The sequence below is a fragment of the Scleropages formosus genome, chromosome 10, assembly GCF_900964775.1.
Source record: "Scleropages formosus chromosome 10, fSclFor1.1, whole genome shotgun sequence".
NCBI lineage: Eukaryota > Metazoa > Chordata > Actinopteri > Osteoglossiformes > Osteoglossidae > Scleropages > Scleropages formosus.
The window spans coordinates 21,460,699-21,585,694 of NC_041815.1; the positions used below are offsets into that span (position 1 = coordinate 21,460,699).

At 48.5% G+C, this 124,996-nt stretch overlaps 1 protein-coding gene and 1 non-coding gene across 6 annotated transcripts; both read right to left on the reverse strand.

Annotated features, from left to right (window-relative positions):
* Window positions 1-1,238: 1,238 nt before the first annotated feature.
* Window positions 1,239-110,563, reverse strand: dscaml1 (Down syndrome cell adhesion molecule like 1). 5 transcript variants are annotated; one of them, XM_029255839.1, is made up of 34 exons: window positions 110,421-110,563; window positions 97,007-97,327; window positions 91,683-91,829; window positions 43,073-43,219; window positions 42,648-42,926; window positions 41,123-41,398; window positions 39,896-40,192; window positions 36,160-36,432; window positions 34,904-35,185; window positions 33,879-33,998; window positions 33,623-33,799; window positions 30,527-30,732; window positions 30,207-30,303; window positions 29,693-29,821; window positions 28,888-29,055; window positions 28,623-28,693; window positions 27,294-27,534; window positions 23,701-23,847; window positions 23,417-23,572; window positions 16,288-16,427; window positions 14,295-14,372; window positions 13,271-13,424; window positions 12,124-12,241; window positions 11,002-11,165; window positions 10,384-10,482; window positions 7,936-8,124; window positions 7,206-7,493; window positions 6,737-6,892; window positions 5,897-5,927; window positions 5,231-5,349; window positions 4,625-4,777; window positions 4,255-4,449; window positions 3,551-3,862; window positions 1,239-3,178 (listed from the first exon to the last, which is right to left on the reverse strand). In XM_029255839.1, the coding sequence occupies exons 1-34, from the start codon at window positions 110,461-110,463 to the stop codon at window positions 2,697-2,699; spliced, it is 6,255 nt and encodes a 2,084-aa protein (XP_029111672.1). In that variant the 5' UTR covers window positions 110,464-110,563; the 3' UTR covers window positions 1,239-2,696. The 5 variants fall into 5 exon arrangements, with proteins under 5 accessions (XP_029111672.1, XP_029111671.1, XP_029111674.1 ...); XM_029255838.1 differs by having other exon boundaries at window positions 5,231-5,352; XM_029255841.1 differs by lacking the exon at window positions 14,295-14,372.
* A 9,987-nt stretch (window positions 110,564-120,550) lies between these two features.
* trnar-ccg (transfer RNA arginine (anticodon CCG)) lies at window positions 120,551-120,623 on the reverse strand. The gene has a single exon. It is a non-coding gene; the product is annotated as a tRNA-Arg (tRNA).
* Window positions 120,624-124,996: the final 4,373 nt, after the last annotated feature.

A 124,996-nucleotide genomic window follows, 5' to 3' on the forward strand; every position in this document is an offset into this window, starting at 1 on the left:
TGCTGCCCACCTGAGCGATGACTGTTCAACACTTCCCATCCAGCACTCTCATTCCGCTCGCTTTCCTCCCTTTCATTTCGTCTCTTCCATGAGCTGGATAGACGTGCACCGCGACTCCTCTTTACTTGCGGACTCAAATAGTCCAGGATGGTTCCGGACCTGGTCAAGTCTGGGCTCCCGGGGCTTTGTGGGTTCCCGTTAGTTTCGAAACAGCTTGCGAACATGCAAGAGATTGACAGATAAGTGACACACTGCCAAAGCACGAAAATTTGATGTGCGGCCAAAACGATTTTTGGAAACCAGTCTAAACAATAGAAAACCAAAGCTCAATCAATCGGATCACCTAGGTGTCTTTAACTTTTTATGCTCCGTTCACGTTTTGTCTTTTCGAGAGTACTCAAGGCCTTCAAGTTGTTTCTATCATTTTGAATTTTTAACTGAATTGATAAACCTCTCAATATTATTATTTTGTATTCATCGTCGCATTCAGTTTTATGTATATGGTAGTAAAGCCTTGCAGGCTAATTAATCCCCACATCACAGACTGGATGCGCAGGACCGTACGTAGTTAGTGCACCTGGAAACCTCACCACTCTGCTGTCTGCCTGTCTGCAGGATCCCAGTTAACCCCAGGAGCGGACGAGCCCAGTTCACGTTCAATACTCTCACTATCATACTCGCTCTCGCTCGCTCCACACTCGCCTCCTGTCATCCTTTTGCTACCCACCTAATGACTTTCTCCCCACTCTCGTCCTCACTGTCCTACACTTCTTTACAATTCTTCACACTAAACGATTGTCTCGTAAATATTTTTAATTAACACAGCTTTACATCTTACATTTATTTTATCCACCATTTATATATTTCTCTATATATTTAGATAGAAATATATATATGTATATCTTTTTTTTAGGTTTCACATATTATAATATATATTTTTTTGTATTGCAGGAGCCCTGATGAGAAGTTCTCAATTGAAATCCTTACGGTATTTTTCTTTTCTCAATGCAACATGAATAGGCTTTGGGTATTCAGTAAGAGGGAAAATAAGGATATTAGAAAAACAATTATTTCGTTTCTAAAAAGACAAACAGAGCTAAAAACACCAACATCTTTCATTCCGAATGGATGCCATCATCTACCATGTAACCCCCCACCCCCCCCCCCCACCCCAGAAATGCAAAAACTGTCCTTTTAAATACTTTCTTCAGAAGAGTGCATTGTAGAAAACTGGGAAAACTTGCTGAAGACAGGCTGAAATAATGTGAATTTTTCCAAACAACGTGGAACTAAAAGAAGGCAAAGAAATGCAGAAAGGCTGCTCCGCTGCTGCAGATCTCTGTCCTCCGTCCCTCTGTGTCCATCTACCTCTCTGTGAGTCCTTCTGTAGAGGAGAGGCTATGAACCAATCACAGTGAGACTTAAGAGCACGGCATCGAAGGGGGGTGGAGGGGTGGGTGGGTAGGTGGGGTGGGGGATGGATGGATGGACGCGCAGAGCGAGACACTAAAGCACAAATGTTGTATCCTCATTGTCCCCCACACCCAATAAAGACAAAATGCATGGTCACAGACACACTGGGGGGAACAAACCAAAAGAATAAAAAAAGCATGTGAATCGTGCAACGGACAATGTAGCTCCGGCAGCCATTTTATGCTCAATTGCGACTCCATTCCATGAATTCTCAAGGGCGGACAGGGGACCAAAGGAAACGCACGACTTCTGATAAAGACTTCAGCCAAAAAGTGAGGAGAGTAATCACTTGATTCGAAAGGGTCCTCCGGCGTGTGTTGATCACACGTATACATATATATTTACACATATACATACACGCACACACGTAGGCTTGCGGCAGTTCTTAGGTTCTGTTCACCCCCTTTAGTGCACACGAGTTTATATTTTTGAAAAAAGAAAAACCTTCAGAAAAACGGCTCCGGTTTGTCCTCCTTGAAGATAATCCCGTACTTCTAATTTTTTTCTGTTTGTTAAAAAAGTCAGCAATACTGTATATTGTGTCATCATTTGCATGAAAAAAATCTTGCAGATTCAAACGGGCAGCTGAGGCCAGAAGCTTTGAATTGTTTGTAAAATGCGTCGAGGCTGGGAGATTAAGGGAACGAGGGAAATCGGAGAGAGCAGGGACACCGAAGGTCTTCGTGTAGAAGCGCTTTCCGCAGCAGTGCATCTCTTTTATCTGGAGAGTTTACAGTAAGTGAAGAGAAACACTTCTGGCAGTCTAAAAATATGTAGGCCAGTATAAGTGAAAAATATCTGCCTCCTATGCTGGATTTTCCCTAACTTTGGAACTTGAAATAATGCGAGCACATGTGGAAAGGGTTTTGTGCATAAGTTTCGAGCTGTCCTCTGTGAAAGTGAGAAGCAGAGATAGCACAGGAGAGAAAGTTTGAGAGAGAAGTCAGCAGTAGGAGGATATAAGGATTTAAGAATCTGCGACAGTGGCAATGATCCTGGGTTTGGCATATCTCCAGGAAAAAAGGAGAGAAAATGGAGAAAGAAAGAGGGAAAGCGAGACAGAGTGAAGGGAGCACCTGTGCTATTAAAACCCAACTACTGTACCAGTCAGGTCTTCAACCGCCTCTGTGCCGACTGTGTATTGAGAACAGCGAAAGCCCAGTCTGAGTCGAGGCCCCAAGTGCGTGCATGCCCCCCGTCGCCTTCTCCTCAGCTCCAGTTGCCTACACCAGCGTGTAAGACTTGGAGTATGCCCCAGCTCCTTGCTTCTGAAGTCTGCCCAGTCCAGATGAGCTGCTCTCCAGCAGGGAGTCTCTGGAGCCAGCAATTTTGGTGGCAGAAGTGGGATTACTACCGGAGCCCGCGTTAGCCGTCGCAGGGGCGGCAGTCGCGGCGGTGCCCTGGGTCGAGGGGCCGGGCATGGTCAGAGTCCTCTGGGGCAGCGTGGCAGTGCCTGAACTGCCCCCTAATCCTCCTACAGCCCCACCTGTGCTCAGACCACTGAGCGCAGCATGACCCAGTGTGAGAGCCTGCTGCTTGCCGGGGTCCAAAGTCATGTGGCGCGCCTGCGTGTGGTAGGCCCTGGCAGCCAAGCTTCGGATGGATGCCTCGCGGGGGGGCACCACGGGACAGGGGTCGTGCAGCTCTGGCTGCTTACGGAAGAAAGGATCTGTCTTCATGTAGAGGGGAAGATTGCAGTAGTCACCTGCCAAAAAAAAAGCACACAGAGAAATTACAAGATGAATCAGAATATATAAACGCAGTGAATGACATTTACGTAGTAGGAAAAGGAAAACTTTTCTGGTTCACTTCTGAACACTGTAGCGTCAGAATTTTTGAATAAATTCCCAGTATAGCCTTCATAGCAGTCAGCGAAAATATGGAGTTGGAAAGAGAGAAAGCTGAAAAACCGAACCGGAAAAAGAGCTCCATTTGTGATTCAAAGCTATCACTGCACTGCTACATCCTTTAATACCAGCATCAGGAATAGCGTCAGCAGCCACTGATCAATTTCGTCAGAAATGAAGCTGGACTTTTCGTGGCACTACTACAGAGGGCAGGCCCGGGCAGCGCTCACTCTTGTTGGCGCGATGGGGGATGGGAACGGCCACATTCTTGCCACGGTCGTAGTCTTGTGGTTTTGGCGGGGAGGCGGTGAAGCGGCAGATCCCTGGCTCGGAGGGAGTGCTCATGGAGGTCATGCTGTCGGCGTTGTCGTTCGTGCCGGTTGTCATCTGGTCGGAGGAGCTGTCTGAGATGAAGCATTCGGTGATCTCAAACTTGGCGTGCTGCAGGTGTTCCTCCAGCTTGGCGTGCTCGTAGGCACGGGCCAGCTCCTCATAGGTGGAGGAGGCACTCTCTGTGGACACCATGCTGTTGCGCCCCTTGTCTGAAAAAAGAGTGAGAAAGAAATTCGGTAACCTTGGCATTTCGAATTTATAAGATCTCTTCAGAATCCTTGTTAAGCTGTGGTGTAAGAGCCGGTCTAAATAACTGCATAATACCTATGAAAAGTATTACCACTTGCATTTTTGCATTAGTTCTTCAAGTGCTCACAAATGCGATTGCCTTTAAGAACTCTGTGGCTGAGAAGGAGAGTGAGCAGCGAGTCCAAGTGAACATGTACATGTGTGAGACTGTGCATGAAGAAGAAAGAGAAGGTGTGAGCGAGTGAGTGTGAATGTGTGCGCAATAGGAGTATATCTGCAAGAGGATGTGCTTCTACGCTTAATGCGTGCGAGAGCCTGTCTGTTAGTGTGTGGGTCTGCCAGCCGGCCGCACCCGTGTCCTGCGACAGGCTGGCGCTGTAGCTGTCGCTCTCGGTCACAGTGATGCCGTGCTGGGAGCCCACGGTGCGCCAGTCAGAGGTGAGGGTGCGGGCCGGAGTCGACGCTTGGCACTTGGTCAGCGTCCACTGGCTCGAGTAGCGGTTCCGGGTGCTGTGGGCTGACTTGACACTCTTTCTAGACACAGGGTCTTGGGGGAAAGGGAGCAGATGGAGAGGTGCATCGATTTTAATTTATACTTGACCTTTTAACAATGTGTCCGCATGCTAATATGCTGATTGTCATATTACCCATCTAAGGAAAATGCTTTAACTGCTATTTCTACTAAAGCCTTTCCGATATGTGTCCCTGAGTGTAAAACTTACTTGTTCCTGGTCGGATGTCTGACATGTCAATCAACGGGCCTGTGTTCTGAATGAGGGCAGGGTGATGCACAGACACCCCTGTGCAAAAGCTCTGTGGATTCACCGACTGGCTGAATTCAGTGTCCGTCACCGGAATAGTGGCCTTGTCTTCACCTGTCCAAAGTAAATTTGCTAGTCATTCACAACTGTTTCGTGATATCGATGGATATCATCATATACAAAAATGGATGTCTACATCACATTACTGAAAGCACAAACAAATTAAAGCAATAGGGCATTTAAAAAATGTGTTTGACAGCTGAGTCAGGTAAGCATCCATTCTTAGCTAAAAGTTGTAACCATACCTACAATCTAGCCACTAATTCTTTCCCACCTCTAATCTACCGCACGTTTTTCCCCCAGGGCCTCTCGTATTCCTTTATAGCCATAGTCTTCCACCTTTGCCCCTTTCTCCAGTACCTTTTTGTCCTGGGTCTGAACTTTTCAACTCGCTCACAACCTCCCATGTAAGTGACTACTGTCCCCATTTCCCTTCCCTGCACTTCTCATGCTGTTCCATTCCCCTCTCTCCTCATCCCTTCCCTTCCCTTTCCAAACCCCACTGACCAAGCTGTTTGATGCCCTCTTTGTCTTCGATAAGCAGTTGGACGCGGGGGATGTCGATGTGGAGCCGCGGCCCCTGTGGGGGCCCCTTCACCGGGGTGTCGAAGCTGCGATTGTTCTTACTGCTCCGGGACACAAGGAAGACAAGCAAAAGAGTATTTCCACTGCCTTCACCACTCTGCTTTACAGAGCACTCTGGGAGCTGGCGAGCAAAACCAGAGGTTTGTGTAAGTCTTAAAGTAAGTGGGAGTCAGGCAAGAGCCTTGCCACTTTCATCAATACTTGTTACAGTTTTGTCAACTTCTGCCAGGCACTCTGACAGATTATGCAAGTCCCTAACGCTCCTGCCACGTCAGTGTTCGTCTATAGACGTTTCCCCAGCTCTGGATCATCAACAGAAAGCAAGTATTAAGATGTGGCCAGAAAAGTTGGTCCAACATTGTTGCTCTTCATAGCTAAGAATCTGCACAGTTTTTTTTTAGATTTTTGCAAAAATGTAATGTGAGAGGGGAGAAGCAATCTAGAACACAGAAAAAAGAAATGTTAACATGTAAACTTTTTGTGCCCAGCTCTTGGCTGAATGTCAGATTAGGTTTGTTTGGCCTTGCAAGAATGTTAAAGTAGGACCAGCAACCTCAGTGATTCAATCTGTCAAACCAGAGGCCTTACCTGATGAGCATCTCAGCCAGGCTCTTGGCATCTGCAAACATCGGAAAAGTAACATTTTTAGTTGAAGGCATACAGTAGAGCATAGACAACTGTTGAAAGTAGAGATTTCTAGAAAGGTTTAATGCAAAACCTCCTTGTTTTGAGATCCTGGTTATCATCCTAAGCTAATGCATATGTTCATTCCTATGCATTTTTCTGCCTCCGTTTTTATCTGTTATGGGTCTGACACCTCTGTGGAGGTAGTGGGAGAAACCAGGATGAGAAGGAACTTGGAGTCCATTATGGACAATGGCTCACGTCCCCTCCATGAAGTGATCACCGTGAGCTTCTTTAGTAAAAGGATCATTCAGTCATGAAAGAGCCGCTTTGGGAGTCACTCTTACCAGCAGTCATCTGTCTGCATAATGCCAGTTACAGTCCTGTTAACTCCTCAGTGTGGTGAAGCAAGGTTGTGCGTTGAGTATGTTGAGTTGTTGCACTGTTTTGATTTAATCATTGTTTAGCGTGACTGTAACTTGTTAATGATGATTTGTTATTTGTTACCATTTGTTATTTTCTTACTTTGTTGGTATAACTGTCCAACATGTCATGTCGAGCTGCTGCTGTGTGTCTGAATTTCCCTGCAGAGATTAATAAAGTGTTATCTTATCCTTACCTATCCTGTCATATCCTGGTATGAATTCCCTCTCCAGCTCTTCAACGTGCATTAATTTTTCAGATTCTCTCACTCAAAGTGAGATGCAGGTTTATTGGAGACTTTAAAACCAATAGAAGAGCATTTGTTTCATTCCTCATTACTTAATTTACTGTACTCTGACTTTCCTCCTCCCCAGCTCTCACCCCGCAGCCTCTTTAGCCTTTTTTCCTTGCGTTTCTTGCGGATGATAAAAAGGAGGGCCAGTCCAACGGTGACCAGAATGACAGGACACGCGATGGTGAACAGCTTCTTCACATCATCACCCTCTCCTCGTGCCGACTTGATGGGTGGGATGGTACCTGTGGTGGGATGCCGAGGCAGAACGAGGGCAGAAGTGATGTTTCTGTTCTCCTTGGAAACACGACAGTCAATCAAACTTAAAAACATACTGCAGTTTTCTGGATACGTCAACAGTGTTCTGTCGACAACCCAGCGTTGTCTACAGCTTCTCATTCAGAGACATTGGTCAAGAGAACAGGTTAGCAAATTGACAGCAATATGTTCTCATCAACTATGATTTCAATTAATATGCAGATACTCAGCAGCTTGTGTCTGTGACTCCCCCCCAACTCACTTCCCCACACCTCTTGTCCTCCACGGAGCACTACTCACTTCCATCATAGTCTAGTGTTGCAAACTGGGAACTCTGGTTCCCACAGCCGGCGCTGTTGCAGGCCTTCATCTTCAGCTCGTACCAGGTGGCCTCCCGCAGCTCGGCCAGGAAGACATCGGCCGAGGCATTGGTGCGTAGGCTTTGCCATGCCCAGGTGCCCTTGGGCCGGAATTCGAGGAGAACGGCCGTGATGGGGCAGCCGCCACTGGTCCAGCCTTGCAAGTTGAGGCGGGCGTGTGTGGAGTTTATGTGCGTGAACAGCGGCTGGTCCTTGTTGAACTGGGGTTCTGTGGAAAGAAGGGGGATGCTCAAATCTCAGCCCTGCTGGTCATTTGTTTGACTGCTGACCTCATGGTGGCTTCGAGATATATGCGCTCCTGCCATTATGAGAGTGCTGGTACTATCACTCACTATGGCACTACAACCGAGAAGCAAATAGAGCCAAGTCAATGACTCCGTACTATCACTGTGTTTCTATGAGTCAATTTGTATCTGGGTGTCAATCTATTTCTCTCTTGCATCCGTGTCTCTGCATATATCAGAGTGTCTATCAGGGTATCGTTCTATTTTCGTACAGTGTCAGTGTGTCTGCATGAGTCAGAATCGCTGTCGTGGTCTCAGAGTGTGTTTCTGCGTGACTCACTGTCTGTGATCGACAGCCACGGTTCCTGCAGCGTATCTAACGGACGTGTCGGCGGCACGGTTCACTCTCACATACGCCTCCCTCACCCCGGCCGTGTGTTTTGGCTTCAATGATCTCGCTGATGCGGCCGGCCCCCACGCTGTTCTTTGCCGCCAGCTTGACCTTATACCAGGTGCCGCAGCGCAAGTTGTCCAACTTGAAGGAGCGCTCACTGGAGCTGATGAAGACATCCCTCCACTCCTCCGTGTTGTCCACCGAGTACTGCAGGACAAAGCCTGGCCGGAGGGGGAAGGAAGTGCAAAGGTTTACACCTCCTGGAGCCAAGATGGACAATCAATTTAGACCCAGAGACACCAAGAGACTGGTTCTGAGGACCAGCAAAGCAAATCAATCTCATGAGAATCTCCATAGTGAGAGTCAAATGAGTCATATGCTGGATTCTCAAAGCTCATTCTCCTCAGAATTCTGTTGGTTTGCTCAGATAGCCACGCACATCCAAGCTATGCCCAAGTGTCAGGCATCAGCGCCACCTACAGGCCTATCAGATTGCCCATGTGCTGTATACCTTTGACCACACAGTGGGCAAACCACACAGTGTTGGTGCCCCACAGCACCTGGGTGGCAGTTTTGGGTCTCGGGTTTGAGTTTGCTTGTCCTCTCCGGGTTCTTATGGGTTTACTCTCAAGGTTCAATGATGTGCATGGAAGAAGTTAAAGGTAAATAACTTCTGTACCCTCCCTTACCATGAAACCCACACCAGTGCTGATCAATTCGAACTCAATAGCACTTACTCTAACCTCCTATAATACACATGGAAAGCAAAGGGTTGAGGATAGTCTCCAAAGCAGCAATGAGAGGTCTTTAAGGAGTCATGGCGGATCCAGGGTGGACATGGGATGAAATTAAATCAGAAACACCGAAATTCGATTTTTTTTCCCCCTTAAATTAAGGAGAAGGAGCAGTGGAAATCCTCAAACATGAAAACAGCATATACCTTGAGGTGTTCGGTTGTTCGCCGACATCACCTCGACTGGCGATGAAACGTTTGCAACCTAAATGCCAAGCTCGGTGAACAACCGAACACCTCAACCATCAACCCGAGCTAAGAAGACCACCAATATTCTCTATGATCTTCAAACCATACATCTTTCATGGTCAAAAAGGTGATATATAAATTAGCCAGATAATTCATGTATTACAAATAGCATTTCATAAAGCGTATGAAGCAGGTATTTGTAATATGTATTACATCAGGCCATGAGCAATCAACAAGGGATTTTAAATGTTGTTTCTCGTGAAACAAACTCTCCGATACAGCTGAAGAACAGTTCTAGAGGTTACTGCAAGGGGGCGATAATGCACTACGCATGTCGCAATGTTCCTGATTGTCTTGGGAGAACCGATATAGTCATCTAGGAGCAACAATATTACTTGCGATACTGTCTGCCTCAGCTTCCCTTAGAAATAAGCTGACTGGAGGCTTATGTAAATGCGAGCACAATATAATGTCGTCAGTCGTTATCAGGAGCTATTTAACTCGGATCCCGGGAAGCGCCGACAGAGAAATAGGAGAACTGGCTAACTGGCTGGCATTTTTTTTTGCCAGCGTCACGGTTTTGCCTAATGACTGTTTAGGATGACTTTACAAAACTAATAAAAGAAGAAGGATTTTCTCAGATGTAGATGAACAAAGACACAATGCAACAAGCGTGAGGAAAACACTCTGACACAAGAGCTCCATTAAAGGCAACCAGACAGACACAGGGCATGACATGAAAAAGCAAGATGAACAAAGGCTGGTATACAGACACAATCATTGAGGAAAAACACAGCGACACGTGCAAAAAACGGTGACAAATAAAGGGGGCTAAATGCTTACACGTGCACACATTGTATGTCCTGTGAGATGTACATCGCTTTGGAGAAAAGCGTCTGCTTAATGAATACATGTAAATGTATACAGAGAGGTGGCTGGGTCACACAGCAGGAGCCTTTGTCCAAGGAGACTTAAAAAGTTGTGTTTGTAAACTAAGCTACATGCAATGAGTTAACCATTTATACAGCTAGGTGATTTTTACTGTTTAAATCCAGAGGAGGTCTCTTGCTCAAGGATACTGCAGCAAGAGGTAGGATTTGAACCAGGGACCTACAGATTTTAAAGCCATTGCTCTAGTAGTTATACCAGATTACATAAGGAAATAAGCACACAGCTGCAAGGGTTCACTACCAGACTGACAAACAGACTGTCCACTGACCACTCCAGGCTCACTCAGGTCTACATACTGGTAGGGGTTGAGAACATGCCCTAGCAACCAGATTGAGAAGCAGCGATTGAGACCACATCCTCAAGCTCTAGCCGAATCTTACAAATTTATAAGGTAAGTCAAAAAATATCCGCAATAATGTAAACTTTTTTAATAAACATTACTGCAGATACTTTTCGACTTACCCTTGTATATCCAGCTGTATGGATGAGTAAGACTGTAGAACAAGGAAAGCAGGATCCCCCAGCCAGAGCTACGAGAGCACGGTACCTCGGATGGAACTCCCCCCATTGTCTCCGGGTACCCAGGCCAAGGTGATGGAAGAGGTGGAGGTGGTGGAGACGGTGAGGCGGGGCTGGTCAGGAGGCACTGCATTGGGGGAGCAGATGCACCACAGTTAAACTCCTTCACTTTCCCATCCAACAACCACAGTGAGAGGAGCTGAGTAACTTTCCTGTATACTTGTACTTTTGGTAAACACTCTGATTACGGCTGCAACAAGGAATTTGAGACAAAGAAAACCATTCATTTGTACCCTGTCCTTTACATATAATACCTACTTGGAGAGCAACCAGCCAGTAAAATAACAGAAGTCCTTGGCACAAGCCATGAGAAATTCATATACAATTATCTGCTTAGAAAAACTGGCCTTTAAAAACGAAATCGTGCTGGATAAATACTGTCAGAGGAAAAGGTGTGTACAGTTTCCATTTATACTTTTCAGATTTTTTCATAGAGACAGTTCAGATGGGGTAATTATATACAAGAGCAACATAAACAACACAGTCTATTTTACTGAAAGTGCTCTACTAAGTGTGTCAATACCAGCTCGTGGTGGGAGGTTTTTTTCTTTTTCGAATGAGTGCTGGGGTTGGGATTGCTTCTCACCTTGAACCAGCAAGTTAACGATGATGGTGTCGAAGCCAAGGGTGTTAGTGGCCGTGCAGGTGTAGTACCCAGAGTCCTCGGCTTTCACAGATCGCAGCACCAGGGTGCCATTGGCTAGGATGAGGCGGTGGCCATCCAGCGTCACGGGGATCGCAGAGTCCTCACTGGGTCGGAGACACAGAGGACAGACAGCGAATCAGGGGAGCCTCACTAACGTCACAGCGGTTGACCACACCAGGAGGAACAAGAGGTGCAGAGCATGAAGAAGAGACAGATAACTTGAAAGAGCAAGATTCTAAGAATACTGGAGTGAAATGACATGAGTAAAGGGGCAGATTTGTTACTATATTAAACTAATATGACTTCTTTGGGTCACTTTTGTACTGCATTCTATTATGTTGTACTGTGTTGTATTATAACGCATTGGGGTGGCACATAGGCACAGAGGGTAGAACTGGCACCTCACTGCACCTGGGCTCTTCAGGCATAGGTTCCAATCAGGTTCAGTTTGTGCGGAGTTTGCATATTCTCCCCGTGTCTGCCCGGGTTTCCTCCCAAAGTCCAAAGACATGCAGTTCAGGTGGATTGGGCACTCTAAATTGCCCATCATGCATGAATGGGTAAGTGAGTGTGTTTGTGAGTGGCTATCCTGCGATGAAATGGTGCCCCATCCTGGGTGTACCACCCCTCAGCTTTGCACCCGGTGATTCTGGGATAGGCTCCAGACCCCTGCTCAAGCAGTTAGCGAAAATGAATGATTGAATGCAATTTATTGGCCAAAGTATTATTATGCTGGAAAGACCTGTGATTCAGAAAATATCAGCATTGTTGAACCCTCCTAAAAATCCATAATCCAACAAACAAATGGGCACTTTGAGACAGACTAGGAAAGAAAAAAACTAAATAAAAAGAGCAGAAAATGAAGAAGGTGTCGAAGCTTTATTTATTCCATAGAACTCCACTGGGACCATTCATTTCAGGAAAGGATGTGAAGATGTATCTATGTGGTCAGTAAATGCTTTGCAGTTTGAAGTGCCAGGCCAGAGGGCAACAGAGTGAGAAAATTTGATGAAATATGAGGAAATCATAGAGGGCAGGAGGAGAGTGACGGATTGCTCAGACCTGTCTTTGGTCCACTTGATGGTGGGAGTGGGCTCTCCCACGGAGCTGCAGGGCAGACGCACCTCCTTCATCCACGGGGTGGTCACCGTGCCCCCGAATGACAGGATCTTGGCCGGCGCTGGGTGGAGACAGAAAGGAAAGCGGCCCATTGCGTCTAGGTCTTTCAGTAGCTCAGAAAACAGTGATCACTCTGTACGACATGTCATAATATTCCACTGCAGTCACTCGGGTGCAGAAGTGTCGCCTTCAGCAGGCCACAAGATGTGAGGGTTGGAAAAAAAAAAACACATGGGTCCTTAATAGGCAGAACAGCACTGATCCACCTACCTAGCAGAAAAAAAAAAAAAAACATATCCTATTATGGGCAGAGACAGAGGGAACAGGTGGAGATGGAGAGGGTGAGTGGTGTCAGCTAATGGCCATGGCTACGGAGCACACATTGTCATTCTAATGGAGCCTTGGAGTGGCCAGGAGTTGCAACACATGTACATCCACACACACACACACACACACACACACACACTCAAACAGTCTGCCCCTACCCTTCTACTACCTCTTTCTGTGTCACACACAAACACACTTGACATCTTAATGTTTGCCCTCTTGTGTTTGCTGAATACCGTATTGAGTGGGGCAGCCCAGAGGACGGTCTTTTACAGCTTGTCATTAGTCGAGCGAAAGAGCAGGCGGAAAGAAAAGGGTCGCATACACAGGACTCGCCTTCTGTCTCCCTCTGCTTCTTCGCCTTGGTATAATCCACTAGCTATCAATTAGCTCCCCCCCCATCTTCAGCCCCCCTCGGCTCGCCATTGTCTTGCGTATTGGATAAGTCGCTCTCTGTCATCTCCCCCTCCCTGTCCCCCCCGTGCTCTTCCAGGCTAGTTAATTTGGTGGCCCCTGCTCCTCACGACATAATTAACGACAGTGTTTCCTGCAACAGAGCCAGCTGTCACTCAGTGTAGCACCCGGGATGGAGAGAAATGGAGAGAGCGGGCACGGAGGGAAGGAGAGCAGGGGATGCTGGAAAAGGGCAAAGAAGGGAATGTAAGGAGGAGGAGAGAGAAGATGCTCTAATAAACGGCGGGTGGCAGCGACTGAGGGAGGAGCGTCTCTGCAACCCTCTGCTCTCCCCCAGCGGTGGACTCACCTTTCCCAGCAGGCTCCACAGTGACCTTCTCGCTGATGTTGCCCCGGCCGGCGGTGGTGACGGCGGCGGCCCATATGAGGTACTGCTGCCCGCGTGTCAGGTGCGTGATCCGGTAGAAGAGCAGCTCTGGGTTGGCTTCATACTCGCTGGGTGCCTGCGACACAGGAGGACCGGTGAATGACAAGCCAATCACCACTGTCCACCACTATCCAAAATGTTATGGGCTGTAACTGCACCCCAGAGATGAGGAGTCAGGCGTCAGATAGATGATTTTTTATTCACACTCTCAAATCCAGTCAAAGTGTTTTGGACCTCAGAAAAAAGTGTCACCACTTTACACTCATCTGATGTCACGAGGAGCTACAGAAGGAAGGAAACTGTAAGAGATACAGGAGATCATTTTGTATTTAAGGGCAGACATAATGTAAGATAATGGCCTTTGGCTATACCTAAACAGCACTATAAAAATAAAAAAAATCGAAATGAAAACACCCACATTAAAATAAAAGTATGTCACATTCGATAAGAGCGTTCACTAAGCAATCAAATAATAAAAACACGGTATTGAGATAAATGTTGCCCGTAGCAGCCCACAGAGAGCGCGTCCCTTTAATCGTTTAGCTCATTATGAGTGAGATTAGGATTATCTGATTTTACAACATCTGAGAAGCGCACAAAGGAGCTGGAGGGTGAGAGGCGAAGACGAGATACGGACACGGAGATGTGAGGAGCAGAGACGGGACTCTCGGAAGGACCCGTCTGCCTAGGAATGGTATTGACAATTAAAGGGATCTTAAGGAGAAATGGCTAACACGGGGGTGAGGAGATCAGAGCTCAGAGGGAAGGCAGTAGTGGGTCGAGACTCGAGGGGCTGTAATTTTGGTGTCTTTAACCCCTTAGAGGTGATCTCGTCACTGTGAGACCCCTTCTGCCGCCCCAGGTCCTCCTGTAGCCGCTACTCTGGTCAGTTGACAGCAAATGGCCTCTGTAGTGTTGTGCGAGCCAAAAACACACACAAACACACCGTCTCCCTGTTTTGGCCCTCCCCTCGGTGAAACTCCGGGCCGCCCCTGGCCACTGGCCGCATCACAGCTCCGTGCATCTGTGTGATTCGGGGACGTGGGATCAGAAGGCGATGCGTGGAGGGCCCCGGCGCACAGTCGTCCGAGGAGACAGATACATGCACACACATTTCAACGGATACATTCGAGCGCAGACCTTTACACATTTATGTGACACAGTTAACTTAGTGGTGAATTTGTATACTAAAATACTTCAAAATATTTAGTCATACATGGATCATTTTTTCTCTATCAACTCAGTGCAAGCGCCTTGGCAAGGGGACCGCAGCAGGAGCACGGGTTTGAATCTGCATATTTCAGGAAATAGCTCCAACCAATACACCACCTGCCGCCCTCATACCAAGAGACGGACAGACACATTTCTGGAGTCGGTGGGTAATCGGTGTGTCCATCTCATAGCCAAACGGGGGTGTTTAGTGGTACTGCATCGAGCACCCAGCACGCACAGATACTCTTTCTCTCTGAGAAGGGTCCCTCTGTATTTTACCCTCACTCCGCAACCCATTTTTCTTCCCATCCTCTCAGCACCATTTCACCCCATCAACCAGCTAATGAACTTGCCTTTTCTTCTCTCATTCACCCCTCGAGTTATTACCTCCATCTCCATCCCTCCTTTTCTGAGCCTGGTTTACCCCCATTCCAACTCCCCTTTTCCACCCTTACTGCCACCCAAGCACCACTTCCAGATACCTACATCCTAACCCCATCTCCTGCTCTGCCTTGCTTGCTAGGCTGGGGTTGGGAAGACTGGGGGTGGGTGGAGGTGGGTGGGGGTACTGCGGAGTGGGTGGCAGTGTAACGGATATTAAAATATTCCTCCAGCACAGAGATAGCAGTGATCCAGGGAGCGATAGAGGGAGATAATGAAAAGAGGAACAAAAGCGCTCCCCCTCTCCGCATGTCTGACCCCCCCCCCCACTCTCTCTCTCTCTAACACACACACACACACACACAAACACCCACACACACACTGGCTCATGCCCTCCTCTTCCCTCCCTCATTTGCATGATAATCATCCTCCTGCTTGCAGGCTGCACTAGCCAGAGAACAGGAGAGAATGAGAGAGCAAGTGATTTGTGAATGAGGGAAGGAGAGGAGGAGGGAGATCTCGAGTGCATGTAGGGGCCGAGCGAACACACACCGCTTATTAACTGGACGTTACCGTGTGTGTTGTGCGATCCGTGTATTTCAACTCGCTATTGGGTCAGGCATGTCCACCAGCAGCTGTATTTTTACTGAGGTGTAGCGGCTTCAGCCAATGTGTGTGTGTGTGTGTGTGTGTGTTAGTGAGGCCGCCAGATTCAGTATAACGTGTTTTTATTGCTGTTTTGCACGTTATGTGGATGGGGATGTCAATAAACATTATTATACAAGTACATTCACTGTATATGCATGCGTTTGTGTGTTTCTGACGGAGCTCGGTTCCTGGAGTGTGTGCGTGCGCGTGCGTCCGTGTGTGAACGTGTGTAAAAATGAGCTCCTGGTGCTGCAGTGTGAACGTGCGAGCTAGCTCTTTCGGCTGCATTTGCATATCTGCGTCTCATCACGTTGCCAGGACAACCTCATCTGTTCATCAGGGAGGGCAGGAAACAAGCTGACAGCACATGCAGATACACTCCAGTTGGCACATTCGCACTTACTCACACACACACACACACACACACACACACACACACACATCAGCGCCCACACATGCATGCACCAGGATAAGATACAAATAACAAAAAAGACACATCATCTCTAACTCACTAAAAGACACACAGGCAGGCATGCATGCACACAAACACACGTGCAAACGCATTAACATCCCTAATATCCACAGCAGATAGAAAACTGTTACAGAAGCACTCATCTCCCACACACACACACACACACACACACACACACACACTTCCACAACCAATACTGCTTGTCTGCCCCACGTGTGTCACTTACAGGCTGTCCGGAGCCAGGGCTCGAGCAGTAGATGGTGTATTTGCGGATGATGCCATTTGGCTTGGTGGGGGGCAGCCAGGACACCACGACGCTGGTGGCAGAAGACGGGACCGCCTTGATGCCCGCGGGAGGACCTGGGTCTGAGGATACAACACACAAACACACAGATGACGACTTGACCTAAGCTCCACATTAGTATCACCGCCAGGTTGTACAGCACACTGTCCCTGGTGGCTACGCACTCCATTATTACACTGTCGGTGGCTTTGGCCTCGGTGTGCGTGCATGCATGTTCATATGTGCCTGTGTTTCGTGCAGATGGGCCATGAATCTGTGTGCAGCTGAACAACCTGATAGTGTGAGGACAAAGTGTGTGTGTGTGCGGAACACCGAGCTCGTCCGTGTACTACTGATGGCGTGTTTGTGGGCTTGCAAGGACAGGCACGTTCGGACACGTGTGTGTGTGTGTGTGTGTGTGTGTGTGTGTGTGTGTTCAGACTCTGAACAGGTACACATCCGAACGCTTTTCACTGTGTATGTGTGTGTAAGACCTATTAAGTGTGTGTGTGTATCAGGGTCTGAGAGGAGTGTTAGAGTGTTAAAGTGAGCAGGCTCTTTGCAGCTTTTCCAGCTTTAGCCTTTAATTTAAGAAGCTCTGGAGGGTAAGTGTCCAGGAAAGCGGTCGGGGGGCTGAAACGGGGGGTGAGGGGGGAAACATATGTTCAGATACACATGATGTTCAGCACTTCTTACTTGCGGGGGGCTTTCTACAAACACCCCCGACTAACGCTTGTCTCATCACTCCGCCGATGAGCCCCTTGAACGCTTTTGCTAATACCGAAGGTTGCCGCTGGTCGGATGTGGCGCAGCGCAGAGAAAACGGACTGTTCGCCGAATCAGCTCGGCATAAACTCGCACCTCCCTGCCTTGAGAGGGAGACAGTTATTTGTCATGGTCCGTTAGCTCTGCCGAAGGGGGTGTGTCCCCCCGGGGGGGAGGGGTGGGGTCCCCTCTGCTTCACACACACACACACACACACACACACACACATTTTCAGAACCGCTCGTCCCATTTGGGGTCACGGGGAACCGGAGCCTACCTGGTAACACAGGGCGTAAGGCCGGAGGGGGAAGGGACACACCCAGGACGGGACGCCAGTCCGTCGCAAGGCACCCCAAGCGGGACTCGAACCGCAGACCCACTGAAGAGCAGGACCCGGCCCAACCCACTGCGCCACCGCGCCCCCCCGCTTCATCCAAGGTTAAACAGGCTGGCCCCGCCCACTTTTAATCCTGCACCCCGAGACCCTCTCGCTGCTCCCCGGCATCATTAACATCATTACGGGATAATGCCAGCTCGGCGAGAGGCAGAAGCCTGGAGCGACGGTCAGAGATGCCCGAGGGCAGGGGGTGGATTTATGGAGAAACACCGTCATCATCATGATTATTCTTTAATCTCGGCACGGGGTAATCCCCCCCCCCCCCCCCCCCCCCCCCCCGCCACAGGGTCAGCACCTGTCTCCAAACGGAGGGAACATGGAGCTCTCCTATATTTGCCAGGACAAACAGTCCAGAGTGGTGGCGAACCATGCGGTAACACCTGATGGGAGAGATCATCTCCTCGTCGGTACCGCACTCCAAAGTGTTGCGCCGTGTTACTTTGTTTTGCACCGAACCCATTAAGATATAATACAGCAAAAAAAAAAAAAAGTATTTCCGAGAACGCCCACATCGTCCGCCGTGTGGGCCTGTCCTTTAGTATCGTTCTCACCATGGTAACGTGTAAAGTGTCCATTCCCCATACAGACACACTGCGCTCAGTGTAAACCACTTTCTGAATTTCACCGCCCTTGCTGCACAGATCGAGTGTCACCCCCGACACGCTCGGCGCAAGGATAAGTCCTGGACCCGCCCAGGGATTTTTAGACGTCGTATCCATTCGGAAATATTATATTCACCGGAGATGCACGCGCTAAAGGCGGGAAGTGCAGATGCGGAACGCATGAAATTAACGGATCCATGTGGACAGAGAGCACTGCAGTTCGCAGAAGTCCCCTGTTTCTGCCGCACTTCGTCAACCTGGCAGCGCATGAGGGAAACGTACAGCAAACACACAGAGGCTTGCACGCATCGTGCACATGGAGCCCGGAGCGGGACGAGTAAGAGGGAGCGAGACGGAGAGCTTTCCGAACCGTTCAGCTCCAATCACCCTTCCATATGCTGCGGAGCGGCCCGGGGGAGAGAGCGCGGGAGGGGCGCGGAGATGCGATCTGGGCGGGCTGGGAGCAGAGCGAGCGCTCGGTGCCTCTGGACACGCTGACAACTCGCATCACGGCCCGAGTGACGCTGAGCCGGCCTGACGCGGAGCAGAAACGAGTCACGGCCAGACCCCGAACGCTTCCGCGACGCGCTTCTCCCCTCTCGTTCGCTCGTCCCAGACCCTCGCGCTCACATTTTCACACCCATTCCCCCGCCCCCAGTGTGTTTTTTCGTTTTGTGTACTTGTGCTCTGCCTTCATTCTCCTCGTTCCTAAAACTTCAAAATTATTGGGTTTTTTTTTTTTGCTTAATGCTTTTTTCTTTTCTCATTTGAAGAAAGCCTCCAAGTTACGACACATGCGACTGGCCATCCCATCCATTGTCAACAACCACTTGTACCGAGCCAGAGCCTAACCCGGGAGCACAGGGCGCAAGGCCGAAGGGGGAGGGACACACCCAGGATGGAACGCCAGCCTGCCGCAAGGCACCCCAAGCGGGGTTTGAACCTCAGTCCCACCACACAGCGTGCACCGGCCAAACCTGCCACGCCACCTCACCACCCGCAGCAGCTGGCCCATTAACTTTATTACATATTATTATTATACTGTATATTACATTTTGTCATATCTCATATGTACTTCATTACATGCGACATACTGTACACACTACTTTATTGCGTGTGGCCGTAACGCCTGAAGACGGTCGCTCTATGTGCTGTACAAGAACGCTGACTGACCGCCCTGCCACCAGGCACCCATGTCTCTTAGTGTCTGGGTGTCCAGCAGCGTCTGCATTTTGTTTACAGATCTTTTTGTTTGTGGTTCCCTTCAAGTTACTTTTTACTAAGAATGCCTAGCAAGCAAAGAAATGAGTGCTGCAGTGGGGCTGGGAAAAAAAATGTTGGAAAACAACAGATATAGCTGGTAGTGTAGCGGTGTCGAGCCTTTGAACCCAAAGGTCGCAGGTTCGAATCTCACCTTGGGCTATAGTATCCTTGAGCAAGGTCCTTACCATAAATTGGTTCAGTAAAGATTTTCCAGCTGTATGAATTGGGCAGTAATTAAAGGTAGATCAACATTGTAATTTGCTTTGGAGAAAAGCATCAGCTAATTGAATAAACGTAAATTGAAAATAACAGCGCTGCGTTCCAATATTATATCATATTAGTATTTTGTGGGGGTGCAGTGGTGCAGTGGGTTTCAGTGAGTCCTGCTCTCCAGTGGGTCTGGGGGTCAAGTCCTGCTTGGGGTACCTTGTGATGGACTGGCATCCTGTCATGGGTGTCTCCTCTTCAGCCTTACACCTTGTGTTGCCAGGTTAGGCTCCAGCTCACCGCAACCCCACTTGGTTCAAGCAGCTTCAGACTGTGTACATCAGCATTTTGTGTCGAGATCCCATCCAAGGATTACCCCCCTATTCTCACACCCAGTGATTCTGGGACAGGCCCTTGACTGGCACGACCCTGAGAAGGACAAGCGGTTAACGAAAGTAAGTGAGCGGACGTTAGTATTATTTCAACATCTATACTGTGTAAAAATTGATGAAAAATATGACAAAGCCCCATTACACAACATACAATTTGTGCATGTTAATGTTTAGGTATCCTTATGGTTTATAAACGGCAGTATGAGGAGGTTTGTAATTTACGACAAAGTTGACTTATGACAGGGCTGATGGAATGCAACTCTGTTGTAAGTTGAGGACCACCCGTATACCGTCGGATGTGTTGCTGCAGTAATTTGAGGTAAGAAACCCTGTTTCAGGGTACAAGAGAAGGGCTCCTCTTGTCATTTGAACCTATTTAGGATACAAGTGCTTGAACTGATTGCTTTCTTTTTTTCTACATTTCGTATCCATCCTTCTACTCTTTGTCCCACTCGGCTCAGTCATCCTAAGTACCATGTTTCCACCGTCTCTCCTCTTTTTTCACTCCGGTTGCACACCTTCAGGCTTCACCGTTCGGACCCCTGCCTTTCTCTTCCTGCCTCTTTTTTCTGCAGCTTCTTCGGCCGCCTTTCGCCATCCTCTCTTTCTGCAGAATCCCAGCTGTAGCTGCCTCACACACACACACACACACACACACACACACACAGAGTCCCCAGAGCAAGCCAGACACAGATCCAGCTGTAATCCCAACCCAAATGGTGTAAGCACAAAATTAATTCTCTCTAATCTACGAAGAATTAATCCCTCTTCTTGCCCGATAGGCCACTCCCCCGACATCCACACCCCCCGCAACCCTTTCCCACCCTGACCCCCGGCACCCCTCCCTCTAGCCACAGGGCCAAGCTTCTTAATTCTCATTAACAGCAGTAATGGTGTATCAGTCCACAAATAAGCTTTAATCATGTGTCTGCATGAGAAGTGTACAGCCCTCCCCTTCCCCACCCCGTTGCCCTGTCTGGCCTTCAGCAGCACACAGCCTCGACCGGGGGACCTGCTACACCCACTTCGGCCTGTTCTCCAGGCTGCTTCCGTGCTCCACTGTCCTTGAGGGGCAAGAGGAAGAAGAGGCTCCGCAATGAGCAATTCCCATTTAAAGAGCGGAGTATTCTTACCGTATCTATTCAGGGTAAGTACAGATGCTCCTCGACATACGACGGGCTTTTGTTCCGTCAGCCCCATCACAAGTCGACTTCACCGTTTCTCAAAAATCCCCTTATCCTGCACTACGCAAACCATAAGGACGCATAAACAATTACCACGCACGAATGCTCCATTGTATAATAGGGCTTTGTTGGATTTCCTCACTAATTTCACGGATGTTAAAATAACCCTAATATAAAAAATAATAATATAAATATGGTACAGTATCATAATTATATTTTCATGCTGCACTATTTCATTTTCATGTCTAAATCTACCGTGTTCTGCTTTTTAGTTTCAGCCCCCGTCAGAACTCTATTTACCCACTCTAATTAAAAAGTAACTTGAAGGGAATCACAAATGAAAAGTTTTGCCAGCAAAACGCAATCACCGACAGACACCAAAAAACTGTCTCAGACCACAACAACAAGAAGTATGGTGCCTTGCGGCAGGGTAGTTAGCACCGATGTTACCGTACAGCAGATGGAGCGGTCATCATTGGAAGTTATCTCCAAATGCCTTGACTTGGACTTGAAATAATAATGAAAATGATATAATAAGGTTAATAGGACAGTTGTTATAACGCCGGGCGGTCTAAGTCACATGTCATAAGTCTACCTCACAGTACATAAGACATACCGGTACTGTTTCTTACACTATGGTACAACAGCAAGAGGGGGTCCTTCATACTGGAGACATTCAGACTGTAAGGGAACAGCTCTAAGCACTGTTTCAAATGCTGCCTCGGGCGTGAGTAGAGAGTCATGATAGGTGCATATTGTGTAGATACTGTATCTACAGTGGGTGTGTAGTGTGTGGATACCGAGTGTATACTAGGTGTATAGTGTGCAGCTACTGTATCTGCTTTCCACCTGGAGCATCAGACATTTCCGCACGCATCGCTACCCGCCTGTCGGACATCTCTGCACGGATGTCCGATCACCACCTCCAACTCAACCTCTCTAAAACAGAGATCCTACACCTCCCGGCTGACCTGGCACAATCTCTCAATCAAACTGGACAACTCATACATTCGCCTACCTCCTCAGCTAAGAGTCTAGGAGTGACGATTGACTCAAGTCTATCTTTCTCTCAGCACATCGAAGGCACAACCCGGACCTGCAGATACATCCCGCATAACATCCGCAGGATCCGTCCTTACCTCGCAAGCGACTCTGCACGACTACTTTCCAAACTTGTCCAGGCCAAGGTGACATCCCATCTGGACGACTGCAACTCTCTCCTGTCTGACCTTCCTGCTACTGCCATCAAACCTCTACGGTTGATACAGAACGCTGCTGCCCAAGTTGTGTCTGACTTGCCAAAGGATTCCCATGTATCTCCTCTACTCGTTTCTCTGCACTGGCTTCCTATAGCTGCCCGGATGAAATTTAAGACCTTTATTATTGTCTACAAATGCATCAGTAGAACTGCTCCCAGCTATCTATAGGCCTTGATCAACCGCCAAACCCCAACCAGTCCGCTAAGCTCTTCCACATCTGCCCGCTCGGTGGTCCCATGGACAAAAGGTGAAGCACGGAGGTTCTCGGTTCTGGCTCCATTGTGGTGGAACAACCTCCCCCTCTCACTCAGAACCGCTGAATCTCCATCCACATTTAAAAAGCATCTTAAAAGTCACCTTTTCCAAACTCATTTCACCCATGATCTCTTAAGTTAATGTAAGGTGTAAATGTTCATACACTATAATTTTAAGATCATGCCCAGATAAACCTTCACGCAGCTACTCCTGTAATGTATGTAAATGTTTGTGTATCTCAAAAAAAAAAAAAAAAAAAAACATTAGTAGGAAGGTGACCAAGAATCGTCAATATTCTGAGTTTCACGCAGCTACTCATGTGATGTAAATTGGTTCATATGGTGGAAAGAAATAAACTAAGTGTAATTAAGAATCACACGTCTCCAACTATATCTCTCTTTCTGCTAATTTAATGCACACATTGTCTTTTCTATGAGGCGTACGTCGCTTTGGGGAAAAGCGCCTGCTAAAAGAATCAATGTAGATAAATGTATAGTGTGCGTTCTGGGCGTATGGTGTGTGTTTGTCAGTACTGACATGCACCTCTGGATACTGAAAAGAGAGAAGTGTGAGACAGGTAATGAGGCCTTGGAGGAGGATCCGCACAGAGGTGATTGCTCTCATTCCGTGTCCTAGTACAGTGAAAACACATTACGTCGGCTTGCATACACGTGTTGTACGAGCACACGTGTCACTGTGGCTCTGGATACAGGTGCACACGCGTGTCAGTGCAGCTCTGTCAACTCACAGTCCTCTCGGGTCTTGATGCGGAGCACGTTGCTGCGCACTCCATCGCCGGCCTGCGTGTAGGCCAGCACCTGCACGCTGTAGTTGGTGAACTTCTCCAGGCCCTTGAGCTCCACCTGCTCCCTGGTGGTGGTGATGTTCTGCATCTCGCCCCATTCTGGGTTGCACGGGAGAGCAGGAAAGAGGAAGGGGAAGGGTTTCGGGGTTGGCGTCATGAGGCTGGCGTGGCTTTCATTAATAATGACATCGAGCTGGACTCCCGCACCAGACCCCCACAGCACCCACCTCCATCGGGGAACAGGGACCAGAAGACCACACGGTAGCCCTTGAGCACCCCGTTCAGGGTCATCCGTGGAGGCTCCGACCACGTGATGACCGCTTCATCTGAAGTGACCGTGACGGCACGCACATTCTGGGGGGGCTGGCTGGGCACTGAGGTGGGGGAAGAGAGGTAAAAGGTTACGAGCAGCGCTTAGATGCTCTGCTGGAGCAGTTTAGGTGAAGCACTACATAAAGTACAAAACTATACAAAGTACTACATGAAAAAATCTGTCGCTTCTCATCATTTTTTTTCTAATTACAGCTACGGAACCCGATTATAAATGGCCACTTCCATTAAAAACAAAGAGGCCCATTCACTCAAAATGTGGATTATTTTCAGTATGGCAGCACGAGGGGTCAGAGAGAAAATCATTTCATACTGCTTTCAGCATCCTTGCCACGTGAGCCTCCACACGCCTGCGCCATGACAGGTGCGCCGCACGCCGTTCCCCTCACCTGTACTATTACCGCGACTTATTTTTTGGGCACTTGATATTTCGATTTTTCTGTCACGTTGTCTGGCTTCCGCGGTATTTCATTCACCGGCTCTCCAAGGAAAGGTTAATTACGCAGGGCTCTCTCTATTCAGAGCCCACAGCCGTGTATGTGTATCACGGGTACCGGCTGTTTTTTCAGATCCCTGACTCATTTTCATCGCGGATGGTGCTTTCTTAGCACGAGAGCCGTCCTCCGCTGTGGATGCGCGTCACGTGTCGGCGCTTTCGCCAATTCGACTTTCGAACTGGCTGAATAAAATAAAGGCGCCTTTGAGCCGGACCGGAATTGGGGCACCCGTCTGAAAGAGGCTGCGGCAGAAAGAACAGAAAGAAGGAAGGAATGGAGTGGAGACGGGAAGGAAAGGAGACGGGCGACCCGCTCGCCTCGGCGGACATGCAGCTGGGGTGGAGAGGGAGAGCAGGACGCTGGTAGAGAGACAGAAAGCGGAGAAGCAAGGAAGGGGGGGGGGGGTCGGGGAAGAGAAATGACTGAACTCACTGAAGAGGCCTTGGGGCCCAACTCCACTCTGGCCAGCATCCCATACTTCGAACCGTCACCCACAGATGGCCTTTATACTAACTGCCATTTAGGAAACAACATTAGAGCCCAGGCCACAATCACTGCTCATTCATTACTTTTCTGCACCTCCAGCACACGCAGGGAGGGAGGGAGAGAGGGCACCAAGCAAGAGGCGGTTCGAGGGACCGGGGAGATACCAGGGAGAGGGAGCGAGGGAAGCGAAAGGTGGCTTTCTGGAGCGGCGGTGAGCAGGGGAAGGAGGACAACAAGCAGAAAGGATGGAGAAGAGGAAGATGAAAGGCGGGAGGCGGCGGACGAGACATTCAGCTGTGGGTAATTACACCTCGAGGAAAGCAACAAAATAAAAGAAGGGGACCCCGTAGACAAGCTAATTGTAATGGTTTTTACTACGCCTGTTATCATCATCATTATCGCCATCAATATCGCCGGCTTTGCGGCTGCAGCCAGCGCCAAGCGCAGGACATGACGGCGTGACGACGGCGAGCCGGAAAAGGCCCTCCCGGCTGAAGCCTGGACGGGGTCCCCTGGAGAGCATTGCAGAGAAATAACAGGGGCAGCAGGTGGCATGGTGTTTACAGAACTGGACCCGTGGATCTAGGCACACGGGGACAAATCCCCAGAAACAGGACCAGTATGAACCTTTGGGGTGTGTTCAGGAGAGCTTTCTATTTTTGGTGTCACATCCAAACCGGGCTGGCCCCTCATAACTGTCGATAAAGCGATTATAAAATACACAGTGCTGCTTGAAAGTACGTGAACCCTGTAGAGATGGTCACAATAAACTAATAAAATTAAGAAGTGGTTACGATTTACACTCCTGATTCTACTGACCTAGTTGGCGTTCACTGACTTTGCACCTGCACCACTTTCCAGCAGCACTGTACATTGTCACCTAATGCTGTGTGACACCTGTTAACTAACTTCATTCCTGGCCATTATCGTAAGTTCTACACTTCTTCTGGGAATGTATCATATATAGACTTCATTAACCTGAAATGATAACCACCCGTGTGAGTGTGTGTGTTCTCCTGAATTTGGCATTTGACACTCACACACACACACACACATTTTCAGAACCGCTTGTCCCATACGGGGTCACGGGGAACCGGAGCCTACCCGGTAACACAGGGCGTAAGGCCGGAGGGGGAGGGGACACACCCAGGACGGGACGCCAGTCCGTCGCAAGGCACCCCAAGCGGGACTCGAACCCCAGACCCACCGAAGAGGAGGACTGCGGTCCAACCCACTGCGCCACCGCACCCCCCTCTTTTGACACTCTTTGCTCTTTATTAAAGTCTCATCTATTCATTTCCTCGGGCCACATCTGACCAGATACAAAACGGCAGCACAAGGCACGGGGCTGGAGGGGAAGAAGGCACACCCCGGACAGGATGCCAGTCAGCAGCGGGGCACCCCCAGCAGGACTCAAACCCCAGACCCGCCAGAGAGCAGGCCCCGGCCAAGCCCGCTGCTCCACCCCCTCAACAACAAAACCATAATAATAATAATAATAATAATAATAATGGAGATCAGAAGAATTAAACCATGATGGATGAAACCCTGAACCACGATGTATGATAAGTGTTTCAGACTGGTCAAATCTGACCGAAACAGAAGGCTGAAGTGCGGAGAGGACCGACGGCTTTGTCACGATGGACAGCGGCATCCCAGGTGGCACCAAAGACGGGACCCGAACCTATGAAAATATGGGCGAGGCTGGCATGAAATAACAGCAGCAGCACATGAGGCGCTATAGTTGGAGGTGGGGGACGGCCAGGCGGGTGGGCAGGTGCTGTTGTTTTATGGTCGTAATGGGGCCTTTTGTGTTTCCCTCATCTGACAGTCTAATGAGCGCTCTAATTAAGCAGTGAGGGATGATGAGGGAGACGACTTCTGCAAAGAGTTCTCTCTCCCTGTGCTTTTCTTCCTAAAGTGTGTGTGTGCACGTGTGTGGGACAGCGCTCCATCCTGCCCTGATAGATCCATTAATGAAGGAAGAACAAGAGGGGAAGAGGAACATCCTGGCAGTTTGAGGGTTCGGGGAATTTCCTGCTCTCCGTGCCCATTGCAGTCAGCCTGGCGCGATCGGTCCCGGGTCAGAGCGGCTGCCAAGATTGCGCACAAAACAGGAAATAAATCAAGTAGCAACGAGAAGCTCTCCGCTCGCCGCGCACACAAACACGGTCCGGGGAATTGCAGCACCTCGGAGCCGTACTAGAGGACGTATTTCGGTACCTCGACACGGCCCTTCCTTCTCGCACCGGCTCTGCGGACACGTGCGTGACTCTGTGTGCGCGTAAGAATGCGTGCGATGTTTATTTGGGAGGAGGGATGACACTGGCCAGATGGAGGTAAACACATATGATGTTTAAAAGGAACTTTCCCTCTCTTCTGTCCTCTGCACCCCTTTCTCCAGGATCTCCTTTTTCACTGTGTGCTCCATACCCCTCCTGTTCCTCTCTCCCACCATCCCCCAGTCTGCCCCCCCCCCCCCCCCCCCAAACGCTGCAGTGCCATACCATCCTCCAGTGTGGTGGCGTTGATCTCTGAGCTGGAGGGACCCGTGCCGGCCCGGTTGAAGGCCTGCACCACCACGCCGTACTGGGCAAACTTCTTCAGGTTGTCCAAGGTGTAGACTTCGCTGTCACCCGTGGCCTTCATCTCCACTATACTGTACTGGCCGTTGCTGCCCGGGCCATTCTCCCGATAGCCGATCTGGTACCCGCGGATCACCCCGTTCTGCAGTTCCTTCTTGGGGGCCTTCGGGTAGAAGAGAAGGAGAGATTCAGGCGGTTGCTGATTGCACTGAAAGAGGAAGAGGTCGTTTTCCCTGCCATTATTCACTTTTACCAATATTTCAGTATTTACCGATACTCTCGAGTTCACTGGCTCCTCATCTTATGAATCCGTGTGGGATGAGAAGTTTGCAATTCGACTCGTTCATAAATCCTAAGCCACTTTCACTGTTTCTCGGCTCAATAACACAGACAGCCCTTGATTCATTTCCAAAGGAGATTGTGTAAAAATGTTGGATATAGCTATATTACTATAGTACTCCTGTTCTGTGTTTCACCATGGTCTCCGGAGAAACGACATTTCGTTCCACTGTATACAAGCTACATAGAGGAAGGACAATAAATACTACTTGAACTTGAACTTGAACTTCATATATAAAAAAAACAGCTTGTAAATTTTCATTTTAAAGAAGTTATTACACTTTTATTAGCTTCATTACAATTAAAATTATGACGGTAAGTCAAAAAGTATCCGCAATAAATTACTGCGGATACTTTCTGACTTTCCCTCGTAATTTAAAACGAATAAAGATAAAAATATGTTCTCTCCACGTATTGATTAAACTGATTTAATGAAGATAGCTGATCAATTCATCCCATAAAAATGTACAATGGGCTTCATCTGGTTAGTGATCACGGGACACAAGCCGTTAACAGTGTAGAGGAGAGGTGATTTAATATAAATATTCTGCTCGATACTGTGTGATGGACTGGTGTGTGTCCCCCCCCGTGGTGTACCTTGCCTGGCCTAGTGTTGCTAGGCTCTGCACCACTGCAACCTTGCCGTAGCATAAGCAGTTATTGATAGCGAGTGGATGACAGCGAGTATTCAGTTTGGGGTGTTTTACTGACACCTATGAGCTGGGCGCAGTAAGGCTGGTGGCTTTTGATCCACAACTTACACACATTTTAGAACAACAGTGAAGAAAATGCAATGACATGAGAATAAATAAAATGGAAAATATTCATATCTTCCAAAATGTGCAACTCAACTGTTCATAGCAGAAGGTGCCGGCATTCAGAGGAATGGCACAATGGCAATGCATAACTTACTTTCCAGGTGACGCGAATGCTCTGTGATGTCATTGGCTGCAGGGTCACCTCCATGGGGGGGCCATCAGGTGCTGAGGGGGGAGATGATGTTATATTTGAAAAGAGTTATGTTTTTGACAAGAGCTCCATAATCTGCTCACACTGGTTCTGCATCTACAGTAAGTTTTTCCTTTTCCTATTTTGTCTTTTTTTGAGCTGGACCTTTACATTTCTTTCATCTTTTTGGCCTCCTAGTGTCATGCAGCATAATGCCCTGGTCACCTACGTGCTTCCTCCGTGCTGATGGTGAGCTCCTTGCTGGGCTGGCTGCGTCCAATCTTATTGTAGGAGTACATGCGGATGCTGTAGACCGAGGCCGGGTGCAGCTCCACGATATTGGCCTGGTGGTTGGTGGGCGCGATCTTTCGTGTGGCATGCTTCAGGTCCCACGTGTCTGAGTTGGAAGGACGGAAATCAGAGTGTGGAGAGTCTTTTATTTTATACAAAAATAAAATACAACGAAGAGCACATTTTAACTCTCTTTCACTCCTATTTTGACCTCTTATAAATCCCAAATCAACAGAAATTTTCCCTTCATATGAACAGTTTTGTTATTTTGTTACTTTTTTGTCATACAAAAGGTCATACATGAGATAATCAATCATATTTTTATGAATACATTAGAACATGACACCTACACATCAGTCTGATTCATGGTACAGAGACAGCCAGTATCTGAGGTCTGGGAAGAGCCTGACATATAGAATGACAGCATTCCAGCACTGTGAGGGTAAAAGCATCTATATTACTTAGCAGGAGGCAAAGATGAAGCAGCAAAGCGATCAGGCTGAGGTTGAACAACTGGACTTCTGGCCAAAATGTTGCTGCTTCAAGTCCGTTTTGGATGAAAGATCAAAATCAAACATCAAGTCCCTTGATCTACGCTCAGGAGTGTGCGGCAGTTGGGGTCTGTTTTAAGCGGCTAAAACCCTTCCATCATGAGTTTTACGACTAGTTTTGTAAGGGAGAATGTCCACAGACGCACGACGCGTGGAGGGGGGGACCGGGTTTTGAGGAGGTCTCGGGCATACCGGACTTGTTCTTGTACTCAATGTCGAAGCTGGTGATGATGCTGTTCCCGTCGAACCTCTGGGTCCAGCGCAGGTTCATGCTCCTGTCTTTCACCTCCCGCACCTCTAGCTCGGGAGGGTCAGGGGGCTCTGCGGATTGGCAGAGGCAGGAGAGTTGCATGCATTGCATTCAATGTCATGACAAAGTTTTCCTTTAATAGTCGCTTAAAATATCTGATTTGCATAATTAATCTTGTATTATATTGCATTTTGTACATGAATTATAACATGGATAATTATCTCTATTAATATGTGCACAGGGGTAAGTAATTTGGAGGCTGCACAGTTTCAGCCTGGACACATACATAGAGACTGGTAAATATATGCATATATATGTGTGTGTGTGTGTGTGTGTGTGTCTTCATTGTGCTCGTGCATGTGTTTTCAGAGTCTGCTTGTGAGAGGTTCAGCTTGTGACTCCAACGAATGCAAGAATCGGGAGAGGCTGAAGGCTCAGGACAACTGGATTTCGAACCTTGTACAGTGAGCTGGATGAGGCCCCGCCCCTCTCCGTATGAGTTGATGGCATGGCAGGAGAAGAACACCGAGTCTCCACGCTCAGCAGGCTTCAGCTGCACAGATGGGCAGATGGGTAAGGGGAGAGGGAGAGAGAGAGAGAGAGAAAGAAAATGAGAGAGAGAGTTGGAGGGGTGTTCCATTCAGCTGCATAAGAAAATGTGGCAAAGGCAGGACATGTGCATCTCCTCTGACCTGCATGTCCTCCAGCAAAATCCCCTGAAGCCACTTGCCATCCTGCACTTATGTGCTCCGCGCACCTCACGAGCCGTGCCTCACCTTGAGGGTAGAGATGACCTCGTCGCTCTTCTCGTTGGGGCTGGTGGTGATGGAGTAGCGCGGATTGCGGTCTGGGTCGATGACGGTGTCACCCCGCTCCCAGCGGATGATGATGGGCCACTCGCCCCGCGCTGTGCAGTTGAGCTCCTTGTTCTGGCCCTTGATGGCCATGGTGGTGTTGGGGTGGTTCGTAATCATGGCTGGGACTGCACCGGGGCGGGAGGGTGGTGTGGGACAGAGGCAGGAGGACAAAAGGAGGAGTTGGAAGGACAACAGGGAGAAGACACGCACGTGCGGTTAGATGTAGGGGTCCTTTGGAGCACATGAGCATCTTCACAACTTCGTGTGAGTAGAAGAAGGTGACTCTCGCTCTCCCGCTAGCTCTTCATCTTCCCTGGCCTGCGAACCACCCCCCACCACCACCACGTCCCCGTATCGATCCACGAGGGCGCTGCTGTTTTGTTTTCATCACTTATTCATCCCCCCTCCTCCCGCACCCCGGCGTGCGCGGCAGACCACACTGAGGCAGGCACGGGAGAGGAACGATTCAATCGATAACACTAACACCGAGTTGTGCGGCGGCGCACGGGGCCTGTTCGCCGCCAACAGCAAGAGCAAAGGGGGTAATCCGGCACGGAGGACTGTCGGCTTTTTCTTTCCGAGGCGGCTTTCCCGCAGCCCGTGCGGGCTTCCCTGCTCAAACAGCACAAGTAAACTTCCTGGACGAGCTTGGAGCTCAGCTGGAGCTACGCAGTTAAAAATGGGGGCACTTTGATGAGATGTTTCGTTTTGCTGTCAATGACACCTAAATGCTAACATCAGCCAGAAACTATTTTGCTTCTGATGTGGCCAGAAGGAGCAAACGATGTTCATAATCACACACACATTTTTCTGAACCGCTTGTCCCATACGGGGTCGCGGGGAACCGGAGCCTAACCCGGCAACTCAGAGCAGAAGGCTGGAGGGGGAGGGGACACACCCAGGACGGGACGCCAGTCCGTCGCAAGGCACCCCAAGCGGGACTCGAACCCCAGACCCACCGGAGAGCAGGACCTGGTCCAACCCACTGCGCCACCGCACCCCCTCTGTTCATAATCACACATGCGGCTATTAGTGACCATTATTTTTCTGACACCTTTCCCCAAGGTGACTTACAATCGTACACCGTTATTTACAATGGCATACCACAGAATACACCTCGGCTGGTTTTACTGTATCAATTCAGGGAAGGATCTTGATCAAGAGCACTATAGCAGGAGTGGGGATGTGAACCCAGGTCCATGGCCACAAGGTGATTGCTCTAACCGCTGCGCCACCTGCTGCCCGGAGTACGTGCTCAAGACGGGTTGGAGAACACACATGCGGATGTTTCCAAAAGCGCTGTCTGCCAAACTATTGATTTTCATAGATTGTTTGAGGCATCAAACAGGGACTTAAGATGAAGGATATTACAGCATCTCACTGTCAAAGTGTCTCATCTGCTTTTGTTGGTGCACAGTCTTGAAATCGAGAGCTTCTGGAGTCGTACAGCTTTGTTGCTCTCTGAAATAAAAGCAGTGTTCAGTACTTGATCTAAACCAGTCCAGCTGCCTGCTGAAATGCAAAAAAAAAAAAGAAAAAAGTCCCATAATTACAATTCGGTTTGGATTTTCCGCAAAAAGGAATTCCGGGTTCCCTCAGAAGGCAGAACGGTGAGAGCAGCCCCACCGCCGCCTTAGCCCAGGCCTCCGTGTCATTTGCTTCCATCGATTTTCGGAAACTCTAACCACCAGCGTCACATCCGTTTCTCGCTTTAAGCGCTGAACCTCCCATTTCGGTAACTTCTCCACTCCGGTTCCTGTTTTGTTCACTTTTTACACAAATCTGTGGGAGTCCGGTTTATGGAACTGCATTCTTTTAAAACATATTGTACTTTCTTCTATCTTACCCCTTTGTATATTTATTCTTTTATATTTGTGTGGTTTTTATTTGTATAGTATTTGTTCACGGATTTTAGTAGTTTTAGGGTTGGGGTTTGTGCACTTTTAACTAACATTTTTAACGTGTGTGGGTTTTATTTGTATAGTGTTTTATCCATAGATTTTAATGGCTTTGTTTTATCAGGTGATTCTGAGCACTTTGAGTTTTTATACTGATGATTACTCATGTGTATGTCTGTTTTGTATTTATTTGTCTGTTTTTAGGGGTATGATCAAATTTTATACTGTAATTTCGAAGTATTTAATGTGTTTTGAAGGAAGCATGTATTATGATATGATGACTTCGGTTGAGCTGCTATTGGGGGACAGTCCTTTTGCGGGTATGTTGGTGTGGAAGACATGGGTCAGTTATATTTTTTGAAGCCAGAAAGGGATTGTTATGGGAAAGACTTTGTCTTGACAATGTATTTTATGTAATAGTTGTTTAGTAATTTTGTTGACCAACTGCAGGAAAATGGTGTTGGGTTTGTCTGATTGTGGATTTTTAATGTATTGTTTTGGTTGTGTATTATTGATAACTTTATCAAATAAAGTTTGGATAAAAAAAAAAAAAATCTGTGGGAGTCTATATGAGCTCTTTCATTCTCTCTATAGAACTGGCTACAAAACATCAAAAATAAAATGAGACCAAATAAGCATAGGGCATCAAAAAATAATAATAAATGCTGAAACGCTCGCACACACACACACACACACACACACACACACACTGCAGCTGGTGATGCCTCCTTCTCCATTATTTGTTACCCCTATCTGCACCCCCCTCCTCATTATCTTCTCTTCTCTTTGTCTTTTGTTCCCCCTTTCCTCCGGGGCGGTGGTGGGGAGGGGGGAAGCTGTGTAATTGTCAGGGGGGCAGATCATTGATTCACAAGGAAGTGAATGGCATGTAAATGGTTGTAAGGCCTGAGATTGATGAGGTGATCAGAGCATTGTGCGAGTCTCTTTATTTTGCTGGCTGAATTGATGGGACGGCGCCGTCTGCTTTCAGCAGCAGAGCTTCACCGTTCTGAGGTCCCCTTGGGACAGTCGGGGACCGCAGTAGGACCCCGTGGCACCGAGGGACTCATACACCTGTGCGGAGCCCTGTGTGTGAAGGACATCTGGCTGAACTCACTCTTAACGGTGAGGAGCATGCTCTTGCTGATGTCGGAACCCACGCCGTTGCTGGCCTGGCACAGGTAGTACCCGCGGTCTTCCTCGAGGACATGGCGGATCAGCAGCGACCCGTTGGCCAGGATCTGGATCCGACCGGTCAGCGGCACTGGGTGGTACTGCTGAGGATTCCCTATTCCTAGGAGAGAACGGAGACGTGTTTCAGTTGATGCTGTCGCAGCCTTTTTGAATTCCGCGGTAACGCTCAGGATACATACCTTTAGCGTGCTTCCACATCACTTTCGGCGGGGGGTAGCCGTCCACGGAGCAGTTGAGGACCCCTGCCTTGCCGTAGATCCCATCCTGGTTGTTGGGTTGGACCACAAACCGAGGAGGGACTGGGGGAATACGAGCCTCAAGTTACCTTCTTCTCCCTATAGCTCTTAACTATCCAGTCTCAATATTTACTTTTATTACTGTTGTTATTATTATTACTACTACTACTACTACTACTAATAATAATAATAATAATAATAATAATAATAATAATAATGGGGCGGCATGATGGTGCAGTGGGTTTGGCCGGGTCCCGCTCTCTGGTGGGTCTGGGGTTCAAGTCCTGCTTGGGGTGCCTTGCGATGGACTGGCGTCCCATCCTGGGTGCATCCCCTCCCCCTCCAGCCTTGTGCCCTGTGTTGCCGGGTTAGGCTCCGGTTTGCCGCGACCCCACTTGGGACAAGCGGTTCTAGACATTGTGTGTGATAATAATAAATTTAACTTTTGCTTTTCTGCAAAGGAACTTACAGTGGTAGTTTTGCATTCATGATCTGCTCATTTATATAGCTGAGGGTAAACACCTCGCTCAACGGAGGCAGCATGAGGAGTAGTGGTCAGAGCTGCCGCCTTGCATTCAAAAGACGCAGGGTCGAATTTCAGTTCCTTCTCTAGTACCCTTGAGCAAGTTACATACCCTGAATTGATGCAGCAAAAATTATGCAGCTGTATAAAAATGGGTAAATAATTGCAAGTTGCTTTGGAAAAAAGTGTTTGCTAGATGAATGAAGAACTAAGGGTTCTGCAGCAAGAGTAGGGATTTAGCCTCAGGTACTTCAGTTTCAAGGTGACAGTTATAACCACTACACCACCCTCCCTAACCCTGACCCCTGCCTTCTATGTCCTACATCCCTTCATCATTTCTTTCTATTTATTAAATTCCACTGCTCCTGACTCCCATCCTCCCACCTCCACAGTGAAGATGAGTTTTTGCTCGCAACCCCCTCCCTCTCCCCTTCCCCGGTCTTACCAGTGACGATGAGCTGCCTTTCGGTGCTCACGGTGGCGGCGTCATTGCTCGCGATGCACGTGTAGTTGCCATTGTGCTTAAGCGAGACCTTGGGGATCTGTAGGGAGCTCATGTACTCCTTGGTCTCAATGTTGACGCCCGAGGAGCCTGAGACGATCTCCTGCCCGTCTTTGCGCCACGTGATGCGGATGGGCATGTCCCCCGACGCCACCACGCAGGCAATGTACATCAGCTTCCCGATGGACGTGGGTGGGAAGTCAAAGGGCTGGATCAAGGGTGGGACTTCGGGGGTGGGAGCGATGGGAGAAAGTGGTTTTGGTGAAGTAACGGAACAGAGTGGTAGGGGGTTCGAGGGGTTTGCAATTCGCAGGTGTGTACAGATGGAGGAAAAGGGGTACAACCAAAGAGTGTTAAATGTGTGGGAGGGAAAAGTCAGAAAGTCCATTGCAGGGGGTCAGAAGGAGGCCATAAGGAGGGGGGGCAGAGAATAAATTTCATGTTAACATATCTGCCCCCTGGCAGTGAACAAAGGCAGAGCCAGTGGACTGGTGCGCGATGCCCTCTGTGATGTGCAGTGTAATCCTGGACCCTCGTGTCTCCATGTCCCCCATCATCTCCAGCCCATAATAGCTGCTCTAATTTGAGCCCAATTGGCAAAGAGAATAATACTGTTTCCATGGCAGCGGCAACGGGGGTGGGGGTGTGTGCAACAGCTGAGACATCTGGGGGATTTAATCTGGGGCTCGTTATATTTCATCTAATTAAATCAGTGACATGACAAGACAAGGCCCACATCACATGACACACTCACACTCTCACTCTCTCACACACACACACACACACACACACACACTCAGAATATGACATGTGCCCTACACATGTACATGCACACAGATAAGATGCTTCTTGATACACACTGAGACAAAAGACAGACAACATTGCTACCATCTAATAGAAACTCTCTTCCTCACACACACACACACACACACACACACACACGCGCGTGCGTGCACGTATGCACAATCAGCAGTTGATGAGTGGATGAAATGTGCAGTTTCCCATTAATCCTACTAATCAGAGGCCATTAGAGAGCTTTCTTTCTTTCTCAGTAATGGCAGTGGAGCCTGGGAGAGCGGCCAGGGATGGTTTGCGTGTGGCGCTGTGGAGCTGTGTGTGTGTACGGTGCAGAGGCTCTGATGACGGTGCCCTCTCAGGCGGGACATCCGTACTGCGGGGCCGTCACTGCCAGGGCTCACCTTTGACAGTGACGTAGACATTCTGGCGAATGTAGATCTGCGGCTGGATGAGCACGCTGCACACGTAGGCACCCTCGTCCATGCCCTTCTGCACGTCGCTCAGCTTGAGCGTGCCGTTCTCGTAGACCACCTGCCGGTGGTTGTCAGGCAGGAGCAGCGCGTCCTTGTACCACTTGATGGAGTAGTAGGGGTAACCGATCACCCGGCAGTTGATGTAGGTATTGCGGCCCGCCACTGCAGTAATGTTGCGCATTGGCCGGATGCTGGGGGCACCTGGAGAGTGGGGGGGGCATACAAGAAGGAAGGGGAAGGAGAATAAGGAGTGGAACATGCAGAATGAGGGGTATTGAAAGGCGGATTTGATTGGGGGGAGGAAACAGAGGCCGGAGGAAAAGAAGGGGGAGGTGGGGGAAAGAGGGGGTTAGGATGGCCCTCTCCTCATTCAGCAGTTTTTGACACGATGACACTGTGAGTGTTGGTGTGCATCCATGATGACTCTCTGAGTGTAAAACTTATGGGATCATCCGTCCCTGCGATTTAGGAGGATGTTCTGCACCAAATGCCAAACGGAAGATGTGCCTAGAATGAGAGAGAGCTTTAGCGTGTGACAACACTTACAGCTGGAAGGAACCCACGATAACTGCAGGCCTGAGGTCACAGGCGACCACACCAGGATATGGGTGATAGCGCCACATAGAATTGCTTCGTGTTGCTAGTGATTTTATCCATATTCAAAGTGAAATCAACTTTACTCCGAATGGCATATTGCGTTGGAGAAAAGAATTTGCCAAATGCATAAAAGTAAATGTGAATGAGCTCATCATGGTATCAAGAATATACACAGGGATGGCGCTAACCGGCCCACGAACCCTGTTTAACCATGTTTGGACTTCAGTATTTCGGTCGTTGATGACTGTTACTTTCTTGTGATTAAGTACATGTCACAAATACCATATTCACCGTTAACAATGGACATCGGTATTACGACCGTAGAGGACAGAATCCCAAAGTTGGCACAGTGGGTGGGACGGGCCACTCAGTGAAGCCTCCTCTGCCTCAGTTAGTTCCAGACTCACTGAAGAGCAAGACCGTGCAGAAGAAAAGCTCCTAAAGCAGGGGTCTCAAGTAGCAGGAATTAACATATGGAGCTGTCCTTGGTACAAATGCCCTCTCGGGGAGCGCTGTCCAAGGTCCTGATGTACAGAGGTGGGTCTCTTAGTATGGTGTTTATCTTGAGCAGGTCCCACAAAGAGCAAGAAGTGAGGCGAAGGTTGTGCAACACCTACCTAACATAGTTATTGTACTTATTTAATGTTTGTTACCTTTGTCTGTTAGCTCTCCTGATCTTTTGTTCAGCGCTCCAAGTCACTGAGTGAGTAGAGCGCTCTATTAAAATAAATTGAAATTAATGAATTAGTAATAATAATAATACTATTAAAAGGACTATGCTTAAATTTTACTGGAGGCCTACAGCCTGATGGTTGCCCTTGGAAGCAAGGTCAGGGTGACATTTTCCGTAGGCGGTGAATTGGGACTTGAGCCTCACCCAACACCTTCTGGGATTCTGTCCTCACACCCAACAGAAGGACAACACAGACGGACAGCGAGACAGACAGTGAGACAGACAGAGAGCAACGACGAAGGAGGGGAGCCGTGAGATGGCGAGGAATTCATCAGGAAACTTTTCAAAGAAAAAAGATGACTTGAGATCTGAGGACAGGTGCAAAAATAGGACCATGGACAGCCCTGATACAATAACATAGAGGCAGGACGCTGGGACAGGTGAGACTGAAACAGGATAGGAGTGTTTTAGCATGAGGGGAGGCGTGATAGGAACTGGTGACTGTGTGCTGGAGAGGGAATGGAGCATGCTGGGAAGAGGTCGGCACACCAGCCGTCCTCTCTCTCTCTCCTGCTCTCTCTGTCTCCTGTAGCTCAGTGTGTGTTGGGCTTTGAAGTCACAGCTTTGACAAGGGAGCCCCTGATGTATTATTCACGAGCTCCGTCGCACAGCACCGCGCGGGTACACGCACGCGCACTCATACAGATGGGAAGCGCAAACACTCGATCGAAAGCGGAACACGTGCGCCCGTACGCATGCCAGCCCAGGAAGAGCACACAAAATGTTCACACGAGATATATTTCCCTCTGGCAGCATAAACATATACATGCATAGACATATACGGTGATTTACACGGAAGAAAAATGACCGCTGACGTGAAGCTCACGCTTTAAGGAGCTCCGTCATTCGTTCACGGACAGAAGAGCCCATGTCGATGTACTGGTGCAAGCTGAGTTTTCAGGGTGCATCGGTGTGTCGGGGGAGCAAATCAGTGCAAGTGTGTGTTGTTGTAACCCAATAGTGGAGTAGTGAAGCCCTTTTCAACTGCCCCTGATTGTCCCTCTTTGCAGTGCTGAATACAGTGGGAGGGTGAGGAGGGTTCTTGGAGGTACTACTGCCCATGCCCATGAACCCGCCTGCTCAGTGAGGACAAGATTCCACCCTTCAGTGAGGAAAATCACATTGACAGTCATCCCCACTGAGGTTCTGGCCATGGTTCTGATACATAGTCAACCATGGGCACTCTGTCTGTGGTTCTGATCCGGAGTCTATGCTGGGGGCTCTGTCCATGATTCTGACCTTGAGATGTACACTCGGGGGCTCTGTCTGCAGCTCTGATCCTCAGGGACACACTGGTACTCAGTCTAGGGCTCTCATAAACAGACCCATTCATATACTCACAGCATGGCCTCTGTCCATGGTTCTGAACTATAGAGAAACACTGGAAGCTCTCTCCATGGTTCTGATCTAGAGACACACACTATGAGTTCTGTCCGTGGTTTGGATCTATGGATACACACTGGGGACTCTGCCCATGGTTCTGATCCATAGATCCACACAAGGAGCTCTAGCTATGGTTCTGATAGACAGATATTCACCGGGGGCTCCGTCTGTGGTTCTGACCTATAATTACACACTGGGGGCTCTGTCCATGGTTCTGATCTACAGAGACACACCAGGAGCTCTGATCTACAGAAATCCACAAGGAGCTCCACCCATGGTTCTGATCCACAGAGACACACTAGGAGCTCGGTCCATGGTTCTGATCTACAAATACACACTATGAGTTCTGTCCACGGTCTGGATCTATAGATACACACTGGGGACTCTGTCCATGGTTCTGATACGTGTGTAGCTCCACACAAGGAGCTCTGTCTATGGTTCTGATTGACAGATACTCACTGTGGGCTCTGTCCGTGGTTCTGACCTACAGATACACAGTGGGGGGATGAGTGTCCTTGTCAGAAGTTCCATATTGAGACCCTGTTCATGATTATGTTTCAAAGACCCACTTGCAATCTCTGTCCATGGTTCTGATTCAGAGTCCCTGCTGCAGCTCTTGGCGCTGCTGGCACAAGCTCAGGCATATGGGGGGGGTGTGGAGGTGCGAACGCAAGGGAACGAAACGGCTACAGAGCAGCATATGGGTGAAAATAACAAAGGGAGGAGAGTGTGAGGAGAATGGACTTGGGGAGGGAGGGAGGGTGGGGTGGGGCACCAAGGCAGGGACATAGCAAGAGAAGAAACCGAATGAGAGCGATGGGAACAGTGAAGAGAAACAGAGGGAAGGAGTGAAGACAAACCCCGCCCTCCCTCCCACCCTCCCACACACACACACAGGTTTGGGGTTTCACTTGGAGACCCTATGGCTGATATTGAAAAGTAGACAGGCACCTCTTACGTTTATGCGCGCTTGGTACTCGGCGCTACCGGCGGAGTTGCGAGCGGCGCAGCGGTACACGCCCCCGTCACGGATCTGTGGGTTGCTCACGTTGACGTGGGAGACGGTGCTGCCATCTGAGAGTGTGTACTGGCTGGTGCGATGCGTGGAGTCACGTGCCACGGGCTCATCATCCAGTGTCCAGGTGATGGTGGGAGGAGGCGCTCCCTTGGCCGCGCACATGAGGGAGAAGGGTTCTCCGGGGCCAACCACCCGCTCGCTGAAGGAGGACACGATGCGGGGCGTCCCGTCTGGGGGTGAGAGGTGGGGTAAGGGGAGTACAGGTAAACAGTCAAGCCGACATGACATTCACACCTCCTTGTGCTGTACACCACTGTAGAACAGACTGAACTTGCAGTGATCTCATACCCTTGAAAATGGTAGAACTACCGCAGTTCAGTATCCATCGGAACAACTTCGTAAAGCATAAAACTGCAAAGCGAAAGACACTTTGCATGAGAACCTCTAAAGGAGCGATTATATAATGAAATATCCCGAACTAAACAGTCTAGACAGGGAACATTTACATAAGAATTAACAGCTGACAAACTGAAAACTAACTCAGCATTTCTGGAACATTTCCCCCGCCACATGCACTCACTCTTTGGGTTTCAAGAATCAAGCTATGAACTTCTGATGATAGAAACATTTTCAGCTTATTTTCAATTCTGTATTTTCTCCGATTATCGATTTTCTGAAATTTTTGCTCACTGCAGAGCAAACCGAGCCTTTGTTTACCCACCGAGCCTAGAGCAAAGCCTCCAAAGAGAACGCTGTGGGACCGACTTAATTCAACTCACTTCCACGGTGTTTGCAGCAGTCGAAAGAGTGTTGGCAGTCAGCGAAAAGACAAGGAACGGTGCTCATGTTAACGGGATGAATAGGTCAACTGTCAGTACTGAATATGAGTTTGAGGAGACAACACTTTTATTTTCAGTCATCTGGAATTTAGATTAAAAGCAAATTGTGAGGCTTCTACTCACTAGAGGAAGTAAAAACTTAATAACGAGCAAATTGATTTACAAGAAGTCCCAGTTGTGCTCATAAGCTGAGAAGCCAGAGTACAGTATTACACATGAGGACACTGAAAAGACGTGATACAGCGACCACGGAATGAACCTCAAAGTGTTACGCAACTGGTCTCAGCCCCTCGAGCGTCCCCGCCATATATGCTCCCTCACCCTCCAGCAGTATGATGGAGAAGTCCTGGGCAGTCTGGTCCTTGCGGGTAGCGAAGCACTGGTAGGCCCCAGAGTGCCTCTTCTGGGCAGCGGTGATGAAGAGCGTTTCGTTGTGGACCCCTTGGATGGAGAAGTGTTGGTCAGGGGTCACGGGCTCCGTGTTCCGGTACCAGGTCACGGTGAACTCTGGCGAACCCTGCACGGTGCAGGTCAGAATCACCGTGCTGCTGATGCCCGTCTTCAGATTCTTCGGAGACAGGGTCACTCGTAGGGGGTCTGAGGGCGCAGCAGTGGACAGAACAGTCACCGGGGGGTGGGGGTGGGGGTCGCAGTGCTATTTTGCTATTACAGAACACTGGTGTGTCTTTAATAGGAAATTCCTGTTTCTTTGACTGTGCGTATTTATGGATGTTTGAGTTCTCCATTACTACATTAATGCTTACATGTTCACATGAGCAGTGCACGTGTGTGCGGTGGGGGGCGGCTAGTTCCTGCCCTAATGTGTGTGCATGTGTGTGCGTCTCTGTGAGTGAGAAAATGTCAGTGAGCAATAAGGCAGCTGGTGTTGTGAGCTGGGGGCAGCGCCATACTCACCCCCCTACCCACCCTGTCAGAGCCATTGGGACAGCAATGCCATGATGTGCCCAGTGGCAAAGTGCTGCCCTCCTCCCTCTCCCCCGCCGTCTCTCCTCTCTACCACCCTCCCACACCCCCCCACACACCCTCTCCCCCCGCTGCCATCAGCTCTACTCCATGCGGAACTCTCTCTCCCGCTCATGTCCGTGTCCCTCACCGTAAACTCAAACCCTGTACGCTTGACCCTGAATCTCACTGGGTCAGCCCTTGCTCTCTCTCTCCACTACCTCGCCGTCACCTCTCCCGACACCCCCGGTAGATGCCGGTGACACAAAGAGGGACTGGCATGCGCGCAAAGTGTGCTGTCCCACTGCGTTGCCCACGACGACCACTCATGGGGGCTCCTATCTGAAGGGGCAGGGAAATATTACTGTCCCTTGAGCTCGAGGCTCAAGTTCAGATGTGGCAGGGGCCAACCCCAAACGCCCACCCCTCAACTGCCCGAAGCAGTTAAAGCGCTGCCCCCCCCCCAACCCCCGTCAGTGACACGGCTCTGTTTGTGTTCCTCTATCTACCATCTTCCTCTCGTTCCCGGGGCTCGAGCTGATGAGACGATAGCAGGAGGAAGCGGCAGGCTGAGGAGCGGCGCGGCGGCGGCGATGGCGCTTGGCTGACTTTCACAAACGGTGCATATGCTAAGAATGTATAAATATTCTATTACGCTGTCAAGGAAACGGAGCGCAGGCGTCTAAAAGCAATCTGAAGCGAATGAGGGAATTCGCGTGACAAGCGCGCTCAGGTGCGATCCGCGAACAACAAAGATAATATTGTCACACCGCATCATAAACAAATGATTTCCCTGCTTAGACTGATTCTATAGATTTCTTTTATTAGAAGCAGGGGCCATCCCGCCCCGCAACCGCCTTCGCGTCTGGCCACCCCTACTCACCGATGACGTTGAGGTGCCCCGTCACTTCCTTGGAACCGAAGCTGTTGGTGACCTCGCAGATGTAGTTGCCGCTGTCCTCCTGCCGCAGATCGCTGATCGTGAGGCCCGTGAGGCGACGCGTCCAGCGTGAGTCGGCAGGCAGCGGCCGGCCATCCTTCAGCCAGCGGATGGTGGGGTTGGGGTACCCCGAGGCGATGCAGGGCAGCTCGACGCTCCTCCCCGCCTGCACCTCCCCCGATTGAAAGCTGTCCAGTATAGAGGGGGTGGACTCCGTGGGGTCTGCGAGAGGTGGGCAGCGTTCAGAGGCCAGAGGTCAGAGGAGACGGACACAAGCGCAGACATGAGCTTGTCTCTGCTTTCCTCTCATGCACCGCCACACAAGATCACGAACGCACGCAATCACGCGCGGAGGCCGGGAGCTTTACCCAGCACGGAGAGCCTGGCGCCGTTGCTCTGCCGCGTCTCGCCGCTGTACTTGTGTTTGGTGATGCAGCGATAGGTGGAGAGGGCATCCTCCTTCTGCACGTCCGATATGTACAGGGCGCCGTAGGACGACAGGAAGAACCTGTTACCTGTGGGACGGATGGAGGGACCATGAGAAGACACACTGACAGCCCACAGGTTACGCATTTGATCGTCCACACGGGGCCTTGTATGCACCTGGCAGCTGCGCTTTGGACCATATTTGAAACACACACCGGTTGAAGCTGCTTGTCCCAAGCAGGGTTGCGGCGAACCGGAGTCTAACCTAGCAATACAGGGCGTGGGGCCGAAGAATGAGGGGACGCACCCAGGACGGGATGCCGGTCCATCACAAGGCACCCCAAGCGGGACTCAAACCCCAGACCTGCCAGAAAGCAGGCCCCAGCCAAGTCCACTGCGCCATCACGCCCACCGCCGTATGTGCAATTTATTCCAAATATTCATCCTGGAGACTTCTTGCACATTGCAACCCAGGTCCTAGTTCCCACAGCGGTCAGTTCGAAAGGTCCGTCTCCGAGTTATGAATCCCACTAACCAGATCCATAAAAAATCCGTCTGTTCTCAGTCCCAGAGATTGAAAGTTGACAAGAGTGACTCCCGAGTGCAACTGCAGTCAGGGCAGTAATGCGCACGAACCAGAGAAGACCCGATAATGGATCCACGAATAAGCGCATGAATGGACTCAAATGCACACATGAACGGAACCACGACTGGCCACGGGTTTTCAAGGACTGGGATACGCACACACACACACACACACACGCGCACACACTGAGCACAAATCACACGCGTTGAGCAATCCTCACTTCCTGCCAGTTAAAGAGAGACTGGATCCATGAGGGACGGGACCTCAGTGCTAATATTTCACATGGTTTATACCGTAACGGGATATGACGTTCCTGTTTAACTCTCGTAAGCGAGCGCCGATTTATCTTCATGTCGATAAAGGCTGCTCGACGTGCGGCACACCCAAGTGTGTATAAGTGTGTCGAGGCAACGAGAACGCGCAACCATGGCCTGGACCGACTCTCTTTACAGTTATGTATCGCTCTCGAGCGCTGACCTTTTCAAGCAGACTGTGCGTGTGGCAGCACTAAAAACGCAATCCTGACTTCGCGTCAAACCCAATTCCGCTCGATCCTCACCTCACGTCGTCTCCGGTCGTGGGAGAAATATGCCAGCTCAGCAAAAACACAAACGCAACCAAATTGGAGCCAGTCCACATACTAATGACACAGTGCAGAACAACCGGGTCTCAACATGCAGTGATGAATGTGTGCACGTGAGAACCGGCTGCTTCTTTAAATAAGGAAATTACGGGGCATTTTCACTCTTATACAAAGACCCAAACATTTTATTCTATAGATTCAGTTCCGGGCAGAGACAGTAATTAATAGAGGAAAGCGGTTAAACTACTTCCCATGGTGAAGTAAGTGTTATTACTTACCCATCTGACACCTTGGCTTACATTCACGCAGTAGGGTATTCTTACTGTATCGATTCAGGGTGAGAAGCTGACCGAGGTTATTATAGCAGGAGGGGGGGGTTCAAACCACACACCTTTGGGTTGTAAGGCATCAGGTATAACCACTGCCCACCTGCCAACGTGCGCGTCGTCCCCATTGAGGACGCGTGGTTGGAAAGTTTAGCCGTACAGGGTGCGTTTCAAGGAACGGCACCTGAGCAATGGCTCCATTCAGTATGGAAAAAGGGCGGGATGTATGTGTGTGTGCGGTCTGGCCTGCTGTGCATCTATGCCCCACTTTCTGAGTTCCTAACACCTCCTAGCAGGCAGAGGAGGGCAGCGGAGGGAGAGGGGCCCTTTAATTGGGATGTGACGATCGGAGGTGCGGACAGGAGGCCTCACACCTCCCTCACACCCCGTCACCCCCTCCGCGTGCTGCCAGGAAAGCGTCTTCCAGCTATAGGTCAACATCTGGTGAAGCGGACTGCTGCGGAGGGACGGACGCTAACGGCCGGGGCTCGCGAATTAGCCGATTCACACTTAACAATGGGGGGGTTTGTGAGGGGGCGTGGCCGGCGTTTACGAATGGTGTGTGTAGGGGGACATCCGTGGGCTCAGGGAATAAAGAGCTGAGAACGCGTGTGTGTGGGTGTGTGCGCGTGAGTAGGGGGACCCCGGTGTGAGCGATGGCGATCGATGCACTTTACAGTCACAGCTCCATCGCAAACAGATTTATTAAAGCGGAGAAGACAGGCCTGGCTACCCTGGACCACGGAGCCACTCCATCACGCTAACAAGATGCCTGCCTCGCTGTCGGCGCTCATCCGCGGAGCCGCGCGCCGCACGCCGCGCACGTACCGCCCCAAACGCGCCGATACGCGTTCGGTGCCGGGGCGCATCGCCACGCGTGCTGCCCGGCACGTACCGCTGTACGCGTACCGCAGTGAATGTTCAGCCTTGCACGTACAGTCACACGTATGCTGCCACATGGGTACCGCCGCATTCCTACCGCCCCACACGCAGCTTCGCACATCTCTACCATACTGGCACATAGCGACATGGAGACACTACTTTGACACTCAAACGCAGTTGCTGTGACACGAACATCACTGTAATAATTTACTCGTTGAAATGATGCTTTTCCCCTACAGATGGTTTCTCTTACCATGTTCATAGGCAGGTCATGCGTTAAGCTACTGACAAGAGTTTGTCCATTTATACGGCAGGGTAATTTCCTCCATGTCAATTCAAGACCTTGGTCAAGGGTACAAGAGCAGGAGCAGGGATCTGAACCTAGATCCTTCCGGTTAGAAGGTGACAGCTCTAACTACTACACCGTCCGCTGCATATTAAAACATTATTAGCATATATGCAATGGACGATTGTTATTTATAGGTGTATGACTCACACCAGCCTACAAGGGCCTGTGCAGTTTGCCGTAACCCAGCTACTTCTCACATCAGCAATGTACCCCTGTACTCCACTCGTGTTCGTACCGGTGCGTCCTCCCTACAACAGGGAGGCAGCAAGCATCTTAATCCCGAGTCAATTCCTGATGTGTCCACGTTAATCAGGAGAGATTTCTAACCGGATCGGTCAGGCCTGTCATCGACGTCCAGCGCTGACACAGTCCTGTATACCTATCAGTCCTTTTCCTTCCTTCTCTCTGCCCTCTTCCGTTTCTCACCTGTGTTTCGGTAAGGGTGCGAGAGACACAGAGAGGACAGGACTGAGGTGGAGAGGGGTCAATAATCCAAGAGAAGAAAACTGAATGTCAGATGGAGAGAAAACGAGAGCGCAGCTGACCCCCCCCCCTCGATTGGGTGTCGTATTAAAGGGGGGCAGGGCTACAGCTGTAGTGACATTTAAAGTTGTGGTTTGCAGCCTTTTCACTCCCTATTTCGCACCAATTTGTGGACCAAAATGTGTGCATCTGTGTGCGCGTGTGTGTGCGTGCGCGACGGTGGGGGGGATGGGGGAGTCATGCCACCGCACTGAGAGCAGGGGACGCGTGGGCTATAATTTCCAAGTCGGCCTTTTGTGCCAACCTGGGAATTAAGTCTTACAGGATAATGTGCACTTGGCGAGTTTAACCCCCTACAACACCGCCGCTGCCCTGTCACAACATGTCAGCGCATCGGACGGGGAGCGGAAAGGAACTGGGGGTGCGAGGGTGAGACGGGGGGGAACGCGAAGCCAGGCGGGTAGAAGGCCAGACTAACCGCCCCTCCGCCCGAGAGAAAGAAAACGGCGATCGTGTCATTTCCGCCACCGTGAGAGCAACACCTCCAGCACCGGAGACTGGTGAATTAAACATCAGCATTCATCCAGCTCAACCCTCGGTGGCGTTGTTAAGCCAAGTGGCAAACGCAGTGAAATATTAATTACTAAATCACTTCATTCTCTGCCTCACTCCCCCAGTGCTCTGCCAGTCTCACCCATATCTGTATGTCTGTGCGTGTTGGCATGAGGTTGTGGGTTTCAAAGCATTTCCACCACAGTGTAATTGCCATTAATAACTTTCGAATGAAGGACCCGCTTGTGGCCAGGCTGGCAGAAGGGTGGTGTGTGCGCACGCACGTGTGCGCGTGTGAGTGAGTGTGCGCGTCTAGCGAGGCAAGAGACCTCGGCGATGCAGGCAGCCCAAGCGGAAACAGCACGGCTGCTTCTCCACGCACCACACCAGAGCGGAGAAAAAAGACGCAGATCAACAAAAACAGTAACGGCAGCAGCGGCAATGCCGCGGCATCGGTGCCAACGAAGGTCGGGGGTGAAGAATCCGATGGAGCAGCGATCGGGGTGGGGGGAACAGGGACAGAACCCTCCGGAAAGCAGGGCGTGCATCTCTGCGGCGCGTGACTCGGTGTCGGGACTGTTCTCGGAGCCTGCATGCAAATGACGGCTCCGCCGCAACGCTAACGAGGCCCGTGTTTCAAACCGTTCGTCGGGCCCATTATTTATTAATGCTCTGCATCGCCCCCCCCCCCGCTTCCCCCTTTCTCGTGCTCTCGTTTTCTCTCTCGCTCGCTCGCTGTTGCTAGGGGCCATCCGCCATTTGCTTGGCGCTCCCATGGTGGCATTTCAGGGGCACCGCCCTGCCCCCCCCACCAACCCCCCACCGTCATCGCTTGGAGGAGACACATGCGCCTCGGTCGCTCTGGGGAAGGGCGGGCGAAATCCGGGAAATAGGGGGCAATGATGGCGAACGCTCCGGCACGGGCGATACCACAGGCACCTTCGGCGCCAAGCGAAGTCGCAGACGATGGAATACAGATGTGAAGGCGCATAATCGTGCTGCACCCTTATTTTCCAGATGCTCGTCACCGTCAGAGCCGACAGCTCCGAACAGCAAGGCAAAAATCAAGGGCGAACGCTGCCCTATGGACTAGAAGGAGCCCCGCAGATTCCCCCCCCCCCCCCCCCCACTTCCAGGACAGCAGAGAAGGTGAGGGGAGAAGGACATGCAGAGTGGGGGTGCGCGGAATCAACGACGGCCACTTTCAGCGAGTGGGGCAGCGCACGCTGTTCACCGTCACACCTACGCGGGCGCATGTCCCTAGCCGTACACGGACACACACGCTGGCGCGAGCCTTCACAAATGTTAACACACATACACACGCTGATGAATATCCACAATATCCGCACTCACGTACCCGTGCACAGTCTTCACCTATAACACACACACACACACACACACACACCTGCACGTGACTGGTGAAACCGGTATTAAAATTAATGCAGGCGCCTCCCTTTTATTCATTTTCATTCGTCTGCTCTTCCTCCGGAGACCGTGCGGCAGTCGGACTCGGGGAACGCGCGTTTCGCGGCTGTCGCTCGGATAACTCTGTTTTGCTCACTTATGGATCCCTAACCGGAGAGGTCAGGAGTTCACGTCCAAAGGGAAATAGAATCCTGCTGCTCTCTCCACTGTCCATCCAATCAGGAACCACGGATTCTGGGCCACTTCACTAGCTCCGCCCGCACGTACGTATTATATGCAGATGAACTCGGCCTGCCGGCAGATAGGATGCAGCTGCTGCGACCCGGGCCCCTCCGATCGTGCATTTGTTGCATCCCTCACGAGACGAACTACAAGGGAAACCCTAAAATTATCCCAAGCGTCTTCTTCGCTCCTCCTTCCGTCGTCGCCGACATCGATCTTCCGCTCAACCGTTCGTTAATATTATTTCGGCTCGGATGAAATTTTCATACAAAGATATTTCTCGCCTTGATTTGTGTTCGTGACTGAAGGGTCCAACGGCAGGGCTCTTCCTGGGACTTAAAGGAACTCCCTTCACACTGTAACACGCCCACTGTGGTACCACTTGCCCGTTCCCCACGTATCCCCACAGTTTTCCCACCTCTGTCCCGAATGTTTAGAATCCAGAATCAAACAAAAAAAACCCCCGATCCCATTTGAATTTGCCCATCCCCCTCCCTGTTCCTTTTCAATTCAGTTCCGTTCAGGTTCTTCCACTGGCCTCTGCGCTGGGCTGCAGCGTTAACACATACAGCAGTCACCCCATGAAGCAAATAATTCTCTTAGACAACAGCAGCAATCAGAAAGGCAATATATCATAAAGCCGGAATTTCAGAAATGTCTAACATTATCTCCGTGCTCCTGCGTCTCTCTCTCTCTCTCTCTCTCTCTCTCTCTCCCTCCCTCTCTCTCCAACCATCCGGGTGAATGTGTCCCACATTCAGAGCATCCAGTCGGAGCTGTAAACACAGGGTGAGAAAGGCTCCGTGTCGCTCTGGAACAAAGCGTGTTTTACGAGAGGAGCGCCGCGACACGCCTCGCCTGTCCTCCTGCTTCCTCCAGCACCCAGTCGCACCCCCTCCCCAGACTCACCGCGCTTAATGTGACTTAGGCTGGATCTCATTAGACAGCAACACCGGGCTTTGCCAGATGCCATTTTTCTCCCGTGCGATTCGGGGGACCCTCCGCCTCCTAATGACCCCTTGGGCGCGGGCCGACTTGACGTGCTCCCGCACGCCGCCGATTGCTTTGCGGCACCTCGTATTTTTGTACCATCATCTCAAGGATGCCGGGCGATCGAGGGGGGCGTGACAATGGGGGGGGGGGGGCATTAAAACAACAAAACACTTCAGACTAGATGTGGCATCGCAATCATCGGCCCTCGGATCGAATGCCGCGATAGGCCCCGTCGACAAGGTGAAGCACGGCGTTAGCAAAGAGTGTAAAAACAGTCACACGCTGACATGTTAGAACTCGGCAAAGGAGGTTCTTGCGTGACAGTCAGTGGGGACGTGGGAGGCGGACAGGATGATGGGGCAGCTGCACCGACTCGCCAACTAAACAACGGTCCACCTTAATGACAGTCCACTACCAGCCTGTGATCATGTTCTGGGCCAACTGATGGGTGAAGATGGCTGGGGGAGTTGCGTGCTAAAGGGTTGGCGTGTACCCCTAGTCCAACCGCCCTGTAGCTGAGGACAGCACTACAAGACCGAGGCTGAGCGATGGAGTCTAACCTGGGCACTTCCTCACCCGGCTTCGCCCGTCATGCTGCAACCTCTCAAGTGACGTGTCACCCTTCTTTAAAATAATAATGATAATGAAGTAAAGGAGTAAAAAGAAGCGGGAACAGGAGCAGACAAAGCCCTGGTGATTAACAATCATGGCAGGCAGGTGGGACACTTTTATTGTCGTTAGTCGGCGTTGTGGCCGCAACAAAAGGGGAGGGGTCCTTCCCATATAATTACAATTCGGAGGCTCTCAAATAATGACATAACCCGCACACCTATCCGCATGATGATTCATGGCAAATAACAAAACACGATTAGTGGGGAATTAGTCCGCAGCTGCCAGGAGACGGTCCCCGTGGGGTGCGGTGGGTGGGGGGTAGGGGCTGGTGCGGGGGGCAGCAGGAAGGGAAAGGGCCTTCAAAGCTGGAGGATGATTTAGAAAAGTCAAAGCGAAAGCAGCAGCGTCAAAGGGGCGACCAACAAGTGCGCCAGCATCGCTGGGAGCTGATCCCGAACGCTCGACTCAAGATCTCAGAGAAGCAGACACTGAAAAAGAGCTGCGACTGCGGTCCACGACCTTCAGCGATGAGCCATAGCACTGAGATATTGTGTGATGGAGAGGCTGTCCAGGTGGGGCGTTACACTGCTTCGGTGGCGCTCCACGGTCCACGGTCCTCCCCTCGGAGACGGCATAGACGTAAAGGAGACGTTTGCGAAACGTGCCGCGACGCAACGCAGCTGCCGAGCCGCACTACAGATCTACGCCCAGGAAACCCAGAACCCAGCGCTCGTGGGGTTGGATCCCAGCCGGGACGCAGACGGCCGCCTCCACGGAAAAGGCTCAGGTCACCACGCCAGCCATCTGTGGTAAGGAGGTCCAGGCAACACAGGTGTTTCCTTGGGTGCGTGAGATGGTCGGGGCGCCCCCACCCCCCCGCCCCCACATAGCTTATAGCGACACCTACAGGGCTGGGAGGTCATCTGGAATAACGCTCACCTTCAAACATTTTATGTCACCCGAGCACAGAGCTCAAAGAAAAGAGTGTCTCAAAGCGTGCATATCGGAGGCGGTGTACACTCCTATTCCCCCCCCCCCCCCCCCCAGGGTGGTGTAAGAGTGTAATTAGGTACAACTGGGAGCAGGAAGAAGGCTCAGGTCACTCAGGTTACAATATGGCGAACCGCACGGACTGCAGGCAGCATACGGTGTATAAATTAAAAGCAGACACCGAAACCGGGTTGGCCATCTGCGACGTGGTAAATAATGCAGGGTCACGGGGTGCCAAGGTGCCGTGTTTCCCCGCGTACAATGATCACGACGCGTGCGGCGAGGCCCCGTGACCCCTGCTGTCTCCTGCACCGCCCGAGTGGTCCCTTCTTTACATCTTCATTTTGGAGTTGAAGAAGTCACAGAACGAAGCGCGGAGAGAGGGTGAAGGAAGGAGCGCGAGGGAGAGCGGCCCGGCTCCCAAACCCCCTCCCCCACCACGCCTGTCCTCTGGTGTGCCTGGGCCTATTTATTTGATAATTACCACAGAGCCATTACAGCTGATTTTAAAGAGCCGTCGCAAAGGCTTCTAAAAGCAATTTCATTTTAAATCCCCAGCAACCCCCCCAACCCCCCGCACACACACACACATACACGTTATTAGGCCGGCAGCAAGCCGGTGCAGCACCCACACCAAATTAACTACCCTGCCCTACAGCACACTGACAACCTGAATGAGAGGGGGGGGGAAGGGGTAATAGGGTGGGGGGAGGGGTAATAAAGATTGGATTCTAATAAAACAGTCAGTGCCCCCACTATATAGCCCCCTTCCCACACACACACCTGTGTTCTCTCCAAGTGATCCCCTGTATATCAACATGCCTATTACAATAGGAAATGCACTGAAATGAATAAGGCTTCAGAATCAATAGGCCCCTCCTCCTTCTGCCTTCATCATTTCCTTTCATTGCTTTCTTCTCGTGTCGCGTTTAAAGGATTAGCAGGTGGCCGCCAGCAGGAAACGTACACCTCCCGACGCTGACCCCCGGCCCCCGAGGTGAGATCCAGGTTTGGCGTAAGGCCACAAGCACGCAACTGGCTTAACATATGGCTAACACGCAGAGGCACAAAGCGTCCGGCCCGACGTTCCGCTGAAATTGCTTTGCGAGCACGAGCTGCCTCGTTTACCTTTCCCTCTCTCCCGTAACTGTCCGTGGATTGTTACTGATCGTTGATTTGACACCTTTACTCAAGGCGATTGACTATGTGAGGTTTCTACGCTACGGCACTTCTACAGCCTTGCGTTTTTTGCTGTATGAGTTTAGGGCAAGTACCGTGCTCAAGGGTACTACAGCAGGAGTGAGGATTCAACCCCAGAGGGCATTCCGGTTGCAAGGCAACAGCTGTAACCACGACGCCACCTGCCGCATGCTACCTGCCACTAATGCCCTCTAACATCCTTGACTCACCACACGACACGCATCTCCTCCACACTCCGCTAGACCCCTTAACTAACCCATCTCTGTCGTTCTGCCTCGACCGTTTCTTCCATTCCATCAATGGCACCCTTTGCCTCTCTCTCCATCTCTCTCCCTCTCTCCCTCCCTCCCTCCCTCCCTCCATCGCTCCTTTCCAACCCCTCTGCCATGCAGCGGCGGGAGAAGCGGGGTTTGTGGAAGGACTAATGCGCTCATTAAAAAGGCATGCTTCACCGTCAAATGCCAACTGCCGCTGTTCCCCTACCCCGCTCGCTCCCCATCGCGCTGGAACCCCCCGCCCCGAAAACCCCTCCTCCCCTCCCAGCGTACCACTCCTTTCCTCCACCAAAACAAACAAAATGAATTCAAACAAACCCACCCTAAAACGGTCCTACGCAGACCCGACACGGCAGAGGGAGAGATCTATTCCTCCTGCCCGTCTCCTCCACAATGTCAAAGGCTTCTCCCACAATCAAGGCTCCCTAATTAGAAGGTTTATAAATATTCAAGGAGCGAGAGAGCAAAGGCGGGAGGGAGAGAGAAGGAGAGGGGGGAAGACGGAGCACAAGAGAGGCATGGAGAGGGAGACACTGGGAGCTGGCAGGGGGGCGAGGAGGAAGGCTTCCGAAAATATTCCTCATCTGAGCTGAGCTTGTGTTTCGAACGTGTGAATGCACACAGTTTCAGGTAGCAATTATCAACGCTTTAAAAAAAAAAAGAAAAAAAAAAAAAACTGTCTCCCAAATGCTAAAGGTATTCTGCTTTCACTCGCAATCCTCTCAGGCCCATATTTACAAAACGTGACAGCGGAAATCCATTTCATCTGCAACCTTTTTTATATTTTTACGTGTAAGAGTGTGTCTGCGTACCGCATTACTTAAGAAATTACATTTATTTAGGTGGAGCCTTCACCCAAATGGCCTTACAGCGCAGGACAATTAACATTACTCTGCTTTACCCATTACAGTACTACAGCAGAGGATTCTTATTACATCAGTTAAGGATAAGACCAAAGGTACAACAGCAGGATGGGATTCAAACTGAGACCCTTCGATTGCAAGACAGCAACACTTCTAGCCACTTCACCGCCTGCTGTCCCCACACTGATTGTTCAATTCGATTTCATTAATTTAGCCACAGAGATGAATTTCTTCAAAGAATTTCGTGTCTGCGCTGTAAACGCATGAAAAAGAAACCGTATGAAATCGAGAACCTCGTTTGGAACACAGATATACACGCTTAACGCACATGGTGTGTTTAACGGAAATACTGAATGATACAGCATGCAAAATTATTGCACCGTTCTCCAAAGCAGCCTATGTTTTAAGGTTTGTATGCTAATCCAGCGACAGTGACAGTGATTTACCCATTTATACAGGTGGGTAATTTTTACAGCAACATGTGAGGGTAAATGCTACAGCAGGAGCAGGGGTGCGAACCTGGGTGGTTTTATGGCTCAACCGCTATGCTGCCCGCCGCCCCATTTTGCGCAGCCGCGCAATTGAGGCACGTGAGCCCTGAGAACGCACAGGCGTCACGCAAGATCCGCATTGCTGTCTCACAGGGGCCGACGTGTGGAGTTCCCACGCAAATCAATAAAGGACCATGTGAGGTTCATACTCTCCCCTCGCCTCCCCACCCACCTCGGCCTGACGGAACCCTGACAGATCCCCTGCCGGCCTCCCCTTCTCCCGGCACATACAGATGCAGTGATAACAGTTAACTGTGAGCGCGGGGGCTCTCGGACCTCGTCCCCGCCTGCCAGCGTGCGTGCGCGCGCGCGGGTTTTCGTTCCAGCCGAGCCTTCGTCGCTTGACTGATCTCATTATTTCTTTGACTGACTTAATTCTGCCTTTGTTCTCATTACGGATGTTGTTACTAGATTAAGAGAGATCCGGAAGGTGCGCGCGCACGAGCAGGAGCGCTCCCAGGTGTGGCGAGCGGCCGTGGGAACCGTGGCGCCGGCCGTCCTCGACCCCGAAGCCGGAAGGTGAACGAGTGACTGTCTCCGCATGGCTCCGTGGCCCGGACGAACGGCACGGAGCTCCGGTCCGGAGCTCCGCCTCACTCCCTCTTATTGCATCTTCTGCTCCGCTGCCGCCACCCTCCACCCCCAGCTCCCAATTTTTCCATTGTCACTGGGGTCGGTGAACTGGGCTCATGATGCGCAGGGGGGTTGTGGGTCGAGGAGGATGAAAGGATGTGATGGCGGTGGGAGGTAGACAAGAGAGGCTAAGCTGATGACGAGCAAACGCATACTGGGCCTCCACCGTTCCTAGACCCCCCACAACATAGCACAACACAACACGACTCAGGTGTGTGAACACAGAAGGAGAAGAATAAACAACCTTCTAGGTCGCAAAGATCAAGATTTAACACAGAGCTCCGGTTTCCAGGTTGCTAGACACACACACACACACACACACACACACACACACACACACAGGGTCATTCATGCAGAAGAGACTGAAAAGAACACTGACATTCAGTCGAGTGCAGTGCTCCATTCCTCGATACCCCCAACCCCATCGCCACTTCTCCCCTCCTCCTTCTTCTTACTCTGTGTGTGTGTGTGTGTAAGTCTGTCAACGCACCGAGCACCTCCCTCCAACCACATCATCTGTTCACTTAGATTACACTTGTATATACAGGTCCCACAGCTTTTTACGCACTCAGGATGCAGCAGTTCTCCTCCTGGGATCTGAACCTGTAACATTAGATTATGAAAACTTGGAGAGACACCGAACACACTTCTCTGCGAGGCACCTGGAGCAGCAGTGCTACGACGCTCTGAGTCTTTGCCGCGAACACCATTTTGGGAACTGGGTGTCGGGGAAAAAATAAAAACGAGCAGAAGGCAACAGATGCACATGGTGTTGCAGCGAGAGGCGTCACCTTGCAAAACTGAAGGTCCCTGGTTCAAATACCACTCCCAGTGCAGTATACTTGGTCATGATGCTTACCCTGTACTGATACAGTAAATATATACCATTACCCAGCTGTGTAAATGAGAAAGTACTCATAAGTATCTTAACAGTGAAAAAAAGCACAAAATAATCTGAAAAGCTCTCCGGAATGTTCCATAGACAAGCAAAAGAAAGGAAATTTATTACCCAGAGCACACTGTACTTCATTTTGCACCAAACACCAAGTGAAACTAAGGTGCCACTTTATTTGCCCAGTTGTAAAGGGTAGGAGAGTGATTCAGGAGCGGGACTCAGGGTAGAGGAGAGGGATGTGGGAAAAACATGGGAGAGAAGGGAGGGAAAAGAAGGCGAGGAGGAGGCGAGGACAGAGACGGATGGGTCAGGGCGGGTAGCGCTGGACTGAGCGCGGGTGCGAAGAGCTGATGAAAGAGGGAGCGGGGAGGGGCCTGCATAATTTATGAGGTGCATTCCATACCCCTCGTGACATCTGGGGCGACTGCCCTAACGCGTGTCCTCCCTGTCGTTGTAGAGGACATTTCGAGGCCTACATGCCATCACACACAAAGACACACTGCAGACACACAGGGTCATACACATAAGGACAGGAGAGAGGGCAACATTGCGGCGCCCCCCCATCCCATGCACATGGAGGTGTGTGTGAGCAGGGATATGTAGCTGATTCCCCCAGAGTGACTAGCATTAACTCGGTCATAAATCAACATAATCAGAGCCCAGTCACCTCCTCCTCCCTCGCCCTGTGCGCTCCCCACCCTCCCTCATTCAAACTTGCCCCCATTGGTCCTATTCCCCCCCATGTGTCGCCTTACTTCGGTTGCCCTTTATCGCTCCGTCTCCATGCACTTCAGCACAGTAGGCACACAACTGCGTGACAGTGCCCTCTCTACGTGGTGCCCATCCCCCAGCCTTGCCCACTGCCTCATGATGCACAGGTAGCCCGACAGAGAGCAGGACTTTCCTTGTGAACAGAAGGTGAGGGACCCTCGGTCAGACCGCGGGCTGGAGACACTGTGATGGACAGCTGTTAGTCAACACGCTGATAAGGATGCTATCATACCCCACTATGGGATCTGCTGTCATTCAGCAACACACACACACACACACACACACACACACACACACGCACACACACACTCTACATAATCCAGCTAATGTCTCATGCACATCACTCTCCTCATACCGCAGTGCCGTAGCAACACTGCCATGCTCCAGCAACCCCGAAGTGGCACTGCAGGCCTGACATGTATATATTAAAGCGTTTCCACATCGGTGAAAGCGAGGTAAAGCAGGCGTTCGTAGGGTAACGCTATTAACGTATTCTTGTTGGATGGTTAAAGGAGGCAATGCTGATGCAGTATGGTCCGCTGCCTTCATTGTTCTGCCGCAGTTCTGTGGCTGTCGACGGGCAGTGCCGTCCTGCTCCTCCCGCATCGAGCCAGTCGGCTTCAACCAAAAAAGTAAGACAGCTCCGACGGGGGCTCGAACCCATGCTGCTAAAACCACTGACTGCACAATGCTCTTGATTCAAAGACAATTTGTTGACAGGTGTAAGAGTTTAGCCCCCAGCCCAGAGAAAAGCCTGGTTCTTTGCTTGGCCGTCACCGTGTTGCACTCAGAGGCCCAGGGGGAGCCGCGACATCTCAAGCACACTTAGGCCGTGTTATTCGAGTCCTAATTTGTTCCCCAGAACAGACTGAATATATAGAAAAACAGACGATGAAAGAAATTATGCAATTAGTTTTTAGGGGGAAAAATCCCAATTCGTTCCAACCCCAACCCAAGTTCACCAAAAATCATCTAAATAATGCTTAATAATATAGGCATACTAATACTAAGTGTCGTGCCCCAGACCTCGTCCCATCCAAATGCACCTGGCAGAAATGAGCAGGGGTGAGTATGAAAGAAGCTACACAAGCATTCCTAGGTTGCGGAATCTCAATCGAGACAACCTCTGCATTCGCAACAGCCACTTCGCCAAAACTGGATGTGGCAGAAAGGAAAAATGATAATTCCGACCTATTAACGGCAAGTGGTTTTAATAATCTCATACCAGATACATGAAAAACCAGATACTGGTAGACCAAACAGTGGAGGATGAGTATACTTCAATATCCACCCTTTTTAAGTAAATACCTGTCCAGTCCGGGCAGTACAGTATGCAGCGGGCAGCGCTGGTTGCTCATAGCTTGTGGACTTTGGGTTTGACTTCAGTTTGAGTCCAGCTGAGTCCGCATGGAGTCCTCACCATTCTCACAAAATTTTTCCCTGGGTGCTCTGGTTTCCTACCACAATCTAAAGACATGCCTTAGGTGGATTTCTGATTGTATTACCTTCGGTGTGTGTATGTGTGACTGAATGAGTGTTTGACTGCCCTGTAATGGAGTGGCATCCTCTCCAGGGTGTAGCCTGCCTTACAGCCTATGTTTGCAGAATAGGCAGCAAACCACCACCAGCCTACAGCAGACAAGAGGTGATGGATGGATGGATGGATGGATGGATGGATGGATGGATGGATGGATGGATGGATGGATAGATAGGTGGATGGATGGGTGGATGGATGGATTATCCAGTCAGAATAACCATGATCCAGTACTTATTCTGGAAAGGATGCTCAAGGTCACCACTCAGTATAGATGCACACATGACTGTGTGTGTGTGTCCACTTTTCCCTCAAAATGGACACGTGTTCTGCACAGCAGCCACCGCCTTTCCCCTATTTTTCCAACCAAATCTACAGCGCTATACCCAACCCCACACCACCCCACTGGCAGTGAGTCTGTTCAGACCTCCTAACTTACAGAAGTGGTAGAAACAGATCCCATTCATCATAGCAATTGCATCCGGGAGGGAGAAAGAGGGATGGTGGGATAGATGGTTAGATAAAAGGAAAGACAGAGGGATCCAGGAGAGAACAGTGGCTGAAAGATGGTGTGAGAATGAAGGAGGGATGGTAGGAGAGGAAGGAGCAGCGAGGCGAGGACAGCCCTGTCCACCCTGATCACAGGGGTCTATTCGGCCCTGTCCCTGGTGGTTTGCTTTCAGTTGTCCACTTTATCAGTAGTGAAAGGGCGCGTGGCTCTGGAAGAGGAGGAGGAGGAGTTCTAAGAATACTCGTTTGTCCGCATTCACCAGACCTTTATTCACAACGTCCAGCTGCCGAGCGGCCACGTGCCCGGACACTACTCTGAAAACTGAGCCTAGCGAAATGTGAATGGACGGTGTGTAGTCAGAGGGAGAAAAGGAGACAAAGAGAGAGAGGGAGAGAGGTGGAGAAGGAGCGGCGAGCGCACGGCATGCGTCAGCCCCGTTTCCTCTCCCCGCATCGGATCGGGCCGTGTCCCCCGGCACGAGCGCGCATTAGCTGCATTAAGCGAGCTGACAGGTCCCTCCCCATTACCCGGGCTGGTGGCGCAGCCCGCGTCGAGGCCCAGCCGGGCGGAGTCTGCTCCAGGGTGACAGCCGAGGCATGCGGACACAAGCGCGCGCACACACGCGCCGAGCACGTGCACGGACGAAGAGACGCATGCGCAAACAGCCGTGTTTGTGTGTGTGTGTTACATTGTTGTGCTGTATAAATGTGCGAATGACTGTAGGGAGTTCAGTGTACTGTACATAACACTGTAAGTCACCTTGCGCAAAGCAATCAGCTGAACACAAGTTAATAACTGTACGTTACTTGGAGAAAAGTGTCTGCTAAATTAATAAATGCAAATGTACAATGGAGGTCACCTTGTCGGTGCAGTTTTACAGCAACTCCTTGTGTACTCAAAGGCATTGTGATGCAACGCGGCAAAAAACAATACAATTTTTTCCTATAATTAGGACAGTTCCGTGAAAAATCTGTGCAATGGATATTACTGTAAGAATCAAACTTTAAACAAACGAGCCTGTATGCGTATAGATCCAATACATGACCCCGTATATGTGTGTGACGCAGTCTGCGGATGAAGGTCCTACACTTCAGACTTACACGTAGTTGGAGCGCGTGATGGAACGAGTGTGTGGGAGGGAGCGTGTGGTTGCGGGGTCTTCACGGGACCTGTGCTTTGTCCCATATCATGAGCCCCCCGCTCAGCTGTTCATCGTGCCGTATGCGGAGTTTGTGCCCAGAGAACCACGCACCTTAATTATTTACTCAACCACCCTTTCATAAGGAGCACGAGCAGGGAGTCGCTCTCCTCCATCCTCTCTCCCCCTCCGCGCAGACAAGCGTCTCCGGGGCCGAGGAGGGTCCGGTGCGTTAGATTGCAGGGTATCGTTCGCTGAAGAAGAGCCGCAAGACCTGCAGCTCTGGATGCGCCACAGTGCGTTTGGACATTTCTGCCATTCTGTGGGCGGCTCCTCTGGGCTGGCAGTTTAGGGAAGTCATTCGAACCCAGGCCTAACCCGAAGCAATGCCCAAAGGTCAACTCGCCCCCGGATTTCTCCCACCGGGTTGCCATCGGTAACCTCGGGGGATGAAGAAGCCCTTCAGCTGCTAATAGACAGAGGCCCATGAGGTCCTGCGGTTAACCAGGGGGTCAGAAAGCCAACCGGGGGGGCCCGACCTCCCGGGTCGGTTGTCTTTCTCCGTCTCCCACCCGACCGTCCCTGGAGAGGATTACACACTCAATCTGCGCTCTCGTTCAGACAGAGTGGAGCAGCCCAAGGAGGGAGAGAGGGAGACGTGGGGGGGTTGGGGGGGGGGGGGTGCTGCGCCGAGACATTGTTAGTGGGTTAGTGAAGACGTTTTTCCTCAAATGCGATTTTTCTCCACTGCCGACTGTAATCTCCCCGGGCAAATCCGTCTTTAGCCAAACGATGGAAGAAAAGAGGAGAAAGGGAAAAGCCATCTTTATCCAAATCCAATTGCGGCGGGAAAGAGAACGACGAGGAGGAGGAGCAGATCTTGTAATTTGTCTGAGGGATTACTGGGAGAGGGGGCTCCCTACGACGACCGGGCCTTGGCGGGATCCTGCCGCTGCCAAGCCTGGAAATGCGTGTGCGTGCGTGTGCGTGTGTGAGTGGTGCGAGCGTGTACGTGTTGGTGCGCGGGTGCGTAAAGGCGTGCGCATAAGCGTATGAGCACGTATTGGTTTCAATGCGTGTGTTTGCGTGCGTCCGAGAGGTCGGGTGTCACGGCGTGCGCTACTGCGTATGCGCAGATATTCGTGGGCGTCTGTCTTTGCCTTCGTGCGATGCGCACGCTGCAGCGAGAATAAAGCTGGAGAACAAGGAGAAACGGCACATGGCGGCATAGTACAGTAATAGAGTGCGCTGCAATCTGACCCCTGTGGCTAGTCTCACACGCTCCGAGGGAACTTTGCCGCGTGCGTCCTGTCCGGATTCTGGGAGCCCAAAGCCTGCTTTTGAACCGTGGAGGAAAGTGGAATCACATAACAGCTCTGTGACATGAGCTTCCACTTCACCTTGCTTGTGTGTTACATGAAGTGTGTGTGTGTGTGTGTGTGTGTGTGTGTGCGTGTGTGTGAGCCAGGGAGAGTTACACAGAGAGCGCTCAGTCTGACCCACATGGATGGTAGACACTCACCAGACCTCCCTAACCCAGCCCCTTCCCCCACCCTCCTAGGCCCCGCCCCCTCCGCCCAGGGGCGATCAGCAGCCGAACGGGGCAGCAGAAAGGCGCTCGTGTCAGCGCTCTGCGGGCGTAACTCCTCCTGACAGCCCCAATTAGGCAGTGTGGCAGCAGTCACTACCAGGCACACGTCAGAGTCAACCAGACCCCCCCAGATCGCCCAAGCCGTGACGCCCGGCGTGGCCCTCCAGGGGGCAGAAGAGAGCAGGACGTCCGGCTCTTACTCGCTTGGACCGAGTCACGAAGATCCAGCAAGGGGGCTGGAGGGTGAGGAGGTTGGCGGGAAAATGCTTTATGACGCCGTGTAAGATTGTTTGACGTGTTTTGGCGATATGGAAAGTGCGCACGCACACACACACACACACACACACATCAGCTGTGCACACAGTAAGGCTCAGGGACAGAAAGCCAGATATCTGTCACTGTGAGCTCCTGTCACTGTCTCTCCCTGTCTCCGGCTGCCTTCGCTGAGTGACGCCGATACACTCCTGACACACTCCTTCCTCCGACGCACTGACACCCGGAGCGAGATTCCCTGACTGGTACTGGTACCGGCACGCTCGCACTCAAGGGGGGACAGTGACGGCAACCTGCTCTGCTGGTGGATCCCTGCCCACGGCGCATTCTCACACACACACACACACACACACACACACACACGTGCGAGTGCATGCAGAGGGAGATGCTGGCCCAGATTGGAGAGCACTGTGGGGCACTAAGCTGATTACTGTCACTCACCCTGCCCTGCCCTTCCACAATTAGGTCACCTAGCCCCCCCACCCCCCTCCTCCCTTCCTGCCGTCACACTCTCTCCGTCTCCAACTTTCATCTCGAGGTGTTTCTCTGGCACGCAGCAAAAGTGCTCAAGCGCACACCAATAATACGGTATACAATGGCAAGACGCATAATAATAGCAAGGGCAATAATTTGTCATCCTTTTGTCGGGAATTACCCAAAGCCGGCAGTTTCGCGTACTTATGTGCCGCTCTTCGCCATTCTTTATCGTCTCCGCTGGAATTACATCCCAGTGCGATTAACTGACACAAGCACACATTCATATTTCTAATCACTGATGATATTCCAGTTTGAATACTCCGCCGTTTCTGCACGTACAGTGAGCTGAATAGAGGAAAGAAAAGCAACAACTGTAAGTAGAAAGAAAGAAAGAAAAAGAAAGACGAAAAAAGTAAAGCAGAGAAAAAAATTTAAAAAGTTAACAGTTATTGTGCATCATGTTTGTAGCCTATGAAAACACCCACCCTTGGCCTGCACATTCTCCATTTCCATCCTTCCTGTTGCGTGCACACACACACACAGACACACGTGCGTGCGCACACACACTGCTGCACCACGCTACAGGTGGGGCCTTATTCCTCCGAGGCGATTCAGTATAAGTGATTTTCTTTGTTTCACTCTCCATTCTCCAGCAACACACCTCTTTGACACTGAGAGAATGGGGGGGCGGGGGGGGGCTGGCAGCGAAGGAGGGCCCTCCCAGCAGCACTTACAGGGACCTGCATTATTTATCAGCAGACAAAGCTAAGCGTTTATGTACCTCGGAGACCATGCTGTACAAAAATACTAACAATAATAATAAAACAGCTAAGGGGGGAAGGGGGGGGGGGGGGTGCCCCGAGGTCGAATGTGTGTTTGTCCATGTTCCGCAGACACGCCTATGAGGCTCCGTCTCCAGTCAGGAGGCCCTGCGGAGCCAAAGATCCACCTTTCCAGCACCGCCCTCGTTCTTACACCCTTTGATATGGGCCCAAGCGGCCGGAGGGGTCAGGCGCTCCGGGGGAAGTCTGTGACATCATCAGCACTTGGACACGCAGCCGCTGTGCAGGAAGTTGAACAGCGAGCGCTTCCACGCCATACTTTCTCCACCAGGGTCGGTCGCTGACCGGAAGACGTCTTTCGGCCGAAGAAGGAAGCGCAGTGGCTGGAGCTGCCCCATGCGAAGGTTATAGGTTCGAGTCCCGCTTCCTGCTCTAGTGCCCTTGAGACCCTGAATAGCTCCAGGAAATAAATTCCCAGCTGTACCGAATGGTAAATAATTGTAGGTATCTCACCGTTGTAATTAGCACTGGAGAAAAGAAGAGTGAGATAATGAATACATTTAAAAAGCCTGAAGAAAATCAATTTTTTTGTTGTTAGCTATACTTTTGGAGAATATTCAGCTTCCATGCGCATTAATTCTTTGATCTGACACCTTTATCCACGGGAACTTGCAATGCAAGTTTTATACACTAAGCTACTTATAGATCTTTTCATCCGTTTTCATCAACCGCTTGTCCTGATTAGGGTAACACTGGTATGGAGCCTATCCCTGGTGGTTACTGGGTGCAAGGCTGAGGGGATGGTACACCCTGGAGAGGATGCCAGTCTTTTGCACAGTAGCTACTTGTAAGTATTTATTCCCTCATACAGGTGGGTAATTCACTGCATTATCCCTGCTTGGGTTATACACTGCATTTACACGCCCCCCCCCCTCATACACCGCCCCCCCCCCCACACACATAGACACACACCATCTGAAACCGCTTGTCCCAGCCAGGGTTGGGAGGAGCCGGAGCCTAACCCAGCAGCACAGGGCGCAAGGCCGGAGGGGGAGGGGACACACCCAGGACAGGACGCCAGTCCATCGCAAGGCACCCCAAGTGTGACTTGAACCTCAGACCCACCAGAGAGCAGGACCCAGTCAAACTCACTGCACCACTGCACCCCCCTTTACACTGCATTTAGTTTATGGTAATATTTTTTTGTCTGTCCACATACGCAGTTGTATATATTCGATTTGTTTCTAGCTAAGATATCTGGGAATTTTTCCGCCAACATGGACAGTTTTTTTTATTCTGATATTTCTATTCCCTTTAGAGGGTAATTCTGATAAATTCAGGCTCGTGATAAATTTGGTTGCGAGCACCGTGCACAAAGACAAAATCTGATTTACTAATGAAATCCTGTGTTCGCAAGGCTCGGGGATGGTTTATGTGTTTTCCTTTTCTCACACAAGTAGACAAATGAGATTCCAAGGTGGCGCTTTTCATCCTTTGACAGTCTGAGCAGTCAGGCCCACCTATTTATTTTTGCAGGGAAGAATGTTGATGGAGCCATGAAACAGATAAGCTATTATTAACCCTTATTTTTCCATCACCTTTGTTCAAGGCGACTCACAGCGTCAGGTTTGGACACTTCATCTACCCATGATTATTCACACATTTATACAGCAGAGTAACAATTCAAGGTAAGTACATTGATCGTGAGTGCTAACAAGGATTTGAACCCATGTCCTTTGATTTCAAGGCAATAGCACTAACTACTGTGCTTAGGTCATGGAAGAGCAACGACAGACACGGTAAGACCGAAGCATTTGAGTGCTTAAATCTAACTTTAATAATAAGGGAGATCATATTTTTGAAACACGTTTCTCAATCTGCTAAATGAAAATTTATTTTTTCTTTAATCCTGCTACTGATACGCTGCATCTCAGAGATACGCACGGAAGCTCTTTTCTGAAAACAGCGTTAATATTCTCGCTGCATCTCCGAAAGTCCGCGGTACGGGTTCAGATCATTAATGATTCCAGCAGTGTCTCCATATTCTGGAAATAATAGTATTTTATTAATGAAACTTATGCGCAATTAATATTTTGCAAAGTATTTTCCTGTTCTGTAAGAGCAGTGGAGGGGGGGGGGGGGGGGGGGGGGGGGTGTATCTCCTGTTATTGTTTATATTTTGGCTCTGGTTCTCCTGTTTTGACAACTCCCTCTCTCTCCCTCTCCCCGTGTATCTGTGTCTCTCTTCCTCTTTTATCTCTTTTTCTCGATTTCTCCGTTTCTTTCCTCGCAGGGTCACGCGTTCCGGTCGTCCGGTCGTCTGACAACAGGACAGAGCGTATCCCAGGGGTAACTCCTGTTGTAAAGTAAAACTGAGTTTCCGGTAAAAGCTATCATTCGGGATGTTAATATAATTACAGGTCGGAGGATTGCAGCACGTCGAAATATAATACTGTAAGTAGAAAATCGGTCTCTTCATAATTCCATTGAAATCGTTCGAAGTCCAGCGTCAAATATGGTACGAGATATGAATGCAGATGGTGAGTTGTGATGATGTGTGTTGGCCCGGGCACATCGTTGCATGCCTGGTGTCTCTCACTGGAGTGTGTGTGTGTGTGTGTGTGAGTGTGTGTGTGTGTGTAAGAGAGAGACACAGCTGACACGCAGGCTGCTCTCTCTTCCCTGCACACACAAAGGCCTGTAATTATATTATCGTCTGACTCAAGACTCCACCCCCCTCTCCCCTCAACCCACCCAAAGGCCACCATTCCCTCCCCTTCAGCCATGATAATTACCCCTATTGTACCCCAGACACTCATCCATTGACAGACACACATGGAGCGACCCAAAGGCGCACAGCGCTGCGGACGCAGGAGGGATCGTACGCCGCCGTGCACGCGCCCCGTCCCCCCGCCAGGGTGTTTCCAGCACCAGGCTGTTGCCAGCATCCCATCTGTTTACCCCTTCTCTCCCTCTCTTCCGCCACCCCCCTTGCCCTCCTGCTCTTGTCACTACAGAGCGAACACGAACAAAGGGAGGAGAAAGACAATGAGGGGCGAGGATATGCGTTTAACCTTACGCTCGTCCGGGCCGTTCGCAGCTCGCCGCTGCGTGGATCTCGACAGGCATCCGTGGCCCCAGCGCACGCCGGTCCGCCGCCGATCTCGAGTTCACGCCAACGAGGGCCAACGGGAGCCCGCTTTGAACGTCCTCTCCCGAGAACCCACATGGGTGTCGCACGTATAGTCCTTCAGTCAGTCAGTTAACGACCGAACTAATCAATCAGTTTGTAATTAAAATTGTCTAGCGCAGTGCAATCCTGCATAAGTGCTATGCAGTACATGTAGCGACGTGCCTTGTGTCAGAACTGAAATTTTCTTTCTATTAATTTTACATAATAGATGTAAAATATGTGGATTTTTTTGCGTTTCCACTTTTGATAGATTACGCATACTTTCAGTGTTAGTTTGTACTATATGTTAATTTTTTAAAAAAAGTATTCCACATTCTTGAAATTTGAAAATTTTACCAAATTTTGGCTCTGGGTGCCAAGCGCCAAATATCTCCGGACCTTTTAGGATGTGATGCCTCCTAGAATGTTTTGGTACTTTCTGGAATGTTCTGCTGCCTTCCGGAATCTTCCAATGGATGTAAAATACCAAAGTAAAACTGGCACTCTAGAAGAACTAGTGGTATTTTTGTGATCAGTAAACCTTAGCTAATCATAATGCAAAAATCGACATAACTAAGAAGTTTGAACATTTTTTTGCGCCGTGTCATTAAGCTTATGCTTAAGTCCTAAACTACTTATAATGTTAGGTTTGTAAGTCCCTTTTTATACAGCTGGGTCATTTTCAGGAGGACAACAGAGAGTGAGTCGCTTGATCAGGAGTACTACAGCAAGAGCAGGTGTTCAAAACCAGGACCTTTCATTGTAACATGAACCTAATCCTAACCCTAACCCTAACCCTACCCCTATCCCTATCCCTACCCCTAATCCTACCTCTGACTCTAACCTGCTGCCCCTTTCCAATTCCCAAACTTCCAAAACGTACAACAAACACTTCTATTGCTTTATTTTTACATCCCAGACTGACTCGGTGTGTCATTCGACAGCCACTTAATCCACCTGTGACCTGTTACCCTGACCTTCCATCTCCCACCAAAGCAACTCCCTGAGTGGCAAGAGCAGCTAAATGCAGCAGCCACCACTCTCCTCTCCTCTCCTTGGTGTATTAAACTTTAATATGACTTCCTCGTTCAGGTGCACTGAGTAACTTGACAAAAATCACCCCCCATGTAGAACAGTGGTTAAGTGGTTGCGAGGAGTTGGTGTTGTTGGGGGTGGGGGTTAGGGGGGCTGGTGGGGGGCCGCGAGTCCGTGTTTACACGCCCCGCGCAGCCGCGAACAAATGTTGCTGCTAATGTACTTCTGCACTGGTGGTGCACCATGCCCGAAACAGCCCCCCTCGTGCCCCCCGCTGGGTGGAGAAGAAGAACATGCCTGAACTCGCAGACCTGCATCTGCATACAAGTACAAATGCTGCACGTGCACACAGACACACACAGACACACACACACACACACAATGCAAATTCCAATACTAGATACGCTGGACTAAACTCCCTCCAGCCATTCACCCATCTGTACAGCAGAGCAATGTAAGACAGACACATACACACACGCTGACATACATACACCAAGGGCAACTTATTATCACGAGTTCATTTGAAACACACGCCTTTGTACTGTGGGAGGAAACCAGAGCATCTGGAGGAAACATGGGGAGAACGTGCAAACTGCACACAGACTGAGTCGGATTCAAACCCCCATCAGAATGCATAGCCAAAGGAGCTGCGAGGCACCAGTGCTACCTGCTGCTCCACAGCACTGCCCACTGACGCACATAAAAAAGACACACGGACACAGAAGAGTTGATTGCCTAGGTTACAAAAACAACCCTCCATGCCGAAAAAATGACAAACACATGCCAATAGCTTCACAAACGTCGCATCTCGTGTCCAGTTTGAGCCCGTCCTCGGCCATCCCGCACCTTCCCTCTCTCCTCCGTGGGGCAGGGCTCCCAGCCACGCTACATTACCATTATCGATAGAGAGCGAGGCCGTGGCGGGCCGGAGGTGACGGCCCCGTGTGTTCATAATTGCTTAATAGCCCGCGAACAAGAAGCGGCCCCTCCCGTCCCCCGTCCCCCGCCCCCCGCCGTGGGGCCCGGAGCGGCAGCCGGGGAAGGAATCGATCGGAAACCTAGCCTGTAACTGACACGTTGGGCAGGCCGCACACGGTGGCAGCCAGAGCCGATTCATTATTCTCCTATCGGAACGCCAGGAGGCCTTGGCTGCGCGCTCTGTCAGTATCTACTTACATACGTAACACAGCGTTTATTTATTCATCACTAACTTCTCTTACCGGTACAGCTTCAATATGTGTCAAGTGAGGGCAAATATGTACGGTCGACAGAAAAGGGTGCGATAGATTAAACGTATTGACGTGCGGCGCGGACGCGAACGAATGCGAAGTCACGCAGCACGTAACGGCAGGAGCATTATTTTCGGTTGCTCGTTGGTGCCATGAGTCAGGGAAACGTGTAAAGGGCTGTAAAACAGATGTTGCCAGTGTAACAGTAATGAAACATCTCTTAGAACTGAAAAATGTGCTGTTGTGTCTCGGACTGTTCCTTTTCGCCAATGTCATGCAGAACTGTTAGCATTAGCATCATTAGCACAGACCAATTAGCATCACTTGCTATGAATGAGTTTTTAGGTAGGGGATGCAGTGGCACAGGGGGTTTGGTTGGATCTTGCTCTCTGGTGGGTCTGGGATTGGAGTCCCGCTTGGGGTGCCTTGCGATGGACTGGCGTCCCGTCCTGGGTGTGTCCCCTCCAGCCTTTCACCCTGTGTTGCTGGGTTAGGCTCCGGTTTGCCGTGACCCTGCCTGGGACAAGCAGTTTCACTGTGTGTGTGTGTGTGTGTGTGTGTGTGTGTGTGTGAGACACCTTCGATGAAGGTCATTCAGGGTAAACTCTGTGCTGAGTTACCTACAGCAGTTTAAACTTCTGAGTGATGTATCACACTCACTAAAGGCAGTTCAGAGTCACCAATTCACCCGAGATACATCTTTGGAGTGTGGGAGGAAACCAGAGCTCCCAGAGGAAACCCCCATGAGCACTGGGGAAAACCCTCCACACAGACTGGGCCGAATTCAAGCCCACATCCAAAGCCACAGCTCAGGAGCTGTGAGGCAGCATCTCTACTTGCTGTGCCGCTCAACAATAAACATGAAACAAGATGATCATGTAAAAAAAAAAAAAAAAACCCCACTGATGACAGCGTAACGCGTGACACGAATGTGCGAACATGTGGATTACTCATACAGGCCCAGTGATACAATCTACAATTACACACACCCTAAGGACACAGCAGAGTCTATGTAACAGAATGTGTCTCACAATGGTATCCATCTCACTGACCCGAGAGGTGCACGTACACCTAGAGGCTCAAGGGTTAACCTTTCTGCCAGGTAGAGAGAGAGCAGGAAGGGGGGTGAGGGGGGGGGCGGCTCTTAACAGCAACCATGTGGCTAAAGCCATCTGTTGGCATGGGCTAAATTAATTAGCTGAACTCATTACAATTTTGCAGGGAGCCTGGAGCTGAAATTAAAGTCTGCAGCAACCAGCAAAGACCTCTGCTGCTCCCTCCTCCCCCATCTCTCTCTATCGCTGCTCCATCTTGCTTATCTCTCCTTCCATCTCAGCTCGTCGTCTCTACTCTCCCTCCATCCTTCCTTTGTGCTTCCTGAATTCTAGTGTCTGCTTCCCCTCCTTACTACTGCGTGCCACCAGATCATGACCTCAACACCACCTCTTTCACCATCTTCATCCCCTGCGCTCTTTATAATCCAGTCCCATCTCTCTCGTTCCCTCTCGTTTTCTTTCAGCTTCAACCCCCCCACCTTGTTCCCCTACATTCATATTCAGGAGGCATTTGTGGGAATGGAAAAACCAGCCTCTAATCAACAACTGCAACACAGGTAAGCGAATACCAGCACGCTCACCTTCGGCAGAAACCACAGCCAAGTAGGGTCAGCTGGTAGCGCGGCGGTTAGAGCGGAAGCCAAAACATGCAGGTTCGAATCCCACCGCCTGCCGTAGTACCCTTAAGCAAGATATTTATGCTTAGTTGTTCCAGTAAAACTACCCACCTATACATAACTGTAGGTTATATCATAATTTGCTTTATAGAAAAGCATAAGATAAATATAAGTTCTGTACCACTGATTGCTACTGATGCTCACACACACACCTTCTTGGATGACCTGTCCTCTACCTAATATAAATGTAAATTACCTGACAAACAATATGCCGCTGGATCGGACCCACCACACACTAGTGTTTTGTGGATCCAGACCCCAGTCCTGATGACTGAATCTCAGACTAGGTAGTGACAGTTAGTTAGTGATGTTTCTTCTAACCCGCCTCAATTTCACAGGTGTGAAGAGCCAGCGCTCCGAAACAGAATCTCCATCCTGTTCTTAGTCATATACAATGTGAGCACTGGCCAACATCTGTTCATCACTTTATATAAAACATGTACTTTTAGAAGAGAAGAGTCCTTCTCGGCACTTGATCTAGCTAAAGATTTGGCTCAATATGCTTCATTTACTGTTCTCTTCTGTCATATTAGTTGCACCAAAATACACACTTTAACTATTTTTCTTTCTATCTGTTCTTGAAATGCCCTTTTTGTTTTCGCTCAAGTTCTATGTCGCTTTATAGAAAATACACTAAAATGTACAATTTGTTATAAAGAAGACAAAAAATGTACTGGTCTGTGATAAGATTTACTTCAAACAGTACAACAAATGCATTCAGTGCTAAAAAAGGAATAAATTAATTATGCAAGTTTGCATAAATATTTTGAGAGACACTGTCATATGTGACAGGTACCAGTATTGGGTGAGGCCAGCAGGTGGCATAGTGGTTATCGCCGCTGCTTTGGGAAACAAAGAACCCAGGTTCAAATCCCACCTCCAGCATAGCACCCTTGAGCAAGAACCTTACCTTGAATAGCTCCAGTAATAATTAGCCAGCTGTACACATGGGTAAATCAGTGTAAGCGACTTAACGCTGTAAGTTTCTTTGGAGAAAAGCATCAGCTAAATGAACGTAAATGGGTCTTCCAGAGCGGTAGGTTTAGCTCATGCTCAACTGTCTTGAGCAACATCAAACCAGTGCTGTACAAATGCCATAAGTGCCAACCACAGTGCCCATAGGTCTCACCCAAACTCCCAGCAACCCCTGCCACAAGATGGGCTGAAAGCGCACATGGGCAAAAGGGAAAGGAGAACAGAGCAGGGACTTTACTAGAGAGAGAAAGATGGAGTTACTTGGCAGCACGGTCTATTTAATGTCTGTAAACAACATGATGGAGAACTAGGTCAGCGGCTCCCGGCACTAAAGGCACCTTCTCCGACCAACACCCCCACCGCGTCTCTCTCCCCCACTACCTACCCAGCCTGGAATCTGGGGCAGGGGACACTGGGACACATATGCCTAGACAAACACACGCGGCCCGCTCCAATTGTTGTCATTTTTAATGCTCCAGAAATGGACCGCTCGCCCAGCAGTGACGTCGCCGTGGGTCGGCGAAGCCGTTGCCATGACGCGCGCCGAAAACAGACGGAATTGCCACATAGCATCACGATCAGCCATCTGCTATTTCTGCCTATGCAGACTGGGTCGGAGGCGTGGGAGCCAGTATGGAGTACGATCACGTCAGTGCAAGGGGTCAAGGCCTCGGTGACTGTTCTTCGTAGCGAATATTTGTCCAGCTGAGAGCTGAAGGAGCCTACGCAGGAGGCCGGGCTGCCACTTGCTGTTAGGTCTAAGTGACCTCTGTTCCACCGACCCCACTCATCCCTCGGTAACTATGCGATCAGTCCGGGTTCTACGTCGTCGCCTGTCAAACTGCCTTCCCTCCATCAGCGGACGGGTTTTCGTCACACTCCCGTCTCATCATTTTCTCCTTGCGCCGACACATCTCTCGTTTCCCGAAATCCCGGCCACTACTCGACCCCGACGACCCTGCGGCCCAGCGGCTTCGGGACTCTGCACCCAGACAGAAGGGCGTAGAAAGGGACGACCTGGAAGGATGGAAGGCGACATCCACAGGAGAAGGATGGAGAGAGAGCAGGCGAAAGGGGCAGAGAGAGCGAGAGAGCGAGAAGGGGGTGGGGTGGGGTGTGGATGGGGCATTAATTATTTACAACACTCCATATTGGAATATTAATGCTAAAAGCAATCGGGCAACCCTTCATTAAATTAACTGAGACGCAGGGAGAGCGAGAACGAGCGAGCGAGAGAGAGCGAGAGAGCCAGTGCAGGGGAGAAGGAGCGTCTGCGTGCTGTTAAAAGGCCTCAAAATTAGTGAAGCAAAAATGCATCCATTAAGTGGCACTGCATCTCCCACTTCACCCCCCCCCCCCCAGGACACTTTGTGCGCAAAGTGAGGGGGACAACGGCGGCACCTGCCGCACAAGGAAAAAACAAAGTGCCAAAACGCCACAAGTGCTTGTTCAGGGCTTTTTTGGAAAAAAAAATACATTTTTAATCCCAGTTTTTTAAAGTGCCTGTTCAATTTTTAAACTGCCTTACAGGGGCGGCGGGCCCTGCTGTCCCCCTCTCCCCCGCGGCCACTCCGTCTCCCGTCCTCCCCGCTCCCGACGCGCCGCCCTCTCCCTCTCACTCCATTTCCCCCCATCGCTGCCGCCTGTCCTCTTTTTAACTTCACTTCCTTTCCCTCCCTCCCCGATAAAGGATCTCCCCTCCGCCACCCACCCACCTCCTCGGCCGCACACACTTTTTTTTTTTTTGCGGGAAAAGAAAAACCGAAAGGTGGCGACAGCGCCGAAAACGGCAACAATAAACACATTTGCCCATCTCTGAGGGTTTCAATTATTCATCCTCGCAGAGTCACTGGGGCCCGGGATCAAAGAGCCAAGAGAATGGGAGGAGGAGGAGGAGGAGGAGGAGGAGAGCAGAAGAGGGAGAAGAGAAGAGGAAGAAAGGATCCCGGAGCCGTGACACACAAACGCGGCCGACGAGGCGAGCGTGCACACCCACACGCCCGCACACGTCTCTATATATGGAGCCTCCCTACCCATTAGTGGCTCCCATGCACTGTGGACTTAACGGGAAGGAAAACATGCATTTAATCTCCCTGGCATGATGCACCGCACAATTACTAACGCCCCTCCTGCGAGCTTAGCGTGCCCACGGAACACACGCGTGTGGACGCGCTCATCCACACGTAGGAACGCGCGCGAGACGTCCGCAGGGCTCCCCGAGCGCCGGCCCGCTCTCGGCGCGTCCCGGCGCCTCTTCTCACGGCCTTTCCCTGCCCTCGTCAGTGACGGAGAGCAACCTCCGGCGCGCTTGGAAAAACACAGCGAATGTAAAAAAAAAACAAATGAAAAACACACAAAAGCGAAAGCGAAAAGCGCGCGGTCATGCGCGTGCACCATGAAATCAATTTCGATTTCCGCCGCCTTCTTTCCAGCACGTTTGCTCCTGCTGCGGAGCGCGGGGCCTCGGTGGCGGTCGAGGGCTCTCGCGAGGGGCAAGCCCTCTGGGGTGGGCATGTCGCGCACCGCTGGATGCTGGGGTAGGGTGCGCTCTCTGGGATGGGTGTAGGTTTGAATTGGGCTCAGAGTGTGCCAGAGTGGTGACCAGCTCCTTTACCCTCCCTTACCACGAACGCGACATAGGCGATTGGCACGAGTCATCTTCAGCTGGGAAACACTCTCCCTTCCAATCCAGCACGAGTGGTCCCACATGCCCACGTATGACATGCAGCGATCTTGAAAACACTGACCGTATGGCACATTTTTTTTAAAACTCAGTCTATATGGCTGTGTTTGGACATCCTTGCACGCTGCATGCGTCACTACACACCCCACACCTGTGTGGATCTGTGTGTTTTACTGTCTTACAAACCGCACCGTGGTGTACACCGGCTCTCTCGTCTACGTGACCACATGTGCGTGTTCGGTACGTGTGTGGGCACGAAGCGCACCAGCGCAAGCCAGTTTTCGGCAGTGCATTAGCGATGGAGGTCGCTCGCATTGCTGGCTCGCCCCAAGCGGATTATTGATTTTAGCAGCAGATGCGGCGCGTATCAGGAATATGTCATATCGCATGTAGATTATTGCTCTGATCCGCACCGCTGATGGTGTTGTTGTTTTCGTCTCTGTTCCTCTTCCCGATTTCACGTCCCCAGGACTGTCTTTTTGGGGATCTGGGGATGGAGACAGGACCGAGGTAACCCCACACACACGCCCACACCATCTGAAACCGCTCGTCCCAAGCGGGGTGGCGGCAAACCGGAGCCTAAGCCGGCAACACGGGGTGCAAGGCTGGAGGGGGAGGGGACACACCCAGGAGGGGATGCCAGTCCATTGCAAGGCATCCCAAGCAGGACTCAAACCCCAGACCCACCACATAACAGGACCCAGCCAAGCCCACTGTGCGACCGTGCCACCGCACCCCCTGAGGTAACCCCATCCCATGTAAATGTGAGACCACTGAGAATCAGACCAAACTGAAGGACAGAAGGCATTCGGGACAGCAGGTGGCGTAGTGGTTAGCGCAGCTGCTTTCCGGCAAATGACCTGGGCTTGAATCCCTCCACCTCCTGTAGTACCCTTGAGTAAGACTCTTACCCTCAACTGGTAAAGTAAATTTGCTCATTTAGTATTAATGGGTACGCAGTTATAAGCAGCTCGACATCTTAAGTCACTTTGGAGAAGAGCATCAGCCAAATGAATAAGTAATAATAATAATAACCTGCCCTGTGAGGGAGATGACCCTTCATTTTTGTAACAGATGACAATAACGACTGCACGCTTCCTTTACCGGGGGGGAGCGGTGGTTAGAGACACTGCTTTGAAATAAAGGACACCGGGACTAAGGTATTTACCCTTAGCTGGCACAGTAAAAGTTATCCAGCAGTATAAATGTGAGAAATGATTGTAGGCAGTGTAGTATTGAACACCTCACACTGCAAGTCATCTTAAAAAAGAGCATAAATTAAATGAGTAAGTAATAGTAAATAACAGGCAGAAACGGTTGAGGGAGGTGAAGGAACCCTAGAGAACACGTCTCCTGTTTCATGATGTACCCGTCACATGCACAGAGTGGGGAGGGTGAGGAGAGCCTGCTGGTAAAACCATCTTTTCTCCACTGAAATAAAAAAAGCGACGGACATAAGAGAGAAATTGTCAACTGACCCGAGGTGAGTTTTATCATTAAAAGCACAAACTCCCAACGATTCAGTCTTGTAGGTGGTGCAACAACCGTCTAAGAACATCTCACACGTATGCCCGGATATGGGCACGTTTATAGTGATGATGAAAACATTTCTGAAGGCTTCTCTTGGCTCACGCTTAGCAGACCAAAAAAAAAAAAAAAAAAAAATCATTTTTGAGCATGAAATCCCTCGACGGAGGGTCTTCCACGTATAATGTAACCCTTCAAAGAACAAACAACGCATTATTGGTACTAAACAAGTTCACTTTTGTTCATTCAAATTTGGTGCAGTCTGAGGTCAAAAGTAATAACACATTTTTATTAGATTAATAACAACCTCACAGATTAATACAAATACCGTACTCTGTTCTAGGCCTTTGCTGCCACAAATGAAACCAGCCTTTAAACACTTATTTAAATGAGCTAAAAATGCTCTACTCTACCAATTTCCGGTCATTTCCATGGAAACCACTAAACTGCTCCTGTAAAACGGGTCTTTTGTGACGGTTTTCATCTATGGCAACCGCGGTCGCAGGGAAACGTGCGCGTGGACCCAGCGGAACGCAATTAATATAACTCTGCGCCGCATGCAGCCGCAGGAAAACTTGCATGCGAGCAAACGTTTCGCATCAGTAAGTGGCTTAATAGCAGGAGGCCGAGGCTTCCAGTGACGAAGAACACATTTCTGGGTTCATGTCATTTGTTCTAGAAGGAAGCAGTATGGATTCCTAGAATGCACTGTTACACAAAAAAATCATATAGAGCGCACAACACCCATGCTGTCGAGACACTGACACACACTAGTGCACGGTGTATGACTATAGAGAGCACCAATACGTAAGCTAGACCTGCAGAGTATGTCAGACAACATAAAGACCGGTACAAGGTGACACGGTGGCACAGCAGGTAGCACTGGTGCCTCGCAGCTCCTGGGCTGTGGGTTTGAACTTTGTTATAAAATCTGGCTCGGTCTGCGTGAAGTTTGCATAGCACCCCCATCTTCATAAGGGATTCCTCTCGGTGCTCTGGTTTCCTCCCACAGTCCTAACACGCACACATCATCTGAAACCACTTGTCCCATATGGGGTCACAGGGAGCTGAAGCCTAATCCAGCAGCAGAGGGCAAGGGGCTGGAGGGGACACACCCAAGACAGGATGCCAGTCCATCACTAGGCACCCCAAGCAGGACTTGAACCCCAGACCCAGTGGAGAGCAGGACCCAGTTCAACCCACCGCACCACCACACCCCCCATGAAGCATTTCACAATGGTTAAATACTAGTAAAAAATAATAACTGAATGTTGCACTGGAAAAAGGTGTCTGCTAAATAAATAAATGTAAAATTGGCCAAGTAAAAAAAGTATAGGACTGCTGTCCTTTTGGGGGGTGCGGTGGCGCAGTGGGTTGGACCACAGTCCTGCTCTCCGGTGGGTCTGGGGTTTGAGTCCCGCTTGGGGTGCCTTGCGACGGGCTAGCGTCCTGTCCTGGGTGTGTCCCCTCCCCCTCCGGCCTTACGCCCTGTGTTACCAGGTAGGCTCCGGTTCCCCGCGACCCCGTATGGGACAAGCAGTTCTGAAAATGTGTGTGTGTGTGTGTGTGTGTGTCCTCTTACACTCATAGGCATAATAGTGTAACACAACACTGTCGTAATGTCTATGAATGTATTATTATTATACGTGTGTTTTATTATGTGTGTGACAGTGAAAGAGAGCATCTCACTCACTTTGTGCCCCCACCCCCGTCTCCAAGAAAAAAGAGAAAAAATGGGACTCCATCTGCCAGCTCCTGGGGCAGTTCTTGCCCCACTGCCCTCTCTCTTTCTCACTCTCTCTCTCTCTCTCTATCTCTCTCTCCCTCACCCTCCACCCATTCAGGGCGGCGATGTCTCGGTTCCGCACCACTTTCTGCTCTCGACTTTATTCTGTGGACGCGACGGGTCTGTTGTTGTGCTGAAGGGCCGCATTATGGACAGTGAGGCTGCGTCAACGTCTGTCTGCCTTGACCGCGGGAGATCGCCGGGGACGCGCGCCCCGTAACACGGGATCCAGTCACGGTTTGACGCACATCTACATGCACGCATGCACAGACGCGCACACACACGCTAACACAAATGAGGTTAATGAAGATGAATTTGGGCGAAAGTTGCCACCGACGTCCACTGCGTCTCCTCCCCTCTCGTCCCTCGCTCCCTTCTTCAAGGACAGGACAGAGATACTGGTGCCAGTGCAGCAACTGGCTCCTCGCAACTCACACTGGGAGAGGCCCACAAAGATGGGGGGGGGGGGGGATAGGGGCAAATAGTGAACTGGGAGAGGGAGGGAAGAGATGGAGGAAAGGAAGGGAGCAAGAAGGAAGGACGGGCACAAAGGAAGGCAGGACGGGGGCAGAGGAAGGACAGACGCAGGAACGGGAGCCGGCGGGGCCCAAGCCGTGAGGGAGCGCTCTTGTTACGTCAATAAAACTCATTTTGAACGTGAACTGATATAATGAAAGAGACGGAAATCGGGAGGGAGAGAGGGGAGCGGGATCGATTCGGAAGGCCGTGGGAGCTCGGGGGGGTGGCAGCGGGGGGGCAAGGCAGTGATCCACAACAGCGAGCTGACATGACCGAGGGAGTCGGGGTGGGAAATGGAACAAGCGGCGGCACGGGGAGCTGCGCATCCGCGGCACTCGATAAATATACACATGTAGATCTCCATCTCCCATCTGTATAAACACTCAGCTCACGTGCGCGTGCACACACACGCGCCGCTCTGGAGCACGCAGGCGGCGCCGGAGCGTGAAGGAGTGAGCGCAAGTGCACTGCCAGGGAAATTCACAAGAGCACACACACACACACACACGTGGAAGTTCACACATATACACACGTATAGCCCACGAAGCAAATGCTGGGGAGGGGTGTTTGCATGAGCAAGCATATGCGCACGAACACACTGACACTTGGAAATGCTCAAAACCGCGATGCAAACACAAGCGAACCGCAGTGACACGTACTCCCACACGTAGCGCGTGCATGTGAACATACATGGCGCACTCATGCACGCAGCTGGCTTCCCGTCACGCAAGGCCGCACGAGCGCGCGCACGCGTGCATCTTCATCGGCGGCGCCGGTTGCGCACAAGTCCACCAGGATGCAAAGAGCGGCTAAGGTGCACTCAAACCCCGCCCTCTTTCCACGCTTCCGAAGAGCCGGCGCCGCCTGGGCGGGCGAAGCGCTGGTAGGGGGCCTGGCGTGTCCCTCAGCGCCAGCAGCCAGATGAGGCCATGTGCTGCGTGCGGCAGGGGAATAAATCCCAGCCGATTCCCTCCCTCCCTCTATCCCTAGGCAGAACAAAGCCAATTTAGTCTGCCGCCAGGGGCTCCCGGTCACAAACGACTAATGACACAGTCCAGATTTGTGATCTAGGACAACCCGATCTCATGAATACGCTGTTAACGATTAAAATTTTGCTAAATCAAACGCAGTTTATTTACACAGATGTGTGGTACGTTTAGTAAACAGAAGTGCTCAGCATACCCAGCACTTGTGCCAGTTTTTCCCCAAATCATCCTGTCTGTCTTATAAGGGATAAATTATTGTATTATATATTATTTATGTAATGCCTTTTTCACTAACACACCGAACAGCGTTAGGTTCCTATAATAAGTTGCTAATAGTGGCTTCCCCATTTATACTGTTATTTTTACTGTATCGATTCAAGGTAATACCTTCATAAAGAGTTCCTCGGCAGGACGGAGAAGGGATTTCAGCTGAGGGCTGGAATGTTACTAACCAGTACACCACTTGCTGCCCCATAATTTTAAATTGTTGTTGCATGTTTTTTATAGGACTTATATAGGATTTTTATATAGGACAGGTAAAAACCCAGTAAAAGGTTTTATATTTCTCAAGAGATCGGGATGTCTGTGCTGGAGGGGAATGGGAAAGCACCTCAACTGATGGGCTGTCACGATTATCCACACAGGCACCAATAACTGGGAAAGGCCTGTGCTTCATTCCTACCTGCACATCCTCCTTCGGTTCATCGCTTAGTACTACTTCATTCCGACCCGAAACGCAACACAAAATCTGGGGAAAGCGATGGTACTCGGGAACCTAATCACAGACCGAGCTCTAATTAGACGATTGCATTTTGCATCAAAAGGTATCACGGCTACATGGCATTATTGAAATATTTTAAAGCCTGAGTATTTTCCCAGGTACAGAAATAGTGGCTTGTTCAATTTGAGTCGTTCGGTCCCGAAGCGGCACGTGTTCGAATTTAACGCCCCTGATCTGCGTGCCGCGGGACGTGCGGCATCCACAGCTGCCGGCACCGGGGGGGGACAGGACGGCCTGCACCAGCCGCGGCGGGGATGAGCTCCGCGGGGTGTGGGGGCGCACAGAGAGCCAGGCAGGGACGGAGAGAATAAATAAGACTCTGTTTTCCCCTTGACATAAATAAACAAGGGAAGCTCTTGTCAGCCGGAGCGAGCGAGCGAAAGGAGTTTGGAGGGGGAGTGGAGGATGAGATAAAATGCACAGTGTCTGGGGAGGAAAAAAATTGCGTACAAACGACAAAACTATAAACAAGCGTGAGAGGAGGTGAAGAAGAGAGGAACTGGAGGGATGTGTGGGGAAGAGCGGAAACGGAAATACAAAGCGAGCCGGGAAAGGAGCGGCTGGAAAAAAGCAGCAAGCGAGGAGAACGGGAGCATCAGACGGTGATAAAGACCGGACAGGTAGCGAGAGAGATACACCTCCGCACACACTGTCCGAACGTTTCCAACAAACACTCCCAGCACTAGCTGTAGATTTTTTTTTTTTAAAAAAAAAAAAACAAACTGAAAAATTCACTATAAAAGAGGGCCAGCAGTACTTATCAGTTGCTGCCGTTATAACCCAACAGACAACCCAAGTGTCCATTATTGAAAAATAAATAAATACTATTATGGTTATTATATAACTAGAAAAAAATGTGTTTGTTACTAGCTTTTTCAAATTACTGTTTACTCTTGCAGTTTACAGTTTTATTTACTATACCATTCATGTTATTGACCACATGTATTTATTCTTATTTACACTATTTTGGGGGTATGGGTAAATGGGGGTGGCATGATGGCACAGTGAGTAACACTGCTCTCTTGCAGTGCCTCGCTGGTGCAAGAGGATGTGGGTTCAATCCCTACTCAGTCTGTGTGGAGTTTGCATGTTTTCCTTGTGTCTGTGTGGGTTTCCCTCCAGGTGCTCTGGTTTCCTCCCACACTCCAAAGACATGCTGTTCAAGTTCACCCACAGTGTGTGTGACAAAGAGAGTGTGTTCCACTGATGTATGGATGAGTGATGTATGGAAGTAGTGTATCTAGCAGTGTAAGTCACCTTGGTGAACAAGGTGTTTGGGCTGATAACACTACATAGAGTTCATTGGAAGTTGCTTTGGAGAAAAGTGTCTGCTAAATAAATGAACTTATTTCATGTCAATAAAGGGTAATGAATACTGAGAGAAATGGTACAGACACACACACATTCCATACTTTCGAACCCTTACATCTCAGAAGCAACTTGTGTCAAATGTTCCAGAAGTAACACACAGGGGGTCAGTGCTGGATGCCAGTGGCCATGTTACCACACTTAATAGGGCAGCAGGATCCCAGAAGGATGTTCTTCCTTGTTACCCTCAACAGGAAACCTCCCCTGATCCCCTGTAGACAAAATCCCACCACAGTTTGACTCTGAGAAAATTGTAATGGAAGAAACTGAACTGAGCTCTGGACAGAGTGACAAACAGGTCATGCAGGTTAGCTTTTCACTTATGAGTTTATCACACACACACACACACACACACACACACACACACACACCCAATAATAGAACAGCAGTACAGTACATATTAAATGCATTTTTAGAATATATGTAAATATTTGAAACCAAGAAGTCCATCCAACATACAACATATATAGCAACGCATATGAAAATGAATACTGGTTATGTGTATAAATATTAGCAAGGCAGAGAAACGTACCTCAGTGTATGAACTGGAACATATATACTTTTGGCGCAATTTAAAATATCAGATGTAAATTTCTCTCCCATGACAAACATCACTCAGTGCAAAAAATAGCACATCCAGTGCCTACGAGAGAAGATGTATCATAGCATGCGGCCTATTTGGGGGGCCCAGCTGGGGGGGGTGTATGTGTTTGACACCGCAAACATGTGGATGGGAGGAGACACCGCAAAAGAGAAAACACAAAAGCAAAAAGGGGGAGGGAGTGGGCTTCCAAAAAAACCTATACAAAATTGCCAGCCCGAAACATCTGACGGAGATTTGGCCGTTTCACTGCAGCAAACACTCTGTCTATTGCTATTATAATAATAATAGCTTCATTCCCATGATAATAACTCCTGGGCTGTGTGCGAGATTCTGCGTGTGACAGCCAGTGTGCATTAGACAGCCTATGAGCTTTTATGTGTGCGCTTCCCTGCGTTAGTGTGTCAGTAAATTTGTCTTTCTCTTTTTTCCCTGTTTGCACTTCTGAGATTGCTTTGCTGCATGTGAATGACTGTTTGTGAGTGTGAGTGTGTGTGTGTGTGTGCACGTGTGTGTGAGGTGACTATTCTCAGACTGGTGCATCAGCAATAATTTCTATTTATACGTATATATGTATATGTGTGTATGTGTGTGCTTACTGTGCCCAACCCTGCCAAGATATTTTATTTCTTTATTAAAGGTAAAGCACGTGCAGGGTGAGGTAAGGGTGGATTGGAAGGGGTTGGACTCTGGAGACCTTGTATCAAGTCTGGAGCAGCTTTCAAGTGAAATGTATATGAGATTCAAATTACATTCTCTTCCTCCCTTCTCCCATCGTCTTATGGGACCTTTAGTCTGCTAAGCTGCAGCCTCACAAAGATTCAACACAAATGTTTCTCTCTCCTGCTCACTCGCCCGCTCTCCCTCTTTTACATATTTATTCTCCAAAGGCAAGGAGCACGTACAAAATGAGACGCGGAAATAATGCGGCCTGTTGTTCTGTGGATGCCACGTCTTCCCGAGAACGATGATGATGAGAATGGAGAAGCCTGTGGGATACCTGGCTGGTCTACCATGACATGATGTTAAACTCTAACCATGTCAACGGTTGTGTTGCTTTTTTTTCTCTCTGCTTCACCTGAGAACAGTGAGAGCTTGTACAAACTACCAGCACAAGTCCAAGTATAACGAATATGTATAATGAATGCATTTACATATTCTCAAGTACATTGAACCCAGTAGACAGATGACTTTCATTTTCCACAGCAAGCTCAAACACAGCATGTTCTTTTTTTTTCATAGGGAAAGAAGAGGGATCTCAGTGGTCATCAATATTTATTCATATAACTGGTGATGGCAGAAACTCTACACCTATAGACAATTACTGGACTGAGATCTATACAAGTGACAGTTTGACTGCTCTTGAATATTCATAAGTACCTGCCTTCACATGAGGTTCCAAAACCCATGGTCAGAATTTCTACCGGGACAGCTGGTAGCATAGTGGTCGGAGCGCTTGCCTTTGGACCCAAAGATTGCAGATTTGAGCCCCCCTCCAGCTGTAGTACCCTTAAGCAAGGTCCTTACCCTAAATTGCGCCAGTAAAAATTACCCAGCTGTATAAATAGGTAAATAATTGCAACCTCAACACTGTAAATCACTTTGGAGAAAAGTACCAGCTAAATAAATAAATGTAAACTTCTACTGCAAACAATGCATTTGAAATTTCAAATTCCATGTAATACCTAAGGTGATACTTTAAACCCCATAAGAAGAAATTCATCTTAATCGTGACATTAGATATTCAGGAGTATAAAAGGAAATTCTTTTTCATGGAATTTTACTGCACCATGTTGTGGAAATGGATACATGTTACAGTAAACTGCAACACACCAAGGCCTCAAATGAAATTCTTTTGTAAAAGTTATGTGAAGATATTACTGTGTGTAGTTTCAGCAAAAGAAGAAAGATATGCATGTATGATGCAAATCAAATTTAATTAAATAGAATTATACTGAATTGAAAAGAATGGAAACTCGCTTTAATGAAGGTACCTGACCCAGGGGTTATGTGATCCAGCTCAGTGTATGAAATGCATCATAATTGTTTCTGTAAGCACACACAATATGTCTCAGCCATTGACCCTAATCACACATAACTGGATCAAGTACCCCAGCAAAAGGAGGCAGTGAACATTGCCTCCAGTATAGGCGAGTGGCTGTCAGACACATGACCCATGGATTGACTCAAACTACAGCGGAGCGGGTGGCTCCTCACCACCCCTACAGCAGTCTAAGAGGACGGTAAAGCGATCAAGGCCTCAATCAGAAAGTAAGATGATTCATTCGCACCCATACATTTTGTACAACGCAAGACCAAGCCTAGAAACATGTTGTTTCTTAGTGACTGTTTTCGAAAAACTAAACATAATAAAGGCCACTTATTATCAGCATTGGAAACCTGCAAATGAGTCAGATGGCAACAACAATGATAAGACTAAAAACAGCCGAAACTGGAGTGTACAGCAGGAAACAGGTGGGCCCATTAGCAAGACCCTGTGGAACACCCAGGTAAAGTCCAATAAATCAGCTTAGGGAGCAAAGACCACTGAAAAGGAGACTGTAAAAACAGGCAAAAAAACCTTAACTCCCAAGTTACAACTGAAAGATCAAGAAAGATGTTTTCTTCTAAAAATACAAAAGAACTATGTTGCCTAAGGCTCTTGAAAATCTTTGTTTTTTTGCGCAGAAGACAAAGACGCACATGGAGGCAGACACAACATTCGCAGAAAATGTACACGGGAGCAGATGCCAGGAGGAGAAATGGAGGAAAAGAAAAAGACAAAACTGCCCAGATGGAATAAATTTCTATATATACAGCACACTACATCACAACAATAACTTACACGCAGTTTTATCTCATCTATTTTACGTACTTAGACATAAGAGAAATAGAGATATTGGTTTCACAGGAAGTAGATAATAAGAGAATTTATTTTCCTTTTTATAACCTGCCTTCTGCACTTCTGAACGAATGATAAAAAGACATTCAGTACTCTATTGTTATAGCATTAAAAAATTTAAACCTTAGTCCAACAAACTGTACAGGTGTCTGTAATGTGGACTCTACGGCCAGCTGCCACGTTTCCCACTAATATTGATCGATCGGTTCTGCGGTCTGTGTGGACCTTTGGAGGGCTTTGTGGATACGGCCATATTAAAGGCTTCTCAGAGTTCCCAGGCGCTCGATATATTACACAGTGGCCATTGATTAGTCATTAATGACCCATTGAGAAGCCATGCTTCTCAAACGCGGTCAGTCAGAGCTCAGGCGCACGGCTGTCAAAGGACGAGGAGAGGGAGAGACAGGAAGAGAGCGAAATGGACAGAGAGAGAGGAGCAGAAGGAAGCCACCTGTCTTATTACCTTTTTTCCCTCCCTAATTAGCCGTGATCAGTAGGAAATAGGAAGGCTGGAGTGAGGTGGACCCCAGGAGTAGACGGAAATTATATGAAAACCACTAGTTGGTCACACCGGAGTAACCTGTCCCTGACAGTTTCTCTTTTCTTCACTTGCTCTAAATTTACTCGAAAGGCAAAGTACTGTCATGGGTACACTGCTGTAGCAGTACTGTCAAGGGAAGATTTTAAACAACGCAGTGACAATGGAAAAAAGAAATAAATACATACCGCAACACCCTCACGGGGCAAATATGTGCTTCACCCCTCTTCCGAGGTTCTTGAGGCCTCCCTCTCCATCATTTAAATCCCTTTTTCGTCTTCGCTCTCCCTTGTCTGACACTGACATTAACCCTGCCTCCAGGATGCTGAACAGCTTCATGTGTCACACCTCCTCCACAAAATCGTGAAGGAACAGAATAACATCAGAGGTGATAGGTTGGGTGCGAGAGAGTGGGGGATACGGGTCCGATGAGTGTCTTTCACACCCAAGCGGAGAGGGAAGAGGACGATGCCTCTGCCACAGAGCACGGACACACCAATCAGGGTAGGGCCCCAGCATCCACAGGCCACGAGGCTGACAAGTGTATTGACTGGGGGAACGAGTGACAAGGTGTGCATCGATATGACGACTGTGACCTACGGCGGGGTGGGCAAACGCTACTGGCATAGCCACCAATCTCAACATCTATTATTAGCTGGACTAAGCCCTTAATAATGGTTGACTGCAACTCTGCACTTGCATCCCACACGAGTCTGTATCTGCGGTTTCAATTTTACGTATGTATTTTCACTGATTTGCACACGTATACGCTCGCCAACACACACTCGCGTCCCGACACAGACACGCACTCTGCATCCATACGCCCCAGGGCCCTCTGTCACACCCTGCCGTTGTCGGGTCCGCTGTCACACACACTGTCATTGTCATTACTCCCGTCAAACTGGATTAGGATCACCCCAAGAATCAGCCGCATAATTAGAATAACATATCCACTGGATTCCTCATTATCTGGGACAACTTCACTTATTCACTCATTCTGTTGCATTGAGCGTCTACATCCTTGATCGGGCAGCTCTGTTTGGATGGCCACCCTCCTGCATCTGAGCTCGTGCACCTCATCAATACCATTATCTGCGGGAATTGCGTATTTGCCGTGTGCGACAACGCGATCGTTACCGTGGTCGGTCCAGTATTTTCACGGAACGCTGTCCTAGAGCGATCGGGCGTTCAACAATCAGGCACGTCTCGAGAACGCATCTGCCGACCCGTGCCGCTGATTATCGCGACTGTGAATTAGCGAATTCCAAATCAAAGCATCCAGCTTAAATGACATGCATCTGCATAAATGTTTAAAACCGCACACACACACACACACACACACACACACACACACACACACACACACACAGAGAATCGTGATACACGGTTTAACGCTAAGCAACAATGAATATTGAGCACCTCGAGGTATATAAATAAATAAACAGGAGAGCGAAATCTGAACGATCTTCTTCGAGCAACACCAAATGAATGCGCCTTAGCGGTATGCAAATGTTCCCTGAACTAACGAGCCCGTCTGGCTGATTGGAGCGCCATTGAAATTCTCCTCGCACAGCACTCCTCTGCCTCCCCTGCACACCGAGGGCTTTCACTTCATTGCTCTCCCCCTTTCCTCCAACTTGCCCTGCCTTTCCAGCTCTTGCTCCTCATCTCCAACATCATCGGTTGATCCCTCCTCATGTCCCCTCCTCTGCTTTTCCTCACCATCCATACTCTTTCTCTTCCCAAATACGGTCGACGAATTCCGACAAAAGACCCTCTGCATGGCGCTTCGCCTCCTTCTCTTGCTTACGCAGCGCCTTAGGAAATGTCTAATTCATCATATATCAACATACAAGGTGTTCATCACCATGTTTATCAGGGTCTCCAACTACAGTGCCTCTGCTGGTCTTCAGGCATCTGCAGCTCCTGTTCTTGCATTGCCTGTTGACATTGGCCTTTAAACATGCAACATCTGAGTGCATTTATTTCTGGCCACAGAGAAAATGGGACACTACCCAGCGTCGAACCGTAGCGCGGACAACACGCCCCGCCCGGATGATTAAATACACGATGCTAGGAAACCGTTCAATACACCCACAGTTTGGCCATTTCGGTGCAGTCTTCTCTGAGAAAATCAGGTACGAGAGCACCAGCAGCACTTCTGGCTAAACCGAGCAAGTTGAAGGGGGCATCTTATCTTCACCAGGGAACCAGAGGCACCCTCAAGCCATTGCCTTGCTCATCCTCCATCTGTCCGTGTGCCTTCTGCTTGCAGATCCATCTCCATCTCCTCGTCCGGCCTGTCCTACCTTAGTGCTCCTCCATGCGGTGTGCCGTTTGAGCCTCTCTGCCTAGTCTTCAGAGACGGGGACTGTCCCCTACCCTGTCCCTCTCCCGCTGGGCGTCCCGGTGGCAGGGGGGAGATGGAGCAATAGGCAGAGGGGAGGGAGGGAGGAGGGAAGGGAGGAGGGCGGGAGAATGCGGCAGACCCCGCTTGGGCAACACAAAATGGTGACTGTTTCTGGAGCAGGCTGAGTGTGTGTGGATTGGATGTGTTTGTTCCTGTGCATCCACACGTGTGTGTGTGTGTGTGTGTGTGTGTGGGTGTGTGTGTGAGAATGGGTGTGGAATTTGCCTCCACAGAGATGGAAAGGAAAGAAGGGAGGTTGCACAGTACCAGGTGAACGCAGTTGGTCTTATTGAAGGCAAAACTGGGTCATTTGCGAGTAAGTTGCAGCATGTCTTTGTAGGAGCGAATGTACACGTGTGAACGAGTGTGTGTGCGCGAGCCTGTGTGTGCGTTCTGAACAGGACTGTGTGAGTCACAGTCTATATTCTGAGTGTGTGTGCGTGTGTGTGAGTGAGTGAGTGAGTGAGTGATGAGTGAGTGATGAGTGAGCGAGCGTTAATGTCCCTCCTAGTGCAAGAGTGTGTGAGTGTGTGCTCTGAGCACGACGGTGTGAGAGCGTGAGTTCGCTACGTGTCCATGTGTAACAGGCGTAGAGGGGAAACAGTGGTAACACACTAATAAAAATCACACAGTGACACGTCCTCACACCTTCCTCGTTCTCGGTGCTGTTTTGTACCAGTTGCTATGGCAATAGGATAAAATTCACACTGTTTTCACCCCAGAGAAGAGAAGATGGATCAGATTAAACTGACACGCACCGATACACACGCACTGATAAGATCTCTGATACCCCTACATGAATATGCACAATGTCGCTCGTATGCTGGAACATGCTGTAGGCAGAGGCACCAACACTTTTGCATCAACACGCACATAAAGATATGTATGCTGTATATTAATACTGAAATATTGGAGGGCACTTGTGCAGCAATAAGCATCTGATACACTGACTAGCACTGTTGTGCATGGATGCCCACTTTTCTGCTTGACTCACCTTCATCCTGTCCTGCTCTCCACACACACACACACACACACACACACACACACACACACACAGATATAATTATGGTTCTTAAAACAGTCAGCAGGAGCACACATGGAAGTAATGAGGTGCAAAAGCCAATCTGTAAAGACCAGCGATACACAAACACACAATCATATCCACACAAGTTGCATATAAACTACTAAAAAGTAAAACCCTGTAAGCGCAAGATTACACATTTACCATTATTTATCTATCGCCTTTGTGCAGTGCAACTCAACATGTTGGCACGCTAAGTTAATTACAATGATTTACCCATTTTTACTGAAGGGTAATTTTACTGCATTAATTCAGGGAAAGAACCTTGCTCAAGGGTACGACATCAGGACTGGGGTCTCAAACTCCACTCTCTCAAATGCAAGGATTCTAACCACTACACTACTCACTGGCCCAACCTTCATAACATTGAAATGATATATATATAATGTATATTGCGATATATACAGGACTGTAAGGGCTGGGAGTGTTTTATAATATATAGTGTATGTGTGTATATATATATATATATATATAGATATATATACACACACACACATTTTCAGAACCGCTTGTTCCATACGGGGTCACGGGGAACCGGAGCCTACCCGGTAACACAGGGCGTAAGGCCGGAGGGGGAAGGGACACACCCAGGACGGGACGCCAGTCCATCACAAGGAACCCCAAGTGGGACTCGAACCCCAGACCCACCGGAGAGCAGGACTGTGGTCCAACCCACTGCGCCACCGCGCCCCCCACTATATATATATATATATATATATATATATATATATATATATATACTGTATATGTATGAAACTGATGTATATGTATTTTAATGTACTGTGGTATACATTATGTATATAAATTAGAAAATTATGTTCTACACTTCTGCCACAATGCCTGCTGTAATATTTGCAAAAAAGAAGAAAAAACAGGAATAATAATGTAACGTATCTCCAAGAAACAATATGACATCCAGCAGCAATACGGAAAAGTGGAACATCACGCTTAGGCTGTCCCCCAGCCTGCCCTCCCAGTCCCTTTCTATTTCAGGGATGTCTTTTTTGTTTTCCGTGCTTCACAGGTCACTTTCTGTCCCTGAGGCTATTCCGATAAACTGTGTACTGAGCTGCCAAAACCGTGTAACGGCACACCTACAAGTCCCCCAGCCAGCTCCCCGGGGGGCCCTTCCCCCAAACCGGCACATTCGGACACACAGGCTATAAACTGTGGACTACAGGGACATTTTTTCTCATATCCTTCTCCACCTTATTTTGGTCTCACTCCTGTCAGTCGTTCTGGTGCACGGCAGGCTGTGCTCACATGCTCACTTAGCTGTCATCATTCATGCTCACCCAAGGCCTTTTCGAGCTGCCCATTTGAAAAACAAGCGGTCGGAGCAGAAACCTTCAGCAATAAACACCTGCATGGAAAAGCTCTCCAGCGCAGACGAAAGGCAGAGCAGCTCAGGACGGCACGCGCGCTGGGCCGGCCATCGCAACCTATAGGAATACAGCGCAGAAGGAAGAAGGTGAACGATGGCAGCAGGTGCTGGTGAGGGTTTGGGGGGGCACCGAGGTAGGGGGCACTGGGAAAATGCCAATTCTGCCATCATTAAAAGAGAGGCAGAAGCTGCCTGTCTCCTGGCCTTGGGGTAGAGTGCTTTTGCATGTTCTAATGAGTGGCACTGTCTCCAGTGAAGGCTGCCGTCTCAATGGGTGCTTCGGCGTGTCACAGCAAACTGCGAAAAAGGAAGGGGGAGAGGGAGCAGGGGGAGGGACGGGGGCCGGGGGGTGGGGGGGGGCAGCAGGGGCCCAAACATAGCACTCACTCTACCTGAGAGAGCGAGAGACAGAGATGAGAGGGAGCCAGGCAGAAGAGTGCAAAGAGTGAGCCCATTCATGACTGGCAGTGAGAGGCAGAGGCAGGGAGCTGGGACTGGGAAGGGGAGTCAAAAACCATGGTGAAACAGGGTTCACAGGTCAGCACAGTAGAGCGCAAGCGGCCTTCCCCGTGGTCCCAGTTGACCGACAGCCAGTTGCAATCATACACCAACACACATACTGGGAACAGACTTCTGATGAAAAGTAATATCTGCACCTTCGCACCCAACTTTATCCAGGTCCTCTTAGCTCCACCCGTATTTCCAGCGCCCCAAACGTCAGTCGAACGGAATCGCAAAAACCTACTTGCAAAATATCTACCGGTCCCATTGTAAACTTCGACGGTATTCTGATCCATCTGACCATCCCCTTAGTTGTGCTGAAACAATATGCAGATATAATGCAGCCATAAGTTGTAGAATTTTGGATCTTTTCATTGTTTCCGGCAACAGGAGCCTGGAGGTGGTTTTTGCTTCCAGAGGATATATTTAGCATTGATTTGAGGAGCCTCCACTATTACAGGAACGCTAAAACAGTGAAAATGTCCTCCTTTTGTAAATCCACGCTGCATTACTCCAATGTGGCCTTCGACCTGCTCTCTCTCTGGACTCAGGTCCAGTGCCCCCCGCTCTCGTCTGTCTCCACGTGCAGACCGCCTTCGTCTGCCGGCTTGCGCAGACGGATCAGACATCGACGAGAGGGGAATCCGGGACCTACCTCGATCGATAGACTGAGAAACTACCAAGCCTCCACCCCCCGCCTCCCACCTCCCGCCGCCGGCTTGGCTGGATCAATAATCAGCCATGAGCATTAAGGCTGAGAGATTCACCTCCATTGAGAAAGGTTTACAAATTGGAACCCCACACGGGGGCAGGCGGCGGAGGCCAACGTAATTTCACCTGTACGGTTTTAACACTCCAGAAAGGATCTGCATGCCTACACGTGTGTGCGTGTGTGTGTGTGTGTGTGTGTGCGTGTGTGTGTGTGTGTGTGCGTGTGTACGTGTGCGAGCCCGAGCACTTGCAAACAGGAACACACACAGGCCTATTCTGGCCTGGCTGTACACAAGATAATGGTTTTATGCACTCAGTTTCCAATATCTATTTCTTGTTATTTCATTGGCCGTGAAAGATCATTTTTGGATTTGCAACTTGATTTTTCACCGGAAACCTGCAAGCATATGAAAATGAGTCCATGCCCAAAAAATTTTGCACTTTCTTTGAAACCGCCCACTCAGTTTCACCCAAACGTCTAAAAACTAAGCAAGCAAACTAATTAACAGTAATGAATTCTCCTACAAAACACCAAAACAACCGTGTTGAAAAAGCACACCTAAAGTGAAGCGCAGAGAATAAATAATTCTTATTAATATATGGAGTCTCTGAGATTACTATAAAGGGAAATACTGACGAACGCCAACCTCCTAGCCCGAGTCAGTCAGTTGGGTCCTATTTTTATTCTCTGGTGTATAATTGCCTGCGTGAGTCACCTAAAACACTCCCAGCCCTTACAATCCTCCTGTAACGGAGGAGATGAGTCGACTGAGAAAACGTGATGACTGAGACTGACGGGCTGAATGACTTGCCGATCCCAGCAGAGCGAGAAAACGGGAAACAGGTTGTAAAGCGCAGCGATGCTCCGTGGCACGTGTAATGAAGCGAGCGTCAAAGTGCCACCTTATTGGCCGACTCCCAGCTCTCCGACAGACGACCTTACTGCCTCACCTGACCTTATTGCTCCACGGGCTCTTCTACAAGAACAGGGGTATCATGTGGCAACATTATCACGCTGCTTCTGCACTTGACAAAAAGGCCCCCCGATCCCACATGCCAACGTGGTCTTCCTGCACCACCCTTCAGGCCTCCCGCCCAACCGTACGCCTGGTCCCGGACGTCGAGCGTCCCTACCTGGAATGATGGAGACGGTGTCCTTCTCCCAGGACACCACGCTGACGTACTCCTGCACAGCGGCCGGGATGAGGCACTTGAAGACAGCCACGTTGCCCCGCATGGAGCGCTGGTCCGCCACTCGCACTGTGTAGGGCTCCCTGAACACTGCGGAGGGAGAAGACCATTATCACACTCTGTTTCCAGTCCCGCGGTGGCCGTTGAAGTCAGCGGATGATTTATAAATAGACGACAACACCGGTGTGAAGAATATCACAGAGAGATTACGGACGCAGACGAACTAATTTCGGGAAAGGTTGCTCGAGCCCGGGGCACCACTGTGGCGCAGCAAGCGGGATGGTTTCCTTAGAGCTCCTCAGTTATGGATCTAGATATGGGTTCGAGTCCAGCTCGGGCTCTGTGGAGTTTTCGTTGTCCCCTAAATTTGTGAGGGTTTCCTCCCACAGTCCAAAGACATTTTTCAGGTTAATATGTGAGTCTGCATTGCCCATGATATGTGTGTGTGTGGTTGGCCTGTGATGGACCGGTATCCCATCCACACTGTACCCTGCCTCACACCCTATGTCTCTGGCATAGGCTTTTCTTTACCGCAGCCCTCGACTGGACCTGTTGTTATTGATAATGGATGTTTAAAGTGGTAAATTAGGATTTATAACCAATATCACGGTGTATATAGAATAAACTGCACACACGGCGGGGAGCGGGTGTTCAGGTTTCGCTCTTTTTTTCCAAATAAACTGCAAATACTGTATATTTTCAAGCAGCCACCGAGGGGGGAGAAAGGAGGGAAGTGTAAAGGACAGAGGTGCAGCGGGGGAAACTCTAGTGCCCTTTTTATAAATCACCCTGGCGATGTTAAGAGACAGGCCGGAGTGGCCCGGCGAGCGGGGGCCTCTCACGCTGTCACAAACACACGCTCGTGTTAAAATAACCCTCCCTACATCCGACAAGCCCAGCTCCGTGTGCCAAATAAATAGAATAAAACGTGCTTTATGGAAAACAAATGTAAAATAACAAATCCGCACATATCAATTACAAAAAGAACGCAAAAGGGGAGGAGGCGATAGCAGCGAATTGTATAAAGTGGGTGTCAGTAAAGTGTTATTTCATTTGGGGGTTAATGTTTATTTATCTTTATTTTATTAGCATTGATTTACCTCGCACTTTTAATTACATGAATTGGACTGTTGTCGTGGGAGGGGAGCACGGGAAGGGCGCGACGGCGGATGGCGGGAGGACGCAAATGTGATTAAAACGGCAGAGCGCAGGAAGGAAACGACTTGAGGGGGTTGGGGCTGCGTGACATCACAATTCGATTCATCAGGAATTCAATCTGTGCGAATCCATATGTGTTTCCTCTCGCCAAACAGGCAACAAGTGCGGTTTAATCGTGGAAGAGGAGCCTTGGGCCTGGAAGGGTGAAAACTCACACGGAGAGGCAGGTGACGCGGCGCTCAAAGCCTTTTCCCTGCAGTGCCAAGGCGTGAGTTCGAATCCCTGCTCCTGCACTTCCCTTGATCCTTAGCCTCAACTGACATGCGAGAAACAACTCGGGTGCATCAATGGGTAAGTCGTTGGAAGCAGCCTTGGAGAAAGGCATCAGCTAGAGGGAACAATAAGTACAACGACGTACAAACATATATTGCAGCGGGAAGAAGCTGTGCAAACTCTACGCAGAGGCGGTTTCTCCCCATCTCTAAGGTCACCGGGCATTTGGCGTGAAGCCCGTAACTTGCGCTCTGAAGTACAGGACTGTTAAAGCAACGTCTGCGTTCGTTTCTAAAAATAAGCAGGCGTATCGGTTAATATCTGAATCACGTGGGCCTGCAATATCCGAAAAGTTTTCGCTGTGAATAAATTACGCTCCCTAATAGACGCGCACGTAGTCATTACGGTGTTATTGATGCTCGCTGTATTCGGCGGTTGCTTGGAGACGGGCTCAAACGTGGCCTCGCGCTCCCTGCGCGCTCTGACGACAGTCCTGTTTCATTGTCGTTTAAATAATTCACGGCACTGAAATCCAATACGATATTTACTTATTCATAAAGCGACAAAAAATGACAAATACACGCATATATATGTGTCCGTTCCTAGCCCTCTGGACCTAATTACTCAGAGTTAAAAAAAAACGGACATAAGGTGTTCCAGATGTGTACAAGCTGTTTCTAACCTTGGACTAGAGCTTTGAATATTTCATTCTTGCTGTCCCCCGGCCTGCACACCTTACAAAGTTGATGCCGGGGTATTTTCTCTTGGAAAATTATTAATTTTCCTGTCAATAATATTTGCAAATAAAGCATTACACTCTTCTCAGCACACAAACCCATGGGGAAGGAGTATTACTCTAAATAAATACATGAGCTAATAAATATTCATAGGTAATATAAATGCACCTGCGACTATGAGGGTCCCTCTAGTTCTGGCCAGAATTCTAAAGCTTCGCTGCCAAACGGCGGCGCGTTGGCAGAATTTCCGAGTGTTATGAACGCGCCGCTTGCGAAACGCACCCCTGATTCTCCAAAAATGTAAAATGGAGAAGCGCGGAAAGGGAAGGAGGGCGGCGAGAGGAGGGATGCGGGCGATGCGGGCGATGCGGGGATGCCACCGCACAGGAAGCGGTCGCTGAGCTGGAATAACGGTACAATTACAGGCTTCCCGCAAAGTGTGGACACGAGTTCTTTAGCACCGTTTGTTCTCTTGCCTTCTAAACACGCACCGCGCCGCATTCCTCCCACTGCTCCGTCCCTCCGCCCCCTGGAGATACACGCAGGCTAACGCACGCACGCACGCACGCACGCACGCACACACACACACACACACACACACATTGCTTCTGCAAGAGAGGGCTAAACCACTTGGCTCATAACAAACAAAAAAATTACTATGAATCTGACTGACTCGACAGGTAGATGGGCGCGTCACTGTGCTCGGAGCTAATTGAAGCTCATCTCTCGGACGACGAGCTGACAGATACAAACTCAAACTGCCCGACACTCGAGTCGGGGGGACGACGGCACATCTGGCACAACTGTACTTCAAAGAGATGGCCAGCCTATAAGGGTGACAATTTTAAAGCAGAGTAAGTGCAAAACTGACTCTTGGCAACCTTTCATGTGCTTTTCATGGTTGAAGAGGGTTTACCATTCGTTTACCATCGCCTTCCTTTGGAGCGCGGGAGTAAACACGGGTGAACACGGCGACTACATACCAACTCCGCATAGAGAGACTCGGATTTGAACCCGGACCCGAAGCCACAGCCCAGGGGCTGTAAGAAACAAGTGCTGCCGGCTGTACCACTACACCGTCTGACACCTTCCGGAGCTTTCCTTAAAACCCAGGATTCCGGTCTGCATCCTGCTCGACTGGAAGCCGGGCTCACTTTAAGCCTTGGAAGTAAAGCAAAGTGATACAAATGGACACTAGCTGACCTGCTCGAAATCAAAATATACCATTAAATAAATATTACTTTACCCTTTATCCACAGTGGCAGTGTGAGCACATGGAAAAGCCCAAACTAGAATCGCCCCTCTGGCTTCCAGGTCACATTCGTGCCCATAATCCCACGCTCGGAGTGAGCGGTAGTATTAGTATAAGTATTAGTGCTCCTCGGTGTTGTGGGGCAGAATATGAAAACAGATGTTGGCTATGCAGAGGTGGGGGGGTATGATGGAGGGGCAGACAGAGGGGGAGGGAGACAGCAGGAGACAGGCAGTCCAGGAAAAGGCTACTGAGAGAGTAAGGTAGGATATCCCTCCTTTCGCACACAAAACAAAAGATTGTGAGTGGCTGTGGAGATGCTCCAAGATCAAAAAATCTGAGTGAAAGAAAAACAAGTCGAAAAAAAGAGGAGAGTTTTTTCTTTTTTTTTTTTGTACTCTTGGCGGGGGGGGTAAATCATGCGCCATCTAGCCAGGATCAAGGCTGTGGCAAATGGTGCTGTCGCCGTTATCGGCATCGCATCAGCATCGAGGTGCATGGGTGGGAAAAGAAAGGCGGGGCTTGCAGTGCTGTAAGCCATTCGGTCATTGCTGGGACTCTTGTCACTCACACCAGTATGCATTACTGTTGTCCAGTTGCTCTTCTGTCTGTAGTTGGGATAGTTTGGCTGAAAGGTGTACTATCGATTCTTCTTGAATATACTTGGTATCCTTTTCGGTATCTCTTCACCGTTTTGCAAAAGCTCGGAGGATACTGTTGCACGTTCTCGTCTTGTGTGTGTGTGTGTGTTTTCATATAGTTGTTGGTTCCCTGGGATGCGACATCCTCTAGGCAACCTCCGTGGAATTTCTCAGATCACATGATCTTCTTTGCGCTCGGTGCCACCCTGTTGTCCTACCCTGCCGCCCCAGCCGGGCCCCCGAGCACCAGCCCCCCCGCGCGAGCACCGTTCAGCCCGTCTCGCCTCCTCAAAAGCGGCCCGGCAGCCCTCGCGGCGGAGCGGGCCCGGCGGGGAGATGCCGGCACCAAACCAGAACGGTGGGCGGCTGGCGGAGGTGGGGAGCACCTCGCGGTCTAGGCCACAGATGGAGACGGGCGGGTGGGGGGGGGGGGACCAGGAGGCACTGGCACGGGCTGGCCGCAGGGCTGGCACCGGCAACGGCCCGCTCCCGCCTCCACCTCCGAGCAGGGGAGGCTGGGGCCCCCCGGTTCCCCCGCCGTGCCGGCGCTGACCTTGGCGACGTGCCCAGGGTCACTCCGCCGAACGTCTGGTTTCGCAGCGCGTCTGTTTGCTACCAGCTCTCTACAACACAAGGCCGGCAGAGCGGTTCCCGGCTTTCGTTGCTATTCAGGCTACCGATACGCCCGTCATTGTCATCGTCCACGATCGAGCTATTGTCACCACAAAACCAATCCTGGTTTTACTCGGATGTTAAGATACTGAGTGGATGATAGGAGGGAACAGAAAAAGAAGAGTACGAGATTATGGAGTATCTGCAACAGCTTGCACTTTCCTGCAACATATTCTGCGTACCCCGCTATCGGATATCGCAGACTACTTGCGCAACGTTTGCGTTCCTCATCAGCCATCTCCGCAGACCTGCTTGTCATCACTAATTGTACTTCTCACACGTTATCTCTCCGACGTGTTTTCGCAGTCCTCCTCTTCCCTTTGTTTGAAATAAAAATTTTATGAGCTGTAAAAATTCTCTTGCTCTCTCTGCCCTCAATGCCTCCCTCTCAGCCCCCTTTTTGGTATTTATCTCCATGTCTAACCTTATATATCCCAAGGGCCCATTCTCAGCCTTCTTTTCCGTGAGCCTCTCTCGTGGCCTCCCTTCTCACCCCTCCGCCGTTGCCCCAGCCCTTCCGACCCCCTCGCTCACCGGCCTTGACGCGGATGCTGGGGCTGCGGATCTTGCCGGCCTGGTTTTCGGCGATGCAGAAGTAGTCGTTGTCATGGATGAAGCTGTTGAAGGCGGAGGGGGAGAAAGGATAGAGCTGCAGCGTCCCGTTGGCGTGGACATGCCGGATGTGCGGGACATCGTAGATGTCGTCGCCGGTGGCCAGGTACCAGCGCAGGACGGCGTGGGGGGAGCCGCCAGCCGGACAGGGCAGGGACACCCCCACCGAGCTGGAGAACGTCACCCTCTGCAAGGAGGCGTTCACAAAGTACAGCCGCGTCGAGCCCACATCCTCGCTGTGCACTGTGACAAAGAGAGAGGGAGAGTCAGCACCGGAGTACGAGCAACACTAGTGGGAGGTCAGTTCTGTAAGAGGGAAGATGAGGTAACGCTGATGGGTCGTTAATTCCGTAAGAGATGGGGAACTACAGTACTGTTGCGGTCAGCTCCGCAGTATGGAAAACAAGATACCACTGCTGGGGACTCAGCTCCGTAACAGAGGGAGTACTGCGGCGCTAGTGGGATGTCAGTTCTGTAACCGGGAGGACAAGATAGCACCGATGGGGTATCTGCTCTGTAACAGAGCGGTCAAGGTAACGCAGCTGGGTGGTCATCTCTGTAACAGAGAGTGGACTATGGGATGTCAGCTTTGTAAGAGTGACGGCACCACAGCAGCAGGGGGAGGTCTTCTCTTTTACAGACATGAAATCAGGACACTTCAGTTTTTCTTTCTGAAATACATCAGAACCATGTTGGACAGAGAACCAGTGTTATACAATTTACAGTACACAGACCCCCTAGAAACTAAAACCTCGGTGTATGATTTATAAAACCCTAAAACCATAACTTTCAAGGGGATAGTTTGGTACTTAAGATAACAAACTTAAGGTCCCGGGTTCAAATCCAGATTCTGCTGTAGTGTCCTTGATCAAGCTACTTATCCTGGATGGATACGGTAAGGACACCCTGGTGTATAAGCGGAGAAATCAAGTTTGTTGTTTAACAATGCAAGTTACCTTTGAAAAAGGACTTGGTTAAAAAAGGTCAACCAGTTCAAATTTTAATTTTGTGTCCACACTTCGAGTTCAGTCAGCCTTTAAGTATTTATGAAAATTTGTCTCGCCATAATATTCTGTTAAGCAATTTTTTTTCCAATATGTAGACAACTATCAGTGAATGGAAAGCAAACACACACACACACACACAGACTGAAGACACTTGTCCCAAGTCGCGGTGAACTGGAGTCTATCCCAGCAACATAGGGTGCAAGGCTGGAGGGGACACACCCTGGACGGGACACCAGTTCACCGCAAGGCCCCCAAGCGGGACTCGAACCCCAGACCCACCAGAGAGCAGGACCCGGCCAAACCCGCTGCGCCACCGCAAACATTTTTTCTTAAATCATACATTTGACAAAATTAATTTAATTCAGTCTAATTGAAATAATTTAATCCAGGACATTTATTTATAATAACTCATTTTATAATAATTTATAATGTTTTTTTTTCTCTGTGTCTCGTTTGGCAGAAACTTCTAAGTATCTTAGCAGAAACGTTGAGACTGAGTGAATTATAATCGGTTACTGCTGAAGCTGTAATTGACAACACATCTAGGGCAGTTTATTTGACATTGTGGCAAAGTTCTTCCGCATCGACCGGTACGTCAGCGTCAAGAAAGAAAAAACAGAGACCAACGACTGCCGTGAGCTGGACCATTTCTGTTTCAACACACGACTGGAAGGTCAAGAGTCTTTTCCCAGATGTTTAACCTAAAGTTTATAACAATGACCCAGCGGTCTGCAGGGACAATGGGAGATTTAAAACATATATACTGTCCTCGGTAAGACTGCCTGATAACATAATGCACGGACTTGGTTTGTATAGTAAAAACAAAGGACCAATATTAATTTCCTTTAATTTAAGTGGGTCGTTATTTGAATATCCTATTAAAAAAAAAAAAACATTGCATATGCTCCCATACTAGCTGTTATCTAGCTACTGTAATGTCCAGTAAAACTTCCCCTTCCGGGCTCTTCCATCAAAACTGCTCTAATTACAGCAAGAAATTCCAAGTATATTCACATTAAACGAGGCATCAAGCAGTTCACAACCACGTAAGGCTAAAAGTATGTTTATACACGGATTAAAAGATGAGAAATTAGACTTTCATAGTCCCTTTGTAGCAGTAACTATGAGGAAGCGGTACGTTACGGAAACCTGGCGCTGGCTCAGAATCACAATCCAAAAAGGAAAAAATATATTTCTGAGACCGTAAAATGAAAAGCAGCTATAGTGAACCCTGACTCCTCTGAAGTTCCTAAAAGTGCAAAATAAATCCTAAAAATGATCCATTATTTATCTGGCTAAATAGAGCTCAACAGAGAAAATTGATAATTGAAACATTGTTCTATAGGGATCTAAATTGTTGCCTTAGAAATACATTTTGTTTGTACTAAAAGTGACTTCATTGCAAATACACACACACACACACATTTTCAGAACCGCTTGTCCCTTACGGGGTCACGGGGAACCGGAGCCTAACCCGGCAACACAGGGCGTAAGGCCGGAGGGGGAGGGGACACACCCAGGACGGGACGCCAGTCCGTCGCAAGGCACCCCAAGCGGGACTCGAACCCCAGACCCACTGGAGAGCAGGACTGCGGTCCAACCCACTGCGCCACCGCACCCCCTCATTGCAAATATTATATCACAATTTGTTATTATTATAGTGAAATAAATTATTCTTTATTAACTGTATTTAAACAAAATTCTTTGCTGACTTTTCAGAAACATGTTTAAAAACACGAAATATCAGGCCCAAAAAAACCACAAAAAAGAAAACATGGAAAAAGTGATGGCGGAGAATATAAAGGCTCAGATTAGGGATAAAGTCTTTACTGAGTGCGGTGGGGGAGGAGCTGAAATTTTTCCATCTTTCTACATATTCCCATAGAACATGGAGGGATATGTTATGTGATTGGAATTTGTATGCCAGACGCAGAGAGTTAAATCCATATAATCTCCTTTCACATTTAACACACGCAGCCTCCCTGGCCTGATAATCGCACCGCGGAACCGAGCGTCTCCCCCTGTTCACAGAGCCGGCAGATTAGGGAGCCGAGGTGGCGCTGGTCATCGCGAGGACATTAGGACAAGTCCAAATGCTAGAACCGGCTGTGCGGACAGGCTGGGACCCCTGGGCCAGCTGGTGATGAGGAACATGGAAATAACTCCGGACACCACGTTCACATTTTATATTTCAGGGTGCATATCTTGACACTAGGATGGGCAAGGAGTTTGTGCATGTATGCTTTGGTGTATGAAGAATCCAAGCTGTGGAAAGTAAGGGACTGCTGAGGAAGGTGTGTGGTGACAGTCACACAGCAGGGCTGATGCTGGAGGACAGAGCTGGGACTGCAGCGCTGGACACTTCTGAGTATGAGTGTGAGCAAGGAACGGACCGGGACGGTTGGGTGGGCCAATCGCTATGTAAAATATAAAAAAATGCAAATACAATTACAATTCAACATTACATAACTGATTTCCAAAATTACAAAATAATACAATTCACTCTTTTCTTCTCCTGTAATAGCATCGCTGCTGTCTGGTGGATTTTAAAGTGCAATCTACCGCTGCCATTGTGTCGACACACAAAAGACTGTTTATTTCATAAATACATTATACAACCCTCTACCGCTGATTACATTGTGCAGACGAATAGAAAAATTGTTCTTTATTTATCTCTGCTATTATGTCTGACTTCCATATTACACATGATCTAGTTACTAATGTATCCACTGAAGTGACCCTTCAATCTTCCGTGCGTCTGGCGGTGACACGAAACGGTCCCGTAACAGTTCCGAGGAAGTTAAAATAACCGTGTTCTTTACAGTCTGCTTCATGGGTGTTTTGACTGTTCTTGTCCCCAACAAAAGGTCAGTTCGGTCGACTGGTGAAAGCAACTGATGGGACCTCCGCACAATGTGGACCTCCAGCCCTAGGGCCACTAAGTGCTGTTGATGACCGTGGTGAGAAAGGATGTCAGTTGGACCATGGCCTGCTATGCTTATTGTGAAATGTGAGAATGTCTAGCGAATTTAAAGTCGCTCTTTCTTTCGCAGTCTATTCTGCATATTTTACATTTCTACGTGTCGTGACAATGGCTATACAATGACGAAGTAAAACGTGACTTATACCGGATGTAAACAAGGGGAAAAATTAACTGCCATCGTTCTATAGGAGTTTTGTGAATTCAGGTCACCCAGTTCACCCTCCCTTCAGCCCATCGCAGATTATAGCCCAGAGCATAAACCCCCATAATAAAGATTGCAATATCTATAATCTCACAGTGGGAAGCTGGGACAAGGGGGGAGGGTAGCAGGACTTCTGGAGCATGTTGTCCAGGACTGAGCCACTCCGCCACTGTCTTAGCAGGGAAGAGGAAGACGAAGAAGGGGAGGAGGGGTAGCACTGGAGTGAAAAGTAGGAGGTGAGGAAGAAGCACTTTGCATTTTTCCTAGATAATAGTTAATGATGCTTTAATGGGAGTGTCCCTGGCCTATATGCTGTGAAAGTCTAATGAAAGTCAATTAAGTCAATAAGTGACATGCTCCGCGGCTCTTCTCTCATGCAGGAAAAGCCTCTCCTCAAGGCACGGTTTATTTCGCGAACAGCCAACACGTTAGCCAAGACACGTCCGAAAGCGATCGGATTAGGTGCAGGACTCTGGGAGACTGCTGTGCTCTTGAAAGACATGCTGCAACCCTTCACCCTTCAGTCTTTGGCCCTCCATTCAAGAAAAAGCCAACGAACGGAGGACACGTTCATATTTTCCACTGTTCTGGTGAACTGTATGGCTCACGGAAAACCATCAGTCGACTGGACTCTGTGGACCATCATAACGGCTCTTACTTCATACTTGTAGATGACAGCCTTCATTCCACCGGTCCGTGCTCTCCTCTAGGCCTAGCTCAAGGACTCTAAACACACTGGTCTTCACCATTACTGTTATTTGCAAAAAAAAAAAAAAAAAAGCTATAACAAAGCGACAGCCCCAGCCGAAGCCTGAAAATGCGGGCCCTCTTAACTGCTGTGCATTAGTATGTGTCACTGAGGTGTAGTGCAAACCAAAAATGAGGTGGGGGCATCGTTCAAGGGCAAAGAAATTGGCGACGGCCAGCATGGTGCACGTGTTAATGAGGAGAATAATGAAGTAACCCAATTTTTGTCTCTTTGTTCTGAAAAGTCTCTTCCGCAGGGCACTGTAGACTCCAAAAGCCCTGCAGCTACCTTACTTTTCCCCAAGCATACGCAAAAACTGGCAGGGAAAAAAAGGTGCCTTTTTTTAATGGTTTGGGGGGGGGGGGGCAACCGTTTGGAAATGGTGACCACTGAACACATAGTTTCGATGAAACCCCCCCTCCTCCACTCGTCTCCATCTCCCGCTCTCAAGCAGTTCATCCCAAATGAAATTCCTGCATGCCGTTTTCTCCCTTTTTTTCATTAGAGCCGTGGTGTATGCGCGGACGCTTGCACATATTTTTTTCGCAGTCTGCATGAAAACAGCATATGAATATGTATGTCGGAGTGGCAGAAGCATTGCCTATGCAGAGCCACTATGCATAATGCAGCCGCCTTCCTCTCCAATCTCCATTCCTTAAGACGCAGTGCCTTGACACTAACACACACACACACATGCGCACACGCTTTCTCCCTCTCTCTCTCACTCCCACACCTAATGTGCACACACACACACACCCTCACATGACCAGGAGTCCCACCCCAGCACACAAACAAACACACAAACACTAAACCGTCTCACGTATTGTAGGCCCAGTGTGTTTCACAGTCTGCCTGGGTGCGAACTAACCTTCTAGTAACGTCTCCCTAACACACCAGTCACTCCGTGGCATTGATACCGCACTAACGTGCGGCCATTCTCTAACTCTTCGGGAATTCGGCTGGAACCAGTTCCCTACATGCTGGTATTGTAATTGGTTACTAGCAGGTGGGTTGATGAAACATATAACTCCAAGTTCTAGCTGTCATCTCTCGGTAACTCAGCGCATTGCGACTGGGCGACGGGATTGCCTCCCACGATATGCAGTCAATGAATTTTAAAAAGCGTCCAATTTAATAATCAAAAAAAAAAAAAACAGGGAGAAAAGGTTCTGCACACACTTAGAATTTACAAAAGAATTGAATGAAACAATTCCTTTTCATGAAGCAGTATCCAATTTTAATCAGTGTCACAGGAGTTTATGCTTTCTATAAGCGTTTTATTATGAGAGAAGACAGAAGATCAAACTATTTACTTGAAGATCAGACTGAAACTTGGCATACTGCACCTACGTGGTTACAAGGCAGCTAACACACACGCGGATGCAAAACAGTGGAACGGCGTTGTTGCTGCTGTTGTGGTTCCGCTGATTGTTTGCAGTGATTTGCATGAACATAAAGGCGGTCGATTGGAAACCAGTGGTTTCGTTCCACCCGCAGCTGAATCAAGAATATCAGACAAAATCTGCATATGCGTTTGTACAACCGTAGCTTTGGCTTCGTGTCATTGTGCACCTGCGAGTACCAACATATTTGCGGGAATGCGTTCATGCGCTGTATGAGTCTGTATGACTGATGACTGCACATCTGTGCCTCTTTACCATTACAAGCATGTTCTCTGTGAGCGCATTTGCACACATATTACTTAAAACATATCTCTGCGCATGTATTTGCATGTATGTGTAGAATTTGTGCTCATTAAAGGGATATGAATGTGCTCTGGGGTGCAAAAAGTAGAGAAGTAGGGGAGTTGGGCCAAGGAACTGATGGGTGGGGGTACCTCCCCATATATGCAGCGGTTTGCCTATTTGTTTCCAGCCCCCCTCCCGCTGTATTTCTGCAGCGTCAGTGGAAAAAGCCGACTTCTTCCGCACTCGCCGAGCGCCCGCACCGCCCCCCCCGCTTCAAAGGAGGATGTTTCTCAGCTCAAGCCGACAGAGATGCACCGGTGTGCGCGCCTCAGACATTCCCCATCTTACCTGGCCTCATTTCTATAACTCCGCCGCCACCACTTCGCCTGTGAAGGTAAAACCGTCTGCTGCCCATTGAAACACACAAGAATGTGAAGGAAAGCGAACGTCATCAGTTTGGATTTCATCGCAAACTTGTCAGTCCTCACTGAAGCTGCCATCCTCATTCCATGTGCTAAACCCCACCTGCTCTAAATCAGCTCTCAAATCAGACCGCACTTTGCTGCATTTTCTTTCCAACAGCTGCACTGGCATTTCGCCGCTCAATTTTCCCCACCTAACACAGTAAACAGTCCCGTCGTCAAATCTTGCCGCCTTCACTTTTCATGAATTCCCCCACATGTACGTGTGGTTCGGTCAGCACTCGGTCACCCTTACTATTTTCCTGCGCAGCACAGTCTAACACTGCCCTTAAACATTGTAGCTGAGACGTGCACCTCAAGCTAAGCTTAAGATTTTTTACTCAGTTACACAGCCGAGTAATTCTTGCTCTGTCATTTCAGGGTACAACCCTTGATCGATGGTACTGCAGCCAGAGCAGGGACTCAAACCCATGTCCTCCAATCGCAGTGTGACCACTCGGACCACTAGGCCACCGGTGGCACCCTCAACACAGCACAGACATGACCCGCGTTACTCGGGATGCAAATACCACCAGTTGTGTCCACTGCATGCTGTACAACACCAGTTCAGTTGGTGAACAATTAGAATATAATAAGCATCTCGTAAATAATGAGAAAAGGCAAACACCTAGAAGACATAGTCAATTGCCTAGCCTGTTACGGAGTAGAGAAGAGGTGAAAGCGGCAGCCAGGTAGCTCGATGGGCAGGTAAACCGGAGTGCACCGCTGACCACACTAGTATGTTCATTAACTGGGCTAAGCGCTCCGTGTTGCCGGATCGATTCAGTCAGTCCCATTGAAACCGGCCGAGTCGTTCCGCGGGGGAGGTTAACGATTGTGAATAAGTATCTGGCCATTTAAATGCGCGCGCACAGCGAAAAGCGTCCTGTTAGTGGCCGCAAAAGAGCAATTCGGGAATCAATCTTTCCGCGCTCGTTCCACTGCGCGGGGTGCGCCGGGGATGCAGGTGATCATGCGCCTACGGAGCGAGCGCGCGCGCGCGCGCGCGTTCTCGCGCACACGCACACGGTGACGGACACGCACTGACTGCAGGCCTTCTGCGCTGTGTGTGTGGGTGTGTGTGTGTAAGAGAGTCGGGCCCGCGGTCGCCTCCGCAAACGCGGTACTGTCCTCGGTCCCATTTCGAATAGGTTTACTGATAAAAAGAGTTATTTGCAAGTTGAAAAGGGAAAAAAAAAAATAAAAATCACACCCTTTTTCCAAACACTGCACTGGAGTGACAGGAATGAGGGTGGGCGGGGGCTGTCCCCACAAAATTTGGAAAGAACTCCTTTATGTTGCTAATATTTTAATACCCCTCCCCAATGCCAGACAAAAAACCGCCTGGGTGCCAAGGTTCATATAGTTCTGTATAGTAGTGTTGTATATAATTCTCTATATAGTCCTATATATAGTGTGGTATATAGTACTGTATATTGTCCTGTATATAGTATTGTATATCATTCTGTATAGTGTGGCATATATAGTACTGTATATTCCTGTATATAGTTCTGTATATTCGTGCTGCACGTGCACGGTCATGTGACCGAGGGGACAGCGAGAGGGAGAGAGTGCGAGCGAGAGTGGAAAATGAGTGGAAAAAAAGGAGACAGAAGGGGACAGAGAGGGTCATGGCTCTTTCAGGTGGATAAGTGCTGCAACAGAGGAAGGACACACTGATGTCCGTCTTCCTTTCTGCCTCCCATTCACACACACTCCAGAAAGCGCGTAGGTCGAGCATCTGACCAGAGGCGGCGAAAATGAGCTCAAGTTTTGCCCTTTGCAACACATACTGATACTTACCACCTGATAACGACGCGTTCCATGTTTCAGAATTCAAAAGGAATGAAAAATGAGGCATAAAAAGTGACCTGTTACGACAGTCTTCAGCAACCCCCTCTTAGAAGAAGGTTAAGTTCCAAAGAGCTTCCAAAAAAAAAAAAAATCTCTGAAAGGGTGAAACCAATAAACACTTGAAAATAGTGTAGTAACACACTTGCAAGTCGTCACGTGCCACTGCGAAGCTTTCAGAGCACAGAAAAAAAGCCCTGAATTAAATAATAATAACAATTATTAATGGAGCTGCATTCTTATTTTTTCACCCACCATCAAAAAAAAATTGGATCTTTCTCAGTTCTTCCTCCTCACATGGTAGTAAAGAAACTGATAGTGGCTGTGTCATTCTGATTATGACTTTTTTGCATATCCAGCAAAAAAAATACCAGAGGAAAATGACGTCCTTGTTTTTGGTCTGGTTGCACATATACTTATAAGCAAATTATACATTTAATTGTTTATGTTGTCGCTTTGCAGGCTTAAAACCGAACAATTCCTTCGTTATTATACATATACATTTTAGTGCTCTAAGCAACTCTTCTACTTCCTTACTGAAGAGTTGTACACCTTATGGCTGAAACAACTTGGGTCTTGAATTCTTGCTTCCTTAACCACTACACCCCCTGCTGGCATATTGGAAAAGAGAGCGTGCCAATTAAAAAATTGTGAGTCCTCGCCTTTGAAAGACACGAAGGGTGAGACCGTAATGAAATGAAAACTGAAAAATGTGACACGAGAATGTGTTTGGTAAAGAAAAATTGGAAGGGAGAAGGGCGGTTCAGAAATAGATGAACCCTTCTGGCCATTGACCTGATTTACTTTCCGGAGGGGGGGGGGGCGGGGGGCTGCGCGGCGCATTTCTGCGCTAATTGCGCAGCTGGGAAGAGCGCAGGATAAAACGCACAGAAATCAATCCTGCATATTTGCACGGAGGGATGGGGAAAATGAAGGAGATATTCTGCTAACGACGGTAATAAGCGCTCAGAACACTCTAGGTTTGTTTAAATTAATTATCTGATACCCTCTGCACTGGAATAATGTGTTGGAAAAAAATCATAGTAAAATATTGTAACAGTGAACGAGCACACACGACATGATACAACGTCAAAGAAATTTATACAAGCTCGTAACGAAGTCATATATATTTAAATTTAAAAACATAATAATAATAATAATAATAATAATAATAATAGCTGTATGATCTGCATTCTGTTTCTGCAATCCTCTCTTCCAGACACTTTCAATCACATTTTAATTTAGGCAAATGTTCAGAAAATCGGCTCAGCTCGGATAATATCGCAGCCGTCACACACATTTGACCAACCTGACGGCTGCTGATCCTTAAAACAAACAGTCCTTTTAAAACGCGCCTAAACACACACACACACACACACACACACACGCACACACACAACCGTACACACATACACACAGAGCACAGCACAGACACCTCATTAATGCATTTTATCTAATTTGTGGTGATTTCTACGTGAAATGACTTAACATCGAGTTAAATATTTGTGAATATACATAAACAGGCCAAATTGAAATATGTGTATCTTGACACACGCAAAGCACTGTGCAACACAAAATAAATATTTATGCAATTAAGCTCTTAGATAGACAGTATACATAATTTTAACATATTATATATGCACCTTGGTGTATGGTATTATATATATATTTAAGTAATTAAAATAGTTCAAAATATGTCAACTAGTCGATACATCTTGTTTTTGTTTCCTTATTAATAATATAAATTGACGCCTTATTTTGAAAGCCCGTTATGGCGGCTTGAGGCCTGCCAATTCAAATTGTCCAAATTTGAGTCAGATGTAAAATATATAAAAATTATAATATTATTGTTTTAAAATATCTCAATTAATGCAAATTAATATACACGTCTTGGGGTAATTAACACACCCTGCGATTCTCATAGGAATTACTTTTATATGTAAATATCTATAAAAAGCCAAAATCGTAAAAAAAATTGTTAATTTAAATTTTTCCTTAAATTATAACAATAATAATTAGTACAACTGGTCTCGCATGTGTTAATAACAGCAACATCTCCTGTTTGTTATTGAGAGGCAAATATCCTGATTGCAGTAAACATATTCAAAATGCACGTAATGTATCACTGCAGCTTCATTTCATTTCCTGAACACGACAAGTCAACCAATGAGACCAAAAACGGGGGGGGGGGGGGGTCCAGTGGGCCCCTTGTCCCCCCCCTTCCCCCTTCCCCCGCTTCCCCCCCATCCAGGGTTCAGGTGGACTCGCGGGGGGCAATGCGCCTGAACTTGCACTGGTGTCCTTCTTGCACCTGGGTTTGTCTCATTTGTGAATAATTTCCCAGCGACTGAAAAGAGCCCGAAGATCATGAAATGAAATGATGACCGTGGACGTGGTGATGATCGGAAGCGAAATCGACGCGAAATGCGAAATGCGAAATGGCTCCACGGATGTGCTCCGCAAAGTGCGGGCTGTAATGGAGGAAAATGCGCACTTCTTTTGCATTTCGCACATGTATGTCAAATTACAGAACTTGGATTCTTCTCATCACCTATAGGTGGTTTTATCTGATTAAATAAAAGAAAAAAAAAACCCGAATGCAGACATACTACACAACAGGCTGCTGTACTGTAGTAAAATTACAACGGTGTTACATAAAATCTGAGCATAGGGTGTAAAATGTAAGTTTAACCTCCCCACATCGCCATACCAACACTGTGTCCGGCACACTTGCAACTTCACCTCCTCCCCACCCCCTCCAGCCCTCCTTCCATCCCCACAAAGCGCCATGTACCCTATTTCACACACTTTTAGACGGACACATAATCACGGGCTAGACTGTAATCCAATTACACACAGCAACAACACACAAGTGTGCGCAATAATGCAACGGCGAAAAAACCAAGATATTAAATCGTGTCCAAATTTTGAAAAAAAAAAAAATGTGTCTTTTGGATAATAACCTACAGTACTCCATCTGATGTAGATAAGAACACAGAGAGGATTATTAGAATATATACCGTGATAAGGTTATGGAAAAAAAGAAAAACGTCATGGATTGGTTTGGTGTTCTATATTTGGACCTCTGTTGTCATATGGAGAATTAAAAGCAAAAAATACATTTTTCTGCTTGAGCGGTATCTTAAATGTCCTATTAAACTTTATTTGTTTTGGAAAAATGACAAGGTGCCAATAATAACAGCAACAATCAATCTAAACCTAAACCATATTACATATTCAAAGCAAATTCATTTCCACCCCCCCTCCCCCCCAAAAAAAAAAAAATAAAAATTTCAATCCACATCAGCAACCTCCTACTGGGAATTTGATGCTCATATAACACGTAGGACATATAATTCGAGACAAAGATGTGCAAGTAAGCGTTTTTGTGCCTTTTACACAACATTCATGTGTGTGTGCGGTTTTTTATTGTATTTATAAATAACTACACAGTAAGGCTTTAATTTATGTTGCCACATCATCTAGGATGTACAACCCCTGCATTAATTCACGCATCTCCCCTGAATCATATTAACCCTGGTGTCCAAAACCGCACAGCATCACATACACAAACACACATGCGCACAAACATAAACACTCTTTATTTTTCCCTCTCGTAATAATTAACAAATTTGATTTGAAACAAGCATTCATATCCAAAAAATCACCTTCTGAGACTGCCAGTCAAAAAAACCCCGCTGCACTTCGGAAGTAAAGATTTCAGAGCAGTTTAAACATCTGTCCTCTGTCCACCTCTGTCCATCTCTCCATTTTATGCTTGGATGCGCCCTCCCCCACACAGTTTTTTTTTTTTTTTTTTTTTTTTTTTTACATATTCATATTCATAACTCTGTGTAAATGCGAAAACAAGCCGCCTTATCAGCACCATCTGTACTGTCACACGCCAGCGCATGCAGAGACAGATAACAAACCCTGGGTGGGTTTCTGTTTATTGAGACCCGAACAATTCGCACAAAAATTAGTGGCCAATTAGGAAGGGGGCGCGAAAAATGTGTTAACGACCAAGTAAAAAAGGGGCAGATCTGATAAGGGACTCGTCTCCTTAAATCTTCTTTTCCCACCACTCTCTTCTTCGCAGTTTTGCGGGAGTAGTGGAGCAAACGCGCAGAACAAGTGATTCGTCCCCAACTGTGGGCTCCTTCTCTCCGTCGTTCAGCGCGCGCATCCATTTGATTTGTCCTCAAGCGGACCGTTATCCGTCGCGCACTTTGCCGGTGATCCGGACAATTCCTAACTATCTATGGCCGGTACCTGCGAGTGTCACGTTTCCGAGAGTGGCCGCAATCGATAGGTGAGGCGGGTGGCGGGGTTGGGGGGGCAAAGATGCGGAAAGTAACGAAGTAGTAGAGAGGTGCCGCCGGGGTGTTCCACGTACCTTCATGGAGAGAATACAGCAGGAATACCGTGACCAGCCACATGCCATACAGAGCGCGTTCCTTCTTCCTTCCTCAGGGTGTTCGGCCGGCGAGGCTCCAGCTGCACTGCGCTGCGCTGCGCTGCGGTCGCTCGCTCGCTCGCTCGCTCGGTGCTCCCGGCGCCTCTCCAGCCCGAGTCCGCCGCTCTCGAGCGCCCAAACGCGGGGACCGCCCGAGCCCCGCCCCCTCCCTCCCCCTCCCCTGCCGTCCCCCGCGTGGGACCGTCACACACCGTGGTGGGTGGGTGTGAGTGCGTGTGTGTTGGGGGGGCTCCTCCCTCTCCCTCTGTGTTACAATAATGATTCCACGTAGGCGACAGGGGTTCTGCAGCGCGCGGCGAAAGGTGCGCGTTTACTTTAGCGCCAAAAAAAGCAGCCTTAGTTGGTGTGCAACAAGTCAACGTGGCACTGGCAAAGGCGAAGGTTCAGGTGAAGGCGCGTGGTCGGACACAGGTGAGGCGCCTTTTTTTCTTTTCCTTTCTTTTTTCTTTTTTTTTTTTTTTTTTTTTTTTGCAGGACCTTCCCTCGAGCGCGCAGGTGAGCCACGGCGGCGCGCTCACATTCTCTTTGTGCGCGCGCGTGCTCTCGGAGGTGTTTTATCGGCTGGACGCGGACGCGCCATCTGGACACGTCGGGACGGTTTGGCCAGGAGCCTCCGTGTTTCTGCAACTTACTTTTTCATACAGAAAAGCAGTATTTATCAGCCCGCCTGTCTGTTCCGTGGCGTGTTTACCGCTCGCGGAGGATGGACGCTGAAGGACGGCGGCACGCGATCGTCGCGCTGAGTCGCCGCCACGCGCGGCTCGTGGCTTCCACGGAGAGCCCCCGCGCGACGGACCTCGAGAGCAACACACACACGCACACCACATGATTACGGTCTCCAGCGTTGCGTGGTTAATAAAATAAAGTCAATGAGTTGAGAATGGTTTTACTTATTCGATCTCTTTTGATGCGATTCTCTTTCCTCCAGTAAAAACGTGCTCGTTGAACGTAAAGCAGCACGAATAGTATTAATAACCGAACGGCGGTGTTTGTACCGTGTTTCATCGCAGCACCCAGAGAGAATTTTTATCATGAAATAAATCATGTGGTTGGAAGCTGGACCACCGACAAGGAAGGAGCAAAACATCGGGAGACCAAAGAAGGGCGTTACTACTGAAAGGTTTTAAACTTCTCCGAACTTCTACCAACTTGTTTTACTTGAATTCCTCCTTACAACAAGCAGTAATGTTACTGTTCGGGGAGTCAGATTTACATTTCGTTATTTAGCTGAAGTCTTCCTCCAAAGCGACCTACAGTGTCTAATTGCTGTGATTTAGCCATTGATACAGCTGGGCATTTTTACTGGAGCAAATCAGAGTGAGTACTTCCATTACAGGAGCTGAAAGGAGAGGTGGGATGCGAGCCTGGGTTCATCTGGTCCAAAGCAGCAGCTCTGCTCCCTCTGCTACCTACTGCTCTATCCCCATGCCCCTCATCATATTATTATTGTCTTGAGTGAGGGTCACAGCAACAATATGACCCTGTCCTAATTAAAGTTACATACAGGTCACTGTTGCAGCACTATATAATGTAATAATCCATAATCTACAACAATCCATGTAGTTAAAATGAGTAGCAGCCAACAGTTGAACATGTTCTTTTGACTACTGTTTTAAATCTTTACATCTCTCTAAGGACTTACGAGCTCACCTGTAACTCAGTGCCACTATGTGCCCATGACAGTCCTTGTCCCTCCATCAGAGGACACTCACCTGATGAACCAGCACTGTAACCCCAGAAAGCAGATAATGACCGACCATCATTATTGTACTTCAGTTCCCTTTTATTTGTACGGATAGCCACTGCTAGGACACATGTGACTTTAGTGTTGGAAGTAACGTGTGTTTAGCCAGTGCTGTTTATGGAAAAGTGCAGGAGCCAGAAATGACCAGATTACCAAAAACTCCAAGCAACCATAGATGATGACTCTGACCAAATGCATGGGTCCTTACTCTGCCAGGGTGATGATGACATCTATCTATCTATCTATCTATCTATCTATCTATCTATCTATCTATCTATCTATCTATCTATCCCAAATAGAACAGCATAAACAGAACAGAAACACAGCCCTCCTCTCTCACATCCAATGTTGTATAGCCTGTCAGCCGCAGTCTAACATTCATATTATTGGAAGAGCTCAAATATGCATGAGAAAAAAGTTACCCTTTCTATAACACATTGATACGAAACCACAGGAAGACCCTCTTACACTAAGACACACCTCTGTCACTCTCCTTCTTATGCTTTATAGGTATGACATAAAAAATATTGTCTCCTAAACAGTGGAGCGCAGTACGTGTTCAGATAAAATCATGGTTAAATGATGGGTGGTTTTATAATATACAGTGCAATGAAATTGCAAATTGCAACATTAACAATCCATAACTTGTTTTAGATGTACGGCCTCCCGTACACGAAATAAATCAGCTACCATGGAAACAGCTATAATTCAGTTTTAGAGTCCAGATCAGGGAGGATAAGATGCCAGAAAGTCCAGAATTACTTTCCTATTTCCAGAGCATTTCATTGACTAATTTGACTGTAAACAGGGGCCACAAAAGGAAGGAAAATAGACTTCTGGTCAAACCCGTGCAGGAACAGAACAACAAAAAGAACATTCATCTTGTTTAAAAAAAGCCATCAATGGAGAGATCCACTTTACTTCCACTTCTCCGCTCAATAGAGTAGCCCTGTGTAAGGAAACCAAAGAAATGTTGTAACATGAAAGAAAAGCGGAATTTCATCTACCACTATGTGACCTCTTCAAGGATGGGAAGCAAGAAGTAAAGCGATGGGTCGCGGTCCCTGGCTCAGAAGCACGTCAGCTGTCTCCCAGTAAGTATCAAGAGCTAAGTGCAGAGCTTTTTTCTATTATGCTGCAAAATCACAACTGCTTCACTTAGATAGCTTTAATCTCCAGTTTTCATTTCATCAGATGTGTTGTTGGTTATGTTACCCATGAAAAAGAAAAAACTCCAACTTGGAGTGTGTAAAAATAGAATTTACTAAAGATGCTTTGGATAAAAGTGTCTGCTAAGCAACAAAATAATAACGCTAAAAGTTTGGCCAATCACAAGCTCCAAAATGCTAGCCAGTCAGACAGAGATCGACGTCACTGTATCACAGATGAGCAATTAGTTTCATAGGCAGTAGCTGTGTTTAGATGGAGTATGCAGCAGAGGCGTGTCACGTGAGTGCCGAGAAGGCCTCTGGTTCGGCTGTGTGTGAAGTGGCAGCGAGGAACGCTGCTGAATTTCCTCGCCCACAGATTGCCTGCGGTTGGGGAGGGGTGCATATCAGGTGGAGTAGAGATGGTGGCAGTGTGTGACGTCACAGTGTGTTAATTTATTCTAATGAGGGGAGAGGCACGGCGGTGGGGGCCTTAGGGGGAGGGGGAGTGCTATTCATCAACGGATCCCTCTGCAAAAGGCATCTGCATTGGAGCATCTCTCCCTGTTGGAGAGCGAAGGCAAAGGGAGATAGAAACAGGGAGCGGTGGGAAGGAGGCAGAGTTGCCGGAGCAGGGATCGAGCATGGTGATGCCGGATGGGGATGAGCTCTCCAGCCCACACAGAGGCACACGGAAACAAAAAAACACAGAGACGTATGAGAGCACATAATATCACAAAGGACTAAAAATAAAACTGAAATAAGCATCACAGAAAGCCAATTCACTACAAATATTTAAAGCAATGGTTCACCTGGTGGGGGCATGGTGGTGCAGCAGGTCTAGCCGGCGCCTGCTGTGTGGTGGGTCTGGGGTTTGAGCTCTGCTTGGGGTGCCTTGCGACGGTCTGGCATCCCGTCCTAGGTGTGTCCCCTCCCCCATCGTCCCTGCGCCCTGTGTTGCCGGGTTAGGCTTCGACTTGCTGCGACCCTGCTTGGGTTGTTGATGATGGATGGATGGATGGATGGATGATTTATCTGGTTTATTAGAAAATTCAAAGTTAAAGGGCATTTGCATTTTATTGCTATTTCAACGTGTTTGGAAAATCAAAATGGATTACAAGAGTATAATAATTTCCCAGTATAAACTTTAACACGGGGGGCGCGGTGGCGCAGTGGCTTGGACCACAGTCCTGCTCTCCGGTGGGTCTGGGGTTCAAGTCCCGCTTGGGGTGCCTTGCGACGGACTGGTGTCCTGTCCTGGGTGTGTCCCCTCCCCCTCTGGCCTCACGCCCTGTGTTACCAGGTAGGCTCCGGTTCCCCGTGACCCCGTATGGGACAAGCGGTTCTGAAAGTGTGTGTGTGTGTGTGTGTGTGTGTGTATATATATATATAAAAACTTTAACACATAAATTGAATAGTCAGCAAAAAGCATAAAGGGTGTTCCGCAAAAGTGTTAGCCCACCTACCTTTGTTGGGTTGGGTCATTCTTGCCATTATTGAACCTTTATTGAAAAGTGTGATTAAAGCAGAATTGCTGTTGTCTGTGATCCCCATGTGAGCCAATGATGTAGAAACGCAAGATTATACTTCTGAATAGTCATGAAACATTTACAATATTAAATCATTTCACTAACAGACTTCAGAAATGTGCTCTTTTAGGTTTTTTCATTGCTTTGTGATCCTTACCTTGCACTTGCAAAAATCACGGTTGCTGTTTACATGTCTACCCAGCAGTATCCATGTTCAGCACCTATTGCTGGACAGTTTTCGGGAGGGTCGTGGGGATCATGTCTGAGCAAAGTGATTTTTCAAGTAATAGCCTTTATTCTGTGTGCAAGTGCATGCAGAGTTATACATACTGGTGTTAACTGGTGAAATGTGTCCTGGTGAGATTTATTAAACACAAACTCAAACAAAAACCATATCTTTACGCAAAATGTAAGTGACAATTTCCTAGAAAGGATTTTTACATTTTTAAGAATTGAATGCATAAAACAATATGTTCAGAAGACCACATTACCAATCTATTATCTATTTTTAAATACTTAAATTTTTTAAATTCTGGAGTATGTTACTCTGGATTGTCTTTGTGATGTATACAGAATATCATGTATTTTATTGCGTGCCCTTTTTGTGCCCATGTTTCACACATGCGAAGCAGTTCGTTCAGCGGAACAGGCGCGAAACGTAACATTTGTGATTTAGCGACACCTAACGGTCAATTGACATATTGATTCTTATTTATGGAATCGCATAGAAACTTGATTTTTTTTTGTTTTGAAGACTTTGAAGAGTTGAACTCTGCGAAATGAAAAATGTTTAACGTTCATTTGCATGTCATTTGCCATGCTCATTTGCAAATGTTCTTTCATCACAAAAGTTATGTGACAAGTCCGTTATTGATCAAGTTCTGAATAACGATCGGCCTACATAAAGAATTCATTTGTCTTTTTTTATCGTTCTAAATTATCATATGAATCATCCTTTGTCTAAAATACAAGTTTAAAAAAAATCATGGAAATACTACATATAATAGCATCTGCTGCATACATTGGCGCAGTGGGTTGGACCGGGTCCTTCTCTCCGGTGGGTCCGGGGTTCGAGTCCTGCTTGGGGTGCCTTGCGACGGACTGGAGTTCCATCCTGGGTGTGTCCCATCCCCCTCCAGCCTCACACCCTGAGTTGCCAGGTTAGGCTCTAGTTCCCCGCGACCCCATATGAGACAAGCAGTTCAGAAATGTATGTTGCATACATAATGTGAAGAACATCTAAATATTGTTACCAGCACAGCTACTGGTCAATAACAGTCAATTCTTAAGGAAATGTAGCATCAGCAGATGAATGGGCCCAAAATTTAACAGCAGCTTTTAAAAAATCCTTGTTCACTCACATTGTCCCTGAGCCGCAGAGACACTCATGGTGACACGCGGTGGCAACTCCTAAACTAAACTAAACTAAACACGGCTGAGCGAACAGGACGGCGACGCGGTTGAAATTTCACTCAGCCGCATTCTAACTCACAGCCTTGTTGCCACATCCTCAGTGTGGGCATGTAGGGGCATGTGGGACTTCGTGGAAGTTTCCATTTCACTAGTTAAGCTATGATCTTATCATACCCCCCCCTTTTTCACTGTCTTTAACTCTTAACACCATGAACACACATGCATTTTTTACTCCAAAATGAGTAATAATAATAACCACGACATACCATAATACACCATAATAGCTCCATGCAAAAAAAAAAAATCTGAACTGAAATTTTTTACAAACAAATACTCTTTGCAATGTTATACTTTAATTTACATCTTTATTTAGGTGCATTTGTCAAAAATGCTGACTTGAACCGATCGTCACTTGACACCACGGGCCCGCATTGCCATTCCTTCTTCCCCTTCCCATAGGTGAGCCCCAGGTGTGTGGGAATGTTACCCCGCACACTGTCTCACATAACAGATAGTGAGGCTGCCATGTCAGCACTGGCTTCTCTAGCCCTTCAGACCGACGTGCAGTGTTCTCAGAATATGTTTTCGATGTTGCAGCAACAGGGCAACTTGATGCGTCAGCTCGGTGGAAATGACTAAGTGAGCAAGATCTCAGAAGTTTCTGAGTGTCAAAACAATGACACGAACTATTTTGATAGGGGTATCATTTGCGTGGCTTCGTAAATTCCAGAACAAAAGGTGAAACAGTCTACATGTTTAATGGCTGTTTTGAGGCTGATTTATCTGAGTGTATTATGAAAAACAGGCCTTTAAAGGTTATGAGTACTAGTTATATAATACCGGACAACCTCTCCGGGTGTGGGGTGTCAGCAAGGTTGACAAATGTCTGGTAAATTGCGGAAATGCAGTTTTGTCACCTGGGATTGGGAACACAAAGCAGGACCTGCCATATCGGAACATTATTTCGCTATGCAGTTGTTTCACCAGCTTACTCGAATACTCATTTGCATTTATATAGCGCTTATATCCTCAAATTTAGTTTTACTCTTAGCTGTAATTTCAGTTGCCCTCAGAGGTTCAGTGATCAGCCCTCTGCAGTTCAGTATCCAGATTTTCACTTCACACCACTTTCCCTTGACATTCAGGGTGCTTGTCAGCGCCGCATCAAAGGACTGTTTTCCATCATGCGCTGACATCACCCTCGTCGCTCTGTGCCATTTGGAGACGTGCCCTTGTCACCAACCCACAACGCTATTTAGTCTTATGCAGCGAATATATTCTTATATATTCTCTCTCCTGAAGACAAACATTTGAGTGTGGCTTCTGCGTGGTGCCAACACACACGTCCACACCAGTTAAAGGCTACGATTAAACATGTCAGATGTGCTCGCTTAATACTGTAGAAGCGCCGGTCAGAATTCTGTGCGACTGAATATTCAGTACTTTTGCATCAAGTGGAAATCCACAGTTTAAAACCAGCAGGTAGGGTAGTGAATTACGCAAAGGAACTGGACCGCTGGACAAAAGGCCGTGAGCTCATGTTGTACGGAAGGTACTGCTGTTGCACTGTTGTATACTTGCGTATGTATGTGTATATGTATATGTAATCAATGGAATTATTTAAATTTTCATGTTCAGCTGCAAAACAACGATTCCCTCTAGAAAGCATCCATAGTGATAATAGAAAACAAGCGGTGTTCTCAAATGCACTCACAAGAAACTTTACACTAAAGTCGAAGTAGTGGAAAAATAATCTGTCTGACTACATTTGCTTTTCCACGTTTTCCCTTGGACAGACACTGTTGTTCAGCCTGTCGCGGAAAATCAGTTGGACGTGGGTTTGATTTGTGAGGAGCGCACAGCGGAGCGGTGCGGTGGTGGAAGAAGTCGAGGAGAGAGGAGGGAGGAGGCAAAGACACCCGAGAGGTATGCGGGGAGAGAACGGACCCTGGTCCTGACGGCTTGGTCTGCACGCAGCTGACAGCCCCTGACTTTGCCGTAATGGATTATTTATTCAGGGATAATTAAGCGAGAGCAGCCGAGCGCAGTGATTAATGTGCCTTGTCAGCTTGCCATATAAACACATTCGCCTTGTGCGCAGGTACCGCAGAAAAACGATGTCCGCGCAGCTCCTTGGAAACCCGCCATTGACACAGATATTGGCACCTGGGCTGGACCTGCGGTGTCATGCGGTGTCATACGGCCACACCTGTTCACCACCGATGCAGTATTTCCACGGTGGAGATAGCGCAGAATACAGGCTCATCACCTCACCAAGGAGCACATCAGTGTTAAACAGAAAAAGGAGCACATCAGTAGAGTAACAGTATCTGGGCTGGGCTCTGTCATGCATGGCTGTCCACAACCTCAGATATATACAAAGCTGTAACGCACCTTAACTGTTACGTTTACTCATTCAGCTAAGACATTTCTCCGAAGCTGCATGAAATGTAGAGCTGCTTGCAGTTGTTTAACCATTTACACAGCTAATTAACATTACCGGGGTCATTGTGGTTAAGTACCATGCTCAAGGTGACAACAGTTGGAGATGGGAGTTCAACCTGCAATCTTTGGGTCCAAAGACAGTAGCTCAAAGCACTAAACTACCCGTTCCATGTAGTTATATATTTCAGAATCCCGCACAGACCACGCTGCACTGTTTTCCCGCTCCTGTATGTCATACAGTAATACTAGATTTGAGCTGGATGGTACATTTAATAATAGCACCATTTAATAAAAGTACATTTGAGCTGGATGTATTGCGGAGTGTGGTCTAATTGTGCGGACCTGCTCACAATATAGAGGTAACATCATCTAGGATGGACTTACAGAAACAAACAAAAAACACCTGCTCACCTTAGACACACATACAGTAATTATATACCTGAGCTGGAGCTTCTGCAGAGTATAACCTGACTGTCTAATGACAGACGCAGAACAGTACAGTCGAGCAGGAGCCTCCCTGCCTCGCTACTGACACACAGTAACGTAGACATGGACAGGCAGCTGCCTTCACAGAACGCTGTGTTTCTGAATTAAATATTTGGAAATCTGACATGAGGCTGACTTCCGTGACAACGCAGATGCAAACCGAGCTGAGTTTCCGTTATAAATGAAGATAAATTGGTTTAAAAAGGATGTAAAAAAAGAACGCTGATAAAATCATAGTAACAGAATTTGCCTAAACATTACTGTATCGGTTCTGTGCAGAAAACACCTTAAAACAATAAAATATTCCTAGGTGTGTTTTGCTGATTAATACGAAGGGATACACAAGACATTCCAAAAGTTAATGTAGAAAATGTCCTGCTTAGAAGCACATATACGTACATGGCAGCTGGGACAGTTAGTAGTGTAGCGGTTAGAGTTGTTGCTGAAGAAGAGAGTTGTTGCCTTTCAACCTGAAGGTCCTAGGATGAAAACTGCCCTCCTACTTTAGTACCCTTGAGTAAGGTACTTGCTCGGAATTGCGTCGGTAAGAACTACCTACCTCTGTGAATGGGTGTATAATTGTAGGTATCTTACCATTATAAGTGGGTGAGTAAATGCAACTGGTAGCTGAATAGTTAGAGCTGTTCCCCTCAGACCCAAAAGTTACAGGTTCAAAATCCACACCCAGCTGAAGCTGTGAAAGTACCCAGCAGTATGAATTGGTTTTTTTTAAAAAAAGTATCTGAATGTTGTAAGTCATTGTGCAGAAATGCATCACCTAAATGACTAATATGCTGGAACTCTCAAGGATAAGATGGAAAGAGGTTAGCAGAGTCACTGAGAGGTGGTCTTCACATATTTTGCGTTATAATAAGTCATATATACTGTATTTTGACAGATAAGCTTTAGTTTTACCCTTTACTCTTGAACAACTTCAGTTTACTCCGAGTTGTACGGGGAAATGCAGTTTTCCAGAATGTACTTTGCTGCCACCTTGTGGTACATATATATATATATACATATTTACACACAGAAGAACTAAAGTTTTATATATATACATATACACACATTTTCTGAACCGCTTGTCCCATACAGGGTCACAGGGAACCAGAGCCTACCCAGCAACTCAGGGCATAAGGCCAGAGGGGGAGGGGACACACCCAGGACAGGACCCCAGTCCGCTGCAAGGCACCCCAAGCATGACTCAAACCCCAGACCCACTAGAGAAGATAACCCCGGTCCAACCCACTGTGCCACCACACCCCCTAAACAATAATTACAACTTGACCCAGATGGGACTCGAACCCACAATCCCCAGCTCCGGAGGCTGATGCCTTATCCATTAGGCCACTGGGTCATGACTAGTAAGGTAAGTCCTGAGAAGTCAGCTGAATGGGAAGAACAAGGTCTGGGCTATCAACACCTAGGCCCTGCCGGTCATCAGATACCCCGCTGGCATAATAAGCTGGCCAAAAGAGGAGATAGAAGCCACTGACATCAAGACAAGGAAGCTCCTGACAATGCATGGAGGGTTTCACCCCAAATCCAGCACCCTGAGACTATACGCTAAGCAGAAAGAAGGAGGCCGAGGACTAGTGAGCGTCAGAGCCACTATCCAGGATGAAACAACAAAGATCCTTAACTACATCAGGAAGATGGTCCCGACTGATGAGATACTTAGTGAATACCTCAGGCAGCAGAAACTCGAGAAGGAGGAGAGGAAGAACGGGAACCATCATGGAAGGACAAACCCCTACACGGTATGTACCACCAGCAGATTGAAGAAGTGGCTGATATCAAAAAATCTTACCAGTGACTGGACAAAGCTGTACTGAAAGACAGCACAGAGGCACTAATCATAGCTGCACAGGAACAAGCTCTAAGTACAAGATCAACAGAGGCCGGGGTCTACCGCACCAGGTAGGACCCCAGGTGCAGGCTGTACAAAGATGCCCCTGAGACAATCCAGCACATAACAGCAGGGTGTAAGATGCTAGCAGGCAAGGCATACATGGAACGCCATAACCAAGTGGCTGGCATAGTGTACAGGAACATCTGTGCCGAGTATGAGCTGGAAGTCCCAGGATCAAAGTGGGATACACCCCCAAGGGTGATCGAGAATGACCGAGCCAAGATCCTGTGGGACTTCCACATCCAGACTGACAAACTGGTAATGGCTAACCAACCGGACATAGTAGTGGTAGACAAACAGAGGAAGAAAGCCGTAGTGATAGACGTCGCCATCCCAAGCGATGGCAACATCAGAAAGAAAGAACATGAGAAGCTTGAGAAATACCAAGGACTGAGAGAGGAGCTAGAAAAGATGTGGAAGGTGAAGGCGACAGTGGTCCCCGTGGTAATCGGAACACTTGGGGCCGTGACCCCTAAGCTGCGAGAGTGGCTCCAGCAGATCCCGGGAACAACATCCGAGATCTCTGTCCAGAAGAGCGCGGTCCTAGGAACAGCTAAGATACTGCGCAGAACCCTCAAGCTCCCAGGCCTCTGATAGAGGACCTGAGCTTGAAGGAGTAAGACTGCCCGCAAAAGGGGGATGAGTGGGGAATTTTTTTTTATGTATATAATATATATATATATATATATATAAAAATAAAAAACTTCAGTTCTTCAGTTCACACCCAGGAACTGGACCAATCATTTCTTTCAGTGTAAGTCTGGCAATGTCACTCATCTGCAAAAAAGGGGTTTCTACTCTCTAGAGTTCTGTGCCACTGTATTTGCGTCGGGGGGCGTAGTAGTCCAGCGGGCTTGGCCAGGTCCCGCCCTCTGGCCGGCCTGGGGTTTGAGTCTTGCTTGGGGTGCCTTGGGATGGACTGGTACCCTCTCCGGTGTGTGTCTCCTCCCCCTCCAGCCCTGCATCCTGTGTTGCCGGGTTAGGCTCCTGTCCGCTGTGACACGTGGTTTTGGACAGTGTGTGTGTATTTACCTGAAATATTATATAGTATTCCAACATTTCCACTCTTAAGTACATTTAAAGAGAAGTCATGGAAGGTGTTTTAACTGAGGGAAAAAGACAATCACAAATATTGTGATAAATTTGATTTTTTGCAATAGTCATGATCAATTAAGAATGACGACTATGTTATGTCTAATAGGGAATTAGTAAAAAAAAAACATTACGTAGAGACAATTAAGCAGTTGTATGGTTCTGTATGTTGAGGAAAAATTGTATTTGTTGTGTATGAATACATTGCAGTGAGAAATATGTATGTAACTGTCAATTCACTGTGTTCTGCTTCTATTTTCATATCTTGCTTCTAGCTCAGACTGCCTGGGATACATCTAAAGAGGGTTTAAAACCCCAAAATGAGCAATAATCTTGAAAGTGGAGCGTGAATACAGAGATACTGTAAAGTTATAATCTGAGAAACTGAGATTATAATTGAAGCTACTACATTTATTTAACAAATGAAATGTATATGAAAGAATTCTAAGTGTAGGACTATTTTTGTAGAAATTCACAAATGCATGTTTAAATGTTAGTGATTTTGAAAAGAATGTATAGATACAACAGATTTCAGGTGTTACAAACACTTGGTACAAATTTGTGAAAATCCAAAATTATCCTTTTTATTTATTGTATTTTCTTCAAAGTTCTATTTTCCACATTTTTATTCTGCAAAGAATCAAAAGCAGAGCAAAAGCATGTTTTCAAATCCAAACTGTGCCTGTACATTGAAGAGTCGGTATACAGTATACTGACTGCACAATAGTCACACCTGTGAACAAAATCATACATGGCTTAAAAAGACAAAATTTATATGCAATAATCATAATCCATGTCTCCATAAACAAATGTCTATGAAGTCTGTGGGCTATCTAGATGTAGTTTTTGCCCAACTTTCTGTATTTTTATTGTTATGGCAAAGTCATCGCAAAGAATTTTAGTTGTAAAATGTCAAGTGCTAAGGACTAGTTTTCAGGTTAGGGTTTCTGTAAATGTGTACAACTTATGACTTCAGGAAACATATACAGAACTGTTCTTTAAAAGTACCTGCAACTCATTTTCTTGTACAGTACATTTTATGCCATTGCTGTACTGACACTTTAAGGGAGTTGTTCTATGAATAACATGAGCTAATGTCTGTATGTTGCAGTATGCTTTTCTAAAACACCTTTTAATCAAAGACAAACATTTTTAAACAAATGCATACTTTTATACGTTTTTGTTTGTTCAGTAACGTTTTGAATTATAAAATGGTTATGCAGCTCTAGTTACACAACAGCATAGATAAAACACTCTACAGGGAGACATGGTTAAAAATAAGGTGCAAGGAATACCAGGGCACTGCATAGTGAGAAACATCTAACATCTTTATTCTTTATACTAATGACTGAAAATGATTCACTTAGTGATACTGAAGAAATAAGTGTTTTAGCAAAAGAAAATCATGCATCATGCTGAGTAGCAGGCTGAATAGGCAAAGATTGAAAGAAAGAAAAACAATAGACTTCAGGGGAGGTCCACATTGCATGCAGATACTGGAGACCTGGAACAAGACTCATGTACATATACCCAGTGGTCAAATATTATATCTATTATATACACAAATAGGTATGATTCTAAATGTGTGCATTGTTTATTATATACAAATATGCAGTTCCTTAACCACTATATTACTTTTCATCTTTCCATTTAATAAGAAACATGGATTTCAGATTCTTTATATAAAGCAAAAATAATTTCAATTATATCACGTACATATAACAATGATTCAATTATGATGCAGATGAAACTATGAAAAAGAGTATAGCATTAAGAATATTTGTCAGTTTTGACAATTGCATACTCTAGCGGACAACACACTACATTGCAACAGTAGGCTGTGTTTTCCGAAATACACAAAATTTTTGTGAATACAGATGATGCCTTAGGAAAGTAACTGATAATGCACATTTCATATGTTGGTAGGCTGAGTTACAATTTCTCTCCTTCTGAGACTGCGCAGATTTAAATTAAAGTATTTTCTTGTACACATGAAGAAGTTAATTTCACAAAACAAAGTGTATTTGTCAACCAGATGTTCAGTATCAGAAGTAATTGTGCATAAACAAGAAATTTTTGCCTGGAAGGGAATAAGCAGTCCTCTGTTCTACTCAAGTGCTCTGAATGACCCCAAAGGCATTCATGTATTAGCCCGAAAACTCCAACAAATACCAAATTGCAACATAATGAATGAATGATTTACATTTATTAATTTAGCTGACACTTTTCTCCAAAGTGGCTTACAGTGTTAAGATATATAATGTATACCTGTCATTATCTTAACTTTATTATTTGCCAGTATATTATTTAGCATTGAAGTAACATATTATAAAAACTGTGCATGTGGCTTATTTAGATTTAAAAAATATATATATTAACAAGGCAAGCAACTGGGGAAAAACACAAAGGTAGTGTTCTGGTGGTCGAGTTTATTGAACCAGGAATAAAACAATGGGTTTCAAAAATTTGTGAACAACATCTTCCATGAAATGGTTATATTAAACTAATGCCTGCCACTTAAACTCCTCTTTCACAACTACAACGCTTAAACGCTAATGCAGTCTGTGGCATCACCCCCTAGTCTTGCTCCATATCTGCCCACCTCCCCAGCTGATGTAGAGATGTTTGAGCTTTTGCAGATCAGCTGTCCTCTTTAGGAGGGCTGGGCTGTAAAATAAAAATTTGTGAAGCTTATGGACAGAAATTAGTGTGATGACATTTGATCT

Bases quoted from the DNA above. Each gene is read 5' to 3' on its own strand.
- dscaml1 (XM_029255838.1), bottom strand. From the start codon at position 110,463: ATGTGGCTGGTCACGGTATTCCTGCTGTATTCTCTCCATGAAG. The intron at 4,450-4,624 runs GTAAGTTTTACA...CTTTCCCCCAAG, and splicing joins AGACATCCGACCAGGAACAA to ACCCTGTGTCTAGAAAGAGT. The intron at 3,863-4,254 runs GTGCGGCCGGCT...CTCTTTTTTCAG, and splicing joins CAGCCTGTCGCAGGACACGG to ACAAGGGGCGCAACAGCATG.